Source organism: Corapipo altera, unplaced genomic scaffold, assembly GCF_003945725.1.
Source record: "Corapipo altera isolate COAL_440 unplaced genomic scaffold, ASM394572v1 2, whole genome shotgun sequence".
NCBI lineage: Eukaryota > Metazoa > Chordata > Aves > Passeriformes > Pipridae > Corapipo > Corapipo altera.
In genome coordinates, this window is record NW_020884890.1 from 7,298,475 (window position 1) to 7,442,653 (window position 144,179).

Here is a 144,179-nt window from a genome sequence, read left to right on the forward strand (position 1 = left end):
AAACATCATATGCACTATGTGTTTTAAATACTGTTCATTATTTTTTAATATCCAAAGTAAATTACAGAAAAGAAAAAAGAAAAGGGAAAAGAAAAGGGAAAAGAAAAGGGAAAAGAAAAGGAAAAGAAAAGAAAAGAAAAGAAAAAAGAAAAGAAAAGAAAAGAAAAGAAAAGAAAAGAAAAGAAAAGAAAAGAAAAGAAAAGAAAAGAAAAGAAAAGAAAAGAAAAGAAAAAGAAACTCCCAGAATTGCTGTTAGTGGTCAGCAAAATCACAGGGTAAATCTTTAGCCTAAAAACATAGCTAAGAGGCCTTAGAAAGTTGTCCAATACAGGACACATTTCAGACATATGACAGTAATGGCCAAATATTCGGTTGTTACAGCAAGGTTTGGAAAGATGTAGCTCTTGGGCCCGCACCCTCTTCATTTAAATAAACATTGCTGCTGTGGGTGGTTGGCAATGGAACAAACAGTTGCCTTCTGGACAGTGTGAATGAATACCCTATAGTGGCATAGCTCAAGGCCTAAGTTTATTTAGACTTTGGCTTATTTGGTGACTTGAAACATGAAACCTTTACTCAGTTCCTCCTTAATCACTGAGATAGAACTCCTCACTCTCCCTCCTTTCCTGTAGGCAGTATGTGGTAAGAGTTAGTCCTCAGGGAGAGATAACTGGTATTTACCTGTGTCTAAACTAAACACAAGGTTTTGTGCAAGTTTTATAAATAGTTTGAGTGTATTTTTTAAATAATTCTTAATTACTCTGCCTATAGAAGCCATTTTGGCTACTACAGAAACTGATTCTGCAAGGGACAACTTGCGTAACATGAGGTTTACTCTCATGATATGTGATAGTCAAATAGATGTCATTTAAAATAGAATGGAGTTTTTGGGAGGTTTTGCTGACATAATTAATGTCTGCATACATCTATTTTATTTTTTTCTTGATACCGCAGTGTAGTTGGTTGGAAAGGAAAAGGTTTCTTTTCTATTTTTTTTTTTATTTTTCGCTTTTAAGAAAAGACAAACTAAACTTCAACAACACAGTTTTAGCTTGTGACCAATTTCTAAACAGAAAGTTTGGGGGTTATTTTTAGAAAGAAAAAAAGTTGTCCTGTAAGAGATCATATCCTACAAAAACTTTTCATTTTAATAGCTGCTTCTAATCCTGTCTTCTTTTTTTTCCTGATGTTGACCTTTTCTGGATGTGACAAGATGGAGGAAACCAGGACTGAAATAGTATAATCTGCACCATTAATACAATATTTTCTTTCCCTCTTGACAATTCTATTTAATTTCCTTGGGAGCAGATCCCTGCTTTGTCATTTCTATGTATGATTTTGGTCCCTCGGCTCAAGAGAAACCTCACAGATTTTCATTGTCCTGCCTGGAGATCCCCTAGTCTGATTTTCTGTAAGTCATAGAATACAGAATTTCAGCCAATTGATCCTATATTTAGCCTAAGTACTCGTTTTAGACTTCGAAAAAGCATTCAGGTTTTATGGGAAGACCTAAAAACCAGTAACCACTGCTTTCCTGGGTAGTGTGTTCAGGAAGATAACTTCTGTTGATAGTATGTGCCTCGTCTCTAATTTGCATTTGATTGACTTTGATTGCCTGATCATTAGTTCTTTTTACACTTTTCTCCAATAGATCAGCACCTGTTATTTTCTTTCTATGAAAGTGTCATGGAGGCCCCTCTCAGACTTCCCTATCTGATTATTTAAAATACACATCTCTTTAGTCTGGTGGTTAAGGGCATTGTCTCCCCACTTTGACTTACTTTTGTGTAAAGTGTAGGAAATGAGTTTTGTCTACAGTCTACTTTTGAAAGGAAGCTGCCTCTGCCTACAGGGATACTCTGGTCTATAAAATCGACTGCTGTACTAACATTCTTTTTTTATGGGTAGATGAATGTCACAAATAGCTATTAGAGAAACATACGTTCATTAAAAAATCTGCCAGATTTTGTCCTTAATTTAAAGTGAAGTTACAATGTATGAATGCAAGTACTCCAGAGTGCTGTGGTATACTAGTCTATGACGTCATGGAAACACTGGTTTTAGGAATTCCTTTTGAAAAACCTGTAATTTAAATTTACAGTCTAATTATAGGCTATAGTTTAAGATAATTGAATCCTTAGGGAATTATTACCTTCTTTAAAAAGAAATAGTGTTAAATTATGCTAAATTGTTTCATAAAAATAAGGTTTTTCTTGGCTGTTTCAGCAGTATTTGCAATGGGGATGGGTTGTACTGACCTTTTCAAAACCCTCAAAGAGCAAAGGGAATAAGGACAGTTAAGGTAAAATTATTAATAAAGCTTGGTAAATAGAATTTAATCATATGAGAAATAAAAATATGTTTTTTATAGGTGTATCATGAAGTTATAAGATATTCAAGTCCCAGACTGGGACTGGGTGTCAGGGACATTTTTGGCTAGATAAGGGAAATATAAAAATTCCTAAAAATTAAAATCTTTCAGGGCCACGTGAGAATTTTGTACACAGGAGTTTCTCTTCTCTCTTTGGGCTAAGAAGAAAGGAAGATCCATCCTTTTTGACAAAGGATGTCCAGTGGCCAATTGGAAAGAAGGGAAAGCCCCTTTTCAGAGAAAAAAAACCTTTTTAGGCAAAAAAGGAATATATTAAGCTTATCTGAAATGGGTGGAGATTTTGTGAAACTATAAAATGTATGGAATTTAAACTGAAGGGGTCTTTCCCCTGGAAACTTGGTGTGAGAAAGACCCAATGCGTTGAATAAATTCTTCCTTGTTTCTTTGTTCCCTGAGTTTATGCCATCTTTCTAAATTTAAAAAAAAAAGGGATATTTCCCACAATCACATGCAATTGTAAAAAATACTTAGGAAAACAGATTTTTAAAGACAACCAGTCATAATTTGTATAAGTTTTTAACTTCTCTCACTTTCATATCATGGCTAGGCTTCACGAATGAAGATTTGGGAAGGGCTCTACCCACGTTTAGTGCAAGCACGTTGGTGGCTAAAAAGGCCAATACGAAATAGGCATGTCCGGTTGCATCACTTTCATAGAAACAGCATGTTTATGCATGTTTTAACATGCCCCTACTGTATGATTGAACATTTTACAATCAGAGAGAAAAATTCTAAAATAAAATAAAGGCATTACCTGAACCTCCTTCCTAAATATTCTGCATGTATGTATCAGATAGGATGCAGTACATCAATCAAAATTAAGGGACTAAATGCAGCAAATAGTGTAAAAAACCTCCTCATTTTTTAATCAAAGTTACAGAGATTTGAATGAGGGGGAGGATACAGTTTTGAGTCCTGACCTCACTGAAGGCAATGATTTCAGTGCCATTGATTCTGTAAAGGCAAGAGTCTACTTTGAGGCTGCCTGCAGAGGAAATTTGAAAATTCAGCTACACATAAAAACCTGTTACAACTACCCCATTCACTTGCCCTTTGGAGGACCTCCAGCACATCAGCAACAAGAACATAGGGTCATTTCACAGTAATTCATTACAGTTCTGTGAGATCCATCAACTGCTATTGTTCTGGAAAAACAGGGAGACAAGGTCCTCATTTTCATTCCATTATGATCTTTCCACATTGCTTAGTTAGTGTAAAAGGGCCAGGGAACTTGGTAACTGAGGATTACCTTTGCTGCAGAAGAACTCCTACATCTATCATTTGTAGATTTGCTCCTCAGACTTCCACATTTCCCATAGTATAATTTTGTCATTCCTTCTGTACTTCCCTTTTTTTCAGAATCTCATTTTTAAAAGTGGATCTCTCAAAATCCCATGAAGTCTTAACCACAGTGTCCTTCTATGTTTGGTGTGTTTCCTAAAAGACTGTGCTTTACTTTGTTGAGGTTTTTCAAAGCCCATATATAATATTATATATAATGCAATAATACAGTATTTACAGATTTGATCACATATATTTTTATGGGTGTGTTTAAAATGTGACGATATTTTAAAATTAAAATATTATGAAAATATAAGTATATATTTCTGAGATAATAGAATCTTTCTATGATTTTTTTTTTAACAAAGAAGAATATTTTCTCCTATTTGGACATTATTTGCTTGTTCTAATGTCAGTCTTTGAACAAACAGAAACAAAATCTGATACCTTCAAACGGGTATCCTGAAATGAGAAGATGCAAAAAAGGAGCTCCAGAGTCAAAGACACATCCTCATGGAGGTACAGTCAATGCTCTAACTTTATTCCAAAAATACACACATTATCAAGGGTCCTACAGAGTTCACACGCTCTATTCTAACTTTCCATTGGTTACATTCATTTTCACACACTATATCTATAACTTTATTGGCTCTACTAGCCAAGGCACATTTCCAGGCCCCCCCATCTTCTGGTTTCTCACACCCTGGATAACAACCTCCTTCCTTGTTTTCCTCTATGCAGCTTTCTGATATCTGCTGCTCAAGGACACACATCTGCTGCTGGAGGACACAGGTCCCTGCCGTCCTGCACGCAGGCTGGATTGTGCAAGCAGGCCTGAAGCAGTATATGTCCTGCATCATCTAAGATTCTCTCAACAGTATCCCTGATCTAAAGCTTGTCAGAATTAATGTCTATCTTTAGGTTTGATTCACTGAATACTCAATGAGGACTCTTAAGCTATAGTCATGTTATATGCTCTGGAGATAACAAGATATTTCAACTACTTGACTTCCTGTTTAGAAATTCAGTAGTAAGTGGTGCTTTAAGAATGGGATTCACTTGATTCGTTTAAGGCCACTTTTGAATGTCTTCTCATTCAAATGTTGGTATTTTAATGAATCATACAAATCTGTTCTGAAAAGTGTCTACTTCACTCCGTTGTCTATCCAGCAATAGTACTGATTGCAGACTATTGCACAGTATGCATTTGACCAGGTAAATCCTACCCACTCTGGCTGCAGTAACAGTTCAAGTTGGAAGAGAATTTGCAAATAACATTTTATAATTAAATATCTTAATTGCAGTCCAGACTAGATTTTCATACAGCTCCACCCTTATAGCTCAGGGCAAGTTTCAGTGCATGGCACACCCATCGTCAGTGTAGTGTAAAACATTATGACACATTCCATCATCAGAAACAGCATCAGAGGTGTTATTACCGAGTACTTCTGGGAGAGATTTATATCCTATGCTCCTGTCAGTACTTTCCAGCAAACGCAAATTCTTCAGGCTTACAACCATGCAAGAAATGTGCCCTCCTGCTACCATGAATGATCTTCCACCCATCTATTTTTAGTATTCACTGTAATTCTTGTCCACTAACTATGAGTGATAAAATAGACTTTTGCTTCCTTCCTAGTTCCATGAGCTGCTGAATCACAGTTTCTGCTAGGACCTCATCCAAAGTCTATTGAGATTAATTATAAGATTTATCCATCCCCTAAATGAGCTGCAGACCTTGAGTTCAGTGATGCATGAGGCAACTGGCTAAGCTTTTAAAGAGAGAATATTGTGCTGGAAGAGACTATAGTGATATTCTAGTTCAAATTTCCACATAATGTAGCTCTTCATATTTCCCTGAATTTGCCTCATTTCATGGAAACACATATTGTTTGCGCCACAATATGGTTGAATGACTGCTGAATCCAGCTGAATATCAGACCAGCCAAGTTCACTGCCTAATGCTAAAAGCAGGACAGGGCACTGACCATTCAAGTTCTCGCTGCTGTAACTTTTGTGGAGATTTCCCCCAGTATTTAGGTACTGCTTAGATTTTTGCATTTACTGAACAGCATGTACTATTAGAGAAAAGCAGAATTGCTCTGCATGTGTTTATTTCCAGCCAATCTTCATACAATTACTAGAGCTTGCTAGGTGCTGTGATCCTTCTAATTTACCAAGGCAGAAGTTGCTTTTTGGACTCATTGAGGAACCATTCTTGTTTTCTGTATTTACTTAAACACATTTTTGTTTAGAGTATACTTAGGCTGCAACTGAGAGGTGTGATTTCACCTGGTACTTGTACACATATTTGGGCTCAACTTAGTAACTAAGTTGTATAGAAACAGACAACAGTATAGTTGTTAGCTGCCTGAGACTATAGACAGTGCTGGAGATTATTTTTGCAGCCTTTACAGGCTCTGCTTGTAAGACAATGTGAAGGACTAGCAAAATAAGGTTCCTGGGTAGCAGTGGAGGTGGTAAAAGTAGAATTTTCATTATGATGACATATCACAGATGGGTGTAAAATTGAATGTGGTAATGCTTGCTTGACTCCAGAATATGAAAACTGAACAGAGAGGGATTTTTCATCTAGCTTCCCTGGTTGGCATGCTGAACACAACAACCTCCCAAATTGTGTCTCCAGGGTGCCCCTTTGAGTGGCTTGGAGCAGTCAAAGATTATTAAATCCTTTCCTGCTGAGTTATACTTCTTTAAAATGATTCCTAATATGGAGACATCAGGTCCAAAACAAATTTCCTTTGCATGGTGATCTTTGTGCACAACTTAGTCTCTCAGGTGTTTGTCAGAAACAGGCATTTAAACATGCTTAGGCCTGAGACACTGACAAATGGTTTCTATGGTCTTGGAAATGATGTGTAGCCCAGCTAAGGTCTTCTGTTTAGCTAAAACACAGATGTCCTAGCAGTTAATTAGTAATAATGTGATCTATTTCTTCTGCCTGTTCTGAATGGACAGATATTTTTTAGTTGAGAATATTTTGTACCCTATAACAGAAGCCGGTGGGTATGCAAAAGCTTTTCAAATCTTGGTGCCCCTAAGTTGAAGTTTGACCAGTTCAGCACAAACTGCGTCATTAACAGAGCGCAGGGGAATGTAATGCTCCTGTAACTGGTAGGGCTGTGTGATCAATGATGCCTACCTGATACCCAAGTCCAACAGAACAAATAGCTTAACACTTTGTGAGCATGAATGGCATACCAGCTTAGCCCAGTTCTCTCTGACTGTGCTAATTCTCCAATTATTCATGACTCATTTTTATTGTTGCTGTGCAGAGAAATGTGCAGAGGAGGCTTGAAATACATGGTATAGTTATAGGCATTCACTGGCTATAGAGCTGAAGTTGGCTTAAAATTTTCTTGGTTCACTTCTTTTCTGTTCATGCTTCACAGTTTCCTGTCTACATGCTGTGCTGATAGCTACTTCTGGAGGACTGGGACTGTGTTGCAAATGGGACCACTGAAATGAGCTGAATTAGTAGTAAACCTCTCTCTAGAAAGAACTGTATGGCACAGGCTGCAGAGTAGAGTTGGCAGGGCTGCAGACTGCAGAGCTGGGAGGTGCTGAATGGGGAATGGGAGAGGGAGCTCCTAGTGCGGGCTTTCTCATGAGAACCATCTCACAGGAAAAGTACTTTCTGTCCAGGTACATACAGTATTTAGTGTTGTTTGGGCACCAAAGAAGGACCACATTTGATAAAAGAATGTAGGAGTTGAAGTGGTGTTTCAGGGAAATCACAGCTTATATTACAATGAAAATTAGCAGCTGCAGAACACTTGCAAATCAAGACCTTTTTTAGATGTTAGTAAGACATGACTCTTGAAATTTTGTCTGAATGGGCTAATATGTGCTTTAGCTTTCTGCTAACTGGGAGCTTACAAAATCCTTACATACCATATTTGATTCCTAAATGGTATGTTTAGCCATGAAAACCCTTTACATGTACTTACAGTGTAGTGTATCCTGTTTGGAAATGAAATTATGAAAATGTCTCTGGATCTATGCACTCAGATACATGTGTAAGAAATGAAGCTTATATGTTTTTATGGAATGGCATTTAACAATATCTGTTTCTCCATTTCTTATTTGTTCTAAATCTATGCAGGACAGATGAAATCCTAATAATTATAATCCATTTATTCTCTTACTTTTTGCTATACAATTTCTTTATTGGCATTTTTGTAGAAGAAGAGATCAAATACATATACCAAAGTATCTTTAAATAACAAGACCTTAGGGGAAAAAAGGGAAGGTGGAAGTCCATAATACTGTTGCAAAACGGCAAAATCTGTGACATTTGCAAGCATTTTCACTAATGAACTTTTGGGCTACATTCATGCTAATGAATTAAACAGTGCCAGCAAATGTTCTTGGGGCTGGAACTTGATTGTCTCTACCCTCAAGTTGACCTTGGCATGGTTTTGCCCTGGCCACTGAGTATTGTCTTGAACAATTCATGGTACGGTTTGGGGGTTAGCATGGACCATACCTGATAGGAGGTTTGGATGTGACCATCCTGTTTTGGAGACTGAGACAGCTGATTGGTAATGACAGCTGTGGTGGAGTGCCAGTTGGGTTCAGTGACAGAGACTGGAGAAATGTGTACTCTGTGTAGCTTTATCATCTGAGGCTGGGGTACTCAGGATGCAGTGCTACTTATAAGCTCTTTTTCCCACCAACTCCATGAAATGGAGTGGCAGTGACTGTTCATCTTCCATAGCTGTTTCTCACATGTAACAAGGACTTACTAAAAACAACCGCAAACATTTCCCAAACTTTGCGTCTTCATGCACCTTTTGCAGGTGAGGAGTTGCCAAGATTGACTTTTCAAGCATCAGCTGTGGTTGCTGTACTATCATGCCTGCCCTAGTCTACAGAGGTGGCACCCTTTCTCCTGTCACTACAAAGACTGGTGCTCCAATAAGAAACAGCAGAAGTATGAAAAATTGTAAAAGCAAATTTAAACAATGTGAAAAGACTGCATGACTGCCTGTGATACAATTAGAACAGTGTTTATGTACATATGATGTATGTACATCAGATACAACAGATGTTTATGTACATCAGATACTGTTCATATCTGATTTTCATGGGAACATAACATGATGCTTCTGCTCAGGACTATAACTGACTGTATTTTTTCTGCGTAACATAATGCAGAGGATGCCAGCCCAGCACTTCTGAAGAGACAGACTGCAAGAACTGGGTAGAATTTCTAAATGCATTAAACTTGTGCAGGAATGAAAATCTTGATAAATCAAAACATTAGATGTGTCTACACAATTACAATGAACATGCTAAAGGAACAAAAGCTCACCAAGCTGTTTCAGTGCACTATTTGGACTCTGAAGGTGGGTTAAGATGCATAAGTGGACATGACCTTATTTTGTGGAGAGTGGTCACAGAGGGCAATCCAGCCAGAGCTACATTACCAATCGGTTCACGTTTAAGTTGCTACGAGGCTCCTTGAATTTCTGCCAGCATCATTCTCCCTGTTCAGACCCTGAACCGTTCCCAACTCGCCTCCGAACTCCAGCCCCACGCCAGTGCGCCTCTGCGGTCTCTCCCAGTAGATTACCGGGCAGCACCCCACATCAGATCGCCGCTCTTCTCGGAGCTGCAGGCAGAAGACATTGCCCTCGGTGTTCCTTTTATAGGGTGTTGTGTTTGTCTGAGAATCCCACCCGTTCCTCAGCTGCATCAGCCCGAGGATGCGGAGAGCGCTGGCCGAAGGAAGGTGAAATGCCCCCGTGGGTATCCCTGTGTACATGGATATATCGCGCCGTCGGGGCACCCCCCCCGCTCCCCCGGGCCTGCCTCGGGAACGCCCCCGCGGGTGCTGCTGCCTTGGAGAGCCTGGCGCTGGGGCAGCGCCGGCCTCTCCCTTCTCTCCCTCCCCCGCCCGCGAAGGCGCCTCCCGCCCGGCCACAGACACAGCCCCGGCCCTGGCCCTGCGCACAGCGGCGGATCCCTCGGGCAGCGTGCACGGAGAGCCATGGCGCGGTGCCGCCGCAATGTCCGCTTCCTCCTCCTCCTCCTCCTCTGCAGCGCCGCGGCAGCCGGGTACGTGGGGCCGGGGGCAGGCGGGGGCGCCGCACCTCCCCTCCTCTCCCGCCCGGCGCGGGGGCTGCGGGGCAGCGAGCGCTTCCCGGGGCTCCCGGCGCCGGGCTGGAGCCGGTCCGGAGAGCTGCAGAGCAGCGCTCCCCGCTCCCCGCCCTGCGCGCCCAGGAGCGCCCAGTGGGTGAGCATCACCTCCAGCCTCCGCAGCGGGGAGCAACGGGAGAGATTTGCAACATGTATCGTATGTCTTTATATGGACGCTGTTACTTTTTTTTGAGACTGTATTTCACTGCTTGCCCTTTCTCCCTCTGCCCGTTTGGACTTTCTAGACCTACGTTCCTTGTGGCAGTTCCCTGGAACATCAGGCCTGGAGCAAACCTGACTGTTGGGGTAGCTCTGCTGCCGGACAGCCCAGCGCAGGTCACCGTAAGGGGAGAAGTGATCAGAGATAACGAGACCATCTTGAGCAGGGAAATGGTCTTTGAGAAAGGTAAGGGAATGGACTTGGTCTGGAAATATTTGATTTGCCTTCTCACGCAAATATTTTGTTGCTCCCAAAATATCTCAACTTCTAAATGGTACTAAAATAGGAACTTTATTTTACCAAGTAAAAGTCGCTATGGGAAAATAAACTCGTACACTGCTGGCTCTGTTTGCAGTTGGGCAACTGTGCTGGATGGCAATTGGTTGTGTGGATGTGCTAACTCATTTTAAACTCTGAAAATAAACAGGAGTAGCAAAGTGGGATGGATGTGGGATTTCTGAGGAGCCAGGAAGTACTCTGGTCAATGTAGTGGGGCCACTGAAAAAGTAGCTGCTTACTTGGTAGCTTGTCAAGGTGCAATGTGGAAGCATGTGTGAGAATGGTAAGGGTGCAACAAACAAGGTAATAAAGCAACTGAAGCTGCTTCTCATGCCCTAAGAATGGGAGGACCTGAGGACAGTAGTGAAGATGAGTGTGTCAGACACCGTTACTTGGAGACTCTGCATTTGAAGAAAGGCAAATTTTTAAGAATCAAGAACTGAATTGTGGACAGACTGGGGATTGAAGAGCAAGCTGATTTGATCTATGCCACCAGGCAGCAGTAGAGGATGTGGTGGCCGTTCTGAATAGCTGAAGAGCTGAGATATCCTGGTCAGTGTTCCCTTTCAGAAAGGTCAGCTGAGAACAGAAGCATAGAGATGTCCTCCTGGAGATTTGTCCTCATGAGAAAGAAAATATTTTATATGGATAGTCCAGCTTTCCCACTGCTCCTAGTATGAGGCAGTATAAATGACATCCAAACTCTAGCTTTTTATCTGTTAAAAGTAGAGAGTCTAGGGGCAGCATGAGGTCCTGAAAAATCTACCCTGCTATAATGCACTTTCTCTATCGCTCGTCTAATTCTTCTATTAATGTTTTATAGTTAATATAAATGCCTTAATTGGAAGTATCACACCTTCATTTCAATGCCTTCATGAAAGCCCACCTCTTTTCACAGCCTGTAGAGAAGACTGAGGCTTTGAGTGTGATGGAGTGCGTTTGACCAGATAAAAATATTTATGGCCCCATGATGCAGAAAAGCATATCTGATCAAAACTCTTCTTGGTATTTCAAATATTCAGAAAAGTTTTCCAGAACTATGCGTTGACAGTTATACAGTTTGGATATTGTTTATCCAGTTATTGTTATCAGGTGTCATGTCCTCCAGCAGCCACTGTAAAAGCATAAACCTGAGGCAAATTTCACTGTGGTGGTATGGCTGATGAAAAAAAAAATCAGTGTTCATTTCTGATTTAAATCAGTTTTATGCACCTAATCTGTTAGTGTCCTAATCTAACACTAACAATTGTGGTGATGTATGCCTAAGGCAATTACTTTAGGAAGAAAAATTTGCTGGCAACTACAATTTGCATGCAGGTAAAACAGACTGTCTGTCATGCCTACAGTCCTAATTCTTAAGTGTCCATAACACATTACCTGCCAATTTTAGATTTGCTTATTCAGAAGTTTAGGCCAAATCTAGGATCTAGACATAGTGGAGGATTCAGCAGTGGATAAAGGAAAATTTTTGTTCTGTGGAGAAAATAACTTTGATGTATTTATTATGCTATTAGTAATGAGCTTGCCATTTTAAATTCACAATTCCTCTTCAAACCTTTCCTGGTAGTATTTTGATATGGAACCAAACAAACCTAAACCAACTAACTTTTTTTGTTTTCTTTTGAAAGAAAAAATTATTAAAAGAAAAATAATTTCCTTTTCTTCTTCTGACTATACTGGCTTTTATTTCCTGCTTCTGTTCTGCTTTAACGTTGAGTTCAGTGAGCCTTGGATGAGTTTCAACCTGTCTGTTGTTGTCCTTTTCAACATTAAAAGGCAGACAAACAACTGGTAATTCCAAGCTTGTGAAAATATGTGGATGTCTCTTGTCGGCTGAGCCTACAGAACAATCCCTGGGAGCTGCTAAAGTCAGAGTGAGCGGTGGGTGATCAGGAACAGGTATGACACTATATCAGACTGGATACAGTGAGGAAAAAGGAGAAATGCTGTAGTGCATTATTAACTTTTAATCTTTCTCCTGTCTTTTAAATATATCTTTGAATTGTCTACGTTTTTTTTACTTGATAAATGGAACAGAAAAAAAAAAGATGTTGAGTAGCTCAGTATACAGTGTATAGTTTGCAAGTCCTCTTGGAAAATTCTTAACATTTAGTATGTGGCCATCAATTTTTTTTAGTCAGGTTACATAATCTGTTAGTCATTTGTTCTCTGTGAACAAATACGTAAGCAAAACTAAGGGCCAGAAGCAAGGGAACTGCCCTCAAACAGAGGATGTAATGTTGAAGGTGTGTATCCAAAAGTGCTACAGGAGTGGATTAGTTCTGACTCAGAGAGAAAGCAAGTTGTCAGAGAGAAGCAAAAGCAGTTTGTCAGTGTAAGATCCTAAAGCTTTAAATTCTTCACTGAAGAACAAAATAATAAGATAAAATATGTAGTGATATTGCTATAGCTGAACTAGACTGAAGGAAGGCAGAAGGAGGAGGTTTTATTAGGCCAGCTGTTGCAGTTGAAGGAAAAAACCCAAGCATATCTCCAGGCACACAAAATCTTTAAATGACATCATTACTGCATATATTAGTGCCCAGAAAATGTTGCTTTATCTGACACTGAACAACCTACCTTGGTTAGGCTGCAAATTCAGTGGCACTGTTGCCTAAGCTGGCAGTATGCTCTGTATTTTTCCTTGCGTGGTGACAGCAAAAACAGGGGATTAACTGCTCTGAAAATCTGATGTGACTGAAAAAGTTTTTATTTTGTTTGAATGGTTTTTTAGGCAGACAGGTCCTCTGGTTCAGTGTGCAAATATTTGTGCTGATGGAACTGAGATGGGTGCAGAGTTGGGAGTTGGATGGTGGAGACAGAGGACAGGCTGAGGACACAGTTTTTATTAGGGATGTTTAATCTTGTAGGCAAAGTTCAGCCAAGTGCCTAAGTGTAAGAGCTATTACATACCAGCCTAGCAAAGTGCTTCTGCAGTTGCTTTTCAGCCTGGTTCTCCAGTAGCAACTCAATATGATACATGTACTAGTCTAAGTTTCTGAATTAGCTCCATAAAAGGATCCTTTGATTGTTGAATTAGAGGTACAGGGTTTTTTTCTTTCGATAATATAACCCTTCCTTTATATAAGAAATATATATGCCTTCTGATGGATGATAAAACATTTACTATTTTAATGTTACTGGAAGGGGAATTTTGGTATCTGAGTGATTCATGGGAAATTGTCCATTAGAGAAAGGCTTTAGTGGTGGAGATTGGTTCACATTATTATTGTGCTTTTTATATAACAAAAGGCAAATGTATTTACTAATAAGTGGTTAGTGGGTATTCTTTGGAGTGAGGGAGAAAGTGCACATGCATTTAAAGAAGTGCTGATATTTTGAACTTGGCTCGGTATTTCAGAATCAAAATGTATTGTATAGCAAGGGAGATTGTTTAGGACCAGTGTTTTGCTACAGAAATTAAGTTAATTATGTTAAATGTAGTGAAAACAGACCAACTGAATGTTTGCAAGCAGGAGGTTACTGCTACAGGTAAACTTTGTGTGAGCAAGCACAACCCCCAAAAAAAAAGTCAGTGCATCATCAGAAGAGAATAGCTTTCCATTGCCTACAGCGGACTCCAGAAAAACACAAAGCACTAACTCAATACGTTTCTGTGCACTGTACCAAGCCTTGACACACTTTCTGTGGAGATGCAGATTAGAAAGATCCTCACTTTGATTGAAAATGACTGCAGAAGATAACAATGGCTTGTGTGCAATTGGAGCTGTTGGGTTTTCTGGGTCAACAACAGCAAAAAACCCCATGATGGGAATAACAGACAGGCAAGTTAAATTTCCAGCATGAATGATTTCGTTTTCAGTGATTTCAGTGAAGGGTGACTCTTGCCGTGCATATTTATCCAGTCATTGATCAATAAAGATGTAGTTTGAACTGGCAAGAGTTGTTGTCTTACAGGGTTTGCTACCCAGACTTTGCTGTGTGTTGTAGTGTTTGAGAAACCTTATGCCTTATTGCGAGAAGTTCTGTAAAGTATTTTCTATGTTCCTGCTAGAATGAATTGGAAAGAGTAAGTAGCATGTAAGTAGGAAAAAAAAATTAGTTTTAAGAAAAGCTTTCATGACACATGACAGTGCGAATGTTTTTAATTCTAAAGAAAAAGATTTAGTTAGAGCTTCTGATATTTAATGTACAATATAATGTATTTAAGGCATGGTGAGTGAGAACTACTTTGTGAACTTACTGAAGAATTTTGTTTACAGTAGCATGCATAGTTTGTAAATTAGTTATATATTTTAACTAATTTGCACTCCTTTTCTGTATTTCTGGAGAGGAGCAAACTTACTTGTTAACAGAGATTATTGAGCTAGAGTGTGGTAAATACTAAACTAGGATTTATGAAACATGATAGTCTGTGAGAACATTTGTCAAGCTCAGACATGTAGTGATACTCCACACAGACAGTGAAAATCTGCTTTTACCAGAAGGCATGTCTTACATATTTAATAATATGGTTCTGATCATGTTAGTATGTGAAACAGTGAAAAACACTAGGAATAGGAAGTTGTAAAGTTACACCTAAATGGAGTGAAATGGCCCAAGAATACCAGTCCCTGTTGTTAATCTTGAGTTGTATCTGTACCTTATGTCAGAATAAAATGACTGAGTTACTGGTGACTATGCTGTCTATGCTGCAAATCTGCAGGGTAAAGGGTTTTGCTGGCAGTTTAGTGGGACATCTTCTGTCTGCCTAATTCTGCATTGGTGCCTTAAATTCCAAAAAGCAAGAGAGGAGGAATTGTGTGATTTTACATCCATAACCTCTGCCTCCAAAAGTATGTGTAGCTGTGCCTCATGAAACATAACTTGTCTAATAGTCAGCATATGCAGATAACCTATGCAAAATCAGAATGAAGAAAAGTTTTTGGGAAGGAGGACAAGGGAGCTAGTAGAGAAGAATGTGCTCTCTTATGGGCTTTCATATTGCTGGAGTACATAAAAGAAAAAAAAGCCCTGTTTTCTGTGTCTGTTGTTGAATCCATCCTGCTAACAGGCCCCTTAAGTTGTTTGCAGAAAAATGGGACTAGTTATCCCATCCAGTACTTGAGCTTTATTTTAGTGCTTGGCTGCTGTTTGAGATTTGAGGGAAAGAGTCCTTCTGTGACTCAAAGCTTACGTGTTTGTGCATGAGGTCTTTCTGGTCATCATGTTCACCAATATTCAGCCAAGGAGGGTGTGGCAGATCAAGTGCCTACAGGCTGTTTGACAGTACTTTCAGAAGGGTGGAATGTAGTAGAAATGATTACAGTGGGGCAACTCTTACAGAGTAGGGAATGTTACGCATTCCAGTGTGGGGTTCCCTGTTGCTACAGTGAACTGGAAGGGCTTTACAGCTGTTAGGAAGAGGAGAAGAGAGAAAAACGAAATAAAGGCTGTGAATTAGGGGGAAAAAAAGTGATGATGATAAACAAAGGAATTGGGAGGTAGGATGCTGTCAGAAACAAGGAAGGAAGCAAAGGGAGAAAGCTCTTGAGGGATGCATACTAAAAGGATAAGTACACATTACCCTAACAGAGCAGAAAGGTAAGAAATAAAGTAACTAAACAGGATCTTCTCACTGGCCAAAAAACAACAGAAAAAAGGAAAACTGTATGTAGTAACTGAAAATGAGATCAGATTACAAAGGCTGAGCTTAAAGAAGTAGCACAGGTAAGAAAGGACAAAATTGGTAAGGCCAAACCATTAGTAAGAAGGAATGTGAAAGATAATAAGACAGGATTTTTAAATATCATATTGGTAACAAGAAGGCTAGCAAAGGATGTGGCTTCCTACTCACTCTGATGAGAAGGGCATTGGTTAATGATGCTGAGAAGCAGTAAGTGTTCAGTCTTCACTAAAAGGATCAACTAACTGTTATGGAAAAGGGTTGAGAATTAAGACAGCAAAAGGGGAGGAACAGTTTAAAGAGTACGATGGTAAAATAGATGTGTAGGCCTGATAAAATTGTCTGTAGAATATTTAGGGAATTGACTGAAATAATTGTAAACATACTAGTTAAATTTTGAGACCATGAGTGAAGAGACAGGCTCTGAAGTATTGAAAACCTGCAAATAGAATGTGTTGCACCATGGGTTGGCAGGGGTTGTAGGTGAAAAGAAGCCAGATATTGTTATAGTTGATGTTTCTAAGGCTTTTCATAGTCTGACATGGCACTCTGACAAGCCAGTTGGGGAAGCAGGGACAGCATGAAATTCTTATTTAATATGTTTGTGGCTGGATGGAAAATAATATGCATCAAGTAGGTCTAAGTGGTTCACTCTCAAACTGGAAATGAGTTGCCCTGAAACTGCATTGTTTAGTATGACTGACAGGAATGAAAAAAGGAGAGTGTTTATTAGATTAGTGAAGTGTCTGGTAAGGTTGCTGGGAGAAAGGATTCGATTTTGAACTCATCTTGGCAATACTAGAAATGATTAGAGGAAGAACTGGAGTGTGCTTCACTAGAGCTAGTGCATGGGTCTGATTTGGTTGAGGAATTAGAGAGTGTATGTTTACTGGATGGGGAACAAGGTGGTGCAGCAGTCCAGCAGAAAACTGGGAATGTGTGTAGGGTGGGTAATGGTTTAAAGGTGAAAGCAGAACGTGAAAGCTTGTAAGTAATACTGTAGTTCTTAAAAAAGAAGGTAAATATTGTACTCAAAGGTATACACAGAAATAATTTCTGTAAGCTATGAGAAAGTATTCTAGTAATCTTCACAGCCTAATTAGGCATCCTGGGGAATGCTGTGCCTGATCTTTGGCACTCCTCATGGAGGCTGTGAACCAACTGGAGAAATTCCAGGGAGAGCAGAGGGAAAGATCAGAGATCTCTCAGGAGGCAAGTTCAAACCTGATGGAAGAAGATGGGCGATCACAGGAGATGAAAATAAATTGTGGAACTCCATGTCCCAGTTATTGGGGATGGAAAATGTGATCTCACAAAGTTGAGACAGAAGTCCATCAAGGACTGGCCCATTATAAAGACACTAGTTTTCGTTTTTCAAGCTCCAAGCCTCAGACTGCATAGCCTGGGAAGAGCACCCAAGGAAGGGTTACTGTGTACTTGTTCGTTTTTTATGCTGTTCAAATGTCTGTCCTTGACCATTGCTGGAGACAGGACCTTAGGCCAAACAGACTTTGTTTTCACTCAGGGAGTCTCTTCTACATTCTGGAAAGCATCTGGGGAGAGATGGGAGGAATTAGGGTTGAGTATCAGAAGTGTGCTATGCACCTATTATGTAGTGTTAGATATATAAAAAGTAGCTTTAAAGAGAAAAAGGTGGGAGCTAAGAATAGATCTCCAGATGGGTCTAGGGTGGTGTCCTGAGCGGTATCTAATTAGGAGGAGATCCAAGCTGAGTTATAGTACCTGCAGAGGCAGCAAGCAGTTGGGAAATTCATGAGTTTCCAGTCCTACACAGTTGACTTCTCTTTTTATGAGACAGTCAGCACTGGCAGCGTTACTGATTTCCATACTTTGCTATGCATGACTACCTGTTTGTGAAGGCAGAGTTGAGATCCTATGAGCAAAGATTGAATAGCAAATGGCAAGAGATGATGCTGGTTCACCTAGATTCACTGTAGTCCAAATAAGTATGTGTGTGGAAAACACGGCCACAGTGACAGACCACTGCTCTAGCTTCCTGCAGGTGCAGATATGAGGTCCAGGTGCTTATTTTGTATGGTTAGGGGTTTATATTGCCTTTATTCACTGATGAAGAAAGTATTTGGTAATGTTTTTATATATTTAAATAACTCTGTGGCCTCAGAAAAGTTATGTGTCTTTGTCATCACAGACTCTGAATGTATTCCAGAAAATAGAAGAAAACCAATATGAAAACAAACCTTCTTCTTCCACTTCCTCTGAGTGTGGAAATTTAAATAGATCTTGAATGATTTATTTGCAGTGAATGAGTTTGAAATGTGACTTGGCTTTGGAATTTTGCTCCACTTAGCAATTGCTGTGATGAGGATGGTATTAATACTGCCAAATATCTGGCATATACAGGCTTAGCCACCTTTTGTCCTAGTATGATTTTCCTGTGTTTTAAGTTGTAATAAAAACTGCAGTTTCTTTAAATTGCCTTAATAGTGACTTTATCTGTGTTTATTTCATGGACATCAGAATGGATAGTAATTATGACTAGTAGTGCCTTGAAAGCAGGATGTGCAGATGCCTATGAGTTTGTGTGTTTGTGTATAGTTACCAAGGGAATGATGACACAACATTTAGTTGTGTAAAAGGCTTAAGTCTGAGACGATTCTGAATTGTCTGTGTAGTTTTATAGACTAGATCTGATGTCAAGAAAGTTTTCGCTGTAGTATTCAAAAATTGTCTTGCTAACAACTGTAAATTTATAATTCACGGCAATATAGTTGTTTTGGTATAGTAGGCAGTGATATCATATGCATGACAAAAAGTCCGTGGGTGGCTCTTAGGTTGCTCACAGGGAAAAAGTTGAGAAGAGGCTGTACTTGAATTTAAGCATCTGCAATGGTAGTGGCTGAATAGCTGTCAGAAGTCTCTGATTAGAGATTATTTACTTTTAGAAATAGGAAGGTGTTTTCTTTTCCTACCCAGTGTTCAATATCTTAGATAAAACAGAGGGTGTTTCAAGTATTGTGTTCTTGCAACTGATTGGTCTTTTATACTCACTGAAAGTGGTAATAATAGTATAGAGTTGGTTGTTATACTTTAGGAGATTGAGTAAAGAATTAAAAATCTGAATTATGCTCTAAGTCTAAAAAGAGCCAGTCTGCAGGAAACATGTTGCTTGCTTGGGGAAGGGATCATGGATGTGCAGGGCAAGAGAAGAGGTGCCCAGCATCAGCAATGACTGTTGGTCTGAGAGGGTGGGAGATGGTGGTTTTCCTCAAGTGCTGATCTGACAGTGCTGATGAGAGAAGAATGGCTGAAGCAGTGAAAGGGACAATAGGGAGGTACCACGACTCCTTTACCATGTGAAGTAGAAAGACATAGGGAATGTCATGGTGAGGGGGCAGAGAAGAGGAAGGACAGTGCCCCTTCTTTTCTTTCCTTCTGGTATGTATCTGTTCTGTCCTGACCATGAGTGTTTCTGGTTGTGCTTTTTATGGTTGGGTTGGGTTTCCCCTATTCTTCTGGTGGTGGAGAAAAGCAGATTGGGGAAAAACCTTTGTATTTAGCTGGAGAAGGGTTTTTTTCCTGGTTTTCAGGAAAATATCCATACACTTCACATTGCAGACTGAAGCTAGAACTTGCTAACAACTGTGGAGTTTGCTAAAACATGGCTTTAATCACAAAAGCGTCTGTGCATGCTGCCTTTCTTCTGTCTTCTAGAGCTGTGGTGCCCTGTTTCCTGACCAGACCCTCAGGTTCTGGTCCAGTTCAGATTATTCCTCCTGCCCTTTTACATCTCTGTCCATAGGCAGCGCTGCTACCCTGCGTCTCTCTCTCGCTTTATAATTTCTGAGTGCTTTTAGCCTCCTTGTTTGAAGACAGTACTGAAAAGGATAAGGGGTGGTGGAAATAAGGAGTAGGGTAGTGACTGGCTGTGGAGGGAAGCGTACGTAGTGCTGGCAGACAGGAAGGGTTTAGGAGGCTTTTTGGAGCAAGTATATACTCTTTGCTACAGGCCTGTCGGCCTCATTTGGCTTTGGATGTCAGCCCACATGCTGACGTCCCCTGGCAATCCCTATTGCATGCGTTTGAGTGTTGTATTGCCCCTCCTTCTACCAACCATGCCAAATTTAGCCATAATTTAACAGCAGTGGCTCACACTATGTATTTTGGGCTATTTGTGTAACTAACCACTGCTAATTTGGGTGCTAGCTTTAGGATGATATCTGAGGAGTATAACACATTTAAGAAAACCATAAACTTAACAGGCCTGCAGGTCTTCTTGTTTGAAGAAAAAGTATTTTTCACTCCCTGGACAGTTTAGACCTTGGTATTTATGCTTCCTCTTTTTTTTTCTTTTTTCTTTAAACAGCAACAAAAAATGTATATTTTGGACAGGAAAAAAAATCCGGAAGAACATTGAGGAACATTATTTTTTATTTCTCTGATGTGAAGTTTTTGAAATAGACTCAGCAGTAGAAAAAACTCTCTTTGCCACTGCAAGGAAAATGCTTTTCTGTAAACATTCCCTAAGCATGGATATGTGAGCACAGCTCTCAGAAGAAAGATGTGGCACCATATCAGTAAATCAGTCTGAAGTGAATCCAGTTATATTTTTTCTGTTCTTGCAAAAGACTAAGAAGGAATGAACATGTAGGTAGAAAAGTTTAAGTGAGAAAGTCTACTTGTAGCAATATATGCCACATGAGCTAGAATATACAGTCAATCCTAAATTGATGTAAATTAGAGACTGAAGTGCTGCTGTACTGATATGTATTGGCACTGTGCCAAGCCATACAGTCATTTTCCTGGAACCTCTGTCCTTTTTTTGGAAGTTGAAACATTTATGTCTAGTCCTAGTGCTAGTGGTGTCAGCTCAAGAAAGGGTATCATAACTTTCTGGGTTTGTATCAGGCCCATGCAAAGGAAAGCATTTAAGATGCCATTGTTTGTGCATCTCTCCATAGGTCTAAAAAACACACGTGTTTCATTCTGTCAAATTTTTTCTATTTGGTTTATTGATAACAATACTATTAGACCATGCCAACAAATGGCAGGGTGAAAAGGTACATTAAAAAGATGACAATTTCTCCCTGATGTCTATACTGGTGACATGTCACTACCACACTGTCTTTGATTCCTCTTCTGCTGGATAACCCTAAATGCCAAGGATTCTGAGGGAAAGGAAACAGGACAGTGTGGTATTTGTTTTCCCTCTATCTCCATGTAGTTTATTGATGCAGTATTTATTGAATGAATACAGTACAAGCTTCAGGAATTCTGTGAAAGAAATGATTTTGCAAGTGATGAGGATATTCTTTTCATGTGACTTCAGTGGGGATTTTTGGTTGTTTGTTTTGTAAGTTTCTTCAAGATTAGTCTGCAACAGTCCACTGAATTTTCCTGCCTCCCCCTGCAGCTAGGTCATGGCTCCCAGCTGGACATTTGCTTTGACTAATTCCTTGCGGTAGCAGGGGCCTGTGCCCTTGCCTGGTCTCTCCACTCTCTAGCCCACTGCAGTTGTGCTGGTTACTCCACTGCTACAGAGGGCAGAGGGGATGAGTCAGGAGGAAGCATTTGGTGGTCTGCAGTGCCTGATGTAGGTGGCTTAACTGTTCTGGGCTCTTTTCTGAACTTACTTCTTCTACCTGGCGTTAGTTACATGTAATCACTGGGAGCTGTATTTAATAACTGAACATATTCCTTGCAGGGATGTGTTGAAGGAGAGTGACAGCTGTTGCCATTTCTGGAGACAGTAGACTTGACTGATCCCATGTGTAAATCATGTGAAGTGTTACACACTGTATGTGGGTAAAAGTGTCCGGCTGCATGATGGCAGAGCTACCAGCAGAGCAGTGCCATGTGCTAACTGTTGGACCTTGGTTAATTCTTTATAAACCTGAAACTACTATATGATTAAATATAACTGTAATTCATCAAGTGAACAGAAAAATGCGGTGAATTTCTGCCATTCAGCATTAGCATAAAGGAAACATTTTGCCTATGGCTCTTGCCTGAGCACATCTGAGGCCATCCCTAGGCATGGTTGGGCAGAGCTCAGGGAGTTGACTACAGCTTGGTAGTCTCTGAGAACATGGGAAAATCCTGCATGACAGAGAAATTCACTGCAGCGCTGAAGAATTTCAGATCTGCCCAGGCTGCTCAGTTCCTAACAAAATAGGTGCGCAGTGACATGAACTGGAAGATTACCTCATGCCAAACAGCCTCTTTTGTGATCTCCACTGGCTGGGAATTAGTGCTCTGGGCTTTCTCAGCAGTCAGGGAGGCTATAGCTCCCTACCGCTGATTCAGAAGGTAAACACTTTCTGAGTTGCACAAAGGAAAAGTAACTGTGATATAAATCTCCTTCCTCCCCAACTCTTTCCCCACCTGCGTCATGTCTGTATCTGGCTCCGACCTGATGTTAGGTCTCCCAGGCCCAGGAACACGAAAGAAACTCTGCCTGCAGATTCCCGTCTTTTGCATTCTAGTTGTTCTCAAAACAGGTGGAGGCAAGCAGGCACTGCCCTGATGAGAAAGGCTGTGAAGTACCCGCCCTGTTACCTGAAAGGTTGCTTTGCAGGCTGGTAGATGCTGCACAGGATGATGTGCAGCAGTCCCCTTCTGCTCTGCCCTTGTGCTGCATGAGTACTACTGTGTTTGCATTGGCATGGGTAAAGATGGAAATAGAAACTCCGTGGTGTGGGCTATGGTATGAGTATCAGATTTGTGCTTTGTGTCTCCCAGTGTACTGAAGTCACTGCTGTAGCCATTGCTATAATTAGCTGTGTGGGTTGGATTTAAGATAGTGCAGCAGTACTTAACCATGTGCGTATCCATTCAGACATGTTGTTAAAGGTTTCTGGTCCTTGCTAATAACCACTTATCAGCAGTGACAAAGGTTATTTTTTTTCTCTGGTGGCACAGTGTTATGGGTTGTGGTTGTATAAACCTCGGCTTCAGCACAGCCTTATTTCACAGAGGGACAGAAACTAGAGAAGGGTAAAGCTTTTAGTGTACAACTGAGAGAAATTTTAGGAGGTAACTTTGTACCATGTCTGTTGTTGCTAGTTGCCCTACATCTTGCTCCCTTTACAGTGAAATATAATCCCCTAAAAGTAATTTTTCCTAGTTAACAGTAACTCCCTTTCTCCTAAGTTAGGAAGACATAATTTTCCTTTAGCTAAAATGATGTCTCTCTGGGGTTTTTTGGGTAGGTTTTGGGAGTAAATATATCAGTGATTCCAGAGTTTACATTGCCTACAGATCAGGTATTCTGCAGAATTTTGTAATTCTTCTCCTGGAACTGACGGTTGTCCTGTAGTCCTGTGTGCCAAGCAAGCTTGGCCAAGTGTGGAGCTCCCTGCCACTGTGCAACGGGGCAGTTTGCCCTCTCCACAGGCTACTGAAAAAAGTGTGTATTTTGCCGGAGACTCCTGTCTGGAAAACCTCAAGGGCCAGTGAGCTTGCTCAGAGTCAAGGACTACATGGGTTGGTTCTCAAGGGAAGAGGGGAATGGGATGGTAGGAAAAAAACCATAGCTTTAACAGCCGCTTAAACATGTTGTGGAAAGAACTTTGTTCCTTAGGGCCCAGTACTGCCCATCCCTGTTAAGCTTTTGAATACCAGAATGAGGTACTGGAGTGTGCTACCCACAAACTTCATTTGTGGGATGTAAGTCATTTGGTTTAACCCAGGTTATAATTTGAATAGATGATACATGCTGGACAGCACTTTTCCTTTAGTGCTCTGGCATCATCCAAGACAACCTGTGTTCGGTTCATTGAGACTTCCTTCTGTTTGTTACCGTCAAAGGAAAGAATTCATTGACTTTTAAAATTAACATTTTTTGAAGTTCAGAGGTCAAGTGATTGCTTCATCTTGGAATGCTTTTATGTCCAGGATCAAGAAGGACATAAGTAAACAAATTAAAATTTTTTTTTATTTGCTTACTCCATGAAACAATTGAGTGAAAGACAGGTATAAACCCATTGCATTTTAGGAGGTAAAAAAAGGTCTAACTGAGTGGAATCAGCAGGAGAAAATATGAGTCATCGTGAGTCAGCAGTGTGCCCAGGCAGCCAAAAGGGGGAACCCCATCCTTGAGGTGTGCATCAAGCACAGCATTACCAGCCGATCAAGAAAGCCGATTATGCCACTGCATTCAGTGTTGGTGCTGCCTCACCTGGAATACCATGTGCAGTTATGGGCCCTGCTGTTTAAGAAGGATGTGAAGATTCTTGAATGCATCCAGAGGAGGGCAGAAAAGTTGGTGACAGGGCTGGAAGGCATGTCCTGTCAGGAGCAGCTACAGACTTTGCGTTTGTCAAGTTTGGCTGAGGGTTTCTCTTACATGTAATGGAGTTGCAGAATCAACTTCTTAGCAGAAGCAGAGGGCAGTGGTACCTGAGAGGGAAGTGATTCTCAAGGACAACAGTGCCAAACCATATCCTCCTTATTCATGTAGCTCCCAGCTGGGACACTGTCGGTACCCTCAGAACATTATATAAGTGGAGCACTGCATTTTAGTTTTTCTGGGCTGTTCTGCTCTGACTGGTTCTTTTAGGAGATTTGTGATGGTAGTGATTGTTAGGGAGTTGTTGAATCTGGTAGCTTCATGGTTGGGGGATAGTGTCTCTGACTAGGTTATTGGGGTTTCCCCCTGCTGGTGTGCCTCTGGGCTTGTGGTGATGCATGTGTGATGGGCTGAGTGCTCCCTTGGCATGGGGATGGCTGTTACTTGCATTCCACGTCTGCTGTCTTTCCTTTGTGCTCCTTCATATGTCTGTGGAGATGAGCTGCTTATCCTGTGATCTAATAGTGGCCGACTGTGGCCCTAAGAGGACTTAGGAGGAATAACTGCGAGGAATGGGATATTCGGTGAAGTATAAGCACAGTATGTCAATACTGACTAATGCAGCAGTTGCTCCAGGCTATATATTTTTTAAGTTCATGTCAAGACAATGTTTGGCAGCAATTAGTGGGCCGATAAATGTGTTTATGCTGGCCAGCCAGTCACAGCCATTGGCTGGATGGTCCATGTGCCTGAGCTCCAGAGCTGCATGAGGGGAATTCGTTTGTCCAACAGGTATTATGGGCAGTGAAGTGGGGAGGAGCACTGCTCATCTAAGATAATGTTGATGTTTTGGTAAGTTTCTGTTAATTAATCTTACAGATTTCTGACAGTGTGATATTTCTTCCTTTTTTATTCAGATTCCTTTGGGACTCTTGTTCTTCCAGTAGTAAGTATTTCTTTCCCTTCCTTCTTCCTCATAAAATGTTGACTCTCTGTAAATTACCATCAGTTGGTGTTGATGAGATGATATATTTTGCATGTGATCCCAGCTATTTTCACAGTCTCAGATGAGTGTATTTACTGACCAATAAGCCGAGGAGTTTTCAGGTCAAATGCTCTGCTGCTTGTTAGAAGTAATTATAGGATCTAGGAGCTGATTTCCAGTATCAACAGGAACTATCATAAAATTTGAACACAGAAATTTGCTTTGTGGCTTTTTTGACTGGCTGATACCTACATCAATATTTTAGACACACCATGAGGGCTAATTAGAGCTGAAAGAATTGTACAAAGTAATAACTAAGAAACACTAAAATAAAAATATTTATATGCAGTCTTTGTAAGGATTTGGAAATGCACATTCATTGAAAAGTACATATAAAGCAACAAAATTGTATCTTGAATTGTGAGTCATATATGAATCCCAAATTTATAATCCTGGATGTTCATCTTGAAAACCCAATCTAGAGAACTGGGTATTTATATCAGAAAAAAAAGATTTGCCAATGTCATCCATAAGTCTGAGTATCCCTAAATCCAGTGGGTTTAAATTCTGATCTCAAATAAACTGTGGGTCTGATTAAATAATCTGGAAATGTTTGGTAGATGGATAATCAATGACAGTGATCAGCTCAACATTATGAAGATTACTAGGCTGAAATACATCTGTATGAACTATACTTTAGCAAACATAGAAAAATGTGTTCATAGAAAAAGAGGAAAAAAAATGAAATTAACAGGTTCCTTAATAAAATCTGGCCAGGTCTTAAAGTGTTCAAGCACCTAAAATTAGGCGGGGTAGATTCCTCCCTCTCTCGATGCTATCTGAAATGTCTCATTTTTTAATAGCAAGGTTTTTTTTCATTTGTGTAGCCACAGTACACTTATGTTTTGTCCAAAGTGTAATTTGCTAGCAGAAGGTGGGTAATGAGTTTTTGGATTCAGCCTCATCTTTTCCAGAGGAAACAGTAGCTGCCTTGTCTGAGGTGTTTGTAATGGTGGCTGGTGCAGTCAGGAGAAGTACGTGAGATGGCCCTTTTCTCTCTTGTGTTAGGAGTGCCAAAAGGGGGATAGTAATACCATTCATTTGGTGATGTTTTGACTAAGATAAAATATTTTCACAGCAAGTTTCTACTACTTAGTGTTAAAAGCTGCCTTGATCATATTTTGGTTGAGAAACAACCCTTTAGAGAAGGGTTGGTGGGGCTGAGGTAGTTACTATTATTGTAGCAATGACCTTCTGGAAGTGTTGTATTAGTGTAGTTTCTGTTAGCATAGATGTATGAAACAGAAGGTGGGTTATGTTGCACCTCAGCTGTCCTGATACACTCCCATGGCGATGTAAACTTCATTGTCTCTGACTATTACATTAAGAAAGGTACAACAGGCAATTTTGTTACCATGTTATGGGAAGGAAAGATCTTTTGAAATATAAAAAGTATAAAAATCTAGGGAGCAACCCATGCTATCTATCATTATTCATGATAGGAAAGAGGTACAGGAAAATATATGAGGTCTCTGAATGCCATTTACAGACTTTTAAAGAAGTCAAAACCAGTATTTGCAAGCATGCTAAAATGATGCTTTAAGAGTATGATTTACTGCTATGATGAGCCAAAGCAAGCTTATTTTCTCCCATTTTGATTTTGAATGGTTATAATGTGTCCTGGACTTCTTGTAGAGAATTCTATCTGCTTTTTTTGGGAATACAGGTTCTTTAATAAATAGCAATGTTCATAAATACATTAGTTTTGAGGTAATATTTGACAGATGCAGTAGGTAAGGCTGTTCCTCCTATTTAAGATATTGCAGAATACTTGGCCTGGAACTTGGAGTGTGTTGAAATATGTGAATCATATGTTCTTGGCAATGTGTGCACAAAAAACCTTCAGCTGAAGAAAATGCAGGATCTATTTCGGTGTGGAACTTTGCACATAAAATTTAGTTACATAAGTCCAGATTTTAAAGGGGGAATATCTTCTTCCTGTGTCATCATGTGCCTGTTCATGGGTAAAACCAGCCTGTTTATTTTTCCCCTTCCTGATTCTTTTCCTGGCTTGTTTTTAAAAACAGAAAGTCAACAGAAGGGGATGGAATTATAGTTGATTCCTCTTTATAGGTAAACACAAAGAGAAGAAAATATATTTGATACAGATGTTTGCATCTACCTCATTTGCCACCCTGTGACATTTTCCCTTGTTTGTGAATTCCTATTACCTCACTGTGCACTGTTAAAACAAGCTTTGACAGCACTACAGCTTTTCTTTATAGGATTTGGTAGAATACTTCTGATGTGATGTACCTGGTGAGTTTACAGCTGTAATTTTCATTACACTGCAGAAGCACTGCTTCAGTTCCATATGTTATGCTGAAAAATGCAAGCCTGTCTGCTTTAGTTGAGTTAACTCCAGAGGTTTTACTTCAGATTTGCTGTTGTAATTCCAAGCAGAAGCATGTGACTCTTTAAGCTTTTGAGCAGGGCTGCTTCTTGGAATGAGCTGTGTGCTGTGTTAAAACCGTTTTCCTTCTTCAAAGAGACACTCTGGCAGTACAGAAGCCAGTACCTAGTCTGGAATGTCCCTGGGGTCATTGGTTGTCTGTGAAGACTCTGCTCAGATGAAATTCCCATGTGCTGCAGCATCTCTGCTTCCAGTCTTTCAATCCCTGTGACTGGGATTCCTCTCAGCTAACTTCAGGATGTGAAGTTATGTACCTGAATTACGAGCTTTTGATTTCCTCTGTCCACTGGAAAGACACAGAGAGAGAGGGAGAAACCTGTACGTGGTTACTCTAATCTTACATGGTATAAATTTCTTTGCCAGTGATATTTGTCTCTTTTCTGCCAGCACTGAAGGAGCCTTGAGTGTCTATCCCAAATAAGTTAACCATATAAAATGAATCTTCCTTTATTTCTTAATATTTTGGGAAGAATAATTATTTTTCTTTCTAGATGTGTTACAGTGTGTGCTGTAATTTTGAAACATTAAACTGAAATGAGACAAATGTTTCTATTGAAAAGCAGTACCTCACCTCATAAGATACTCTGTATTTGAGTTTCCTACCCCATAGAACATAAAACGAAAGATTGTAAAAAAAGAAGTGCAAGGTTCTTACTGTCCTGCTCATTTTGCTCACACATACCTTCTTCAGATCTTTTATTTTTAGAAAATTTGTTACAAAAAAGTGATGAAGTCAGAAAAATATTAGCCCCTTATATCAAATCCAAGAAATTATTAAATAACTGTGAAAATAAAAGAAAGAGCACAATGTGTATGTGTGTGAGTCTATGAATTGTATGAGAATATATGGATACTTACATTGTTGAAAACCTTATTACTACTGAAAATTAGATGCAAATATGTTAAAAAGATGCCTCTGATGACACATTTTCAGGTAACTGTTGAAATAGCACTTTAAAGTCCTGAAAAAATTCTCCTTTCACTTTTTGAGAATTTACATAAGTTGACAAGTTCAGGTATGTATTAGATCTTTATATCAAATGTTTTTTAAATAATATCTTCAAGAATATTTTTGATGGTTAACAGAAAGTCACTATTTTATTTTAAGCTGCCTTTGAACAGTGCTTCTGGGAATTATGAGTTACTGGTGGAAGGCCGTGCTGATGGCCGGCACATCTTCTCTAACCGTACCAGCTTGATGTACATGTCAAAGAGCATCTCCGTATTCATCCAGACTGATAAATCTATGTACAAACCAGGACAAGATGTGCTGTTTCGGATTGTTACTGTGTATCCTGATCTAAAACCTTACAAAGTGCCTCTGAATATATATATCCGAGTAAGTATCCACAAGAATACAGTTATAAATTGACCTGTGTCATATGTTCCAAATTTATGTGACAAATAAAGATGATATTTATTGCTACCTAAATCTTGCTAGCAGGACCACTTGCATTTACAATGTAGCTTGACTTTTCTCCTAGGACCCTCGGAAGAAGTTGATTCAGCAGTGGTTGATGGAGGAAGGTGATTTGGGTGTACTTTCCAAAAAATTTCAGTTATCAATGAACCCTCCCCTAGGAGACTGGTCCATAGAGGTGGAAGTGAACGTGAGTATTAACATTGCCAAGTCACAGAGAGATTTATTTCTTTTGGTAGATGTGAATAAAATTGTGTTTACTTTGCTGAAACCAGTTACTAACATGGACCATGAGATGCAGAAATCCTTCCCTTATGACAAATATCATGCAAGATACTATGCAAAGACATTATGCAAACCTCACAATATTTTCAGTAGTGTATGGTTTTGTAAGGAAGGATGCAAAAATCCCCAAACATGTTTTATCCCAAAGCCAGTTTTTTGATTCTAAAATAAAAATGCTATTAAAAACGTGAGGGGGTTTTAATATTAACATGCAAGAAAGACCTTATGGAAAACTGTGTGAGGAGGTTTTTTTGGGGGTTGTATTTTTTTCTTTTACCGAAATCCTCTTACGTTTATTTTGCAAGCAAATACACAGAAATTCAGGGGTGTTTCATCAATTTGCAATGACTAATGAGTTACTGAGGAAAAAATAACTATGTAAAATAGAAAGGATGTCTAGTAATGCACAACTATTCAAGTAAAAAAAAGTGGAACAATCTGCGTTGCATGTTGCTATTGGTAGGAGTTCTCTCAGTTCAGTCCTTTAAGCTGTATGCTCCTCATAGACCATGGCAAATGTTGCAAAAATAGCCAGAGATTTAGCTGTTCAAAACTCTGTGTGTCAAGTTTATTCAATCTGCTTTTAAATGCTGTAATTTGGGAACTGCATTTCCGACTTGGCTTGCAGTGGTTGTTCAGGGACATTTAGCAAGTACAAACAAGACTACTTAATGTTCCATAATGAGGGAGATGATGGGGTAGAAAGCAGAAAAACTCATGTGATCATTTATTACTTGAGAGTAATGTTTACCAGTACCAGTTACATACTTGATAGATTTCTATAGGCTGAAGTATGTGAGGGTGGTGCTCAAGTGAGTGTCAGGACTGGATTTTTCAAAAGTGTTCTCATGTGGGTGTGGAGTTGTTGCTGTTGTCTGTGATGGGAAAAATGTATTAAGTTGTTCCTGCCCTAATCTGTGTACTCTGCCACCCCTTCTCATCCCCAGACTTCAGTAGCTTCTCAGTCATGCTGAGGCAACTGTAATCAGGATGGGATCTAAAGTGCGATGGGGAAGTGACCAGATTGAAAAGCATCTGTGTGTTTTTCTTTGCCTAGACCAGACTGGTTCACTGGTCTGGTTGACATCCATCCCCACTCACAGCTACACAGGTGCTTTTCAGCTGGTGGGGAAGTGTGGCTCAGACATGGGAACAAAGGCTGGTGACAGTGGTGGGCTACTTGCCAGGTGAAAGCGTGTTTATGAAATGTTGCTTGGGCTTTCTGCAGGGGCTCGAGTAATCCTGAAGTCAGGAGATCATCGATGAAGGAACTGCAGCCACTGTTTTCAGGATCTGAATGAGTGCTGTTCCATCCTGAAACAAAAACAGAAAGAAAAAAAATGAAGTTGTAAAGTTGAAAGAAAAATGCCTTATAGATTCAACTCGGCTAGTGAAACAGCTGTGAGAAAAGACAAGTGAAGTGAAATCTTAATAGACGATAGTTGATGGTATTCTAAATTTTAGCCATTTAGTACTATTATAGAGGTTAATGATCCTGGAAAACATATGTCAGGGTGGGAACGTCTCTCAAGCCATGAGGAAGAAGGAGAGAGTAAATAGGGAACGTTTTGTTCACAGTCTCTTTCAACACATAGCTCAAGGGCATCAGGTAAAGGAGGTAAAGAGCGATTTCAAAATAGCTAAAACAGCATAACTGTACTGCAGAACACAGTGGATATTGTGAATACTGAGAATTCAAGTGGGATTGAAAAATGTCTGGACACATTCATTGTACACTTCACTGAGAACGGATAACTAGAAACCCCTGAGGTGTCAGGTCAAGACAGAGTGTCACTGCTGGCTATCCTCATTGATGCAGTTGCCTGCCTAGGTGTTGAACCTTGCTGGAGAAGAGTGGACATTGGCTCTCATATTAGATCTATCAGGCTACAACCTTTTCTAGGTTGTCTGTATCATATTTTCATCTAATTTTCCCTACTATTAAATTTTTAAAATTTAGGGTTTTAACATAAGAGTTTTGGGGTACTTAATAGAGCTCTACATGCTTCACCAACATGAAGAATATCCAGGGTCATGGATAATGCTCATCACTCTAGGATATCTTTCTCTGTTCACCACTGTTACAGAAGACAATTCAAGGTGAAATTCTTGCAAAGTGGTTTTGGTACATATATTTAAGTGGTCTTTTGGGAAAAGACAATCTTGGGCAGAACAGAAGTGGAATTTTTTTTTTCATTGACAGAGGAAGTGGTTAATACTTAAGAAACACTGTGTTTAATAAGTGGGGGAAAAAAAGGAACTAGCAGATAGTAATCAGTATAAATAAAAGTCTGAACTCTTGCATGTATGTAGGAAATGTAAAGATCCCAAGGAAAACTTAATGGTTAATAATAAAAGTATGAAAGAGTTTTTAAAGCTTGCTAGAAACAAAAGGAATTCCAGCAGTGGTGTAGCCTGGTAACATGAGGAAACAGTAACTGTGTGGCAAAGGGGAAAACTTTTAACAGGGATGATGATTTTTAGTAGTTAAGTGAATCTCACTGTAGGCAGTTTTGAAAAGACCATTGGAGGATGAACATTCTTAGCAGAAAAGAGTGAGGTAACATGGGAAACTATAGACTTGTCATCTGGTATGAGAAAAAAACAATGACAAAGGTGACTTGGGATTCCATTGATTAAAAATTACACTATTTAAGGCTAGTATGGAATTGGTTAATAAGGTAGATCTAATGACGTAACAGATTTCTGAAAAGGCTTTTCACTGTACGAAGTCTTAGTGAAAAACAGTGGTGTGTATACAGTCTGTCAAAGAAGGATGGATTGATTTTTGTGCAATTGACAATCACCCAAGGTGTTTCTAATATAAACTGATGACAGAGTTTGCATGTGGAGCCAGGGAAGACAGCTCTGTGGTAGGAGAGACTGCAGAAGTCTGCTCTGTTGACTGTATATCAGAGGATCAAATGAATCAATGGATTTATTGATTACAGTCTGAGAGTGCTGTTACAGATTTTAAAGGCTTTTTAATCTAGTGGAGAAAGGCATAATATGAACCAACTAATAGAAACTGAAGCCAGACAAATTCTCTTTGGCATATATATGTCTTTCATCGATAAAGTGCTTATTCACTGGAACAAAGGAAAAAGTGGGAGTGAGCGTTTTTCTGTTACTTGATGGTTGCCTTTGTGTAAGATGCATTTTAAATGCAGATTGCTGGAGTAGCTGAATACAAAGGAACAAAACCTGGGATAAAAGAAGATCAGGCTAAATGGTTCCTTTAGACACCCAACTCTTTGAATTGAAAATTAAAATAGAGAAGAAAAAGAAGAGTATATTATAATAAAAAAAAGAAAAAGAAATTTTAGGCTTTAGGGTACAGAAAAACGTAGCTATTTTTGCAGTGCTTATCCTTTGAGAATAAAGCAACAACTCCAAGCCCCACACATAGATAGTCATGTTTACTTTCAGAACATTTTTGTTCACACCTTCTCTACTTTAATTTTCAAATTCAATGTTGAATATAATGACAAAACAATGCATTATTTCTGTAGCATATGCCTACACAGTATCTTAAACTGGATAAGGCTGTCATATGCAAAATATATTAAGTGACTATTTCAATATTCACACTATTACGTTAGGTCTGCCTACTGTGTTGTCTCATAGACTGTTTTTTTTTCTGATAGCACGACAACCACTGAATTAATGAAACCTGAAAGAAACTTTGCAGAATAAAGGAAAAGAACTTTTCTGATGGGAAACCAACCTCTACTTGGTTCTCTTGGTTACTATGCCCTGAAATACAAGATCATATGGGATGGTATTCAGTTTGAGGTTTTAAACTGTGTGGATGTCTCTATGGTGGTGATGTGGTGAAGATTTAATTGATGTTTAGTGAAAGCTAGTGCATGACTTGATCACTCCTAGTGGATATTTCTGGCTATTGTCTGGATATTCCTTGCTGTTCTACAGCAATTTGGCTGTCCGAGAAAGGTACAGTTTTCTACAGTGTTATATATAAAGTTGCATTTTATATATATATATATAAATCTCTTCCTGATAACAGAGGTCACTGAGAAATTGGATTTACTGCTAAGGAATACTTAGTATGTGTCTGGAGTTTTTAACAGATTGTCTACCTATCTGTAACTAGTACTGCTAGCTCTGAATCTGCATGGCACTCAGTGCAGGTTATGGATATATTCAGGGCTTTAGAAACATCTTCAGATGGCAAACCCAGACTGATCTCTGCATGACTTACTATCTTGATGCCATGACCTGAACTTTCTAGCTAAATAGCCAGCTGTCCAGCCTTTCTTTCTCAGATTTCTCTCTTGTCTTTTAAGAGTGTTGTTAACTGAGTAACATTTCCCTTCTAGTGGTTACACATCAGTTTCCAAGTGTACTGAGTTTTGATTCTTGGAAGTGTTGCCTCTGAATCCTGTTTTAAATCAGGTTTTGGCTGCTCGCTGCCGTTAAACATCCTGTAGTACTTTTTTTTTCAATAAGAGTTCAGGTATTAGTACAGCTGTTCCAGGAAAACTCAAGACGAGTAATTACAGTCTGGTTCCCAAGTCTCCACCTTGTATTTTAGTTGGACATCTTATATTTCCTGTTATGGAGCCTTTCTCTGAAAGGCTTTTAGTTGCTGAGTTTTAGTAGCATGCACCTCCAACCAGAAGTTGTTGCTAGTTATATGGCATTTTGTAATCTAATTTATGGAAGTTGTTATTTATAAATTTATGATCAAATATTGAAGAGTAGTAATGTTTCAGGTGCAATGAGGGCTTTGTAAAATATTTTAAGAGTTAATTGTTTTTAAAGCTTCAGCTATTAAGCAACATTCTAAATCAACTGGGAATGATTATATACTTTACACTTTGAATTTTTTTGACTTTTGATGTTTTATGTCTGTTACAGTGTACCCACTATGAATTCTGTTATGTTTTACTGCTAGGTCAGTAACAGATTTCACATTTGATCCATCAAGTTTGATGTTCTGTATAGAATTGCTTAAAAAAAGTGTCACCTTCCTTCAAAATCAGGTTGTACATAAAACCTTTGGCATTGGCTGTGGTGTATTCAGTAGTTTGCAAATGCACACTGATTCAGTCAGGATCTGATAGTGTGAAGACTAGTGACACTGGAGACTGTGATGTTGGATTTGAACAGAATTTTATTTTGGGGTTTGTTTCCTACATTTGAAAATAAAACATGGAAGTGATCACAAAATGCTTCTGTTATTTCTGTCTAGACAAAAATCTGTTTTATTTAGCTGCAAAGCCAGAGTGAAGGAGTACTCCTGACATGGCCTGTGAGATGATGGGGTAGCCTCTGGAATGCAGCTGGTGCTAGCACTTATCTTTTCCAGGGCCCTTGGACCACATCCAGAGTCTTTCCTGATGCTCTAACTTGTGATGCACCTCAATGTCAGAAACAAATAAGGAAACGGACCCAGGACATTTATTTCAGGGACTTTTGGTTGCCAAAGAAGAAAAAATCTGCAGGGAATGGTTCGTGTGACCTCACTTGTTGGATCAGACCCCAATCACTTAGGACTGGTTCATCACAACAGAGCAAAATCTGGACTGTAGTTGTTAAGGATTCTTAGATGTCAGGATCCACAGCACCTAAGGCTCAAATGCAGAAAGGCTCCGTCATCCTCACTATCCCACAATACTTTTATGGATCTCTTTTTGGTACTGTTTTCTTACTCTGGCTAATGGGCACAGAATGCAATAGGTGTTTTGCAGTTTAAGAAATGATGGCAGTGCAAAATGTTATTAGTCTGGAAGGGGGAGTATGTTTAAGAAGCAAGAGAAGGCATGGAAGGCAAAACCTGTACTAGAATAAAGCAGCTTTGGAAACAAGTGAAATAGGCATGGTGGTGTTTTTCTATCTTAAAAAAACCTGCTTAAAATCTCTTTTACGTGGTATATAAAACTAACTGCTTGCCTCAAAAGCCACTATTCTTGGAAACTGGTTTAGCAACTTCCCATTCAATATATTTGAACAATATTTGCAGAGAGACAGCCCTGCCCTGATGAACTAAAGTGATAAAGTGGTTGAAATGATGTTACTTGTCTTGCTCCAAACTAACTGGCTGAAAAGTGTGTTAGTGGCTTGATATTCAAGATGACTAGTAGGGTCTTTTCCTTTCCCTGAACTGCGAAACATGATTTCTGTCACAAAGCTTGTCATTTTAGAGAAGGTACAGATAGGAGTGCTAGTCTCACTGTAATCTCTGTTTTCTACTACTTAAGAATTCTCCTAGTTTTTAGTTGTTTGTTTGTTGTTGTTGTTTTACTTTAAGATAATGTGAAAAAAAATTTCATTTTCAAGGGAGATGCTTTTTCATCCTACCCTCTAAGGTAGTGTTCTGGTCATTGCTTAATTGGTAAGAATGACATATATACTTAACATTGGAAATAAAAGATATACAGAGAATAAGATGTGAGATAAATTTGCTACAGATCATTTTCCTAAGATGCATATTCCTAAGACTACCTAATCTGATTGTGGACTGCATGTCAATGCTGTAGCATTTCTAAGTATTGTGATTTGCACAAATGTTGTGAAAATGCCACTATTTTCTGCCTATATATTTTCAAACCTAGGAATATTAATATGGCATTTTTTTTGCTGATCAGTGACTTAATCATGGAATTGGCAGCAATCTGCTTTTTACTTTGATAGAAGTATTTTGGTAGGAAAATTGTAAATAGAGATGTATAAATGGCTTGGTCTGAAATGCTAAAAAATTAAGAAAATTGCTAAAAATTAAGCAGTTTGGAAAGTCATTGATTAGTTTCCAGCTAAGGTCCTGGTCCTGCTGTTTTTAGCACAGGAGCTCTCTTGCCACAGACACTTGTTCCTGTCTGACATATCTTGATGCCACCTGGCAATTGGTTATTCCCTTCTGAGGAAAATCAGGAAGTAAGTGAAAAAAAAATAGAAAAATAGGAAAATAGAATGCAATAATGATGTATCATATAGTTTTTTGGGTTTTTTTTCCCCATTGATTTTAACTAACAAATAAATAAGACAGGAAGATACAACACAAAATATCTCCACCGAAGTAAGTACGAGTGTACACTGTAGCTACATTTTATCTGTCTTTTGAGTAAATGTGGAACTATAAGATTAACATGCTTTTGAAATGATCTTGTCCACTAGATACACACTGTAGGAGCTTCTCATTTGTAGAAGTTATTTTTAAATGAGCTAGTAAAGATACTGCTGGTAGGTCGGTCATGGTTTATGCTGATGACTGTGACTGCTTATGCTAGATAGTTTTATGTTAACTAGCTCAGGTATTCTGGCTTTTTATACAGAAACCAGCCATATGTAGATGTCTGCAGATTGAAAACTCCACAAGCTTTTCATTTTATATACTTACAATCTGCTTCATAGGAAGTTCTGTGTCCTTCTCTTGTGCAAATACATACTACTGGTTCCTACAGGAGCTGATAGTGGTTGAACCATGATTTAAAATCACACCAAGTCAGAAATTGTAGTTTATCTTGAATATGGGTGGGATTTGGCCAAGAAGGTATGTTAGACTTACTAATCTAATTATAATTTTCTCATGAATTTTTTCAATAGGGTCAAGTTCATTATCAAAGATTTAAAGTGATGGAATATGGTAAGTGTTATTTAAGGGCATTTAGTAGTGACCAAAATTGTTAGTGATTCTCCATTAATTTATACTAGCTTAACTCGACTAGCAGGAACCCTTTACTCACAGAAAGTTTTCTGAGACTGACAAAAAATGCTGTCTTATCAGCTCCCTGTTTATATTTGGTAGTTTTAATGACCTTCTACTGTAGTGTCCGGATGTCATGCAGTTTTAAAAATGCTTATCTTAAGCCTGTGGGATCCAGTTATTGTCCATGTTTTTCCAGGATCATGCAGGCAATGTGTTCATCCCAAAATATCTGTATAATATCTGATTGTGGAGCTTGCTGATGATTCTGTAAAGACTGAGTAAACTAAAAGTTTTGTATTTCAGTTTCACAAGCTTATATGCAGGCGGCTTTTATGATGCTTGTTCTCTTTTTAACAAAAAGTCTTAGTCTGGGGCATGCATAGGGTTAAAAATATATCTTATCTTATACTCCTTAGGAAACTATAGTAGTAGTCTTTATCAAATTACATGTTCTACCCTTATTACTTAAAAAACCCCTAATATTCCTTCTGTGAATTTAACACTTTTTGTAATTTTTTTTTTTAGTTTTACCAAAATTTGATGTCATGATAACAACACCATTATACTACTCTCTGAGAGATGAAGATGTAACTGGTGTTGTCACTGCCAAGTAAGTAAATCATGGATACTGTTGTAATACTTACTCTTAAGAAAATTATTGTGGGTCTCTAAGTGTCAAAGTAAAAGCTTATACTTAGAATGCCAGAAAAGCCCCATCTGCTCCAGATTAGTTGGCTAACATCCATTTCTGGTTACTGGATTTTGTTGTGTAACAAGGTTCGATAGATCGTCAGGCTTTTAGTAAGTTCTTCTGATCTGGTAAACATACTTCTAGACTATAGCCTATACATTTGTAGCTACTTTATTTGAATTTTTTTTTTAAGTTTTCTGATTATAATGTATATTTTGAGGCTTTTTTCTTTTGTCCTTATGGTTCTTTTATGGTCTCTCCAACTTACCATGTCAAGGTCTGTAGGCAGAGTAACTATATTATTAGACTACTTGGAAAATTAGGCAAACTTCTATGAACATCCTTCTTGATCCAGTATATCAACGTTGTGGATTTCAAGTGTAGGTTTCTCCTACCTATCAAAATACCTATACCTGTAAATGGGTGAAGACTGAAAAGCTCTTGAGAAATTCAGGAGAGGATTCAATGAAGACTATTGTATAAATAATATTTTATTTTTTATTTGAACAAATATCTAGACAAAAAATTAGTATGCAATAATCTCAAATAGAAATTAGTTTTATTTTTGGAAGATGAGAACCAGATGGAGGTACCTGACAGATCCACCCAAGAAGACTGGAAATAAGGGTCTTTCAGGGGTTATTTAATGCCATAGAATACGTACCTTCTAAATAAGCACTCCACTGATAAGTGAAATGCAGAAGTGATTGTTTAACAAGCTATTTAAGTTAAAGGTTTTGACTTCAAGAAAAAACTTCTATCCCTAGAGCCAATACCACCTGATATTATAAACCATCTGATAAAACAAACTATAAAGGCTGGATTGACAAGGGGCCCTGAGCAACCTGATCTAGTGTGTGGCATCCCTGCCCATGGCGAGGGGGGTTGGAACTATATGACCTTTAAGGGCCCTTCTATCCCAAAGCGTTCTATGATTATATGAATCAAATAAGGGGCAATTTTTTAAAACAGGTTTTCCTCATTTTTCCCCATTCTCCTTTGCTTTTGGAATCCATTTTATGCCAGCGTGTATTTGGTTTCCTGAGTTGTTTTCATCTTTCACAGGGTACATGGCTCCTTCATTTGGTATACTCATAAGGGAGTTGAAAGTGTACCTGTCTGCTGCAATAAATTTGTACTTAGATGTCAGTAAATCATCTGAGATTGAGTCCAAGCAGTGACAAAGTTTTACTGATACATCATATTTATTTATAGAGAATGACTTAATTCCTGGTGACTGTTTTTATAGGCATAATACCTCTTTATACGAAGCGCTTATATGCCCCTCACACTTATAGATGTCATGTAACCCTTTTCCTTTTTCATCTCTGGGGTATTATTAGATTAGTTCAGTGATGTTGTCCAATGGCAGTATCATTTCAAGGTTAAAGGCAACTTACTGTTGTAATTAGGTCTACTTGGAAAGACTGAGTTCAGGTACAAGACAGTGTTGTCAAGAGTTATTCCTGTAACTACACTGTTTCATTTTTCTTTCCCTCTGCTTTTCAGCTTTGATATTACTTAAGCAGTGCATAATGATTTAAAGTACTTTAAAGTTATCACATCTGAATGTGTTACTGCTGAGGACTAGAATGATTTTAGGTATCCTGTCTGTCCCATGTTGTCCTTCCTCACCCCCTACCCTGCTTCTCTGTCTCAATCTGGTAATGTCACACTGCGTCTTACATACAACTTCAAAATGTTTGTACAAAATTTTTATTTTATTGTTGCTCAGTGAGTGCAGGTTGCTAATATCGTCCTAAGAAATGAATACATTACAGTTTTCAGATCTGCCACACCTGGAAATGATGTTTGTTATGTAATAATGCCATGATTTCTTGGGACAGTGGTTACTAAATAATTTGAGTACAAGTATCTTGAGATATCTTGTGTTAGCAGTGCTTAGTAAGCAAACCCTTGCACTTACCACATCCCATTTTAACTCTACTGTATATTAGTTATGATGCTACATCAGTGTTCTATTCAAAAACTTGCTTCCAGTTAATGTAGTTAATTTTTCTACATTGTAGAGCCCATAGTGATTGTAATAGGTTTATAGAGCTGGTGTGCAGGTTTTGGACTTCCAGATTTAGTGTTAATAAACTGGTCTCAGTATTGCAAACCCATGTTTCAAAGTAGAAATGTGTTCTAGCCATGTTTGGGACCAGGGAAAATTATTTTGGTAGAATCTTTTGTTTTGAGAGCTCTTCAGGTGTGTTGTTTCTCTTTGACTGGTGTGTTTCAGGTACACGTATGGAAAACCAGTAAAAGGAACTGTAACAGTCACATGCCTTTCTGTCTCTTACTGGACAAACAAGAGAAATATAACAATGACAATGGAGGTGAGTTGTCTCTTAGCAGTTTCTTTAAGCCTATGTTCTTTTGTGGGTTAAACAATGTCTGGAACCATTTGGAGATGCTGAATTCAGCTGGTATGGTCTGTGTAGTGGCTTGCATGGAGAATGTTAAACTCTCTTCAGTTTCCAACCTGAAGTGTCAGTGTCCGTTCAGACTGCTTTTTGGGAATGATACTTGGCACCTGTGGTTCTTTGACCTGTACCTGGAAGTTATTTTGGAGAGCACTAGTTGGTCTAGGTAGAAAAATTTTCTGGGAGCTACTGGTGCTGGAGGACACAGACCCAGAAATGCTCCCTGACTCTATGTCTGCCCCTTCACACTCAGCCCTGCGTTACAAGACCAGAGTAGAACATGTCAATTGTCTAAGTGGAGCTCCAGCATGATGGAAACCAAAGCATTTTGCCTAATAATTGCCTAGTAATGACATTTGATCTACTGCACTAATTAAAAAATTTAAAAGGACATACAGTTTCAAACTGAAGACCTAAAAGAGGTGATAGATTCTTTGCATTCTTTTTGCAAAATCATACATTTTACTTTTGAGATGTGAACTGTGTTTAAAAAAAAGTTAAATTTCTGCTACATGGTATGCCTGTCACTTTCTGTTTGCTGACTTCAGCAGCTATCTAACTTCAGTGCCTTCAGCAGCACTTAGTCTACAGAAGCTCTGAGCTCAGTGATGTTCAATAGGTTATACCCACCTTGTTGGGTAGGTATACCTACGTGTTCGTTGTATTTTTCTATAAAGCATAGATGCCATTGCTCTAGCTATGTAGAAGTGGATAATTCTAGACACTGGGAAAAAAAATATAAGTAACTTTCTCCATAAAGCATTGTTACCTCTAAAAAAGTATTGAGCTTTACTGGATTTAATAAAAATTGCTGCTGAAAGTGAAAAATAAAGATCAACATTGATGATTTTCTGGTGTTGACAAAACTTTTATGTGAGGAGAGCTACAGGACTTAACCAGAAATAAGCAGTTGTAGATGGAAAGGTGTCCTTGGCTTTTCTGGCTAAACAATTATTTTTTTCTACATTGTAGATAAACGGATCTGTGAATGTAACCTGTAACAAACTTATGTTGCAAAACTTGAATGCTGAGCAGTCGTGGCACCAAGGTGATAGTGATTACACAGAGCCAATAGAAATGATTGCAGTGGTCACTGAGTCCCTCACAGGTATGTGGATGTGTGATGTCTGAGAGAAAGCCAGAGTAGGTGGTGCTGAAAGAGCTTACTGCTGTGTGGAAGAGCTTGGAGTGTTAGGAAAGCATCATGTGCTGATGTCAGCACAAACCATCCACCTGCAATTGCATCATCTGAACTGTTGCTTACCTAGATATTAAATAGTTTAACCAGCTGTTAATTTGGTTGAATGGAGTTTTATGTTAAATGATTTATAAAATAACCAAGAAATATGTTCAGATGGGAACTTAAAGTCGATGACTGATCACTTTTGGTGAGAACAGGCATAAAGAATTGCTAGGATTAGCCTGAATCTTACAAATTTAAGCTGAACCATAAACTTACTTTACTTGTGTGTTTGTAAATCACATTAGTTGATTCTCTGGCCCCATGTTGTCCCCCTATCTAGCCTCTTCTAGACCCACTGATTTGCAAACTGAGATTTTTTTGTGAGTTTGTGTTCCGCTGCAGTTGCGTATTAGAAAAAAAACCATTTGTACAAAATTTCTGCCAGTCCCAGAAACTAGGTTTCATTACAGAGTTTCTGTAGAAACCCTGTCAAGGGTTGATTTGGGATTAATAAGTTCCTTCCTTGTATCGTTCTGGAGTGGAGCCCTTTGTGTGGTATTTAGCGTTGTGGGAGGCAGTACCAGTGCATGTACCACCTTTGTACTGATGGGTAGCTGGAAGGATGAAGAGCGAGAGGAGTGGAAATGATGAAAACTATGATTGAATTATTTATAAATCATGGACAGTAAATTTTATTGCTGCTAAAGTAATGTGTATGTTAAATGCATATTGTCTAAACATATACAATTATTCAACAGGAATTTCCCAAAATTCAAGTGCCATCATATTTCCGAAGCAAAGTGATTATTTTATTGAATTTCTGGACTACTCTAGAGTTATAAAGCCTTCTCTGAACTTCATAGCTACTGTAAGTTCTTTTCTTTTATCATAATCTGTGCATAAACAAATATGACATCTCCTGTATTTTTGCTTAGATGACAAAATTTGCCTTGGATTTTTAAGAGTAATTTACAGATTTGTTTTCAAATTACCTCTTTTTCATGACACATATCAGCAAATACTAAACTTTAAGGCATTTGCTCTAGAAAAGTATAAATTGACAGGGAATGCTGTGGTATTGGCAGGATATGTTTGAGTATAGTTTGTTGACATTCTTATAGAAGAAATTTTTTGTTTCTAGCTGATTCTTTTCTGTTCAGTGACTGTGCTTTAAAACAACAAAGTAGTTATTGAGTTCCAATCCTCCTAATAGTATTTGCATATCTAAGTGTATATATATATATGCACACAAATATATACTTTATATAATGCATATATATATATATATGCAAGCTGCCGTTACAAAATTCAGTGAAATTCATTAAACCACATTGCTCTCAAGTGAAAGTGTTGTTTTTGCCTTCTGTCCTTTCTTTCTTATACCAGTTGCAGTCCACTCAAAGAAGTATTTAATGTTCTTCATGCTGTTCATAGTTTGCATTTGGTATTTCTATTTTGCAGAGGTTGCATATTGCACCACTGCATTTTGCTTGAAAAGGGGAATCAACTTTACAATTCCTGAGCCTTTACTGTATAGACCTAAATACCAATAAAATAGGCTGAATATACACTTTCAGAGTAGCTTGGCTCAAGCTATAGCTTCATGCTAGCCTGATCATTTGGGCTTTTGTTTTTCATCCATTTTATTTTCCTTGCCAGCATTCCATTTTGACTCCAGCTCTGACCTGTTTTTCCTCCTCTCCTAAAGATGAGCTGAGTGAGAAGTAGCTGAGACATTTAGCAATGCTTACAGCTGGCAGAGAGTAAGGTATCAGTTATGCTCCCAGAGGAGCATGAAGGAACAACTGCTACTGTTACTAAAAAGCAGAGATCTGCATATCTGTGCAGAGAGAGAGCATAACAAAATAATGACGGGGAGGAGAGGTAATGCAGTGGCAGATATATGGACTGAAAAAGAAAAGAGAAGCATTAGTTCAGTGCTTTTAAATACAGATGTTGATTTTTTGGAGTATATAATGCAGAATGAGAATGATTTTAGAGTGAATGAGAATCTGCTTGTGTGTGGGGATAAAGGTTGATGTAAATTGTAAGAAGTTGCAGACTGTCAATTTTGGGCCTAGTTTAAGTCTTTTCCTCAACTCACTTGATGAATCCATAAACACATCTGACTCAGCACCATCCCTGCTCATCCAACTCATTTTCCTGCACGTGATGTAAGGCTGTCCTTTCTTGTGGTGGTGAAATACAAGTGACAAAATTAAATAGTCAGACTGCATAATTTACCTGAGATGCAATCATTTTCAACAAAAAGAGTATTTGGAAGAGCTGAAAGTCAGGTCACCTTTCAGTTCTATTTGCTTTTCTTTTTCTCTTTTTACCTCCCTGGAGTTATGAATCATTTTGTTCTTGGCTGACTTGCCTACCTGCAGTGCTTAAAAGGGATAAAAAATAAAGTTACTTCTGTGCGGTTTTGGTCATTGCAATATAAGAAAGATATTAAGCTATGGGAGATTGTCCAAAGGAAGGCATCAGAGGTGGTGAAAGGCCTTGAAAGAAAGCTGTATGAGGAGTGACTGAGGGGGTCACTTGGTCTGTTCAGCCCGGAGAAGAGGAGACTGAGGGGAGACCTCATTGCAGTCTACAGCTTCCTTGTGAGAGGAAGAGGAGGGGCAGGCACTGATCTCTTCTCTGTGGTGACCAGTGATAGGACCTGAGGGAATGGCCAAGTTGTGTCAGGGGAGATTTAGGTTGGATGTTTGAAAAAATTCTTCACCCAGAGGGTGGTTGGGCACTGGAACAGGCTCCCCAGGTGAATGGTCACAGCACCAAGCCTGTCAAGAGTTCAAGAAATGTTTGGGTGATACTCTCAGGCACATGGTGTGACTCTTGGGGATGGTCCTGTGCAGGGTTAAGGATTGGACTCGATGATCCTTGTGGGTTTCTTCCAACTCAGCATATTCTGTAATTCTGTGAGAGAAATCTGAGGATGCCTTTGTTTTCTTGATATGAAATGAATGCAAATATATTGTTAAATGTTGTGTTGTGCATTTTAGCTTTGCCCTGTTCAGTGAGTGTTTTCTTTCTTTTTGTTTTTAGCTAAAGGTGTCACGTTCCGATAGCAACCAGCTCACAGCTGAAGAGAGACAGAATTTTGTAACAGTCACTGCACAACAGTCAGATCTGCTTTTTCACCACTCTTCACTTTCTCACCTTGAAAATGAGGCAACAGAGGAGAGAAATCTGTCAGTCCGTGTCCTGAATTACACAGTCCCAGAAAATGGAATAATTGATATTGAGTTTCCAATCCTGTATGATACAAAAACTCTGAGAGTTCAGGTATTGCTTTGCCGTATGTGGCTGTGGAGCGTTGACACATCAAATTAAGCAGGCTTTGATCAATGCTGTGCTGTTCCTACCATCTACAACAGCTGACATGTCACCTATTATTATTTTTGTTGCCTCATGTTTATGTTACAACAGGAAAGTGACAGATCCTGTCAAATGGGATCTAATAATTGCACCAAGATATCAAGGGAAAAACCAAAACAGATACCTAAAGCAAACAGTAAAGTGATCCTGTACTGCCACTAAACCTACCATGTAAAGCGTATGTGAACATCACACAGATTTTGCTGTTTTGTTGAGAGCTGTTTTTGCACTGTCTCACAGGCCGAGTTTCTCAGCAGCAGGACTGACATAGGTGTTTATGATGTGTTCAGCTCCCCCAGCCAGACTTACCTCCAGGTTAAAACAAAGAGCCAGGATATAAAGGTACAGTCTGAGACAAAACTTGCCAAGATAAGAACCGTTCAGGTTATTCATCATGTTTCCATTCTCATGCATATGAATTGCATGTTTTTCCTAGGTTGGGAAGCCTTTTGAGCTGAGCATTGCAAGCAACAAGCCAGTGAGAGAGTTCCACTATCTGGTAAGTCACTCAGTTTACACATGAGCACAGTCCAAGATGACTTTTACCGTCTTGAGAAATACTCCAGTGAGGGGAATGTGATTAAACGTTAGAGATACTCAGCATTTTTTATTGTGCTTTGTGAAAGAGGTGGCCCAAAAACTTCCTTTCCACTAGGATGCTCATTTTTGAAAGAGAGCTCCATTTCGCTACCTAGGAGGAATTCCTGTGGCACTGTAAGGAGATGCTCTTTGGGAGAAGTGCATCTCAAATTTGGGTGTTGGGTTATCTCTGCTTGCAGATGTGAGAAAACTGTAAGGGCAATACTATCTCTGACTGTGCAAAGCATCTACAATGGGAGAAGGGACGGGGATTTCCCGTCTGAGGCCTTTTCAGCAGGTCTTGCAGATGCAGGTGGAAGCAGGAGCGTGGCAGAGCCTGTATGCATGTTCAGGACTGTCAGGGCTGAGCATGTGGGTACAGGGTGAGAAGACCTGCCTGCTGAGGAAGCAGATGGTCCATTGGGCAGGGTAGCATTGTTTACGTGGGAATTTCATAGAGGCATTTTAAAATAAATGTCTTGGGTAGTGGCTTGTTTAATTGCTGAGCTGCTCTACTGTATCTAGCAGCATCTGAATTGAAGGATTCATTAAATATACCATCATCAGTCTCCCATCCTGTCTTTAACACATGCCTTTTTTGTTCACAGTCTACACCAGAGTGATCGTGATAGCTACTATCCTTTTTCTTTCAGAGACTTTAAGAGTAAACTGAATAAGGAAAACCATATCAAATTCGGGCATTCATATGTATTTCCTAAAACAGAAACACCCTCTAGAAGATTTAAAATAAATCAGGTCCGTGAATCAAAGGCAGGGAACCTCCTTTCATGGCTCTGTCTTCATTAATAAGTACTATGATCCAGTACCAACAGATTTAGAGTGAAAAAATTGATGCTGTGGACCTGAACTCCCAGTATTTTGAGGTACCTTCGGACTAGCTCTAATCTGTTCTGGTAAAATGAATGCCGCCTTTTAGCTGGAGCACATTACTGGGTCCCAGTTCACACTCTCTATGGTGCAAGCCAAAGTGTTCTAGGTAGTGGTGTTTTGGAGGTTTGCTTTTAAAACGATATGCCTGAACCAAACTCAAATGCTTTTATAGAAGACCCACATGAACCAACCCTAATACAGTTGTATTTTTATGTTCTTGTAGCATATGTGTGCATTTGTTGTAGTACATTACTTGTGCATAGTGATACAGGAATTAAAGCACAAAAAAAATCTATTACTGATATTTAAATGTTACATTACCTGTGTGTTCTGTGTCCATTTTCACAGAACTGGTCAACCACTTAGTGAAAAAAACCCAAAAACACGACTTCTATATGTCTCTTCTTTTAACAGCTACTTGTAGAAGGAATTGCTGAGCTTACGACATATTGAGATACCAACAGACTGAGTGATTTCTTTTTTTTCCTTTCAGGTATTATCTAAGGAACAAATTATGGGTTTTGGCACGAAGTCTGCAAAAACATTCACTTTAACAGCAGAAAATTCCTGGGCTCCTTTGGCATCTATACTTGTATTCTATGTTGATGAGCTTGGAGTAGTTGTAAATGATGCTCTCACTGTCCCCATCCAGCCTGTTTTGGATGACAAGGTAACAACATTGAACTTGAGTCTGAAACTGTGGTTTTGTCTGGTTGTTGCATGGTAAACGGTGTTTTAGATTATAGGATTATAAATGGAAAAACTTTATCATTGCGGACCTAATCTGAGGCTTGTACAAGTCCTTGGAAAGACTTCTGGTAATATTAGTGCAGTTAGAGTCCAGCTATTGCCTATTTGAAAGAAATTTCTACTAGCACTGTGTTTTCCACGTAATCAGACGCACAGCATCTCTTTGTGTTTTTAATAGTTTGGTCAATTACTGAGCCAAAGATTGCTCAGCAAAGGTACTCCTGAGTGCTCAAAGTGTGGAACTGTAAACGTTTATAAAGAGCTTGTTCTAGCCAGGCAGTGGTCACACTGTAGGTAGATGTGATCAGTGTTTGTTTCATGTGACTGTGCATACTTTAGCTCAGAACAACTTTAAAAGGAGTGGGAAAACTGTTGCATCAAGGAATTGATTTTTTTTCTGGTCTACCAGGATGAGAGTTGGTCCCTTGTGCAAATAAAAGCGTCACTATAACTTTTTACAGGTAAGACCACCCAAAGGCCATCAACAGGTTCAAATTCTATCTCTCCTGTGGAAACTTTAACACTTATAACCAGACATCAGTAAAGAGGTTATTTGTCCTGCTGCATGAAAAATGTCTCCATGTGCCTCGTGATTTATCCAAACTTTCAAAAGTCCTAGGAAAAGGAGTCTCAGAGGTTCAGAGTTCCTAAGAAAAGCAAATCCATAGCCTTAATTATAGCCAATAATCTAAAAAAATACTTACTTGGGATTGTTAATGGCTGTAAATATCACTGTATAATTTAAATCAGTGCTGTTTTTTACTTTTTTTCTAGATTAAAATCTCTTGGAGCAAAGATAAGGTCAAGCCATCTGAGAAAGTCTCCCTTAAAATTAGTACAACAGAACCAGGATCAATAATTGGACTTGCAGTTGTTGATAAAAGTACAAAGCTTCTAGGAGAAAGTAGTGACCTAACAGAAGATGCTGTAAGTAAATAGGAAATTAAAGATTTTCGTTTTTGTGTGTATGAAAGATGTATGCTTATGGAAATGTTACAGATTATATGCCGAACAAATAATGTTCTTCGGGCAGGATTTCCAGTATGTAATCTTGCAAATATTTTTTACTTCTGCAAGTAACATGAGCAGAAAAGACTGTAAGGCGTACATGGTTATAGGCACAGCATTTCCAATACCAGTTAATATTTTATTGTTCTTCCGTTTGATAACCTGCTTGGTTAAGTCTTGACAGTTTCTTTCAGGAAAGACAAAGAAGTCAGAAAAAAACTCTAATGATTTGTGCATTGTGCGCTTCAAAATTAGTAATATAAAATAAAGAATTTTATTCTTTAAAGAGCAGAATAAATTATTCACATTTTTTAATTCCCTTTACTTGCTCTAGTGCATAACCATTGCAGCTTAATTCTCTTCATCCTGTCACAGATTGTTTTCTCTTTGATACGAGACCTAAGGAAGCTACAGCTTGTGGTACAACTCCTGCGAAACAGCATCTACAACAGTGAAAGTTTTGAAAAATGTGAGTTTGCATTCACTCTGAATGATTTTGGTTTTTTTTTTTTTTTTTTAGGTCCTCCATGAGCTCAATTTATACAGCACAGTGCAGTATTTTCCCCTGGTCAGAGGTTCTTTTGGTGTATTTCAGGTACTTCTTTTTTTACATTATAAGCTGGCTTTTTTTAACTGCTTAGTGATTTGCACGTCACTTGCTAGAAGAAAATGTACTTTTTAAAGTTTGGAACTGTAGATGGTGCACTGTTTTCATGGCTTGTATGGGTTTTAAATGGTGAAATTTATTAATATGTAAATACTCTGAATGCAGGTAAATATGTTTATACTTCCATAAATACAGATTGCTTTATGCTTGACAGAATCTTCCCTTTGAAAAGTTTTCAGTCATTCAGATTCATATGATCTCTGTTTTATTAGTTCCTGTATATTACTTGCTTTAGTTCTATGATTACTTTATGACTTTGCTTACATAGAAAGAAAGGAAAAGAAAATAGATAAGCACTGTTGATGTCCTGAATATCCTGTATTGAGATATACTGTATAAATTTTATCCAGAAATGCAGCCTTTGGGTATCAACTGATGCAATTCTTGAGGAAGATAAGGAACATTTTCTTTGTAAGTAATAAAATAAATGTATTCAAATCTAATTTACTGAGTGGGAAGGAGATACATGGGTTAGGGCTCCTATTATGTTTTGCTGTACTGCATACAGGCTACATCCAGCCTTGCAAACCATTAAAGATTTACAAATGCATACAATTAGTATTTTAAAAACTTTCTTTTTGTTGCTATCCTGAGTGACACTTAAAGGCTTGAGAGTGAATGGAGTTTTTATTTGCAGTTCTAGTTGATATATTTTGCAAAAGTATAGTCAAATTGCACCAGTTTCATAACGAGTCCAGAAGGGCCATGTAGAAATTTGAGTTTGCATGAAACTTCTTTATTCTTAAAAAAAAAAAAGACAAACAAAACCCTAAGAAAAGAAATGTCCTAGTGCCAGAGTAGTCTTATCATATATAACAAAGCTATAGATTATACTCCAAACACTGTCTTAATTTGAATTTTCTTAACTGCATTAATTTGGTTTTTCTAAATATAGGTATTTGTAGGTAGGACAGTGTTTTTTATTTTGTAGATGGTGGAATGATACCCATAGAAGATGGTTTTGGTGATGATATGCCAGTATCTAAAAATGGACCTCCTGATTTCAGCAATCTCTATGTGAGGACACATTTTCCAGAGACTTGGCTTTGGATCGACACTAAAACTAGGTATAAGATTAGAAGCAAATGGAAACTGATTTGCATTTGCCATTGTTATTTTGTAGGTTTTAGTAGCATTCTGCACTGGTGCTGAAAAACACTACTTAACGATGTAGTAGTATTTATATTCTGCTACCACCTAGAGGCCTCAAGTGAGATTGGAGACCCAAAAAATGAGATGTGCAACTGCACAAAAGAGGACTATGCCTGACTGAAGGCCTAGGAGTTTCAATAGAACTAGATAAAAATCCCCAAGACAAAAGGAACTCTCTTTGCTTTTACAGATGGGGAGATAATGAATAGGGAGACCCATCCTTTTTCTCTACAGTGCATAAGAAGATGGTGATTAACCCAGAAAGGGAAATCTGTTGCTATTGGCATGTAATTCCATGAGCAGTTCAAACTGTTAAATGATGGTGAAATCTGACCTGTGTTATGAAGCATAAATCTTGTATTCTTCTACAGCTGAGAAGTTCCAGAAGCAACCATCATCTGGGCTTGTTTTAGAGAATCTGTGAAAACGGATTACATGTAATGTGATTCAGTGTAATTACCTTCAATTCATGTAATTTAAAATAATTTAAATTTTGTAAATAATTTTGCTCCCATCACAGTATTTCAAAATGATTAGAAAATGAAAAACAGATAATGAGCAGCTTTTCCTGCCTGGACTTAATTTTTCATGCATTTTAAAAATAGGTATCCACTTACTGGTGTTGGTAAATGGATAGTTTTGAAAGTCTGCTCTCCCCTTCTGCCATCAGATCTGACACAGAAACCACAATGGAAGTCACTGTACCTGATACCATCACATCCTGGGTTGCCAGTGCTTTTGTGATGTCTGAAAACAGCGGGCTTGGAGTGACAACAGCTCCAGTGGAGGTACTAAAGTGCTACGCAGTTTGCCTTTGAGGCTCTAACACTGTAGGTTGTTACCGGCAGCTGTATTTTAGGTCTAACATCAGCCATCTCCTTATACTAATGAAGAGATTTAGAGGCCATGTGTATTCAAACTGTAAAGAAAACATCATCACTGAAGACATATGTGATACTGTATCTGCCTTCTCTTGCTGCTCATGTAAATTCACACAGATATTTGGATACTTGTTTCTGTTCGAGCAATTGTTTTGTTAGAGTACTTACAGGATGTGCCCACTTCAGAATCTTTGTATGCAGAAAGGGGCAATGACTGCCTGAGGACAGTGTTCCATGCTTTCTGCCCAGAGCGTGTTCCATGAGCTGATAAGGCATACAGTGAGGTTTGCACAGACTAGCTGGGATGGGACAGGCACTTTGTCTGCTGCTCTGCTAACACTTACCCCAGGAGGGAGAATGGGAGAGTTGCTCAAAGACTAAATTGCTTTCATTTATCTGTCAAAACCAGTCTTGGAGTAAACATGGGTGCAACCTGCTCTAGATAAACCTGATTTAGCAGGGTATTGGACTAGGTGCTATCCAGATATCCCTTCCAACCCAGCCATTCTGAGATTCTGTCATAGGTGCTAAATTTTGGGTGCCTTAGCTTGAGGAGCAGAGTGGACACTGAGAGGTAACCATGGGATGAGGTGCTTCTTGCCGCCGAATTCCTGTCTCCTGAGGCTCTTTTTGTGCTTCCAAGTATCCAAATAGTTTAGCAATTTAAGCTAAATTCAGCACTCCTCAGATTAGATCTCTAATCTGAGATTCCCAGTGCAGTACAGGTGCAGTTGTCCTAGGCTCACTCTGTGTTCAAGGAAATCTCTTGTTTAAAATAGGAATTAGTTTTTCAAGTCTCATTTAGCTAGTCTTCTATATACCATGAATAACCTTCTGAAAGTAGTTATCTCTCTCCATTCTCCAATTAAGTACCTAAATTTAGAAAGGTTGAGACTGCGGTACTGGGTCATAGATTTCCATCTTGATGCCCGGACTAGCACAAGCATAGCTTGGAGACAGCCATTTACCCACTTTAAATTCTCATGCCCTCAAATTCTTGGGGAAGGGCAACCTTTGAGATCCAAACTGAGATCTAGATCCGGATTTTGTAGTTGGCTGCTATACCAGACACAGAACATATGCTTTGAACATCCTGATTTAACTCCACCACAGAATTTGGAGCCTGATCTGGATTTTGAGGTTAAGTCTCCTTTGAGACTGGAATCATGATTCTTGTTTCTTTCACTTGGCTTGGCAGAGATGGGAAAGAAAGAAAAATAGTTTTCTGGTTTAAACTGTATGGAAATACACACTTGGCCTCTCATCCTCAAATCTGAGAAGGCCGCAAGTAGAACAGATGTTGAGATTATTATTTAGCTATAATCACCCACATGCACTGTTCAGTACGTCACCCTTGCTGGGATGTTTAGATTGAGCTTAGAGTTCCATATGGCCAAAACATGTTAATCAGTACCATACAGAGAGTCAAATAAAAGAAATACATGGAAAGTGTAATGGGGAAATAAATAAGAGACATGTGCATGCTTAATGTCATTTACTGCTTTGCATCTTGGGCTTTTCTGACTTCTACTATACAGAATGTTGATAATTTTACTCAATTGTATTTTGTTGTAATATACTGGAATATTCCTGAGTGTAAAATTTTAGTTTTAAAGAAAAGTAAAACAAAAAAGACAAAGAAAATAGGTATATAGGGAAAACCTTGGCTAGAAACTAACCAAAAAATCTCCATCAGAACTTCTCTAAAGTCTAATATCTAAAGAAGTTTTTGACACTGAGAGCTTTAGCAAACAAGTTTTCTTTAAAAAAACCACATTGGAATAGATGCTAGCTAGAAAAGAAAAGCTGCGGGGTTTTTGGATCTGAAACTCAAAACACTTGGAAAAATTTCTTTAATGAAAACCAAATTAAAACCATTTTTAGTTACCATTTCAGTAATAAAGGATTTCATGTCTCAACCATTCTTACTGTAGAGATGTTCATAAAGGGTGAAATTTTGATCCCATTCAATTTGATGAGAGCTTACCACTGACTTCTTAGAGCCAAGATTTCTTCCAAAACCCTCTGTTCACAGATAAAAGTAACTGCTTGCTAGTATATTTCTGCAGTTTTTCTTTTAATTAAGAAAATATGTATTTTTAGAAATATAACTAAAGAACTTATGCCAAGGTTAATATTAAAAAGTAAAAAATCATTCTAAGGTGTTATTGAATTATAAAATTTGGGAGAGTTAGTTATTTTGTATTCCAGCATGCATTTCTCTATTGACATAAAGACAGGGCAACTGACAGAGTCTTAATTATTCATTACCTATGCACTCAAAACAATTCACATTTACCTTAATGCAATCTCAGGACAGATCACAACTTCCAAACTTGCCAGGTGAGAGACTCTTAGCCCTAATTCAGTTGCCTTTGTTGATACCTTGCCCTGGCAAAGCTGTCAGCAGCTCTCATCTGAATGGTGCCTCTGAGTTCCCACAAAGGTGCTAATGACCAGAAGCCTCTTTGCCTTCTGTTTCAGCCCTGCAGTAATACCTTTAGTCAGCTGTAGACTACAAGTAAACATTATCATCTGAATTTAAAAGTGATTGGAAGATATGTTGTATAGTAATTTTCTTGCTAGTATCTGATTGTTGGGGCTCAGTGCTGATTTTGTTTTGCAGCTAGAAGCTTTTCAACCTTTTTTCATCTTCCTGAACCTTCCATACTCCATCATCAGAGGAGAGCAGTTCATTTTGGAAGTGAACATCTTTAATTATTTGAAAGAAGAAGCTGAGGTAAAATAACAGTCTCTTTATCTTTGAATGTTACTAGATACTGCAGGGTTTTCATCAGTGGTAGAGACCAGGTCTTTCTTTTGTGAGAACTAGAGTATTTCCTTTAGTGGACAGACCATAAAGCTGTTTCTCTATTCGCAAAAGAGGTGGCAGTTTATGAAAGCAGCTTTTCAAAATTAATACTTTGTATTGCAAATATTACTGTATTTACAGGTTACTGTGATCCTGGATATGAATGATGCTTTTGAAATTATTCTAACATCAAATGAAATAAATGCTACAGAAAATCGACAGTCTATATCTGTACCAAGTGAAGATGGCAAAACGGTTCAATTCCCAATCAAGCCGAAACAGCTGGGAGAGATTCCCATCAAAGTGACAGCAATATCATCTGCTGCTTCTGATGCTATCATTCAGAAAGTTTTAGTAAAGGTAAACAGTCTTCAGCTTGGCTTGTTCCTGAAATAAATTGTTCCTTGAAATAGGCAACAAAGTGCAGCAAAAAGGCAAACCAATTTACTTGTCTGCCTCTTGCTCTGTGAGGTTGGTTTGATGTCAGGTGGCTTTAGGTAGAAAACACGTATTTTAAAATAATTTCTCCTTTAAAATTCTTCAGATCCCCTTCCAGGAATTGACATGTAGATCTGTTCTACAACACATATTTAGTCCAGTGCTTCTGAAAGCAAGGTGAAACCTATTTGTGCATCAGTGAACGCCTGGTACTACAGCTAGCTTAATAATCTGTGGAGAGTGGACCTAGTAACTGTGTTATGGATAAATACAATCCATTTTGCCATACACTTGGCTTTTGTTCAAAGCCTATTTTATATGGACATTTCTGTATTTTGCTACTGGTGCTGGATTTTTAGCCTCCAGGCTGTCTGATAAACCAGAAACTGATAAGACTTGCTTAATTTAGGATGTTAAGGTCTGATTCATGTTAGACTCCATTTCAGTGGAAGGTAGTAGACATTTGTACATCTCATCCTAGAATGAATGCTTAAGATCATAGAATCAGAAAATGGTTGAGGTTGGAAGAGAGTAGTCCAACCTTCCTGCTCAAGGCAGGATCAACTACAGCAGGATACTCAGAATCCTGTACAGTCAGGTTTTTAATATCCCCAAGAAAAGTGCCTTCACAGCCTCTCTGGGCACCTTATTCTAGTGTTTTAACACTGTCACAGTTTAAAAAATATTTTTTTATGTGTAAGAGGAAATCCCTTTATTTCCTGTGCATTGCCTCCTTTCTACTACTGGGCACCACTAAGAAGAGCCTGGTTCCATCTTGTTTACACCCTCCTGTCAGGTATTGGTACACATTGATCAGGTATTGATACACATTGATGAGGTATTGATACACATTGATGAGATCTCCCTGAGCCTTTTCTTCTCCAGATTGAACAGAGGCAGCTGTCTCAGCCTCTCCTTAGACTGCTTAAAACACTTCCCTGTAGGGTTGTGAGCTGTTTTCAGGTAGAGCCACTTACTGCCCTTTCTGTTGAAGTTCGGTTGTTGTGCAGAAGAGAATAAGAGTCCAGTACACCATTTATTTTCTCTACTTCAAGGACAATTTTTCTCAAGGGATTTTGCATCCATGAGGAAATGAAACCTTTATGGACATGTACCTAACTTCAGTTTAAGTCCTTCTTGTATGACAAGCTGTAGGACTGTAGAGAACATGAAAGGTATCACCTCCAGCCTTGCCTGTGCCTTGGCATGTTGCTCACCAGAATCAGAGATGCTTTCGCTGACTTTGCAGGTGTATTTTTATAATTGCTACATGGGCTTGAAATGCAAATAGTGAAGGTGGGTCTTTATGAGAAAAACATCTCTGTGTCAGTTTGGCTGGACCAGTAGCTCAGGTTCTTGATGTGTTAGCAAGCAGCCCAAAACACCTGACAGTGTTTTAGATCCTTCAGTACAGTAAGCACAGAACTTCTGTCCTAAAAGCAATAAACTGATTGAGATTACAGTAATCCTGTCTCTATCTTGATAGGCTGAAGGATTGGAACAGACATATTCTCAGACAGTTCTTTTGGATTTGACTGGGAATAAGCGACAATCAATGTCAAAAGCTTTGGATTTCACTTTTCCTTCTGACGTTGTAAGTGACAGTGAGAGAGTGCAGATCACTGCTGTTGGTAAGAATTACCTTATTCTGTTTCCATCTTTAGGGAATGGCATTAATTTTTATTTAATTGCAGTATTAATAGGTTGAATCATTAGTTCAAAGGAATTTACCATCATGTATTAGACTAAATTTAGGAAGACATTATGGATGGACTGTTTTATTCCTTTATTTAATTTATGATATTATGCTGTTTGTATGGTATTTTCAGAATTAGAGAGTTGCATTTTAATCAGCGGAGGTCCTGCCAAGTTTGCTAGTATCCTGTTTTAATTCTGCTATCTGCAGAATAAAACCTATAACCTGACTGATAATTGTTTCCTGTGACACTTGGGCTTTGATAACTGTAGGTGAATTTGAAATTACTCTGTGGTTGGAAAGGTCTGTAGGGATCTGGGTCAGTGGGCATAAAGTCGATGAGAAGAGGAACTATTTTTTGTGCCTGATTAGTGGTGCTTAGTAGAAACATTCCTAATACATCATATTTTCTCCCAGCATAGATTTCACTACCCTTTATGTGTGAGATATGCATTTATTTGCAATAAGCTTTAATTAATTTTGATTAAATTTTATCTTTCAGGTGATTTACTTGGGCCTTCTATCAACGGTTTGTCATCATTGATTAAGATGCCTTATGGCTGCGGTGAACAGAATATGATCAACTTTGCTCCGAATGTTTATGTTTTGCAATACCTGACTAAAACCGGGCAGCTGAGAGAGGATATTAGATCAAAAGCTGTATCATTTATGAGGAAAGGTCTGTATGTGTAAAAGAAAGATGGTAGATTTCTAAGAACTCTTACTAGTAGAAAGGTATCTGTGACTCTGCATTTAATATTTGAAATATTGCTCTTTTGGTGAGATGAGAACTGGAAGAAAAGCCCACTTTTTCTTTCTTTTCCTCTTTTTTTCTGGGCTGACAGAAGTATACAGCAGTTTTTTTTGTTTACAAGGGCATATTTGCTCACAAAAAAACCCATGTTTTTATGTAATTGCTTTTTTTTTAGATTTCCTAGACGGTGGTTGTTTCTCGTTTGATAAAACCACATGTGAGCAAACATTTCTGACCACTGCCTGAGGCACAGAGGTTGAAAATTAGTCAGTGAGCAGAGTGAATTGTATTCATCCCATCTGTGTATCTGTCTTCAGTGATGCCATCCTGATCCTGACATGTTCTTGTAGAGCTCAAGGAGTGGCGTTTGCTCTGGTGGCTGACTTTGGTCCCTCAATGTTTTAGACTTGCTCAGAAGTGAACTCTGTGCTGGAAATCAAAAGCTGGAAAAGTGTAGTTGGGAACTGTTGTATATTTTAATCGGGAGATACTCCAGGGCATCACAAAGTGTGGAGAACATAGTTGCTCTGTGCTTCTCTGTGCCTTTTGGATCAGACAGCATCCAACTGTGATGCACCACACTCACCACCTGTCAGTCTCCATGCTGAGAGCCTGGTTCACAGAGAGCAATGAGACCATCCCCATGTGAGCTACACCCCTACTAAGGCATCATGATGACAATTTCAGTTTTTATTTACTATCTGCAAGTATTTTTTGTTTGATTTTTTAAAGTTGTTGACATTTCCCTTGGAAAAGGCACAGCTAAAAATAAATTTTCCTTTCATCAAGATTCCAATTTTCTGCCAAAGCAGTTAAATGATTTTTTTTTTAAACCCTTTAAAAATTTTTTTAAAATCCTTCCTACTACATGGTTTAGTTGAAAAGTACGTTGAGAAGGAAGAGATTTTGTAAACAGCTACTCTGAAGTTTGTAAGCAATCTATCACTTTTTAAGCTTTAACTTTAGTACCATAACTTTCTGAAGTTTTCCAATAGCCGATTTATTAAAGCTGTTTCAAAGCAAGTCAAAATTTTAGGTTTAAATGTCACTTACATACCAAATGTTGTGTTACTTAACTTCTTCCTGAGGCTTTGGATTGATGTACATGTTTTTCAACCATAATAGCCAAAACAGCAAGTCTGCTGAAATATTTGTAACCTTAAGATAGAAAGGAACCACAATCTAAAAAATAATCTGATGGCGGTTTTTTTTGTTTTGGTTTGATTTTACTTTATTTTAACAATTTATTTCAGTTGTTGCACTGACTTTTTTAAAGTGTAATCTTGAAGTTGAAATTTATCTTTAGTCTAAGATGTAATTTTTCTAAACTCAGTTTTTCAAAGGATTGTCATGAAGTTTAACTTAAAACAGACTTTTTCACATGTCATAATTCACCAAGTATTTGAAAAAGTGACTTCAGAATCTGTGGTAAATGTAATTAATTTTAAGGCTAAATACTTGTGAGAGGAAGGGATCATATAGCTAGAAGAGACTACTATATGATCTTATAGGAGTTTTATTTACCTAGAACAAGGGCAAAGCCAGAGAAAAGTTGCCTTTCAAACATATTTCTTTAATTGTGGTAATGACAGGTCCCATCTTTAAATCACTTCTGAAATGAAAAAATTCCTGGTTGGTCTGAAAACTTTTTTATTAGACCCAGAAAAATAACGGGTTTGAGCAGTATTTCCAAGCTGTTTGAAATGTGAGACCCTTTAGTCTTTCACATATTTCTGAAGTCCTTTCCATCCTGATGCAGTCCTCTTTCAGTCTTGCTCAGTGAGCCTCCTACATCTCCTGGGTTCCAGACAGTCCTCTGGGAGTACTAGTGTACATCTTCATAATAGGATCCTTCTTTTCCTTGCCTTTCCACTTGTACGTGTTGACATTTGAAGTATCATTTTTCATGTCTGATGGAGTGTCCATTGGAATGAACGCGGTGGTTCACGGGCTCCAGGTCTCCCATTCTAGCGTTTTCTGCAGGCTTCCCCACGTTGGATATGCTCATGTTTAGAGACTTGCGTGACTGCAACGGGGTTGGCATTGAGACAAAAGCACACAGAGTGTAGGAAATAGCTGAATGATCTCTCTGTCCTCCCTCTGGTTCTGATCTTTCTGGTCGCTCCCAGTCTTAAATTCTAGGATAAATTTATCCCCTGTTTGCTCCTCAGCAGTCTTATTTAAGCAGGCTGTTGGTCTTAGTTTAGTGTTTTTACACCACCAGGGGGGTGGTGATTATATTACTTATTGCTGGCTAGTTCTGCAAAGAAGCAGAAGACCTTGTTTTCAGGCCTTACAGTCAGATATTTCTGAAGAGGAAGCAATCTATTTGTATATATACATAAATTAGTGCTCCTCATAGAACATTATTTTGATGCTTAAACTTTGACAGTGACTTTTGTTTTCTTTGGTGAGAAATGCCACTCATTCCTTCTTTTTTTTCCTTCCTTTTAAGAATGCTTTACTCAATATCATTAGTTGAGGTGACAGGTGTGTCTGTATGTGAAAGATCCACCAGTTTTAGTCATATAATTAGCCACTGTAATGCTAAATACATTACAACCCCCCTATATTTAAGTGAAAATTTTAATTGCAAACTCTTTTAAAGAATCAAAAGCTAAATTTGATGCTACTGAGATTACATAAGAGGGTACCCAAGTATACTGTAGCAGTTCAGATTCACATCTCTATATCTCTCTCTCTTCTGCTACAGAGAGACCATGACTAGGATTTGATTTTACACCGAAACTGAGATTGAGGGACCAAACCATTTGTTCCTTAGTGATTAAGGTCATGATTCACTCACTGTGTATCTATAGTCAGGATAGTATGTAAATGGGTGATTAATTCTTTATCTGTGAAAGCAAGGAACATTTTACAGGGGAACAGTTTAGCTGGATGCACCTCACGGGACGTATTCATAAATTCATTCATGTAGGACTTACTGATGTTGCCCGAGAGTTTTCTTTCTGCCTGTCTGATTCTGTATTGTGTCTATATCTATCATGTTTTAGACTAATGAATATACTTTCCTAATTATAATAGCTAGAATAGCAAAGCCAAGGGAAAACATGAAGTGAGGGGGAAAGAAGAAAAGATGTCATGTGAAATGCTATAAATAGATATCGTTATTGTTCCAGATACACAAGTGGCAGGCAAAATGTAATGGAAGAAAGGCTTTAGATATCAGAAGCTACAATAAGTAATTTCTAGCATTAATGAACATTGATTTTTGTACTGAAGTCAGCTATTGAGTAAGGATGCTGGTGGTGGTTTTGAGCAGCTCGTGAGCCCTTGAAGCCCTTTTATAATGGATATCCCATAGTCAGGAGAAAGCTGCACTTGTTCTGGATACTGAAAAATCTTGGGATGCATTTTAAGTGCTTGCTTCTCAGGATTTCAGGATCTTCAGGTCTTTTGGCATTTTTCACTCGTTTCAGAACAACCTTTTCCAACATGCTTTTTCTGATAGCTTGTCATTTGATTGGCAAAAGCCAACTGCTGAAAGGGCCTAGTTTTCAGCAGCATGTGTAGCCTTGCCCTTCCAGTTGGAAAATACTTAATTTTTGCTTGCCCTTCGTTTTGCTGGAAAGATAGAGCATTTCTGTAGGTGTACAACTCCAGCTCCCCAGAGTGATGAGGTACTGAACTCTGGCTTTTACTCTGCTCTGCTCTCACTGGAACAACTGAGTATGTTGGGAGCATGTCTCTCTGCACCACTGTCATGTTTGGGTGGCAGATGAAGAGCAGCAGGAGTTTATGGTTCTGCTTTTGTAGATGGATCCTTTGTGTTATTGCTGCCCACTTTCTCATCATCTTCTACATGGCTTTGTGTGTTCCTGCATATTTGGGATTTTTTTTAGGAAATACAAGCTTAAGTTCTGCCCTTCTCAGCCTTAGAAAGTGCCTTGCTTCACATCAGCAGTTTGTGCTGGAAACCGCATGAGTGTTCAATACCAGTCTCTACTTTTCCGCTTCAGGCTACCAAAGAGAGCTGCTTTTCCAGAGGGATGATGGCTCTTTTAGTGCCTTTGGAAATGAAGATCCCTCTGGGAGCACATGGTAAGTAGTTCTGCCAGAATCATTGTGGAATTTTAGTGTTTCAGATATTTTTCCTGTGTCTCAAAATTTTTTGTGAAGCTGGTAAAAATTTCCAGCTGTATTAGCCTTCTGCCTGGTTTTCATTAGGTATTTAGGCCAGCTCTAAAGTCTTTCTTGCTGGATAACATACTGTCAAAGCCATTAATAGTGTAAAGCTTTTTAATTTTGCAAAAAAATGACTGATGAATTATTTTAACCAGGGGAATAGTTTGGTCTGATAGTTTTTCTGTTGCTTTCCTGAAAGGAATGAAGAATAACAATTAAATTACTTATTCCTGCAGTTGACAGGAACCATTTAGGGCTATGTGATCATCACTGCTTCAAATAGATTTTCAGTTATCTCCATACAGGAAGCTGAAGACTGACTGAGACATTTCCTAGGGAGTGAATAGAGTTAGTAGCGATAAAAATTTGTCCTACTTACCTCTCTCACATTTCCTTTTATTGAGACTGTAAAAACAGCTGAAAATTCTTTTCAGTGCTGAGTTTTGCTCCCAGAAGCATGGAGAGCCTAGTCGTGAAAGCTAGATAGATAATGGAGACAAGTTCCAGCACTTTATTCAGCTAATTCATTTCAAGTTAGTTTAAATATACTTATATATTTCAGTACATGCTTCTGACTTTAAATAGAACCATCCTCAGCCACTGACTGAAACACTGCTTCTGGAGTCACTGGGCATCTTTCATTGACATCAGAGGGGTTTGTCTTTGACTCAGTATGGATGGATTGGAAAATGAAGATAATTCATCTGTACTAGCAACTCTAGTGCTCAAACAGTACAGTGACAGGTTACATGAATGCACATTTCGAAAGAAGGGAGTTGAAGGATAACTTGAAATTATTAAAATAAAACAACAAAGATTGTTTCAAGGCTATCATTACAGGGATAATGGTGGTAATTAATATCATGCTCATAACTGCATTGCTTTGTAAACTATAATATTTACCTAGCAGCAGAAGGCAGGAGAGCAACATTTGAATAAAGATATACATGTGCTGGCAGACTTGGATTTTTGACACATAGCAGCTGCAGAAGGGGTGATCTTTAGGAACAAGAGCATATCTTCATTTTTGGTGGATTAAATTTAGTCTACTTGCTTATCTGGGTGAGGCATATATTTTTCTCTGTTTGGGAGGTGTATGTAGAACATCTTATGCTTTACGGTATACATCATCTTAAACTATAATAAAGCTGTAATACGTGGCTAATTTTGTCATATTTGGTTAACCTTTTCCCCAAGGTTATCAGCTTTTGTATTAAGATGTTTCCTTCAAGCTCGTCCATTCATAGATATTGATGAAGATGTGCTCATGGATACAGCTAAATGGATTGTCCGTCATCAGAAATTAAATGGAGAGTTTCATGAGCCTGGGAAAGTGTTACACAGTGATCTTCAAGGAGGCACCAACAATCCAATTACTCTCACAGCTTACATCATGTCATCCCTCCTAGGGTTCCCAGATAAACAGGTATTGGAATTCATAAATATAATTCATAATTACAGGAAAAATTCATAAAGTGTAGTACCTAGCAAACACTTGGTTAAAGACATAGAGGGATGCATGAACAGAGACAAAATGTAACCTTACTTTGTTAAACATCCCTTACCTACCCAAAGCAATGCAAAATTTTGCTGTTAAGCCCCTCAATTTTATGTGCCTTTGCAAAATCTAAAGGCAGTTATCAAGGCTTTTAGCAAGAATATTGCCATGGCTTTAGTCCAAGAACTTGCAAAGATATTTATGGGGGGAACTAGTCTTAGAGATGTTAAGTCATTCCATTTGATTTCATTGAAATTACTTATGTTCATAAGAGATGGTGCCAGATCAAAAGGCTTACCTTTGAGGTTTGTGTCTGTGACTCTGAAAGAGATTTTTCAGTATTTCTTGGTGGTTGTTTGGTGCTAGCAATTTTTCTGTTTCTTTACAAATTTTTCTTTTACATTTAAGTATTTCAATATATATTTTATTCACATTCTTCAACATGATCTTCATTTCCAGCATGCTTATGCCATCAAGACTGCTACAAACTTTCTAGAAGATAAATTACAGGAAGGTATTTCAGATAATTACACTTTGGCACTTGTGACGTATGCATTGTCCTGGGCAAAAAGTACAAAAGCAAAGGAAGCACTGAATACGCTGAACGAGAGAGCAGAACACCAAGGTATTGCACAACTGTCTTACACAGTTCTATAGATGGATTTTTGTCAAATTTAAAAATACCTATCATATATTGACAGCTGCCTATAGAATTCAAGTCTGTTTTGAGTTTTATAGAGAGAATAAGCTAAGAAGTTCCAAGACAGCTGTAATGAAAAGTGTCCATAAATGAATGACAACTCACAACAAAGCTTTCAGTCTCAGTTACCGTGTTCCTGGTAGGAGAATCATGATGCTGTTGAAGAACATGACTTGTCGGTTTTCCTGTGTTATGCACACTCGTAAGATCAGCCTGGTTAAGGAGAGATAGTTGGATGAAATTAACTATTCCAAAGTGGTTGGGAGAGATCAGGAGGGTATTTGGGGACATTTAGTTAGAATCAGTATTGAAATGGAGGTACAGTATTGAACTTTCTGTAAGGCAGTACAGAGGTCTGTTGCGCTTTCTCTGGGCACCCATCATCTCATTCTGTTTAATCTCTTTCAAGTTTAGCACAGTTGAATTTATTTTCCTAGTTTTGGGGAAGAATAGACTATATTGAACATAAGAAATGAAAATTTTTGGCTCAGAGTAGTAACTCTCCTCTTGAAAAATTCGAAGGAATTAATGTTGTAGCCTGGTAACGGAGCCTCTTGAGCATCCCTCTGCGTTTACTGAGTTAGACCTTTTGGACAGTCACTTTTGGGAAGGGAAGAAGTCACTCTTTTGGGAAGGCTTCACTCAAGAATGAGTCTAGTGAGCAGCTCTGCTGCCTGAGGAGCCTTCTCTGGTCCTGAAGAGAAAGGAGCACTTGAACAACAAGGTGGGGTTTTCACTAGGGCTCCTTTATGTGAGTACTTTAGGCTGACAATGAAAGGATCAATGTAAAGTTCACTGAAATCAATGGGAGTGACTATTTGGACTCCAGCTTTTTTTATATATGGATTCAGGCACTGCTGAGGAAGTGCTTAAGTCAGTCCTTTATGGGACACACACCTAAACATTAACACAATTTCATGCAACCTTGCTAGATCTCATATGTAAGCATTACTGAAGAGGACTCCCCTAAGTCTTTCGCAGAAATCCTAAGACTTCGGTCTGTGAATCTGAGGTTATTATTGGTTCTTTTTGCAGGTGAATTTCGTTTCTGGATAACACCTGCTTCTGAAATTTCTGACTCATGGCAGTCACGGTCCATTGATATTGAACTTGCGGCGTATGCTCTGCTCTCTCACTTTCATCAAGACAGATTAGCAGAGGGGATCCCTATTATGAAATGGTTAAGTCATCAAAGAAATCACCTTGGGGGATTTTCATCTACTCAGGTAATATCTTGCCGTAAGGGGCTTTGTTATACTTTTCTAAACAAGCAATGCATATTAAAAGAAAAAACAAAAAGGAAAGGAAAAAAAGGACTATTTTTTACATAATAATTACTGAATTTTGTTTTGCTGTAACAGCCTTGGTTATGTACAAGCTTGCATTCATTGTGATACTGGAATCTTAAACGTGGACTGCCAGTTTTAGTACTTTTGGCAAGTCTAAGAACAAAACATCTTAAATTAAGAAGCAGTGATACCCATAGAAAAGTATTCAAACATATTTTCCAAATAATATAATAAATATCCATGCTTACTTTCTTTCCAAGGAGAGAAATCTCTTTCTGTTCTTTCCATGTGCAGGTCCTCAAACTCCTGAAACTAAGCCTTTAACTAAGGGGAGTAGGTTTTAGAGAAACAGCCTAGCCTAGTGCCTCTGTTGGCAGTTGGTCTTAACTCAGTAATTTACTTTGTCCTCATTATTGTGCAGATTTTTGATGGGCCGTGAAATTTGGAAGATCTTCATTATCTCCAGGAGGTTTCCATGTTATTGAAGCCACATCTTGTAAGCGATGCTGGCATCCAAAAGAATTCGATAGTACTTTGGATTGCATTAGTTTAAACTAGCTTTTAAATCAGCTACAAATGCTGGTCACAGTGAAATGTCACATTTCATCACACTGCTTAGTACCAAGCTGTACAGGCTATCCTTCATTATTTTCAAAAGTTTGTTGGTATTAATCTGAGAGAAATGAGTTCTGCTAAGAACCAACCTGGTTCCCCTCAGGTATTAGGATTTTCCTGATGTGTTAATTCTTGCTTATTATTTGAAGAGCTTGTCTGAGGTCTGGAGACACACCATCTATAACGCTGCAGATGCTTTTGAGAAAGCACGCAGGATCACTCTTGAGGAGAAAAGACAATGCAGAAAGAATCGTGCCTTGCAGAATATACCATCTAAGGAGTCTTTCTGCTGTGCCTTTTGCAACCAGACACGCCTGTCTCGTATTGGCCTCTTTAGCCACCAACATGCTTGTAATAAACGTGGGTAAAGCCCTTCCCAAATCTTTGTTCGCGAAGCCTGGCCATGATGATGTTTGAGGCACTGAATGAGTTGAAAAAGCTTTTTTCTCTTCTCTGGAAACCTTCTTTTTTCTGGAGAGTTTGAAAATTCAGCAATGTACCATTTACCCCTGAGGCTGAAATTAAGAATTTAATTTAATTCTTTTGTTCTTCCATACTCTAAACTGTTTTGATTTCAAAATTACTCAAGTGTCTCACTAGATACTTTTTTAAGTTTGTAGAAATGACCCCCTAGTTTTTGTCAACTTTTAAGATTACTTTAAAAAATATCCTTCCATGAATTTATTACATTAGAAACTTAATATATTGTTAAACAATAAGGAGGAAAGTAATCAGTTGCATGTGTGATGCTTTGTAAGTTAGAATATGATAATTCACTAGAATTTGTATACGTGATATACCTTACTATGAATTTCTAGTCAGTATATTTTGCTTTATAATGCCTTTAATGTTTGGACACAAATGTACATATTTCATATATACAGAGGAATACAATTAATACAAAAAATAGCACATACATGAATGTAGATTTAAATGATAGGGAGAAGTAACTAATTCTGCAAAACCTGTGTTGCTGGGCAAGAGAGGCCTCTGAGTCTGACTTGAAACCATATTCCCTAACTTTTCAGGTTATGTATTGTCATGCTGAGCTGTGCACCTTGTACTTCAGCTGTGAATGTTGCCTGGTGAAGAGCCTTAGGTGTGCCTTCTGCTTTAGAGCAGCCAAGGAGAATATTTATCTTCTCTGTAGGTAGTTTGTAGCCCTCCTGATTTCCAGGTGTGTTTCTGAGAGTCATTCTAGTCTAGGATGTGGAAGAGCTCCAAAGTCACCTTCAGCAATGGCAAATAGCATTTCTAGATATCTCAAACTCTCTCTGAATTTAGTGCAAGAAACATAAATGCAAAAAATATAATTGTAAAGACTTGGAAAAAGGGCTTCAAGGTATTCCTTAGTTTCCAAAACTTAGGTAAAGGCAGGTATATTTCTGCTTTTGAATGATTAAAAACATATTCTCTAATAAGATCTTATAGCTTCCTAGATCTATAATATAGATCAGAGATATATTCTTGTTTGTTTTTTTGTTCACTGTTGGTGTAGTGTGTAATTCTGACTGTTGTGTCTATCAACTTGTCAAGTCTTCCAGATACCTTGCACAAGGGGAAAACTTTCTTAGCTGGCTCATTTTTCATATCATGTCAGAGCAGTGATACCTTAAGCCCCTAATGGTTTTTTATTTTTCTAATATTTGTAAGCTTTGTAAGTTTTATAGGTAGATTTTAAAAGCAGCAACCCTCACTTCCTTGCATCCCTTTCCCTGTAGCACCCTTGTTTACACATTCCTTAACCCTCCTACCCCATTCTATGCTCCCTATATCACTCCTACCCCTGAATCCAGTAGAAATGTTTAGTCTTTTGTCAAGGCAAGGCCTAGATTGTTTGGAGAATGCTTGTATCAGGGCCTAAACCACAGAATACGGTCAAGAATAAGGTAACTATGTACCCTTTGTGCTCTGAAGAAGATGAAGATTGGATGAACAGAGGGTCCCAAAATACACCCCAGACCCGTTTTCAGGGGGTAGACCCGGGGCGGTCCAGAGTAAAGGCCACAGGGTGGACACATTTGGGATTGGATGGGTGGTATTATAAAATGTAACATCTGGGGCACAGGGGGCGCACGTCTTGTAATATCTTTTGCCTTGGCACATGAAACCCTTTCTTATCTCACCCCTAATTAACTGCTCTGGGAGATTTTTCCAGCACTTAAATCCCACGGCAACAGCAGCTAACTTCTCATCCTGTGTTGCCATCTCTCTTCTGTACTGGGACCTTCATTCCACAGGAATCCCAACAGAGATGTGGAGATGGCTGCATGAATACTCCACCATAATCAACAAATGGATTGATGCAGGGATCACGAGCTCCCCAAGGCATGGCCTTTACACTGCACAGGCTTCTTCTATTTAATACTGAAGGATTTGTTTCTCTTGACAGGACACGGTGGTGGCTCTGCAAGCCTTGAGTCTATTTGCAGCTCTCACTGCTGCAGGCAAAACAGAAATGGATATAACAGTGACAGCACCTTCTTTGGAAATACCAGAAACATTTTCAATTGATACTCAAAACCGTTTTCTGCTCCAGAGCAAGGAGGTACTGTAGAAAATAAGGAATACTTTGGTAAAGTCTGCTGACTGAAAGTACTTTGAAAATACTGGTTTACTCATCTTTCTTTCAGATTGCCCCTGCACAATCAATGACACTTACAGTGTCAGCAGAAGGAATGGGATTTGCTGTCTTTCAGGTATGCAATGCAGTTATTCTTGCTAAAGGTATGCTCTCTTTAAGGAAAGTATAGTTTGGAAGCTTTATAAAACGTGTTACTAGGAACAATCTCCTGAAATATCTTAAATCAGTACCAAAGCACTTTACTAACTGAGGAATTCTGTGAACCAAATATTGTGAATGGACGTATTCATGTGATTGTTTCTGACTGATGGCCTGGCCTTTTAAGTACTGCTGGCTAACTGACAGTTCTGGGGCACTTTCATGGGCCGAGGCCATTAAAACATCTTTACTTATATTTAAACAAATTAAACTGAGATCAGTGCATACTGTATTTAGAATTAACAAACCATAAATAGCCTTTTCAGCTGCCTGCTCTTCTCTCATGTCAGAGATTAGGTTTTTAAGAAATTTCTCCTTTAAGGTTTTCCCTTATTTATGAGAAATACCATATCAGAAGAAGACAGTATTGGATCCATCTTGATATGGCAACTAGTGGGTCTCACTTCCCTGCTACCCTGTCCATGATAATGGGTTAGAACCACACAGGTGAAAGAGAAGGCCTTTGAAAAGCTACAAATAATGCAGAACTGTTAATCTCTGAGCATGAGAGACTCATTTTATTGGAAGTGTATAAAGTCATAATTGCAACTGTATTGCAAAACCAGACAGAATTCCTACTAGACTCCTTCTAGTCATGCTTGGGAAAACTGAACTAAGGCTGCCTTTAATCTTCTCAAAGTTTTATGCCAGGTCAGATTCCATCTCAAGTTCCTTCCAGCCTGACCTTCACTTTAGTGTTCTTATGCATCTGGGAAACAAAAAAATCTGGTGATGGTTGGTAAATATGCTTTGGGATAAAAGACCTTTTCAAAGAAACCTTCACGGCTGCCTGTCATCAATGATACACCTCATTCATTCACCACCAGTCTGCAAAACCCACAGGGTGGTAAATCATGACCTGTGTTTATTAATTCCCAGAAGTACAAAGTTTACAGCAAAGTTGAAAAGTTTCAGGGGATAATTTAGATTCAGTCTTGCAGGCCAAGATAGGACTGAACATCTCAGCAGGACTGCGTTCACATATCTGTGGTTTCAGTGTGTGTGTGTTTGTATGGAATGTAACAAAGGGGGGCTCCAGAACAGTTAAGAGTACTTAATCTTAAGTCATTATTGAGAAATGCTCCCTGATATTAAGTCAACTAATTTGTCAACGAGCTGACCAAAAACTTTTCAGCAAATTGTTTCTTGCTGGAAGACATTGATTTGTTGAAATTAATACCTTTTATGGAAACACATTGTTTCCAATTATGTTATTGCCAGCAAGAAAATTTAAAATTCAAACCAGCATGCCTGGTGAAGACTGAGCAGAAGTCTTCCACCTTGAATAGTCAGTAGCTGACTGTGGTGGGAGGACTCCCTGGGGGTGTATAGCACCATGGTTTAAGTTCCTGGTTTGTTATATGAACATGGAAATGTGCTCCTGAATAACTGGTGTTCAGGAACGAAGGCCCAGATTACCTTCTTAATTTAGTTCACTATGCTGTTGCCTCTTTTCCTCAAGCTTTGAGTCAGAGATGCTGTGACTTGATTCAAAGTATTGTGCTTAACACCCTGGAGTAGCTCCTCCAAAACCTTATCTTTGCTGAGATCAGTTCTTTCCTTCTGCTTCCTTTAGCAGGTTGGTATTCTGAAAAAAGGAACACTGAGGCCACTGAATGAGATTTCTCTTTTTCCCAAACACAAGCTATATCTGTGTCGAATTTAATAGATCAGATAGCATATGACATTGCAATCACATTTCTTCAGCTGGGTTTTATCGTCTTAGGCGTGCCAGAGTACAGTGGTAACCATCACTGTTCTGGGATTTTACTTTCTAGCCAAACGTAGCATGTCAAAACAGTAATTCATTTAAATATCACAAAACACAAGATTAAATACATTAATAGAAATGTCTGCTTTCCCAACAGAGTGGATTCTAAGGGGAAAAACCACATTTTTTTTGTGAAATCTCACTGCCTGTGTGTGCAAATTGGTAGTGCATTCACTCTTGACCCTGCAGGATCTCATTAATGTATGTATTTTTGATATTTTAATTTCAAAAGCAGACATTTACTTGTAGCTTTGTGGTCCTGCTGTCAACAAAGTTTCCTAGCTCATTTCTTCATTATGTGGGCATATACAATGGATGACACTGACTCTACAAGAGGGAAGAGAGGATGCCTTAGGGTATATAGAGTCTGTAGGTGGCCTGCTGAAAGTCTTGAAAGAAACACCTCTCTGCTCTCTGGAATCACTGCGAACTGGTCTTGACACATGCCTCAAAAAATTGGCGTGGCCCATGCCTTCTGGAAGGAAAGAGAATGCCACTGAAATCCAGGACTAGCAACAAGGGGAGGGTGCGCAGGCTCAATGAGGATGGATATGAGCAAAGTGGGTAGGTGAACAAGATCTCCTCAATCTCTCCTGATCATGTATAATAGAGAGGGAGTGAGGAAAAAACTTGAGAATCCCCTGTTACTCATTACTGAAAAGCACTGACCATTTTTTCCACTCAGGATATTTTTACTAGACTTAGACAAGGGACTGAATATTGTTTAGTGTGATGGTACTGAAAAAGGTACACAATGTACATATTTGTCTGTTACAGTTTAAATGGATACTAAGGACTCAAAAAGGGACAGAAGAATATTGGAGATGATTTCATTGAATTCTTGCCCTCAAGTTCATTTGTGCTGCTATTTGAAGAAGAAAAAGGATAGGGCAAGAGGCAGTGATTAGGGCATTATAAATATGTCATATTTTTTGAAACGTAGTGCCATTAATATTGTCAGCTACTGTTATGAGTATCGCTCTCATGCAGAAGACTAGCTTTTAGTTTCTCTTCTTAGGCCTCTCAGCAGAACTGGCTGCAGTATGACGAGACTGGACCAGTTTTGCCTTTAGGTTCAGCAGTTGCTCTTTAAGGAGTTAAGAAATGCAGTTGCTCATTTTGTTGATTTAATGTTAGTTTCTGTATAACTGCCTTCTGTCCCCAAAGTAAGGGTGTATAAAGAAGAAGGCTTTAATTAAACTCTTCATTGTGAAAACCTTTTCCTTCATTGTCATGAGAAATCAGGAAAGGAAAGTCAGACCGTAACAGCAATAACTTATTCCTGTTCAGTATGTGGCTTCAGACATCCTGCATTGGCAGTAAATTCCCATTCATTAGCTTTTTCTGGCAAAAGTTAAAACAGCTTTGTTTCTATGATGACAGATAGTTGAGGCACTGCCAGCTTGTCTTTACCAAACTTTTTGCGTGCCTTTAACTGGCAGGCTTTCTAGATTGGCTTCATCCTTGGTACTGCCTTCTCGTGTGGAGCAGTTGTACATGATAAATCTTCACCATTGCACCATGGTTGTCCTGAATGCCTGTACAGAATTGGCTCTGTACTCACACAGCATGCTAAATTCAGCAGTGTGGGCAGGGCAACAGGAATTGTGTGTGTAGATTGAAAAAAAGAACATAACTTTCATATCAAGGAGTGAGAGGGAAAATATAACACCCATTTTTAAAACAGGAAAAAATGGTGGAACTATAGGCCAGTTGGTCTTGCTTTGGTGCCTGGCAAGATCATGGAGCAGATCCTCCTGGAAACTATGCTAAGGCACATTGGAAATAAGGCAGTGATTGGTGACAGCCAACAGGGCTTTACTAAGGCTAACTGTGCCTGACAGATTTTTAGGCCTTCTGTGACAGGTTGATAGCATTGGTGGATGAGGGTGTCTGAGCAACAGACATCATCTACCTGGACTTGTGCAAAGGATTTTACACTGTCTTGCGCATCCTTATCTCTAAACTGGAGAAAAATGGATTTGATGGATGGACCACTCAGTGGATAAGGAGTTGGTGCAAAATCATGGAAGTCATCATTCTGTACACCTTTACTGTGCCTTTCTTCTACCTTACCTGTTTATGGCTGAATTTCCATCTATTTTACCACTTCTTAAATGGTAAACAGATCGAGTAGTACCCTCAAAGCCCATTATTATGTACATAAAAATTCTATTTTTTGCAACTCTTAACAGTAAGTCTAGTCTTTACTACTGCAAATAAACTATCATCAAACCTTATCACATCAGGTCGTTTATTGATATGTTTAGTACTGGTCAGCACAGATTATTTTAGGACTTTGCTCCTTTCATGTATGAACATTTCTTCCCACCTTCAATTCTTGTCTTTTAACAGCTCTTTATCCCTTGGCAGCTTCTTTTCATGTGGTACCTTTGTTTAGTAAGCTTCCTAACCAGCTTCATGCCAGTGTAACATCCAGGTAGCTTATACTAGACAGAGCTGCATTATGCATGTTTTTTTGTTTGATTCAGGTAGCTGGAGGATTTACTCATTTGTCCACTAGTTTGACTCTTTATTATAGTTTTGACAGCATTTTTTGGTACAGGTACTGAGTTTAGTTGATATTCACAGCTTTTTAGACCTCCAGTGCTGTTTTAAAAATTGCTGTCACATTTTTGATCCTCTAGTCTGGAACTAAGAGAGTTTTAAGGAAACACTGCAGTTAATGATTCAGCTGCTTCCTCATCAAGTTCAATTCTGTAGTCAGTACACGATATTCTGTCATGGCTGATACCGTGAGAGTACTCATCGTTTGCTCAATTTCAGCTTCGGTTTTTCTGCTTTGGCTGTTGGCATTGGTAGTTTTATAGAATATAGAGATCTGTTTTAAGAATTTCTGGTTTTACCACTCTTCTAACATTGTTTCAAACTTCTTAGGCATGTCTACACTAGAAGAATTGGAAACTCTTCAAACTGTGTCTTAACAAATGAGCTTGTTTTATATTAATGTTACTGTCCTGCACTGGACATCCTGTCACACTTCCTTACTAGTCTTGCTTAGCAGAGCTTGACAGTTTGCTAAGCAGAAATGGTGAGAGCTCTGTCCTTGAGGCAGACCAAATCTGTAGCTTTGTCTTTGTAGGGATGAACCAAATGAAACTATTTAACTACAAGAAAGCTGTGGTGTTCTGAGTTTGGAGTAATGTGCTATTCCTCATCTGTTTTGAGTGTATCAATGCAGTGACATGAAGACTGAAGACATATTCTGTACATATGCTATGTATTTGCTCATGCTCTGCTTTTATATATAGAATGCCTCTTCTAACCCAGTCCCTGACCATCCCACTTCACACTGTCAGGAAGCAACTGCACGTATTATAAACCAGCTTCTAGGGAGAAAATTGATGGTTGTCCTAGAGCTCCCTTGTGTTTGCCTCAGTTGTGTCCTCCTAATTGCACTGGTTCTGCTGCATTACAAAGTGTTCAGAAAGGATACTTCTTTCTGAGAATTCCTATGGATCTCATGTATGCAGCTGTCAGATGTACGAGTCCATGTGCAACTGTACAAGTCCATGTATCTTGTCACATGGGAACACTCCTCTGGTGTTATATTGTTAGCAACTTCGTGTTTTAACCACACTGGTTTACCTTACATATGTCATCTAATGTCTGTACTTGTAATCCGCAGCTCAATGTTATGTACAACACAAAACACAGTGATCAGAGGCTCAGATATGTCCAAAAGCAAGAAGCCTTTGACTTGAATGTTGATGTAAAGGATGACAAAGATGATAAAAACCATTTGACCTTGAATGTGTGCACAAGGTAGGTAAATCAGTTGGAGCATCTCATGGACATCTTTGTCTATACAACTTTTAGATTATTTTAAATGAACTAAATTATCCATTTGTTTGTGTGAATTTACTAATATATAGGATATAAACGTATCAATAAAGAGAATAAAAATTACTTTGTAAAAATGGCAGTAGTTAAGAAGCAACTCGTAAGTCAATTTTTGCTAGCCGGGTGATATTTTTTTTTTTACTGGTAAGCGTAAAGATACTGGTGCCTTAAACATTAAGTATACGTGGAAAAGTCTGTGTGAAATATGACAAAAAACTCAGAGGCTTCTTTGGTGCAAGTGCTTCTGAGCTATATGGAAGACTGTGCGTGGACTTGAAAATTGAACCAATGTCTTCCACATTCTGACTTCTAGTAGCAAACGATGACAATGGCCCATTACTCTTACCTTTCATGAAGAGAATCCTTTGCTTTTGATCCAGAATTAGATACTTGGCTCAGAACAATTTTGGGAGGAGTCAAAATCTGTATTTACATAATGGTAAATTCAACTGTGGATTTGCATTATTGTGCAAGTAACTTTGTGGTCTTTCATTTACCAGTAGTTATGAATTTGGTAATAGAATACAATGTAAGCATTATTGTAGGTTTGAAACAGGTGATGAGTTTTCCAGCCAGGCTAATTCTGTTCTTTCTGCTGAATAAGGGGGAGGAGGATGAGGGATGTGGGGCTGTGTGTGCATCTGGGATGATGTTTCTTGTTCGGTAATCACCTACTAAGAACTGAGCTGAGACTGCTTAAGTATCATCTCAGAGACCACAGAACAGCCACCAGATGTTACCTGAATAGAATTTGGATCAGATGAGAACAGGTGACATTGAACAGTCATATTGCATATTCCTAGGTCAGCCAGTCATTAAACCAATTTGCTTCTTTGATGGCTTTGTGCCTTAATTATACTTGCTTTATACATATATTTAAAAGGAATATATGAAGGTATTTGTCCTCTGACTGTTTCTTCAGTATGCATTTCCTCTTGTAGTTAAAGACCACTGCATATTTCATAGAAAACCCTATAGGACATTGTATCTCTCTATATATTTATGTTTTTTTTATCTTCTATCTTTTATTATCTACAAGGATGTTGTTGAAATGATTACATTCTTTGTATTTAAGGATTTCATCTGTTTGTGAATACTTCGTCTAGAAACACTGTTTTCTCCTTGTGATGTTATAATGGGTTCTTTGTAAATGCAAGATTTGCAAAATACTAGCTGATCCAGCATGATTACTCTGACATTCCTTTCATTCACACCCTCTTTTTGCTGTTTATTTAAACTTTGGACACCATATGTCTAGAACTACTTTTATGTTCTGATTACCACAAGGGAACTGTGAACTCGAGATGGAGCCTGTAGGTGACACCCTCATACAAATAATCAGCTATAGAGAATGTCATTTCAGTACGTAGAATTGATTTAACCTGGGAAGTAGCCAGCAGGCATAAAGCCAGAGCTCTGTTTTTATCTGTCTGTGGTATCCAGTTCAGTGACATGGATGGTGGGCAGAGACACTAGAATATATGAGAGCTCTTGAAATAGAATGGGCTTGTTCTCTTTTAAAACTTTCTATGGAGTGTCAACAGCATTTTAAAGTCTAGCACAAACTCCTGACATGTAAAGGGCTTATATGCTGGGTCTGGAGTAAGTTTTTGAAGCAATCAGACTTTCTAAGACCTTTGCTTCAAAAATACAGACAAGAAGTGCTCTGTCTCTCCAGGAAGGCTCTAGGATGATGACAAATTATAAAGTGTCCAAAGGATAGCGAGAAATCTAGTGACATTAATAAAAACTGCCTCAAGAGACTATTTGGAACATTGTGATCCATCAGGGAAAGTGGACTGGTATAACTTCTAGTAAGTCTGTTTCTATTCCTTAGTCTAAGACTTCATCTCTGGTTACTTAACTTGATGGATCAGCCATCATCCTTTTCTACTTTTTTTCCCTATAAATTGTATCTAATACCTGCCTTATTTATATTCCTGAATTAGTTTAAAGTTGCTCTACTTATGATCTTTACAACATGATGTGGCTTTCTAATAGAGAAACCAAAGGAGGCAAATACAGAAAGATTGCTGAAATATCAACCAGTGAGTATGCATAGTCTAGCTGTGCATATGCATCTAGCTGTGGATATACATAGTTGGATACTGGAGGCTGCAACTTCACAGTTTTTTAGTTTCTCTAATCTGTAGAATATCCACCTTCTTTCAACCAGCTTGATAGTGGTTGGCCGTGGTTGTCTCCACAAGGTATCACTTATGACTCTGGAGTAGATGATGTCTCACTCAAATCGAAGTGGTTCTTAGTTAGAAGAACTAACTCACTGTCTGGGAAGCAAATACCTAGGGGTGCCTATTCCTTTGCAGTCTTATTACCTGCATACCTTTTCCAGACATGAGAAGCTGATCGCTGATGGCTCTACTTTCTTGTTTCTACTTTCTGCCTACACTAGCTTGGTGTTGTTTTCTCCTCTTTACATCATCTCTGAGAGGGTCTTACTCATATCTCATATTGCTGAAGAGCTGAAACATAAGATTCATCTGAAAACATGCTCAGTTTTCTTCAGGTACAAGCTTCAAGTCTTTCTTAGTGGTCATTCTTGCACGGTCATTTTTTTTCCTTTTTTAAGAGACCATGGAGTTGAAGAGACCCATGCCCAAGGCTGCCTCTCTTCCTTGTCAAGACAGCCAGATCCTCATAACTTATAAGCACATATCTAAGTCACTCCTTGACAGTATCAAGCTGTTTTGGTTGCCTGTTGGTATTTTAGTAGCACCCCACGCTGGCTAGACAACACGGGTATTTTACTCTCCTCTTATTGGTAATTATGCAGAAATAATTACATCCAGTTCCAATTCAGTTATTTGTTTTCAATAGCAGCTACTTTGGCACAGCACATCATCCAACAGATGGTTTCATTTGTTTCTAATCTTGTGAGCCAACTGAAGTCAGCAGTTGTGCTGTGTTTCTTTCAAAGTTGTATCTGCATTGAATCAGCCGTGCTGTCAGGCTGAACAGCATTACTTTGAAAGTAACTCTTCCCTCTTTTTTTTTTTTTTTATGAGCTATCCAACTCTACAGAGAAATAGTTTAATTACTTTCAGTTACTGTCAGGCTTTCAAAATGAGGATTGGAGACACTTCTAGTGTAACAATAATCATTTATCCTCCATGCTAAGGCAGGGGAAACTCTTCTGTCACCTACTTTATTTAAAGCAGTACCATCTTCTGCAGGTATCACTTGTAGCAAGGAGCACCATAAAATTTTTCTACATGTGTTGTGCACCATGGTAGGTAGGTAAGGCTTGCTCAATAGAGCAAACCTTTTTAGTCTAGCATCTGATTTTCACATTGGCAGAAGATGTAATAATAAACATTATTCAGGAAAAATGAACTTAACTTATTAAATCTTTTTTTCAAATCTGGGTTGATAACAAAGCTATGCATTTTAAAACTGAAACTTTGAGAAATAATCTGATAATGACTTTGTTAATGGAACCATCAATTGCTATGAAGGAAATCTAAAAAGGTTTGGGAGACTTTTTTGTTTTATAGTTTCATCTCACCCTCCAAAATGAATAAAGGCAAAACAATGCATTCATAAGAGGAAATACGTGTATTTCAGTATAAGAATTCCTACAGCTTTTCTTAATTGCTTCTTTTGAAGCATGTTTAATTGCAATATTTCCTGTGTATTGTTGATGTAAACCTGCACTTACAGATGGCAAAAGAAAAATCCTCCTGTGTCAGTGTAGTTTCTCATATGACTCATGTACTGTAGTTTTGTCTGTGCTGAACCTGCTTTTGCATATGTGGTTGAAATTAACAGGCAAAATAATTGAGAAATGGAGTATTAGCTTGTTATCATTAGAAATTTTCTTGTCAGAGTTTTGTTCCATTTGTTTCCTAAGTATTCTTAAACGTTATTACTTCTGTAGTTGAGATGTAAAGATCCAACACTGTCTTTGGAGAGTGGACTACTGTATTTCTTCTAAAAGTTTCTTTGTCTCTGTGTTTTGAAAAGGTACTTTGGTTCAGGCACAGCTTCCCGTAGTGGTATGGTCCTCATGGAGGTTGGCTTACTCAGTGGTTTCTCTGTGTCACCAGATTTTGTTCCATTAGACAATACAGTTAAGAAGATGGAAAAAGACAATGGAAAAGTCAACCTATACTTAGACTCTGTAAGTCGAAAATAACAAAAAAATGTGTTTGTAGTGATGTTAATCTTGACTCAGACATTGTTTGGCTTAAATTTGGAAAGACGTTATGATTGTATTCTTTGAGGAAATCAACATCTGCTATTCACATTGAATTAATAGTTCCACTTTTTTCTAGTGAGACTAATTGGATAGGTACCATTCAGTTGTATTTGTAAGGGGGTTCTAAGTTAAGTCTCTTAAAAATAATGTATAAGAAGGCAGACATTTCAAGAAGGCTGTAATTTGACCGAGATGACTACAAATAAGATAAGCATCTTTATATGCACCCTGACTCCAAGTCTTTAGAAAAGGACTACTGCTGAGCTAAAAGTCCTTACCTCTTCCATGAAACCACAACCAGAGTTCTCAGGATATTTCTCTCCTGTTTTTCTAGCTAAATGCAACACAGGTTTGTGTGGATATTCCATCTACAAGAGACTTCAAAGTGGCAAATATCCAAGATGCTTCAGTGACTGTGGTGGATTACTATGAACCTAGTAAGTGTCAGACATTTCAAACAGGACTTAGTGATTCAGAAGTTTAAAAGAAAGGGTTTTTTATGGAAATAGAATAAATTTTATTGAAGAGAAAGCCGCATTAAACTGAAGTTGACTTATTTTCATTAAAGTGCATCCTTTTTGGACATTGAAATGCCCAATTTCTTAACAAATACTGTTTTCCCATATATGTTTTTATTGTCCTAATGAGTTGGTTCCTCAGCTGGTGTGAGTTGTCATAACTTAGTTGTCAGCTGATATAAATTGGCTTCAGTTTGGCCCAGTGTGTTCCCAAAGTTACCAAAATGAAGCAGAATTTCACTGTAGTTCACTTACCAAGTTAAAGATTCTCTCTCAAGTAGCTTTACCATCTGTTTCATGCTCAAACTAAGAATGCTTCACTGGAGAAATGCCAGTGTTTTGGTTTCTAAAAGATGTATGTTGTAAGAACAGTTTCAAAGTTTTTTGTTTGTCTGTTTGTTTGTTTGTTTGTTTGTTTTGTGTGTAGAGTGTGTGTTTTGGAGAAAGGCAAAAGATGTATAAAATTCTTGGGCAAAATGAATAGCAAGGAAAGATTACAAACTGCTGCAGAAGATATTAGGTTTTCATTACACCAACCAGTTGGAACATTATTAAGGATTTGGGCTTGTTTTGAGATTAGGCATAAAAAAGTTGTATAGGCAATTTTTTTCATGTTAGTTTGTTTTAGCACAATACAAAAGACAACCAAATATACTATGATGTGTGCTTCTGTAGCTAGGTGAAGATTGCATTTATTCTATGTAGGCTGAAATGCTTGTTCAGTCACAGAATTTTAAAGTACAATGGGAAATTAGTCGATGTAACTACACAGTCCATTAATGTAGAGCATGTTTTAAGGCCTGCTGTGGCTTAAAGAATTACATCAAGTTTTTATTTGAAACAAACACATAACACTTAGCATCCATGGCCAAAATTAAATTCCACATACTTCAGTTCCTAGGAGAAGCGCTCAGGACCTAATCTGTTAGAAAAACACCATTAGATAGGCTAATGAATATGTGTATTACAAAGTTACATATAAGTGCACATGTGAAATATTTTTATTGTATTTAAATAACTGTGGTCCATAAATTCTCAATTAATAAACTAATACAAATTTAACTATATTAATTAATATCTGTGAGAACAAAAACTTGCATGACATAATCGGTGCTGAAATAGAAAGCTTTGACTTCAAGAAAGTTATTTATTTCAAATATTATTTTGCAAGATACCATTCTTATTACTATATACCATAGACATATTATTGGTTAACATATGTCGTGATTCTGAGTTCTCCTGAGAGAACTCCTTCCTATCTAATACAGGAATGTGCTTTTATTTTATTTTAGTGATTTTTCCATCACTGTTGTAGTTGGCGACCCAAGTTGTGGGACTGTATTTTATGTGATTAGTGACAGTCAGATTCATGTCATATTCAGAGTTAGGAGATGTCTAAGGAGCTCTCATGCTCTGGCATTTATCAAAAAATATGATGTCAGTGTGGCAGTAGTACAACTGTCATGGGTATAAGAGCTGGCTTGGATGCCAGTACAGCAGTATTCTCTTACCTGACAGTTTAGAACTAGTTTGTTTTCACTGTTTGGTAAGCATTTGGGCTCATAAAGCTGTATATTTTATTTTATTTTTTTTAATATCTTGAGGCTTGAAATGAAACTGAATATCATTTCAGTTTAAAAATGCTACTAATAAAAAAAGAAATTGCAAGGTCCCTAGCTGGAATGAAAACCTTAAAAAAAAAAAACCCAAAACCACTAGGGGAAAAAAAACTTTGCAAAAGCTTGTTCTGTGAACAGTTACCATGCATTGATGTTTTTGAAATGAATATGATTTTTCAGACTTTTAATCTGTTTGGCTCTGTAGCAACCCTTCAGTGAATGGGAGAGTAAAATACAGGAGCAGGAGCTAGGGCAGGTAAGCAGTCCCACATTCAGGAAGCTGAAGCTTCCAAATATGATAGAAAGGGAAACCATCAGTAATGAGAGACCTAGCTCTTAAATGTTATAGCCAATAACCTGACAGGGAAAGCATCCAAATTTCTTTGTCGTGTACTTAGGGACAAAATTCCTTTCAAAATGTTTGACAGATTTGTGGACAGATTGGGTCTCACAGTTGAGATTGGGTCTATGAAAGTGTACATTTCAACAAGCATTTCCCTGAATATATTGATATATCCTGGGTGAAGAAAAATTATTAATGTCTATGCTTAAATACTAATTCTGGGAAGTATTTTGCGGTGTACGATGAGGTCTGCATCAGAGTTCAGTGCATCCTTTAAAAATGGTTTCTTTGTGAAGCTAGTTTGTTGGTCAGTTCTCAGAAGTTCATTAATTAATGTTAACTAACTTTTTTGAACAGGGAGAAGAGCGGTGAGGAGCTACAACTCAGAAGTAATGCAAAGTATAACCTCTTGTGACTTTTGTGAAAGGGATTGCAGTCTTTGCCACCGAGATGGTTCTCCAGCCTTGCTTCAGCACTCTTCGTTGGCCTCCTTATTCTGTGTGCTGTTTGTCCTTCATGTAAACTTGCTGTGCAGTTGGGTGCTGTAAAAGGAAACAGATTGTTTCACATCTAAGGTTTCCATAAATTATCCAAAGAAAATTTTATGTTCAGATACCAGCCCATCTTCAGTGATTACTGTGACCAAACTCCTGCTGTGTTCGGGGAGAACTGGGCTGGCCCATATGGTAAATTTCTGGCTGTGCCAGAAAACTTCTTTAAATGTCTGCTAGAAAAACTTTCCAAGTGTTAGTTTCATACTGAAGTTATTTTCTGAAGAAGCACAGAGTTACTGAGAAAGCAGATTGAGAAAAAATAAACTTAGCTCCATATTCCCACTTCGATTTTACCCCAGCTTTCAACTGTACTTGTTTTTTAGGGGTATGTATGTTAGTTTACTTTGCTTTTCTGAAACACTATCTGCTTCTCCATTGGAGTGTTGATAAGCAGAGCAATGGGAGCTTGGTACCAGAACTCACTTTGTTCTGTTCTGAAGATATGACACTTAATACTGAATTTGACTGTGCACTCTAATAGAGAATAATATGAAAAAAAAAAAAAGAAGCTGGCTTCAGAGCAGATCCAAGAGCCCAAAGGTGCTGCATTTACAAACTGCTGAACGCTCCAGAAAGTTGTCAGTTTCCTTTTTTCTTTGTTTTATCATTACAGAGAAGGTAGGCAGATTTTTTGCCAATTCATAAGCTAATCATGCTTGAAAATAAGGCCTCAGGATGTTCTCATGCATTTTACTCTGAAAGGGTTTTACTGTAAATGCATCAAAGATACAGTCTGTGTTACAGACTTCATTTTTCCAAAATTATTCAAACCCAAACCTAATTGTCTTTCCATATGAGAATGCTGGTGTCAGCTGGTGTATATTTATGGCCAACTGGAGTAAGTTTACCTTGAACCTTTTCTGGTTTTGGGAAGTCTTCTAGTAATGTCACTCTGGGGCATCATTTTTGTCTTGCATTTGCAGTGTCATCTTGTCAACAATTTAAGGGGGATGACCCCAAACAGCTGTTTACAGCTCTCAGTGCCATGTGAGTTGGTGGCCCTGGATGCCATCTGTGCACCCTGCTGTTGGTTGGTGGAAGAGGCTTTTAGGAGGCATGGACTGCGCGTGTATTCAGTCCAGCAAAACGACACACAAGCTTGCTTAACTTGAAGCACATCCTTGTATGCTTAAGTGCTTTGCTTAAGTGGGATGGAGGAGAAGGATGGTGAAAAGCAGCAGGCACTTTTACACCTAAACCTGCTTTTTGCACATGGGGAGAATTAAAGATCTGTACGAATGTGCAAACGTGGGCTTCAGAGCTTATTGCTGCTGAGTGAGTGTATGAGCGTGTTGCTTGTCTGGCAGCCAGTTTATCCTTCTTGAACACTGCCTGTGACATCTAATGCTTATTTCTTTTTAATAAGAAAGCCAAGCTGATAACACAGTTACTAAAATGAAGTTAATAGCTGTATGCCAGCTAACAGAGGTAGAAATCATGAGACTATTGATTCCCTTTCTTTCATATCTTTTTGAGACGGAGTGTGTATTTGTGCACATGTAATAATATGGCAGTCACTTTCCTTGAGTAATTTTTATTCAAATTTTGCTGCTGCTTAAAATGTATGTTTTTGTATTTATGCTCATCTATACTGTTGTTCACAATGGAAATTCTGTGTAGTAGCATGGGAAGAGGTCTGAACTTCCTGAACTGGGAGTGCCTTCTAATACTGATGTATAGGGTTTTAACTGCAGAACTAGTTTAGATGGGGTTATTTGTTTTATTTCAGCTATATTTAGAATTTACAATGTTTTTCACAAATTTGGGGTTCTGTTCTGTTTCTCTGGCAGAGCTTAAGCCTGGTTCTTTGTAGTCAGTTCACTCTTTTCACTTGTCCTTGGTACACTTTGGATCTAGCCCCTTGAATAGTTAAATAGTGCCTTAACAGAGCACCTGTGCTGCTCTGACCCACATTAAGTAATACTGTATTTATTGAAACTGCTTAGTCAGTAGGATGCACGGTCTGACCCTCTGTAAGCCATGCCCTTGGTTACATGGGTCCAAAGCTACAAGAAACCAAGATCCAAACTGAATCACATCTCTGCATCACAAATTCTTTACTTGTTTATGGGAGTATAGGTTGAATTGTGCCGAGTGTAAGATTTCGAAAACGTTCACTCTCTAAACTGGGATGTTTTGCTGTGGGTTTGATTTCTTGGTGAACTATGAAAGCTGGTCTCTTGTCTTTGGGGACAGCAGTGTCGACATGTCATTTGCCTCTTTTTAATATAAGTTCAAGAATGCAAAGCTCACATACTTTCAGTTTTTACTATGTGTAGCGCTTCTAAAAGGGACATTGGTACCTGGTTGATGTTAGGATAAAGAGGCTCATTTTCTAGACACGATGTACTGGAGATAAATTACTCCTTTGCAGTAGATAGTAAGAAGAAATTAGTTCTATTTAGCATGTAGTCCCATCTTCCTGATTTCCTTCAAGAAAAACAAATTTAAACTGCTTAGCTGAGTCTCGGACAGTGCAGCTTTTACTAGTATTCCCTTACATTTGTTTTTGAGACAAACAACACATGTTTTTAAATTACTTTTGGCTGCCTTGCACACCAAATAAAAAACATCAGTCATAATACACTATATCAGGGAAATTGTTGGACTCAGAGAAAAAAACATCCTCTTTTATTTTACTTTTTTCTATACAGCAGGCATATCATTACAGACATCCAAATCTGCCTCTGTACCAAGCTATTTTAAAGGAACAGTGTACATTGTATAACTTTAAACAAATGTTTGCACCAGGTGGCCTATAACATTCCTGCATCAGTGCCTTCAATCACTTTGCAGCTGTGGCTGGTGCTTTGAATGAGTTGCAGAGGATAAAGTTTGTAATGTGTGTTGGCAATGAATGGAACAGTGGACAGGGCATATTATGGGGAATAGTGACTTTTCTTTTGTTTTCCCCATCATTTTGGGGGAACTTTTACACAAATGCTCAGTGTGTATATGATCCCCACTGTAACGTCAGCTTTTGATGTTAGAGGGGCCTGTTCCCACTGAAGTTAATAGGAAATCTTTTAGCAAAAAATCTTTTGGAACTCTTTAGCAACAAGGTCTATCATGAGCATTAAGGAGTGGTAGTAAAAGCAGTCAGGAAAAGGTATTTTGTGATGGAGTCTTCATGTTGCGTTGCATGAACATTTCTGTGTGATCGCTGTTTCTTTGAAACCTGAGTGTTCTCTGGTACTATGCTTTTCAGCCACATGGTGTCAATGGATATGGTGTGTCCAGGGCCGTTAATACACTATCAAGTCAGTAAGAAATATTCATTTACTTTGGATGGAGTCTAGAAAAAAAACATAGTGCATTTTAAAGGTCCCCCCAAAAATTCTGCCTTTGCTGTCATCCATGATCTTAGTTGAGGTTTTCTCTGTAGGTTTCAAGGTGGGTGTGTGGTGGTTTGTAATCTAGAAATCTTCTATCCTAAATGCCGTTTTTCAGAACAGGGGATGAGTCCTGCCTAACAGCTTCAGAGCATCTCAGAGTCTGCATGCTGGGTCAGCTTGATGGCTGGTTTGGTTCTCAGCATAGCACTGCTGTAGAATTGTTTAGGTTGGAAAAGACCTTTAAGATCATTGAGTCCAACTGTTAACCCAGCACTGCCAAGTCCACCACTAAACCCTGTCTCCAAGTGACACATCTACACATCTTCTAAATACCTCCAGGGATGGTGAAATCACCACTTCCCTGGGCAGCCTGTTCCAATGCTTTATAGTGCTTTTGGTGAAGAAATTTTTCCTAATATCCAAAATAAACCTCCCTGGCACAATTTGTATCAAACACAAGAAGTGCAGATATTTCCCAGTTTGCTTCTGTACCACATGCTCCCATTTACTTCACAAGCAGGAGCCTGTGGCTTGTGGACATCAATGGCACGTGATAAAAGGGAGAATTGGCCACACTGGTACAGGAGAAACATGAAAGCCAAAGTCCAATGTTCACAGAATCATAGAATATTAAGGGGTTGGAATGGATTCTAAAGATCATCTAGTCCCAACCCTCCCTGCTGTGGCTAGCAGACCGGGTTTCTCAAGACCTTATCCAACCTGGCCTTGAGCACTGCCAGGGTTGGGGCATCCTCAGCCTCTCTGGGCAACCTGTTCCGGGGTCTCACCACTCACATGGTAAAAAATGTCTTCCTAATACCTAACATAAATTTCTCTTCTTTCAGTTTATACCCATTATTCCTTGTCCTGTCATTAAAATTCCTGATAAAGAGTCCCTCCTCTGGCTGCCCTGTAGGTCCCTTTCAGATACTGGAAGGTTGCTATGAGGTCTCCATGCAACCTTCTCTTCTCCAGGTTGAACAGCCCCAACTTTCTCAGCCTCCCTTCATGGGGTAGATGCTCCAGTCTTCTTATCAACTTCATGGCCCTCCTCTGGACTTGCTCCAGCAGTTCCATGTCCTTCTTAAAATATGTGCCTCTCTTTTGTCTTGAAAGTCGCTGTTGAAAGTCAAGCCTAAGATGCAAAAATTGGTTTTATTCCGTTTCCAAAATATTATCCTAGCAATATTTCTCCAAAAGTGATGTTCAAGTTGATATGAATGTTGAAAATATTTGGTTTAAGTTGGTTCATGTAGAAAGCATATGCATACACAAAACCACTATAGGCTGCAGTGTGCTGCAGTGTGCTACAGTGTGCAGTGTATGTGCAATTAAACTTAAGATTTCCACAAAGTGCCCAAACTGACAACATTGTGTGATGTTAGATTTTTTTAAAATACAGTTAGGTTTTTAGGAAAGAATATATAAGAACTAGTGCCTGATGGCATAATTTTTCTATCTCAAACACAGAGTATTCAGTTTTAATTCTAACGAACAATAATATTTTTGTTACAACCTTTCTTCTTCTACCATAAATCTTTATGCAGTGAACCATCTCTTTGTGATTTGAAGATTTTGAAATTAGACATTCTGACTAGTAATTTATGTCAAAAATATAACAGCAGTTATGTCTCCTTTTCCCCATATCAAAATATTTCACTTCCATGTCATTTGTCATTTGGCTTATTGTATTTTTATGTGCCATATGGAAATACCATTGCACTAATGCTATTCTAGGCAATAAAGGCTGAGTGTGCTGTAGTAGATCAATCCAGTGATTATTTTTCCTATGAATAACTTGTTTTCACATGCATATGAGCATTAACTCCTTACATACTGCTTTTGAGTCACCAGAACTCCAGTGTAAGATTTATCTTTAAAAATCATGCATTTTATTTCTGTGTTTCTTACTGGTTACCCAAAAACTTCATCAGCCTTCCTTAGATCTTATGATGTTATATTATGAACTAGTTTTTTTTGTTATGAGTTTTTGTATTGTTAGGTTGTGTGGAGTACTAAATACAAGGAAGGAAATATAAAACTGCTGGCCCAAGCTGTCCCACTGAATAGCACATCTCTTCTTTTTGTATATCAGGCCTTAAGCAATTTAAACTAAAATTTTTGGCTGCCTTGAGACATGGTCAGATACCCATTTTGGTGTAGGGTAGGTTCATCATACGCATTTCCACTTTTGTTCAAATCAGAAATGGTAAAAAAATAATGCTTTTATGAGCTGTTTTGAGCAAACAGAGGTGAATTAACATGCCAGCTATGCAAATTGCTTCTGTCTTTTCAAAAAATAAATGCTAAGGAACTAGACTGTTTTAAAGGATTTTGGAAAATTGTAATTGGTTTATTTTCCTCAAATAAAGTTTGCAATAGCTATTTTTAAATTCTATTAAAGATGACTTTTAATAATATATGTCTGTTGTTTGCTTGTTTAACAGTACAGCTACTTGTACTAGATCACAGTTTCTGTACACTGTTAACCACTGCCCATCCTCATCACTTCTTAGGGGCTAGTGAGATTTTAACCCTCTTGCCATCTAGCTAAAGCCTGCTTTTCCCTACATTGGTATAAGTTTGTTGCAATAGGGTCTCTCGTTGTATATTCAAATAATATCTTTTTATGGGGAAAGGCAGTAAGCCTAGGAGTATAAATATGAAAATATTTTGATAGAATTTAATATACCTCAGTTGTACAAATGAAGAACCCACTGAAGTAAAATTACTGTTTTAGTAGGTTTTTATTGGGTTTTTTTTTAGTGAAAAAAATTCCATTCTATAATTTGTTTTGCTCTCCTAGAGCTGTCCCCACAATGCCCAGACCTTGAGAAAATGCACCCATTTCTATATGGCAGCAGATGATAAAAGATACAGAATGTTTCAATATTGTTTCTTCCTTTACTCCTCTTGTATGTGTAACTGTTTTAAGACTGCAGGTTCGTGGGTTTATATTTTTTTGCCCAGTATAAGAGGATAATAAAGCAGTACAAATACTCTGCTTCATCTGACTGCCATATGTTTTAGTTGTATGTTCTAATTCTTAACATATAACTTATGCTGATGTTCCTTTAATAGAAAAACACTTTCCAAAGTGGAAGATAGTTTAATGTTCTGTTCTTTAAAAATATTTTTCCTTATGCTCAAGACATTTGCCTGATGCTTGTCATTTGTTCATTCTCCCTTTCTGCTTCCTTCCCCCCATTATTAGCACATTAAGGACTGAGGAGTGGTAATCTTTAATGGCAACAAGAATCACAGAATCACAGGTATGCCGAGTTGGAAGGGACCCACAAGGATCATGGAGTCCAACTCCTGGTCCTACACAGGACCGTCCCCAAGAATCACACCATGTGCCTGAGAGTATCATCCAAACACTTCTTGAACTCTGTGACTTGGTGCTATGATCACTGCCCTGGGGACCCTGTTCCAGTGCCCAGCCACCCTCTGGGTGAAGAATTTTTTCCTAATGTCTAACGTCAGCCTCCCCTGACACAACTTCAGGCCATTCTCTCAGGTCCTGTCACTTGTCACCACAGAGAAGAGATCAGTGCGGGCCCCTCCTCTTCCCCTCATGAGGAAGTTCTAGACTGCAATGAGGTCTCCCCTCAGTCTCCTCCAGGCTGAACAGACCAAGTCACCTCAGCTGCTCTTCATATGGCTTCCCCTCAAGACACTTCGCCACCTTCATTGCCCTCCTTTGAATGCTCTCTAAGAGCTTAAAATATAAATTTTATGTAATAAAAGAATATTGTGCAGCTAATTTTTCATACCTTTCTTTGGAAGCATCCTCTGCAGGTTTCAAGACGGCTTGATTTGTTTCTGCTATTACCCTCTGTAACACATTCCCCAAGTCCTTCTCATGCAAGGAACCCTGAATGGAACTGCTGCTTCCTTATTATCCTCTTCTGGGCTTTGAAAGCCTTAAAATAAGTGAGTATTGCAGTGGAGAAAGGATTTTCTTTTGAAGACCCAGTATAGAAAGTTACATTGAGTCAAATTTCACAGTGGTGTTTTGGGTTCCTATTTTGACAGGTAGAAATTGCCTTATTGAATTTGCAGGCACCAATAGACTGAAGGGACTTCAGCACTGTAGAAACCAGAATTCAAGTTGACATTGACAAAATACAGAAATGCTCTAAAAACATTGGTTTCACTCTAACAGAGAGAAGAACAAAGCTCTGTGCTTAGAAAAGACAGTGCTGAGCTGCACAGATGCAGACTGGGGAATGACTGACAAGGTAGAAATTCTGCTGAAGAACAGCTGAGATGCAAATGGATCTTTCACTGAACACAGGCCAAACTATTGCATCTGACAACATTTGTCAAGTTATTCTAAAAGAAGTAAACGTGCTGCGTTTTGTAAATAGAAATGCTATCTGAAAAGCTGTGCTTCCTCCATCCAACACTGCTGCAGCCTCAGCTGAAGGAGCTGCTCTGGTGCGGGCTGAGGCTCCAGATGGAAATGTCAGCCAAAATGAGCAGGGACTTCACAGACAAGATGTATGAGGATGGGAATAAAGAAGCGGTGGTTTAATCTACAGAAGAGGCAGCAGAGGTTAATGGGATAATAGTTTATCATTGAGGTGATGGTGATAATAGTAAAAGTAGAAAAGGGATTAAATAGTAGCAAGGAGCAGTCAGTGTAGATATTTATAGAGTCAAAGGATCTTCAGTGCTTAATTTTCTGAAAATAGCTTGTAGGCTTAATAATATCATGGAAGCCTAAGATATGAAATCCAACTGTTGTAGCTTGACAACTGGAAGAATGTGAAACCTAATAGTGGGGCATTTAAGCAGTTAAGTATGAAGGAGCTAGAAATGCCTGTACTGCACTGGCACACTAACCAAAGCTGATGTAAAGCAGTGTGGGAGCTCATGGTGGAGCTGTTTTAAATCCTGCCTGGAGCATAGACATGACTTCTCTGTGTCCCTGACACTCCTAGTTATCTGGGTCCAGAAAGATATCCGTGCCTTTACTTCCATAAGGCCATAGCAAGTGCTTGAATAAACAGTTGTAGAGTAGAAAAGGCATATTTAGATGAAAAACTTGCTTTGTGTTTGTATTCCTACCAACAATTTGCATTTGGGTTTTGTCTTGTATTTTAGGTAGTTTGTTGCATTTGTTATCCTATTTTATTTTCTTCATTTGCCTTCAGTTTAAGCCTTTTACATAATACATAACACTGATTCCTTCTAAGCTGACTGCAAGGACTGCTTTGCAGTTTTACCTTACAATATATTTTATGTAGTTTTATCCACTACTGTCTGCCATAATCTCCCAGGTGGTATACGAACAGACTAATAACTCTAGAAATGTATCTTCTAGGCCAACACTTTTATTATGGTTGATACTGCAATAAAACTGATTCACTGTTCATGAAAGCATGTACAAAAAGGGAAACCTACCATGTTTATTACAATGTCATTCAATATGTTTTATTACTAGAAGAAATTCATATACAGTGAAATTTTCAGACAGTTTGAAATTTGTAGGGTGGTACACAAAAGGAAGTTAATTTTGTAGTCTGATGGGAGGTACTTGGTACTGAGATCTTCATACAGAGCCAATTATATGTAAATTTTAATTTCAGTTCTGTCATAAATAGTTTAACTTAAAAATATTTTACTATTTTAAATATTAATGTAAGGATCATATAAATGTAACATGGAACAACATATAAAATCAACTTTGCCTGTCAGTCAAATAGTTATATTTATTTTTTTTCTTTTCAAATTGATATTAGTCCTAAGTAAAGCAAATTTGGAACATGAGATATTTTGATAACGGACCAGTTCCTAGAAAAGTGGTTTTGAAGCAAGCTACAAGTTAAAATATAGAATTAACCAGAGCTTAAGTGTAAATATTGGTGCAAACATACCATCCCTTCATACACAAGAAGTGTCAGGCAGATGCATGTGTAAGTGGTGCACAAGTGGTGACTCCTTTTTTTCTTGACTCACAGACACCTTTAAAATACCTGTGAACCCGTGCAGAGGAAGTGCATGTTGGTGGTGCACACTTTCAGACCTCAGTATCTTGTAACCTGTTCTGTGTTAGTCCATGTCTGTCCAGCCTTAGCTGTGGTCTTCATATCTTGTAACCAGCCAAGACCTTAGGCATAGCCACTTAGGAAAGTAAGGATCTTAATATGTCTGAAGCAAAGAATGAGAAATCATATCCCTAATAAAGAGGAATAAAATGATATAAAAAAGAGCCTCATGATCTAATTCACAACAGCTACCTACCAGGGACACTGTACAGATTTCCCTGGGGATTCTTTTGACTCACATTGATGGAAAGGGAGGTCTGGGCTAAGGGATATTATAGGTAAGTGGATAGACATTTTGTTATATTTTTTTAGAGATGAATGGTTATTAAAATGCTGGATTCAAGGAGTAGGGATGGTATTATAAGCAGATGTGGAAAAAATGTACTAAGAAATCTCTGTCGTTTCAGATGTAGAAAAAAGATAGCAGCCAAGTCCAGCTCAGTGGGCAGCTAATTAAGCCAGAGATATCTCTCTACATTGTATTCTAAGTTCAGTACAAGAGCATGTATCAGCAAGGTGCCACATGCTTTTTCCTTTATAGTTTGCAGTTTGATTTCAAGAATCAACTATGCATCATCACCATAGTGATTATTTAAAGATGGGATAGCTGGATGTTAGATGGGAGCCAATATGAAAGGTGTGTCTTGTTCATGTGCATGATCATTTTCCTTGGTCAGTCACATGCAGCTTAGATCTGTTGTTTTTCTCTTCCTAATTTTAATTGAATCTTAGTTAGAATAATAAAAACACTTTTAATGTTTAACAACATTAAGTTTTATTAAGACAGTAAGGAGTGATTTTGCCACTGCTACATATTCTGCTTGCTCCATTTAAGATGTGATGCTACAGCTTTCATGGTTGCTTCCCTTCCTCCATCCACCATTTTTCCAATACACAGAGACCAACCACAGCCTAAAAGACTTTTATTACAGGATACAGGAGAAGGAAAAAAAAAAAGGTGTGAATTCCTTGTGAGGAGGCACAGCGTGTGGTCTCAAAGTGGTACCTCTCACCAAAGGAGTATGAAACATTTAACTGCACATTACACAGAAAACAAAACCTGGTATGAACTATACAACTCTGCCTCCTCTGCTTCTCTAGTTTCATTTTTTTTCCACTTATTCATGATGACTTTATTCTTCCACATTTGCAAGAATAGAGACGGGATAATGCTGCACAAGGTCGTGTAGAGGAACACTCTCAAATACAATCCTAAACCCCAAGTCTCTCTAGATTAGCACATTTCACCTGGCAACTTGTGGGCACATCTGGCTTGCAGGAGGTTTGAACAACCCTTTTTCCTGGAGGTGATTGAAAACAAGTTACGTGAACTGCAAGCAAAGCCAAGTGCCACCTTCTGCTCCCCAGGCCTGGCAGCGGCAGGCAAGGAGAGGAACAATGAACAAAGGCAGCTGCCTGGAGCAGGAGCAGCCTGGCAGATATCACTTGTTTGCACTGTCCCACCCCAATACCCAGGCACGAGAGTGGCTGTCTCCCACCTGGGCAAGCAGCCAACCTCTGTCCCTGGTCTCTGGCCAAAACATGCCTTTGGCAATGGTATGCGAGTCTGTCTGAGAGACACAGGGAAAGCTGGCTGCGTGAAAGAAGGAAAGCAGGAGAGGGATAAGGAGCAAAATTGTGTTTTGTTGGTGCTAGATCAATGTATAGATCAGTATTTATTCTGTGCTAGCAGCAGCAAAACTGACTCTTCAGGCTACATTACACGTCTTGTTTTCCAGGTTGCAAAACATTCCTACGTATTCGAGTTACATTTTATTGGCCTGAACAAGAATCTCTTTCTCCACATCACGTGTGGTGTACGTGTAATACAGATCACTCCGTGAAGGATGTTCAGGAACAGAACACACGAGCATAAACAACCCAGTGAGAGTCAATGACCACAAGCTGCAGTGCAAAAAGGCAAACAACAGAGTGTAATGTATAAAGAAGACTACACTTGGGAGGCACGTGATGGCCTCCTACTTCTCAACTACTGGTCATGCTCTGTTGAGGTCTGTGACAGGAGACCAGTGATCTGGCTGTGGGAGCAGAGAACAAGGGTTGTCTAGGAAGCTCAGCCACTGTGGGAAGATTGAATGAATTATGGTTACTTGAAGCCCCAGGAGGTGGGGGTATGGATAAGATGTTGCTTTATCTGCCATGATTTCAAAAAGTCTTGAAAATTTAGGAGAATAGTTTATTTACTGTAACCATGAGAGGTAAAATGAGAACCAGGTGATTAAATTGCAGGAAGAAAGTTCCAGTTTAAACAGCAGGGAGAAACTTTCTAATAGGACAAACAAACTGTGGGACAGGCTGTTGTGGGAGCCTGCTGATTCAATAAGACACTCTTTAAGAGCAAATTATACAAAAATCTGCTAATGATTACCTGGGTCTCTATGAATCTATGTAGGTGGAAAAAGTAATCTCTTGATGTCCTTTCTGGAGCTGTTTTGTTATGACCTGAAGTCTGCAAGCCCTGCTGCAATGACACAGCATTAGACAGTTTTTATGAGACTTACTGAAATATATGAGGTGTAACTTGCTGCTGATGCTAAGGGAAGTGCTGAAAAACTGCTTTGAATTCACTGGAGTTACAGTGGAGTTAAATGGTAATAATGAAAATCTAGGCCATAATTCCCTCCAAAAATGACTTCTGATTCCTAAAAGCAAAGTGGGACTGCCAGGATATTTGATTTCTGACTTATAACAGGGTTAACAGTATTTGCAGAATCAGTCACTCCTGAAAAGTCTTCATTAGAAAGTAGAGGATCAGGTGTCCTTATAAGAAGAGCTATCAGATACAGTGATCTGAATTTCTGAGCCTTTCAGGAGTTCCCTATAAATAAATAAATAAATAATTGTGAGCAGGCAACTTAACTACAGCTTGGAGTTGCATCAACATACAACAGGAATTGTTCTCCCAGGCTGTTCCTAAGGTTAGGCCGAATCATATCATAGATTTGGTAGGTTTCAATGCCCAGCTCCTCATTATTATAAAGAGATATAAATGCTGTCTTTGTGACTTTGCTGGTTACAGTTGTGTTGTTAGATTACACAACAAGACAACTTACAAATTCAGTTTTACAGAGTATGAGCAAGCTACTAAGGGAGTGTTTTCATTAGTGGCTACAATTCTATGCCAAGCTTTGTCCTTCATATCATATTTCTACTGAAATTCCCTACTTCTTCACCATTTTCCTCCCCAAGGGTAAAATAAAAATGCTAGTGGTTACAAAACCAGAAAAATAATACTGAATATAGCTTGGGCACATAATAACACTCACAGAAAGCAAGATTGTGAAGACCAAGATAACTAGAACAATTTTGATTTTTATTTACACTTTTCCATGAAAGCAGAGCTGACATTTGTTTGTCCAAACAGATGTTGAACAAATTACTTATCACTAAATTGTGTGCCGAAGGCAGGGTGTTAGGCAAAAGTGCATATCTACACTCAGTACCTTTAAAATACATCTATAAATGAGGCTGACATGGTCTGAGTGCTTCCTATTATGTCTTGCTGTACTTACAGTTTTGCCACATTTAAAGTGCTATGACTGGCTGTGCAAGAGCCAGGACTGTACAAGGAGTCCAGGACTGCACAAGACCACAAGAGTTAGGGCCCTTCTAGGGTGTCTCAGCCTTAGGATTCCTCGTGAGCTTTCTTAGTGATTAGCCTGATCTTGCTGCTCCCTGACACCAAAGTGGTGAGGGAAAAAAAAGGCCCCTTATTTAAGTGACTAAATATCTATCACAGGTATGGCATTCACTGGTGTGCTGGGATAGGTGGTTGTTCTGTATATACCAAAAAACTGCTGCTCCAGCAAAGATTGTGTTGAGGATTGAACCTTGAGGAGGTCAACCATGTATCAGACTACTACAGGGCATCAGCCTAGATAGGAGACGTCAGCTTCTGGACATGGCTGTTGACAGTGACAACTGACAACTTGACAAACCCGATTATTTAAAACAGAAACAACCTTGGGAGGCTGACATAACTGCAAGATGAGGTGGATGTCATAGATAATAAGAGAAATAGGGAATTTCTCTTTTCCTGATGAGAATGCTCACTGTGTTCATCAGGGCAACTTTGAGAGAAAACAAGCAAGGCTATAGAGATGTCCTGACACCTTTAAACTTTTACCTCTGGAAAAATTCTTCAGTACTGCTCTCTGTCTTTTCAAATATCTCACTAACATTTACAGAGGGAAATCTGTCCTGGTTGTCCAGCAACACTGCTTGCTAGAGCTGCTAGTGACCATTTTAAGGGACTGAGAAAATGACAAAAAATGCATCTGGTAGCAGAATCTTATCAAGCAAGAATAACCAAACCCAACCTGCAGGATTATGTGGAAGCAGGTAGAACTATAGGGAGAGATTTGTCACTTCTGCAATTTACAAGTTTTGTATATCCACATAAGAATAGAAGCACAGAACTTTTTCTGTTCTACAGCTTGCAGCTGCATATAGAAACACTTTACATTTGAAATCCTCCAAAACATGTGAAATGCCCAATGATGCAGGTTTGATATCCTGGCAGTTTGACTCAACATCTCCAAATGAGTGTTGACAAGGTATGCACACTCATCTGATACTTTCTGTATTTCCATTCTTCTGGGGTGCTGTGCTATTCCCATTAAAGAAGCCACAGTGCTGGACCACAGCAAATATAATTGCTGCCCTTCAGCCATTTTAGCTTTACCGTCTGGGAAAACAATTGATTGCATTAATTTTAAAAGTCAGCTGCAGGGTTATTAACTTATTTAAAAATTATTATTTCTTGGTGAAGGCAGTAATCATTAGCACAAATTGGTGCATGCATTGCAGCACATAATGCACAGACAGAGGTGTGGAATTTTCTTTGGAGGTCACCAATGAGTCTCAGCTGAGGCACCTTTTCAAAGTCCGGATGTAATGTTTGTCTGCCAGCTGCATATATTTTGATTTTTTTAGGCTGCCTTCAAGTACTTATGTTGAATATTTTAGAATGAGAAATACAGATGAGTTTCAGTTCTTGGTTTCTGAAAATCCTGAAGTCCCAGGGAGCTGAAAGTGATCTGCTCCTTTGAAAATGAGCTCACTGCTGTTTAGTGACCTAACTGATTATAAGAGCTTACTGATAGGTTCACATCGGAAAAAAAAAAAAAATTGCCAATAGGCAAAATGAAAGAAATCTGCACATACCATATTTACATAACTTGGCCAGTGTGTAGTGAGTGAACCTGGTGGGGTGTGAAAACCAGGTGACAAAAGGTATTTTTAATCCTTTTTCTCCTGATGCCAACAAACAATTCAGTGTAATTCTAGTTGTTCTCCTCAGCACACAGCATGTTGTATTAGATTTTATCTGGTTTTATTAGTCAGTTTTTGTGCAAGTCTTTCCATGTATGAAGTTAAGCAGAGAAAATAAAGAAGGTAGAAAGATCAAATGACTACACTGTTAGATTATTTTTCTTTTATTATTTATTATAACCCTAAAACAAAGATTATGTATCACCATCTTTTATGAATGAGGCTGCTGTTCAAGCAGAAGAAGTTTACATATAATTTGTGATTGAAAACCTCATTTTTTTTAGCTTACTTGCAAAATCCCAGCAGTTTAGAGAAAATGCATGTTCAGCCACTGTCGGTTTCCCGTGGATCTTATGCCCAACCCACCCTATTACAGGGTTCCAAAGCTGCAGAAACTTATCAATCAATCTTCAAACTTACCTTTCAATCTTCCAGATGATCTACAAGTATTTCAGTAAGTCTTGTGTAGACTCCTGATACAAAATTTGATCCCTTAATTAAAGAATAATAAGCAGCTCAGTATCCAAAGATTTTTTAAATGGGATTTTCTCTTAAATGTAATTATAGATAGAATTCATAGCTGAAAGCCTATCAGAAAAAATATTTCAGATACATTTATTAAAAGATTCCTGTAGGTGATTGTAACTGATTTACTAACTTTCTAAACAGATTTTCTGAAATCAGATTCTACTTTACATCAACCTTCTGGACAGCCTTTCAGGTGCTAAACTAATCTGAAACTTGCACACACAATATCCAGTTTCAAAAGGTGTGGTGGAGGAATGGTTATCACTTCAGCATGCTCAGATAGGTCAGGACTTGGTGCACATGCAGTTGTCACTGATTGCATTGTTACCTTAGCTGGGACAGCTAAGAAGTCCTTTTCAGTGGCCCTGACCCACCTGTGCCAGTCATGGTACAATCATGGAGCAAAAATATGGTGCCTACTCCAGAAAAATCACTGTCAACACGTGGAACAGGGAGGACATAGATGGATGGGGACAGATGAAGGGACATGGAGAAATAGTGAGACAACTACAAATCAGCAGGTAGGTCTATCTTGATTCATATTATGTGTCCAGTAAAGCCCTGGTGAAGACAAAATTCTGGACCAGATCCTTGCATCTTCTCATTAAAGCTACAAAGCATCCACAATTATGAACTTAATTTAACTGTGTAATTAATTGGGTCTTATTCTGCTTTACATGAGTGGTACTTTAAAGGCATGTGGAAACTGTAAGAAAAACTTTCATTAGGGCCTGCAGTGGTGTCATGATTGATTTTAAGGGTCAGAGGAAGAACCGTGATGGGATTTGAGTCAAGCTACAAAATTTTGAAGTAAATGCAAATTTGGGGGTGGCAGATTGCCTCTTTATTTAAAGGTTAAAAAAAAGGCTTCCTTTGTTTTTATTTCTCCTCCATGTAACTAAATAGTTCTTCTGGAAATAAAATTGCTTAAAAAGAAATATTATTCATAAAAGAAGTTTCATCATTGCATTTTATATTTTACATGGAAAATAGTACGTTTTTAATATAGTTGAATATCAAAGCTCTGCAGATGTAATTGTTGTGCTTTGGAAAAGAAAATGTTAATTAAATGGATGTGTCACTCCCCTGATTAGGTTTTCTTGCTTTTGGATAGTTGCTACTCAACCTCTGTGTGCAGAAATTGAAACTGAAAAAGTCACATCAAAAAAATGAGAAATGAAAGAAATTAAAAGCACCCTAAAATTGCTGGCTCCATCTCCTGTTCAGCAAATACCATCTTCATAAATAGAAAGGATGACCACAGTATTCTGGAACTGCCTTGCTATATAGAAGGTGATTCAGAAATGGAGGAAGTCCAGAAGAATGATGGGGATGGTGAGGAAAGAGGGACAATTGCAAATTTAATAACACTGGAAAATTGGAATAAAACCTGAACTTCATTAGTGTTTCCAAGTTTCTGTTCTGAAATTTGGAAATATCAGAAGTGTGGAATTTCTCCAGTGGTCTAGTATTTGACTTTCTGCAGCTTGAGGAGAGATGATAAAGCAATTCTAAGTTAGCTCCAAAGAGCTCCTGCATCTTAGGCACTTGTGTTCCGAACACTGAAATAAAGCCAACAGTTTTATGCCTCCAGGAGACTGACCTCATTGCCAATCTTTAGGAAGCAAAGTATTTTAGGACTGGGAAAATATTTATCAGCCAACTGGGAAATGTTTGGGTCTGAGTTAAGGGTTACATGCAATCGTGTATAGCTAGAAAAGATAAGTTCTCATCTGGCTGTATTTCAGAATGCATTATGTACCGTTTTGTATGTGGTATGTGATGTGTATGAACACCTCGAACTAGCAGTATCAAAAAACTATTTTTGATAAACAGTTTGTGCTTTGATCATTTTGTACCTTTTCTCAGCCAGGCCTATTAGGTGTTGCAAAAGCTGAGCATTTGTTTGCAAGGGTTGAATTTTGAAACAACAAGAAAATAAGGAGGAAGTGAACGCAGGTCAGAAGGCATGTTTTACTTGCCAAATTGAGCCACAAGCACAAGGGCCTCCTGAGCTTCCAGTTTCGAGAATTCAAGATGGCTCAGACGGCTGTTTTGGCCTGAGATTTATTATTGCCAGTGCATTGGGATAAATGTAGGAGTATTAATTATAGTGATATAATCTAAGAGATAACTTCAGAAATTTCTAAGGATTTCCTGTTTTTCTCTTTCACTTCTTTTCAGTTTTGTTGTTGAACGTGAATTTTCAAAATAAGATATTCTTGAGAGATTTCTATTTTGAGAGTGTTTTATGATGAATGCATTACATATCTTTTCAGTGTGATAATTCAGCACTTTATAGCAATGATTTCACTCTGTAAAAGTTGTAATTTGTAAAGTTAAGGAAAGACTATAAAAATTTGCTGGAATTGTAGAAAAATTGAAAAGTCTTACTCACCTTGGAAATTTCGGTAAGCTGAGGTTCAGATTTGATTCAAATATGCAAGATACACTGAGTTATGATAGTTTTCCTTAAATGATCTTCCTAAATAAAAATATTTTAATAAAAATAAAATTCAAGACTGATTTAGTGTTTGGTGGAAGGGAGAGGTGTGGGATGTGGGGGGTGTGTATATGTATTTACACTTCCCTGAACAGTGGGGATACAAAAACTACGCAATCCCAGTATGGAGTATAAACTGGAATCTTTTATTGAATGCGAGAACACAATTTAAGGGGCTTAGGGGCAGGACATGTTAATAAAGAGGACGAGCTATGTTAATTAGGAAGTTACACAAGTTTTACTGCAGTTTAACCAATAGGTTAATATTTCTCTAAACCAAGATTACATAGGGGGAAAGGGATTAAAGGGGCTTAGACATGGTCTGATACAATTATCTCAAGAGTCCTTTCTGATTTCTGCTGGAGCCAGGTTTAATCCATAAGGTAGAACTTTTACAGGTTTTGTGATGGAGTGTCCTTAGAGCAAGGAGTTTCTCCCAGCTCCTGCTGTTCATGGCCTGCTACATAATCTCATCAGCTCCTTCTCTGCTGATATTATATTTTTGGGATCCTACACTGAACCCTTTTGATAAAATTGAAAAAGATATTATTTTTCTCACAGTATTGCCTAGAAGAGTCCAGTTATGGTACTGTGTATTTCTTTTGTTATGAATTAGACAATATCTGAATTGATGAAGACCTAAACAAACCTGTTATGTAAAAGACTGTTTTAAGACCTACGTCACATGAAATCTGCATCTTCAAATAAATGCCTAAATGCACAGCTATTGTTCTCCTTTGATGGACTGATTTTCTGTGGAGCAGAGATTTGAACTGAAGATTAAAGAAACTTTTTCCCAAAAGTGTTTTTTAAATTTCCGAGCTCTGGTAAAAAACTTTTGGGTTGCCAGAAGTCATACCTTATGGTAAAACAATCTTTCTTGTTGCTGTTAAGATCTTCAAAGAAATCAAGATTTGCACCAAAGTCATAAAAGACTGGAAGAAGTGGCATTCAAATGAAAACCAAGTTTTGGGATCTGGTGAGAGACAATATTGACTTAGTTGCTTCAGAAGAAAGAGCTACTGAAAACCAAAACCTAAAGTCCCAAACCTCCCAAAGAGAAACAGCTGGTTTTGGCCTCGTATGTGTTTTCCAGTTCTTAAAATTCCAGTTTCGTGCCTCCAAACTCATAAAACAATGAACACCATCTTCAATATTAGCATCAACAACATTGCCAGCAATAGGCAGCTCCAGTCAATCTGTTGAACTGTATGTTAGAAATGGTTTTCAATTCTCTTCATCACATAACATCACAATCTGACTTCTCAAGAACGTAAATGAGGTAGTGTTAAATTAAAACTTCTAACTCAAGTTAGTCCCTGCACAACAAAATGTTTCCATCCGTGCTATTAATCATGTGGATCACATTTCAGCACTAATGCTATGGATAACCTAAAGCAATGGAGTTCCAAACTGGATTTTCTTGCACACAGATTTTCTCACTGATTCCCACAATATGAATGTACTTAAAGTGTGCTGAAAATGGGTTTGGCACTATGCACACTGTCTGGTAAAACAGTACTTCCATTCAGCTGTCTATAGACTGAAAAACAGACAGAGAGAAGTTTAACTATTGAGAAGGCAGACAGCAAAAGAAACTTGAACACATCAGAAAAACTTAACTGCAAGTCTTTTGATGAAAGACAACTAATTTACTTCAGGAGTCTTTATATCTGCTGATTATAGCAGTGACCCATTACTTAGAAATTAATTAACTGAATTTAGAGACCAACACGATTAGTTACAGGATTTCTTTCTTTCTTCCTGAATTCATATGAAGTATCATCACTTACCTTGAAAAACAGCATCTTTACCTCATAACATATTAAATGACTGAGTCTATTAATTTTTTCCCGTGTTAAAGAGTGCCTAGCAATACAACTTGTTTAACACATTAAGTGGTCCTAGCTACTCAGTGAGAAGGGTGGTGTGTTCTCCAAATGACAATGAATCAAATTGTCATGGTACAGAGATTCATCCTGATTTCTGGTCATCTTTAATTCCCAAGCGTGCAAGAGGGGCTTAGGACTGCTCAGAAATTTGTAACTTGGGACACTTCTGGATGAGGTGCTGGCATAGTGCTTATTCAGACTGATGAACTCTGTTCACAGTCTTCCTTTCAGGGAGGCATCAGACCTGCCATCAAGTTCATGAACCATGCTTCCCTCCTGGGTAAGATGCTGCCACTTACAATCCAGAACAATGAAACATACAGTCTTTCAGGAAATTAAAATATTAAAAGAAAATTGTTATTTTCAACTTGCAAAGTTAGTGATGTTTTCTTCATTGCACTGCTGAAGTTCCAGTGCAACTTGATGTGACTTGGAGAAACTGCTCACCTGGGAGTCTGATATGGTACCAGCAGCATGCTTGTCTCCATAGCAGCCCTTAGTTCACTAAGCGTTGCTAGAGATTCTCTGAAAATTTTTCAGAGCTGAAAATTCACAAATTCTATTTTGTGTGCCACACAGTAGGTGACAAATTTTTGGTCTGCCCTTTTCTTCTCCATGAAAACATCATATAGTTCAAATTAATCAAACTTAAACTAGACAAGAGTGAGTCAGCCTTCTCTACTGCCATCTTACCCAGAGGGGTGATCTTTAGGAAGCACTTACCTGTTTTCTACTCCCTTTTCTTGTTGACATTTTCCCATCCAGATCTTTACCTACTCAACCAATCAACAGTTGCTCTCTGCCAGGCTTTTCTATATCTCTTTCCTTCCAGTAGCAGGTCACTCTTAGGGTTGCCATGAAAAGTCATGTGAAGATTTCCTCCTTCTCTCCCTCTGCCTAGGTTTTGTTGACTTCACTGATAGGGGTTCTGCTTCCCTTGAGAGAGTTTATGACCATCCAGAAATTACCTCTGCTAGGAAATTATTCTTTTCCTTAAAGGAATGTGTTCTTAAAAACAACAGTAACCTTTCAGGGTAGACTCAAGGGATGACTAATATTTTGGCGTACTCTCAGTGGTTCATATTCTCTCCTCTTTCTCTTTCCTTTCAGTTCCATTATGTGGATTTTCTAACTCTCTTTAGAATATAATTGGAAAACATATCTTTATTTATCTCTTTCACCGCATTTTGTTTTTTTTTTCTCTCTGTAATTCATTTTCCTGCTCTGGGAATACAAAATACTCTGAACAAATAACAGGGGGTAAGCAGTACTTTAATGAACATTGCCTTTAATTACTCTAGGTTCTTTCAGGTATGATTTTTGTCTTCCTCATTTTTTGCCATCTGTAGTAAAGACAGTGTAAGCCTTAGGATTTTGCAGTAGATATCTGAAGTAATTCTTTCCTTCTTTTATCTACAGAAATTGATCTCAGTCTAGCCTCTTCAGATTTAAAGGATTTGGAAAGTATTGACAGTATGTCTCTGTTGCTTTTTCCTCATCCAGCTGAAATGCTATGGGCTTTTTTTCACCTTCTTTTCAAAGAAGAGTGCCAGATTACTGGGATGTCACCAGTCTCCTCTGCATAATTGCCAACTTGAAAAGGTTCCTGGATGCTTCTCTTTCTCAGCACATGCTGTTCTACTGTTCACACCATTTATTCTAATACTTGTCAGCTATGCAGTGCCTTTTTTTTTTTTTTAAACACTAATCAGCCTGAAGAACCTGTAAGTGTTAGTGCACTTTCAAGGAAGACAAATTCAGAATGAATAATTTCAGAAGGAGAAAGGGGTGAAAGCCATTGCACCTGCTGGCTTCCAGAGCAGTTAGAGTCACAGGGATGACTTCAAGGCCAGGTTTCCAGCAACGTTGATCCCCTGTATCTTCTGCTGCATTGGGTTGGGGTGGGAGAAAGTGATGGCCTGGTCCATGTCGGCCTGGGGATGGGCACGTGGGGACTTGCATTAGCATGAGGCAGGCCTGTGACCATGCTGAGACCAAGAGGATGCTGGGGGATGCAGCCCTGTAGGAGGCTTTCCACATAAATGACCCAAGTCCAGTTAAAGTAGATAATCCCTTCTGGCAGCTGACTGGAGTCCTCCAACAGCAGTTTGAGAGTCCATTTTGTTTGCTGCTTGCTCCTCCATTTAGTCCCTGTGTTGAGAATATAATTTGCAACCACATTGTTCTGCTCATTAGAATCTTTCTCCTAAAAGCTTGCCTAAATTTATCACACATACTTATAGGCTGAGCTGCAGAAAGTAGCCCAAACAGACAAGTCCAAGAAGAGGTCATCATCAATGGTACATTTTACCGGCTTTTAAATTTTTTTTAATAGTTCTTCAATGCTTACATTTTTTTAAATAACTAAACAATGTTGCCTGCCATGATTACTTTTTTTCTTTCATTTCCATCCAGAAATGAGTGTCCTCCTAAGATGCCACTTTAGCCCACCTCATCAGCTCAATGCCACTGTAGGATGAATGCAATGCAACACGCTTTCTGTGGGACAGCTGTTGCTTGGCAGCACAGAAGCACGCCTGCTGGTGAAAATGGCTAAGAGACATGCTTGAGAGACATGGAGTCTCCGTCAACTGCACTTTAGAGATAGCAGTGGGGAAATAAATGAGCTCCAGAATAGTTTAGGTAGCTTACAATCATTCAATGATCCAGCATGAAATACCGGTGCCCCACTGATTGCTATGCTGTTGGAGATGTAAACAGTGAAGGAAAGGATAGGAGCCCCATGGAAATAAAAAGGAAAGGCATTTTTCATCAGGAAAATAACAGTGACACTTTGACAGTGCCCATCCGTAGTCCAAGATCAGCCAGGACAGGCCTTCAAAGCACACTGCAGCATGTCCCATAACTGAGAGAGGGGATTGGTAGCATGCTGTCTGGTTTGCTCTTCACCTGTTGTGCATGCCTTTCTGCTTGGCTCATTTTTCTTTTCCTCGATCTGATGTAATTTTTACAGATGAGGCATACATGGAAAGATTCCAACGGACCTCTAATAACTTCTTCCATTGAATAATGCTTTATGCTTTTAAAATTGTTTCAAATAAGTATGATAATGAATAGAGATAGTAAAAAATTAGGAACATAAGGCATTTTTGGAGGATGAGCAAAGACCACCCAGCATATTACATATTTCCCTTACGCACATATCTTCCCAGTCCAGCTCTAGCCAATTGCTGCACAAACAGCTCTAATATTACAATCCTAGCTGTTTTATTGGTTATGTCTAGATTTGCCACAGTCATAATTAAAAATTGTGTTGTATGCTTGACCAAAGAATCACACAGCATCCCAGAAATGATGGAAAACAGGGCTGTTAGGAACTTCAGTTGATCATTATTTCCATTGTTTTCGTGACCACTTGTCATGCCTGACAGCTGTTTGTCTAACTTGTTCTTAGAAGTTTTGTGTCAGCCATCGTGCTGCTTTGGCCTCCCAGCTAAACCAACGTTGCACTTCAATTACCACTCCTCAACCACTCCTGAATCCCTAACAGCAGGAATTCTTGCTCCCAAAAGTTTCCATCCTGTGCCTCTAGTGAAATCAGTGTTGGGATGATAGCTGAAACTGGGGATACATTTTACTACTCCTGGGTAAATAAATGTCACCCTAGAGTTTCATTCCATGAAGGCCACTGACACAAATTAGAGCTGCAATTTCTCACTTATGCATTCAGAAGCAGGTTGTTTTTGACAATTGCAGTAGCAACAAGGATGGAAAGCTATTTTTCAGAAGTCTTGAGAACCTGCTTCTCTTTTCTTTTCATATATGTTTTTTTATTTATATAAGTGCTCATAAGAGAAAGTACTCCCAATGCTCTGGCACCTTTGCTGGACTCTTAAGTGTATTAAAATGATCACTTTGTATTTTCTTGAGTGTAGCCCCAAAACATAGCAAGATCAGAAGGAAGGAAATGAATTCACCCCACTGCTGTCTGCAGAGTTTTATGTCCCTCGGTTTCCCATCCAACTCCTTGCAGGCGAGGAATATGACTCTTGCTCAGAGACTAATAACTAACTGCATGTGGCTTTGATGGGGGAGGGGGATAATTTCCAAGACACTGAGCCATAATAGAGAATTTCCTGCTGTGTTCCTGCTCCTACAGCAGCAGGGCTCAGCAATAGCACATTACTAAGGCAGGTCTGACCAGCCACTACGGGGAAAAGAGGATATCTCTTGGGAAAGGCCCATCTTCCCAAGACTGGTTTAAAAAACCAGTTCGGGCAGACAGCCTATTGCCAGTGCAGGTCTGTGAAGAGACCATGTTTGATATCTCCATGATATCTTTTATGAGCATCCTTTCCTCACCAAGAGGACAGTGAGATAGGAGGGGAGTAGAGAAGGCAACTGGGTTTTATTTTTGCCACCTCTTCATAGGGGTAGAGATGAGGAGTAGAAGGAAAGGGAGTAAGCAAGTGAACCATTGCTCCTGTTTTAAAAAGAAATATTTAGATTCCTGTCTTCAGGGATCTGGGTTATGACTCTGGAAGAAATGGGGGAAAATCCTAAAAACTCAAGGTGCAGTACCAGAAGCAATATGGGAAAAGCAGAAGGCCCTAACCTGAAAGCCCTGATGACATTTGTTGATTTCCCACTCAGTGCTGGGGTTTTTTTGAAACTCCTGCTAGCGCACCTCAAGCATTGCGTGGTGAGTTGAATTCAGACTCTTAAAATTTTTATTTTGTGAATCTCAGAGCACTCTAGACCCTCTCTGGACTTGATTGTAATATGTATCCAGTACACATATGATGAAGAATGGATAGACTGGACTGTCTGTCAGTGCCATCCACAGTCCATGCCATCGATAAGAAAGCAATGCTAAGCTGGTTTCAGTCAATGGCAACAGCAAACCCAGCAAACCCAGCCTGTTTCAAAGTCCTCTGAGTGACACACATGCCTTTAGAGCATGGCTGGCAGGTAGGAGCTCTGGGCTCTCCTTGTTTTTCTTTACAGCGTGGGGTGCAGCTCAGGATGATAGCAGAGCTCGGACAAGCCCTGAGGCTGGGTCTAGAGGGATGCTGCTGGCAAGGCAGACAGGGCTGCAGCTGGCTGTCCCTGGTTTTGGCTGGGGCTCTGCCCTCTAGAACTGGATCCTGTGGGAAGCCTGACTCAGGCAAGAGCGATGCAGCAGACAGGACTCATCTGCTTAGCCTGGTTATTTAATCAGGAGGAAAATATTTTCTGTGAAGGGCTGTGTGTCTACAGGTAAAAGGAGATGTCAGACTGGGTTGCCAGAAATAGGTAAGCCCAGCTCAGATGGGAGTGTTTTTTATTATCAGTAGTTAAATGCATTGGAGGCAAAAATGCAAGTGAGGCAAATCCTGTTTATAGAATTTCACTTCAGCAAAGTAAATCTGCTTTTCCTATTTTTTGCTTCTTCCATATCTCTCTAAATGGGGATCCTGTCAGTAGGATTTTATAGTTATGGAGGATGAAGAAGCAGTGCAAAAACTGGCATTAAGTTTGCTTGATTTCCCATCCTATTCCCATGGGGATCTAGGGAGGAACTGCACCAGACAAAGCATTTGGCAGGATTTAGTCTCTATTTTTTTCTGAGCCCAGAAAGCTCTGTTTCTGTTTGATCCTGATGAGACTTGTGTTGAGGAATTTGCCACCAGTAAAAAGGCCACTAAGCTTTTGGGAAGGATGAGACCACAAACATTCACTGTAACTCCTGGATAAGAAAGGCAAACAGCATGCACAGTAGCCTTATTTAACCTGTGTGCTGCCCCCCAGACATCCTGACATCAGAGCCTGCTGTGATGGTAGAACAGCACTGCTCCGAGTCTGCAAAAATAATTAGGATATTTTGCTGCTGCAGGGACTAGGGCCAAGCAGCAAAGATAATCTGTCTTTGAATGCAGTCAAACACGAGTTTCTGCTCCGAAGGCTGGAGGGAAATGCCAGGAGGACAATTTGAGTGCTAGTGGGAAGTCTGGCCCTGGGCCCAGGCAGCACACCAGCCTGCACTGACCCTCTCGGCCATTGCCACCTGCCTCTGTCCAAGAAAATATTGGGGCATTTTAAGAAGATTTGTCAACCAAGACCTTTGGTCTTCCAATATTTAAAAGATAATCAAACTGTTTCTGTGGCTACTATGGCTAAGGGTAAAAATCACAGCAAATTCTAATGGCAGTAATGGTTATCAGATTATCATGATCAATATGTAAGGGGAAAATGGCAGTGTTCCAGTATTATCACATTTGTTGATTTTTTAAAATACATTCAGCACAGATTCAGGTTTTTTCAGGCTGAAGAAAAGAAGGTGTAGAAATACTGTGGCTGCTTACCTTTTAGACCTCTTGCTGTTCTCTGCTTATCACTTTTCACCGTCAAGGTGAAATTCCCAGCTGCAGCAGTGCTGGAAATTTGTTCCTCATCCATTTTCCCTCTAGTTCCAGGAATGAAATAACACTGTAAAAAATGCATCAAAACAAGCCCAAAAAATATTTGCTGTGGTGCAGAAACCAGGAGATAAGTCTTCTTCTTCAAAAAAGGAAGACTTGTGGACCACAGCAATTTCTGTACATATGTACTCAAATCAAATTTGATTGGTAATGTAGGTATTATTTCTTCCATACTATTTTTTCTGCAACAGTTGAACTACCATGTAATTTGCTATAATGTCTGTGTGCTTCTTTCTAAGACAAGTCTTGTTTGTACTTTCCACTAGAGCAGAGAACAATAATTCTTATACATGATGTGATTTATTGTCTCAGTTGCTCTTAAAAAACACAGGCTTATAGTCAAACTGTTTTGCCAAATAAAATTGTTAGTTGAGTGTAAGAAACCCAGTGAAACTTCTCACCAATATTTCAAAGCCTCCCATCTAAATAAAACTACTTTGCTCAGACTTTGTGAACAGCTGAGTCTATGCATTTACAGCCCCAGCATTAAATATATTATTTCTTTCAAGCAGAGATCTCAGTGAAGTGAAGGCAATTGAATCTGGATTGCTGGCATTTGCAGAGGCAAAAGAGTAAAGCAGGTGGTAAGAGCTATCCAGGAGTTTGTGTCTCAGCAAGCAGTGCAGCCCTAGCTGTGGCTGTGCCAAGGGCTCACTGCCTGTGGCTCTGAAATAAGGAATGGCAGATAGCTCTCAGTCCCACCAGCCTGTCTCCCATTTTATACCCAGGCACTCACATATTCTAGTTCATATCATGTACTGTCAGAAACTGGGTTGCTCAGCCACCACCACAGCTGGATATCATTGAGAGTGTCCTTTCACCAGTACAGAGAGGGACTTGCTGCTTTTTCAGTTATTCAAGGACGACCATTTGTCACGGTTTAGGAATGGTACTACCCAGTTCAGTGGGTACTCCCCACCGAGACTCTTCAAACCACCTGCCTCCCTCTCTCACTCCCTCACCTTATCCTCCCCCTCCCCGCTGCAGCGGGATGGAGAGGAGCACTGGAAGCACAAAAGGCAAAGATCATGGATTGAGGTAAGAACAATTTACTGGAAACAGCAACAAGATAAGAAAATCAAACGGTAACAGCGACAATATTAATAACAAAAGTGTAAAAAAGAGAGAGTAATTCACATGCCAATATGCTCACCACGGTGCTCATGACCCAACTGTAACCCCATCACCCCAACCGCAGGACAGCCCTTCCTTCTGGAAAAAGACTCCCTTCTCTTCCCCCCACCGAAGCAATGGCTTGAGGTGGTACAGAATAACCTTTGGGTCCTGGCCACACCCCCTCCTGGCTACTGCAAAAATTAACCCTGTCCTGGTAGGACATGTTAGACCCTTATTAGTCTGTTCTTCTGTCAGGCACGAAGATATCTCACCAGCAGACCAAGCCAATAGGCATGTGGCAGTGAGTTACGGCCTACATTTTAGAGTTGGGTGTGGAGACAAGGAGGACTTTTCTGCTGTCCCACACCAGATATCCTCCCATGGCCGATTACAGACTTCCCAACCCCTTACATTTCAGCCCAGCTGACTTTTCTCCCTTTCCCTTGCTTTGTTTCTCTCATGGTTTAATACAGCAAAATGCTCACTGGAAAACAAGAAACCCCAAATCATTTCTGTTTGCAGATATCAGGGAAGCTGAGCATTGTCCCAGCTGCATGTGCTGGGCTTGTATCCAGGGGCGGCTGTAGGGGTGGTCCAGCCTTGCTACAGCAGGGCTGCTGGGGGCCTCAGCCAAGCCCCCTACTATGCCTTAGAGAAGGGTTTTGGGAGGCCAAACCCTTTAGAAAGCTAAGGGATTAATCACACCTGGGGTGGGAATGGCAGAGCAGAAATGCAGAAAACAGGGAAAAGATGGCTTTGATTATAAGGTTTCATAAAGTCATCACTCGGAGAGAAACCCAGCACTTGGGGAAAGGCCATGTTTCTTGGAGGGGGAGAGCAAAAGAGGCTTTAATTTTCATGTGTTTTTCTTGGTTCACAAAGTAGAGATCACACACGGAATACTTTACCCCATCACTACCTTGCCACACACTGGCTGCTAAGACATGAACTTCATAGTCCTATTCTGCACATGAACATCTCCCTGGGGGATAAATCCTCACTCTTTACATAGGCTCCCAGTCTGGGAGCTGTGTCCTCTGTCCAAAATGGAAGAATATTAACAAAGATTGCTTGTAGGTGTAAGAAAAGGCAAACAACCTGTTGAACAGCTGTGACTCCTCTGTGTAGACCAGACCTTCTCTGTTTCCCTGAATCACAAGAAAAGGGAGGAGGATTTACATAGTAAAGCAGCAATGGATGTCTCACAGGGACAGAGACTGGGGATGTAGCAGCTTGTAAAATTTCAATGTGAAACTGAAAAAATTAGAATTTATTTAAAAAAAATGAAAAAGAAAAGGTTAGGTTTCAGCCAAAAATGGCAAATGATGAAAGAATTGCAGTTTCCTATGAAAAAGCAAGAGAAAAATTTCCAGGAAAGTTTTTGTCTAGTCAAAAGTATACTTTTCCATTAAAAAATAAATTAAAAAAATATTAGATCAGACAATTTCTCCATAGTCCTGGTTAGTCCCAGCATTCCTGAGAGGACAATACCCACTAGATGTCAGTCTATTGCCATGCAATAAAAACAAATGAGCCAGAAATGTCATCAGGAGTTTTTCGGGATGAGGATATTTCCACTGAGCTGTCTTCTGTCAAAATTTTTGCCAATAACTCCTTGATTTCTATAAAATTCCTCAGCTTTGGATTTCCAGAGTTTTTCAAAGCCATTGCAACACATTCCATGGACTATGCCAGCCAGATATTTTTCCACTACCACATCTAACCCCCAAATGACCTTTGATTCCTCAGATACTTAAAAACTTTTAAGCAACATCTGAACAGCATAAAAAAGAGTCTAATTCCCCCCCCCCCCCCCCCCCACCCCTCCCCCTTCAGTTCATAGTATTACAGATTTTCTAGAGACAGAGAAACAAGCATTTTCTTTAGCTAAGTGGGCACACAGGAAAAAAATTTCTTTTTGCAATATTTTAAATAACCAGAGCAAACACCTTTCTCCCTGACACCAACATGTTAAGAAAAACTGAGTGTATTCTATGAAGTATAGCCTTTAAAAAAATTCTGTGACTGTTCTACTCTCGGCAATCATTCATTTTGAGATTCAGGTGTTCCAAGCAGAGGCCAAAAAAGCTTCTGTGTATTCTTTCTGCCACATGTGACAACTGCTATGATAATGTAAATTGCTCACCTTGACTTTTTTCCCTGAATTGACTTCTGTGGAATTTGTGACAGTTGTTTTGCAAGAAAATGCAGCCAACAGTTTCTAAAAGTTGTGGTCTGGGCGATGGGCTGTTTCAGAATATTCTGCTGCTTGTGTCTTCCTCAGTAGTGTTTGCACCATCTTCAGTATTGATTCTGTTCCAAGAAAAATGAAGAGCATTTGCCTCTGGCATGGAATACATGGAGAAATTACTTAGGCAGTAGATCAGAATGGCACTTTCCTAGCTGCAAAACTATAACTTTAGGAGGCTTGCTTACATAATTCCACTGCTGAATTAGAACTTGAATCTTCAGAAGATCAAAACTCCCCTTCACATACACAAATATAATAATGAGAGCAATTCAGATTTGGAGGGTTTTATATATGACAAGCAAGCTTTTCTGATTAGCACACAGAGATACCTGAGTAATATTTTAAGTACAAAATCTGCTAGGGCATCTGAGTTGAAGCCTTTTCTTGATGATCAGTTGCGATTACTTCATGTACAGAAGAAACTATGTCCAAAGAAAAGTTAAAATTTTTTTTCTGAAGAATTTTTTTTGGTAGAATTAATTTGCACCCAGTACTTGCTGCTGGATTTCACAGATTTACATAGCTACTAAGCTTTTTAATGTCAGATTATTGGGAAACAGATAGTCAATTAGGATAAGAAAAAAATGTGGTATCGTATTTGTGTTCACAAGACCAGAGAAAATTGGAAAGAAGAGCTCTCTCAGTCATAAAACTTCAAAGCCTCACTTCCTTACAGAATACAGAATGCAGGAGTGAAAACTGAGAAATGTACCTCCTCATGTTTAATATCTTCCTGTTCTGCCAGGTGGTGGGCATCAAACTATGCTTCATGCTAATGGTTGTGAAAGAAACCAAGGGACAGTTTTGGGTAGCCACCAGTCTTATAGTGGTAATGAGAGGTAATTTGATTAGAAATCCTGAAACCTCTCTTCCTCCCAAGAAGCTCGTGTGACTGATCTGTATAAATTAAACTAGTAGCTGACATAAGAGAAGTGCAAATAAGTAGTTAATAAGTTAGTGTTTACAAAAAAAATGTCGGTACAAGACCCATACACATACAGCTCTCTCAAAAGGAGCCTAAAGATATCAGGAGCAAGAGTTTGGGAGAAAGCACTAGGTGTATATATATGTTCTAACTTGCAGGCACTATTTCCAGCCACATTTGGCTTTCATTTACAAGTCCTGCTTTGCACATGGGGTCTGTCTCACAGGTGTAGTGTGTTCCAGACAGCAGAGATCAAACAAAATTGGATAAATCTGCCTCTTGAGACTTAACACATGATGTGTACTGGAAGATATGATACAACACCTCTGGTCCTCTGTAGTTATTCATGAGTTGGAACATACTTGTATTTAAGGAGGTTCATTGGAAAATAGTTATTTAATTTGTTATACCCTAACACCTTCAAACCATCAGTGGGATTTTCATTGTAACTGAACCACTTTATATGAGCTGTGACATCTCACGTGGGTCTTTGTTTTTCATCAGGTCCAGGATGATTAGACTGTCTACTGGTGACAATTATTTCTTCCAGGTGTTTGGGAACACACAGTAATAGAGCAGTTGAAACAACAAGGGAGACAACCTGCTCTATCCTTGTGCAGTTTCACTGTTGCACAAGCCCCAGCTTAGAGGGTCACCAGAAACCTTTAACTGTTCTAATAATAGTCCAGGTCCATCTAGCAGATAGGAAATAATAGTGCTTTTGGCATCAAAGTTTGTTGAACACACTGTGACAACAACAGAAAAAAAAATATTCTATGGTGGGGTTTTTTTGTTTTGGTTTGGTTTTTTGTTTTGTTTTTTTGACCACTCACATGGAAAGAATGTGCTAGGAAATGTATTGCTAATAATCCTGCTACATGATAAATCTTATCTTTAGGATTTAATCTCATAACCCTTACACTGAAAAGGGTCCTTGAAATAATGTCAAAGCTTGTATGTTCCCACAGTCCTAGAAACTATGTGGTGTGGGTTTTTGTTCATGCTAAGGCCACCACAGTTTAGAGAATTGAAAGAGTAAGGGTCAGATAAAGATACTGTTTTGAAGGACCCAGTGATCCTTCAAATTGTAAATAGAAAGATGAAACATCATCACGTTCTTGTACAGGAACCCAAGAAATGTTTCAGCCTGGGCATGTATGTCCTCCACAGGTAGCAATTTATTTAGTTTTATTCTGTTGTGGAAGAATTCTTTGGGATTGGCACTGGGAAACAGAGGAAAGATAGAGAAATCTAAGACAAAGCAAACTGCTGCAAATGATAGGAATTGATCTCCGAAGTGTTAGTACAATGAAAACCCAGGTATAGTACTCCCCTTGCAGTGAGGAAACATGTCGGGTTGGAAGGTGATAATAAGTGACTGAAAAAAGAGAAGTTTCAGCCAATCTAGGGAGGCATCTGTGAAGAAGAATATTAACTACGTCTTCTGAAAGCGAAATGTCACTTCTACAGTGGAAGCCAATTGATTTGCTCCATTCTTAAAATTATTCTTGAAAATGACAGGAAATGTGACACATTGGCAGACAATGTGAATGAAGAGACTAGATCAGCACTTAAAATGTTGATTTACAAAGCCCCAAGAATGGCATCTGCTCCATGGGAGAAGTTAAGGAGGAACTCCAATGCCCCGAGATGCTGCATCTTGATTTGGTGTGATAAACTGGGTGACCCAGAAGAGTCAAGAGGGCTCCTAAGTTAAAAGCTGCTGGTCACCGAACTCTCTTTATGAGTCCAGGAAATTCTGGGTCAGAATTTCTGGAGCACACAAAGATGACTGAGTTCCATCCTGAGCTGGGACACATAATCTTTATTTTGCCAAAGTATGTATTTTTGGGGAACTAGTAGACTTGTTTGGGCACTCTGTTACAATGCCAGAAACCCACCTCTGAAATGCCACGAAGGACCATCTGGGGATAGTAAATAAAATGGCCAGACCTTTAAGGACTGGTTGGATGTTGTTATACCCCTACAGTAAATACTGCTAGTTCCCAGGTGGTCAAGTGAGGTATAGGTGTGTGAGAGAGGAAAGCAGCTACGACAAGCAGCAATTCCTCAGATCAACTGCAGGAAGAAAGCCACTGAGAAGATTGCACAAAACAAAGGACATAGCAAAAAGATGAGAGATGGGTGGAAACACAGATGGTACTCCCAGAGAGCTGGAGTAGCTGCTGGAAGGGATGGTAGTAAAAGACTTGATCAGCTCAAGTAGGTCCTGAGTACTAGGCTTGCACTGCTTGGCTCATTCATGGGAGCAGAGGGAGAGTGCAAAACACAGGGAAGATGGGGGACTATGGTGGCAAAGCCCTCTCCAGAGGTGCTGGACAGACTAATACTACAAACTGGTGCTGTCTGAGGTTAGGGAAATACCAGGTACCCGCAGGCACATGCTGTGATACTGCAGACTGTGGAGTCAGAAAGAAGAGATGGCGGAGTGGAGTGAAACATTTTATGCAAAAGCAGTAATACCCTGCTAAGATACTAACTACAAAAACTCTTTGAATCAATTTACTGAGAAAAGGATGTAGAAATATCTGGATATATGTTTAAGAGTAAAACAATTTGCTCTGCCAGGACAATATACCTTTAGACAGCCAGAAAGAAACATGAAAGGGGCTGACTAGCAGCAATCTTCTGTTGAAGTCAGGTTGACAGGGAAAGCTTTTGTGTCTTAACATCAAAGATGTGTAAAAGACTTAACACAAAATTGAGAGAATTTTTCGGACATTGTTCCTACCCTAAGCAACATTTGGCAGACTAAATATGATTCTTCTTCAAGGTGAGAATTTAAGTTAGTGTTAGGTCTGAGATGTGACCTGAAATGAGATGGTTAGTATCCATATTACTGATTATCCATATTCATTATTTTTAATAAGAACATATTATAATCTGATAATAGTGGTCTGTGGCAAAAAAGAGTTGAGGAATGAGTTTTTTACTGCCGGGGCAATGTTTAACAAGGTTATTTTTTACAAAAAATACTCCAGGATTCTACTACTCCTTCTGAGATTTTTCAGAATGGGAGATTGTGACACAATCTAAGAAGATCACAGAAAGAAATGAATGGGATTGTTTTGCCCATATAAAAATAACAGGAGATTGCCAAAATTCATCATTATTGGCAGCCTCAGGGCATATTGCTGCAAGTCAATGTTGCTGGGACAGTGCAGAGAGGTTTGGACTACATCTGCTTGCACTTTGCTGAGTTCTCATCATTGCTTATTCATTTTTCACCATTCAAAATACAAAACCCAACATTTTTTCATATTTGGATGGTAAAGTCCAGAGTTAACTAAATCAGAAGTGAGAAGGACACCAAGTGATTTCGTAGACCATGTCAGTTTTGGTTTTTATGCAGGAGATTTTCTCAGTATGCTGTTTGGAATGTGAAAGAAAAATCAAAACGTTGTCGTATTTTTCCCCCCCGGCCCGTTTTAGTGTGCATGATGAGTAATGCCCTTCTGACTGTCCCATCATTGTCAGGAGACCTGTGGCAACTCTTCCCAATCTGTGTGCCTGACTAGGTAAGTAACAGCAGAGCAGCCTTAGAGTTCAGACAACCATACAAATTGCTGGAGTTTGACAAGTTATTACATGTCCTCTGAGGCACAGTAATTCATTCATCATGGCTAGGCTTTGCGAACGAAGATTTGGGAAGGTTCTATCCACATTTGTTACAGACAGTAATTCAGTGAATGTACTTTAAGCATGGGGCAAACTTGGGTTACTGTTGTATACCTTTAACCTCTTTTATTGCAGGTTAAGAGGTCTGCAGCCTCCAAATCAAGAGTTATCATTTCTGCTTACCTTGCTGGGAGAGTTATGATATGAAGACAATAGAGATTTTACATGAGGGCTATACACATGATATGGCTGAGCAACGATTATGAAATATGCATTCTACTGTTGGAGACTAAATAATAGGTAAAATTTTTCCATCAGCATGCTTTGCCCCTTATTTGCCCAGAGAGCTGAATAAACCAGTTTTTACCTCTAAACAGTCCTCCTTTCCAATTCCGTTTGTTGTGGCTGCTGTACTCTTTCACACCTGTGTATAACCTTGGTTAGTCAGACTTCATATTTGATTATGTGAGGACTGACAGCAGCTGGTAAATAACTGTGATAAAGGGGTTTGTATTAGAGACATTACCTCCCCAGAAATTGCTACAAAGATGATGTTTCACAAAGACTATTAAAAGAACTAAGAAAGGATGAGTTTATTCGCTTAGTATAAGGATAACAGGATTTGAACCCTACAAAGTTAAATTTGCTCTACCTTTTGTTTGTTTGTTTGTTTTTGTTAGCAACTTTTTCTTGTTAGGTCTCTACATTTTGAAAGTGACATTATTTAGTAAATCTCAGTATATAAGAAATGAAAAATACATTAGACTTTTATCTGAGACAATGAGATGCAAAACTTAGCAAAACGGAAATTTGTTTTTCTTGTCATTAGAGATAGAATGAAGTTATTTTATAGCTCTGTGATCTCATTAGTTTTTGCATGTAGTTATTCATCAACAAACATATAGTATGAGTAATTTCCATTAAGAGCAGCAATGTTAAAGATTTAGTTTCTCACAGTACGACTACAGGAGATTCCAATGAAGTCAAAACATAGTGGGCAGCTAACTGATTCCCTCAGGTAGCATTAACAGAGAGGAAACTGTACTGCCCACATGCATGACAGCTTTCCACTAATTTTCCATTAACTGTTCTGTCAGTTTGCTTTACTTGTTGAAAGGATCCAAACTAATATTACAGAAAAGAAGAATTAGTTAGAGGTGAGAGGATAACACTCTGGGAGTTTCCTTCAGATTTGGGAAGTTTCTCTTTAATTTTTTTTCCAGTTTCCTAGCCAACCACAAGATAAACTTATACCTTCCTCAGTGCTGTGTGCAGTGTTGTAATGTCTCGCAGGTCCAAAAAAAAAGTTTTTGTGACATGCTGACAAACTCTTCTGGTGTTCTATCTTTTTGTGTAAAATATAAATATTGCTAGAGGAATTAGGACAGTGTAGAATCAGCTTAGAGAATGGGTGCTACCGGTGTAAATATGAGGCATTAAAGTGAGATTGAGAACGGGTGGGGGTATCTGAAAATACCCAAAGAGAAGGAAATATTTGAATATACACTGCAGTTATGCTTAAAATACACTTTTAATTTGTAGTCACTTGGTGTTGCTCTTGAGTTGTATTTCAGCTTTGGAACAGATAATTGGCAGAAGTGATAGTATCATTTAAATGTACTTCCATTTTCACTCCTCTCTCTCAGTTGAATCCTGAATTTAGTAGGGTCCTATTGAATACTCCTGAGCTCTCTCCTGGGTGTCTTCTGCACAGACTCAATAAGCAAAGCTAGAGTCATTGTGAGTTCTGTGCCAGAAATAATCAGTCTGGGTGGTGGGATGCATCTCACTCTTTCAAACCATCTAAAAGCATCCTCTGAAAATTAGTTGTTAAGACTCTTCATTGTTGCTAGAGAGAGAGGCCTTTACAGAGAGTATTTCATCTCAACTCACCATATGCTAGTTCTGGTTTGACCACAAAAGAAGTCTAAATGAGTATTATGCAGTAGATTCCCATTTTTTTGGGGTGCCCCTTTCTGAGATTCCTTTCGGAGGTTGTTTTGGCCTTGTGGGCTCCATACTGCAGTCACAGTGTATAGCATATCTGGGATCTACCTGAGATACAGCAGAAAGCATGTCATGCTATAGAAACCATCATGAGGCATATGACCAAACGTTCAGAGATTTCTGCAGTACCTCAACTGTAACAGGAATCTAAGGACCTAAAGCATATCTTGAAACAATGATAAAACTAGCTCTATCAACCCTGCTCTGCTATTTCCAAGACTTATTTTCATGTCAGCTTCCCATGGAGGCACTGGAGAGCCAAATCTTCTGAAACTGCAGTTGCTAAAGCCTAACCAGGGAGGTGATGCAGTCACCATCCCTGCAGGTGTTTAAGAGGTGTCTGGATCTGATACTGGATTATGTGGTTTAGTGGTTTAGTGGTTACAGTGGTAGTGTTGGGTGGATGGTTGGACTGGACCATCTTAAAGATCTCTTCCAACCTTGATGATTCTATGATTCTAGGATTCTCTGGTCCTGGGACTGTTCTGACACACTGCTGCTCATCTAAAACACTTAAAAAGGGTTTTTAGACTGATAAAATGATCTAGGCAATTCTGACTTGTATACAAGGCCACAGAACTTAGTCAGATTTTATTTTTTCATCATAGGTATCTTTCTGTAGTACCTATTCCCTTGAATGAGTATGATCTTTAACATGTTGACTCCTTGAATGAAAATGTTATCATAAAGCATACTTACACATGCACTTTATGTTCTAACAGTGTTTAACAAAGGAGACTACCTTTGTGATGCCAGAAAATATGCCTTAAATAACTAGTGTTTATAAGAAAATAGTTGCAAGTTACACAGCTGATGATTTTATATTTATGGGAACTCAGTGGGAAGTGGGTGACTTTAAAACCAGTCTCAAATATGGATGTCTTCTTATTGGCAGTGTCCTGTCTTTGCAAAGTATATGCTTGAAAGCTAGGAGTCAGATATTATTTGTTTCTTTGGCCTCATGATGTGACTAATCACACAGCTTAGAATTTGCAGATGTTGTATCAGTACCAGTTTTCCTTAAATTCTGGATATGTTGGTGTGCCATTTGTCTAGGCATTATTTTTCAAAGTTTGTTCTTGGTTGGCAGCAATTTGTTTATGATACAACAGACCCCATCTGGACTGACCACTGCATTTATGTTGCTGTGAGATCTCAAGTAAATACTATTTGAAAGTTTTATTATCTACTGTGAGCAATGGAAATACAAACCAATTAATGCCAAACATTATTTTTACACTGTAACATCCTGAGGGTGGCTTAAACTTGGTCAATTTTATGGGAATGCAATGGAAATAGGGTGCAGTAGCAAAGATGAAAAAACTACTGAAGTACCAAAGAACTGCTGACACTCCATCACCTCTATGCAAGGAATTTTGTTCTTACAGACTCAAGGGTGTTCTCAAGGCAGCTTTTAAGCCAAACGCAGCCTCCTGTTGGTAGCTGAGCTATCACATATGATCAGTGAGGGTGACATAAACCTGGTCTTTTTTTTTTCTCCAATCTCTTGTGCATTGATTGATGCTGCTGGCAGATTTGGCATGGTGGCATTTTCTGATCCCAGCATCCAGAGAATCCCCTCTGCTCACGTAGAATAGATTGTCTTGTTGCTGCAACTGAAGGGCCATAGTAGTTTTAATCCTCACTCTAGGAACAAAAAGCAAAAGGAGGATCCAACTAGAAATGTTTTTAAGCTTTCAAAACCAAAACTTTGTTTTGTTTTTGGGTCAGAGTCCTCGTCCTTTGTGCTCCATCAATGGAAAGAAATAATCTTCTGTTGGATCAGTGAATTCACCTCCAGCAAATTTCTCAAAGCACCATAAGTCTGATACATTGAGTGAGACAACTGTGTTGAAAATTTGAAGAAATGCTTATTTACTGTTTTATCTCAAACTCGTTTTTTCCCTTTCTTTTATTTTTCAAGAAGAGAAAACATTCTCAGTAGTCGTCAGCCTTATATGTGTAAAATGTTATGCTTATTTCTGAATGACCACTGGAAAAATTCTGCAGTTGTATGTTTCTGGAAATTGCATGAATTATATGGATTATTAATCATACAACCCCCTTATTTTTATAAAACAAGGAAGAACATATGTTTCCTATTTGATGTAAAATAGTCATCTTACAGAGAGACAGAAAACACTGAATTCTATACATCAGAAGAGTGAGTAATTCAGAATAGTTTTAAATTGTCACACCCTATACCAGTCACTGAAGATGTTTCCCACTGCTTCCTCCACGTTTGCTTTCTTTTCATACGAAACCCACACTTTGCAAAAAGAGGGATTTTATATCAGGATTTGATTGTTAACCAAATGTAAGTGGTATTTTTCAAATAACATGTTTGAATATTCAGTATTAGCCATTTGTGGTAGAGTGGGTGCCCTCAAAATTTAAATAGTTGCATCTGACTTACAGAGTTCTTTAGTGATTTGGAAATCAAGCTGTGTGGATTTAATTTCTGACTTGCTTAGTGAGTCTAGGCATATTCCTTGTATACAAAAAGGAAGGGTCACTGGGGCTATGGCTAGACTGTGTTGCTCAGGGTACTTTATAGCTTCCAGCAGCAAGTAGACATCAGCTGTGATCCAACCCCTGTTAGGACAAGACCTGCTTGAATGGTATTGCTCCATCATCTTGCTTTTCATTGGAATTGGTGTCTTGGTAGGGAGCTATGGATGACTGGGGGCCAGGATTGCAAGGCATCAAGGTGTGCTAAATGTATTAGTACTGGAGCCAAGATAACACAATTCTCTACTCAAATGAATCAACAAAACTGCATTCTTTGAGCTGTGAGCTGTGAGCTGCTAAACAGCTTGAAATATACTGTGTAGTCAGTATAACGTGTAGTTTAGTGGCAAGCCAGCAACTCATGGTGCCTCTGTCAGCAGCTATTGGTGTGGAAGATCAGATATAGTCTGTGGTTACCTATGCTTCAGTTTCCAGCTCTTCTGTTCATATGCTGTGGTGTCTTAGAGCCATCTGGGTCTCATAGAACCACATAGCTGCTGGACATTGAGGATGGCCTGGGAAAGCGGGGTGACCCACTGGTTCAAAGGCACAGATGCCTGAAAGGATTTAGAAAAGGGGTCAGAGAAGGAGATCTGACCTGAGTACTTCAGCCAACCTGGCAGTATCCCCCCCAAATACTGAGTCATTTTGCCCTCACAGTGGAGCATTAGGACACAGTGGCCTGGCTGCAGTGATGTGGACTCAGAGGTAGTTCTGTGAGATCAACTGAGTCTTTTACAATTACTGTATGGAGGACTATGAACCTGGATTTGCATAATTAGTGGGTCATTTTAACCTTAATTTTCTTTTCTGTAGAACTGCTGCCTAGATGCACTTCTGTGCAGCTGATTCTGCTAAGTGCTTAACAGTATTCTTACTGAGGCGCACTGTATTTTTTTTTTTGAGGATAACTCTTAATTTTGTGAAGATCGATCAGAGTTCCCATCCTGTCCATTATAAACTTTACTTCAGCTCTTCCCTATCCAGCATCACCTACAGTTTCATCACTGTGATCACAAGGGCAACAACTGTAAATCAAGAGTATATTCCTCTGGAACTCCTTGAGATTTCTAGTTTGGCAATTAATCTCTGATAAATAGTCTTTAGACACTCTTATGTGTGGTAATTAGGCATACCAGGGAATCGTCATGGGATCAAGAATCTCCATAATTTGTGCTATTTAAGAACTCTTGGAAAAGTCATGTCTGTGATTTTAGTCCAAACCAGCTAATGATTTCTCAAGAAATGTTTGAGTGTGGGTGGGGTTGATATAGACCAGAGATCATCTGGGCTGAGCAACAGGCACCTAGATGTGGCCACCATGTTATGGAGGAGAATGAAGTTGAACAATGTGGACATATGATGTTCTGTGCTAGAAAATGGATCTAAGCATAGTTTAGTTCACTTGTAGATTTGTATTGTCTGGATCTCAGTGTTTCATAGTAGATGTAGTATTTATTTGCAATTTGTGCATTGTTTATTTATTTCCAAGTTATTTATGAAAATGTGCACCTACACATGGCAAAGCACAGAGAAAATCATTTAATCACTTGTCAAAAACCTTGCTGAACATTTTTGAGTCAGTATTATGCAAACTTTCTTGTTCAGAGAGTGACATGTGTGACTAACTTGGTAATGGAGTTGGCAGAGACAATGTTGGCTAAGTGCTTGGACCAAGATCTTTGATGTAATAAAGCTGCACTTTCAAGGCCTTTTCTCAGTGTTTTTGAGAGTCTGGAGATCCAGCGATTACTGTTCCATTATAGCAGTCCTCGTGGGTATTGCATGCTGATCCCCACCAAGCTGCTTAAGTGCATTAACTTCCAAGAACAAATAATTTAACTAATGCAATTTTTTTTTTCATTCTGGATTAGATTTATTAATTAGTCTTGCATGGATTTAGAAATTCCATGTATTTCATGTTTATTTCTGGTAGGAATGTGAGTGTTCCTTTCAGTTTTAATGGAAGCGAGAAAACTACTTTAATGTCTTCTGAATCAATTTCATTTCGATTGAAACCTTTTGTTTTCACAAGGGGTCTAGTTAAGAGCATTCCGAATAGCACAATTACTGGTAGAATCATTACAGAATTTTTTCTCTGTCATAAGCACAGTCTGCCCACTGAGACATGATGCATTTGTCATCTGTTCTTGTGTGTAGAACATATTTAATAATAGTCTGACATTTCCAAAAATTTTCTGACCTGATATTCTGGAATACTATATTTTGTTTAGAATTAGAGTTGATACTATTATTACAAAATAACTATCACATTTTCTAACAAAGTCCAGCAATACCTCCAAGACACTGAATACCTAAACGTTATGTCAATACTGATGCTTCCACTCTACCAGTATTGTGTTTAGTAATTTACTGACTTCTGTTATTAATATATAGTAAAAAAATGTAAATATTTTATCAAAAGGTTGCTCAAAGATATTTAAGAGAATGATCAATCTCTCAGGGTATAATTCATTTGAGACTGAGATATCTAAATTTAGATCCATAAATACAGGTGCTTGGGAGTTCTTGTTATGGAGCTAATGGTGCTTGGAGACTAGCTCCCACCATCTTAATTTGATTGCTTTAATTTAAGGTGTCTACCATTACTTGAGATGTCTCAGGATGTATGAGACATCCACACAACACCTCCACAGGACAACAGCCCTATGGAAGACCTGGGTCCTTCTGAAGTGGCGGATTAAGGTAAAGCAGAATACCCTACATGATATTACATGTAAGGCAGTGAGATTTTAATTTCAGGCAAATGAATCGCACCTTTAACATTTATTTTGGAACAGAATGGACTGCTCTTCAGGCTCCACTGACTGGGTTAACCAGAATGCTGCTGTCTGTGGGAAGCTGACACAGCCAGCTCACTAGGGGATGCCTACACGTAGACATCTGAATTTAGGTATTTGAATCGGGAGCCAAGTTCCAGTGTGGTACAGGAACTGAGAGCTTGCAATATGAAATCCTTGCAGGATCCTTGAGCTAACTCTCCACTTGTTTTCTATATCTCTACTTAATTCTTGCAAATTTGCTATGTAAGTGGTATGTTGTATTATGTCATGGTATTCGGAGGGTTTTTTCACCAGACATTCCCCTGTCTGTGTTACATCCTCATGTCAGTTTCAAGCTATCTGTTGTTACAAGTATATCACCCGTGTTTTCATATATTTTTACCACTGCACCAGAGATAACCTTAAAACAGTTACACTGTTGATAGACTAGACTGTCAGTAGCACATGGTCATTTACCCATGAGATCTCCTGGTCACACAACGTAGTTGTAGTGCTCTGTAAAGTATTTACAAAATCATGTTCAGGGTAACTTTGCTAACCTATCTTGTCATGTCATATCAGTGAAATTTGTCTCAGATTGCTTTGATTTCTTCCTTCTCTCTCCACTGACAGATAAAATCCAATTGGGCTGGCTTCATGTACATGGCCAAGGTCATGCCTTTATGGGACAAAGTCACTTTTCATGTTCACTACAAGTGTCAGTTTGCTTAGCTGATATTTTTAGTCAAACTGATATCCTGCCAGTAGCCTAGCAGTATCTCAGCAAGATATTAACAGCTAAAGGGAAAACTTGATCAGTACTAGAGTTTACAAATTGTAAATGAAGGTAGGATGTTCAAGAATATTCAGAGCTAACCTGATCATTTCACCACTGTGAAGACTGTCAAGACTGCCAAGACTCCTACTAGGAGGGAATATAGTTGTTTGTAAAACATAAAAGAATTGTAGTACTTATTTCCCTCCTTTAACTTCTTTGATAAATTGGTAGATATATGGCAAGAAATAATAAAAGGATGAATGCAAATCGTTTCATTATTACAAGCTAGAAAATATTGGTATTTAAATGTTATTTATAGGGGAATCAGCAGTTAATAATTGTCCAGACAGACTGAATCAGAAGGAAGCTGCTGTCCTGTCACTGGTGAACACAAAATCCAAATTCAAATTCATGTTACGTTCCCACAGAAGATCTGTAAAGTACCTGTTATAAAACTATTTAAAAATCATTTTAAATAACCATTGTTATATAAGGCTTAAAAGGTTGTTGAAGTTGTGCTTGAAAAACAGAGGGATGTAATCAGTTCTCTTTGGACTTAATGATAATTTCGGTACCATTAAATAGCACTAAACTTCATTATTGTACTTTAAAAACTGTTTGCATGAGGCTGCTGTGTGCACATGTGTGAGTACAGAGTGTGTGCATCTGATGGCCAGGGGACAATAAAGCATGCCTGGGTTAGCTTGGACACTGTTTCCATTCCACAGTTATAATCAAATAAAAGTACATAGAAGTTTAATTTAAAAAGCATCATTAAACTGTAAAACATTGCAGTGCTAGGACACAAGCTGTGTAACAAACCACATGGGAAAGTGATGATTACAATATTGCATTTCTCCTTGTGGGCTCTGTTAGATTCACATGACGTGTGCTACCAAAGTATGTCTGTTTTCCTTTCCTTTCTTCAGCAGAACAAAAGTCCTGTTACTGCTTTCCTCTACATTAACCATGGTTTTTTATTTTGCTTTGTGGACGTGCCATCAGTTTTGTCTTTTAGTTCTGCTTCAGCACAATGTTTAGGTTCATGGGTGTCCCAAACCAGACTTCCCTCCATTCCCTGCTGTGCAGTATGCTGGCTGGCACAGGTGACACAGTGGGTCTTAATGGGTACATTATGTGTGATAGCTAAAAGCACTTCCAACATGAGTTATTAATAGATGATTACTGGTGGAAGCTGGACTATGTAATGGGGTAGATTACTTGGTCTCTTGTAAACAATATCCTATTTCTTAAGGGAAGGTATTGAAGAATTACTGGTTGTAACCATGTAAAATTGGCATAATTTCAGCAGTTTTGGTCAACTCATAAAGCTGACTGCTTCCAGGGGTGGTGCAAGCAGCACCTTCTATTTTTCAGTGTTTACCCTAGCCTGCTACAACTATAAAGAAAGGCTATGAATGGTTTTGTTATGAATCACTGAGCTGATGCCAAGTAAAGATAGACCAGATCTCTCCTCCACCAAAGATCCTAAGGGTTTGCTTGGGACTCTGTAACTCTGTAACTGGGACTCTGTCCACTCGCAGACTCAGCAATGACCAAACTGCTCTGTCTCTCCAATAAAGGGCTGGAAAGTGGAGGGTCATATAAAATGAAGTACTTCATGGCCCAATGTGCTCCTTTGACAAACTGAATTAAGGTCTTTCGGAGGTTATCAGAAGCACTTAATGAAATAGGCCCACAGCCGTGAGCTCCAGGGGTAGTTGAGGTTAAAATCATGAATAGCAAAGAACGGAGATGCCTTGTGGTGTTGACAAGAGCTTGGGCATGAGGAGCAGGCCTCCTGCCGGGCTGTGCTGAAAGGATCACTAATGCCTACATTGGAAAGAAAAAAAGCCACCACTTGGGTGGCAAAAGATAGGGCTCTGACGTTTCATTTAAAGGATAGTGGGATATGGGAACACCTACCACAGGAGGGGAAGGTCTGCCAGTGTTTCTCTTGTTCTCAAAAAAGCATCCTGGCTCTTTTGGGATACAGCCTGTAATGCTCAACTCTCCCCTACACATGGGAATTGGAGGGGGCCCACTTGCTTCTAGGTACCACTTCAGCTCCTCTAAAGCCTAGCCCACAAATTGCTTTTGGCAGAGCTTATAGATTCATGGTACAGCAAAAAGTATTCTAATGCCAACCCTATCCCTGTTGCTAGAGAAATTCTTACTCTTGGGGGAAAAAAATCAGTGTAGGCTGACATAAGCCCATGCACTGCAATTTGGAGCTCTAAATTATGTGACGTAGCCATCACGTAGATTAGACTGTAGTTATCCTATGTAGCTATTAGTTGTCTTTCACTAGCGATGCCTAAAATGGAACAAAAAACTCACCAGGAAACATTAGTATAGATAAGATAAGGAGCAGCTCTTTAATGAAGGCCTTCTGGTGCATGGATTACAAAGCGCACACAAGTGTCCAGGGGTCCTACAATTTTATAGTACTAATCAATCCAATCCAAGAACTCTCCACTCCTGAATCCTCCCTAGATCTGCCCTCCTTGGCACGCCTCCCCAGTACTAAGTTGGAGGTCTCAAGACCCCTTTCTTCCTCATCTTCCTCCTCACGGCGCGCGTTGCCTTTAGAGCTTCTCCAAGGTTCTGGGCCTTCAAGGTTGCTTTGGCTACAGCTATATCTTATTTCAGTCCAGGTACGTATGTCCTAGAACAGGCTATGTTTGCTAGAGTCTTTCCTTGGGCAGAACACTAAACAAGTCTAAAGAATTTAGAAAATTCAATATGAAGCGTGAGAATAGGGTATAGTAAGTGTCAACTGCTATTCTAAAGTGTGAAAAACTATGCAGCCATACTAAAAATACATGTTTACTACACAGCTACCTTAAAATCTACAAAAAGCTAAAAATCTTAAAAAGTCTAAGGCATCACTAGGATATGTTTTGGCTAATGAGGTATATACAAAGAAACACGTCTGCATTTTCTTAATTTTCAAGCTTACTAGTCCATTTCGTCAGAAGCCTAAAAATCATGAATGTGTTAAACAGAAAAGCCGTAACATATGCAATTTTCCAGTAGTTTTTTATTTTACAAATTAATCAGAAAGTAGCAGTCACAAGTATAGAGGCCATGCTGATGAGAACACAGCTGTGATGGGCAGGGCACGTCTCCAGGATGAAGGACCACCGCCTCCCTAAGATCTTGCTTTATGGTGAACTTGCCACCGGCTGCCGCAAGAGAGGAGCCCCGAAGAAAAGATTCAAGGACTCCCTGAAACAACATCTCAGCCTTGGCCATATTGATCACCATAACTGGTCTACTCTGGCCTCAAATCGGGAGGCCTGGAGACACACCATCTATAAAGCTGCGGATGCCTTTGAGAACACACACAGGATCACTCTCGAGGAGAAAAGGCAACGCAGGAAGAACCGTGTCTCGCGGAATACACCATCTAAGGAGTCTTTCTGTTGTGCCTTTTGCAATTGGACATGTCTGTCACATATTGGCCTCATAAGTCACCAACGAGCCTGTAACAAACGTGGATAAAGCCTTCCCAAATCTTTGTCCGCGAAGCCCAGCCATGATGATGATAATCAGAAAGTAAGTTGGGCAACAGCATTAGACTTAAAAATTTGTCTGTAATTGAAGGACTGCATTTCACTCTGTTACATGTAAAATTCAGAGTGGGTACATGTAAATTCAGAGTACAAAGTACTCAAAGTGTTTTGTACAACTCAAAAGTTTTGTACAAAGAGTACAAAGTAGTACATGTAAATTCAGAGTAGGTCCAAATAGAGAAACTTAATTTTCAGTATGTATAAATGTAGGCACTAGAGATATTGTCTTTGTCTTGTGAATGAAAATATTGTTATATTAATTAAAAAAAATTCAGACTTCTCATAAGTAAGATTTCTAATCACAAGGAAAAAACCAGTAATTAGAACAAGACTCACAGGAGTTTCTTTCATGGTTATAAAAAAGGAATCAGGGAAAAATCACATATGTATTTGTTCCACAGAGAAAATAAACCTGCTACAGCTTTTAGACAGAGCTCTAGATACTCATTTCTGTAGCTATGCACATATTCATCCTACTTCTGGTTAATTGTTAAGATGAAAACGGATTAATTTTCATGCCCGAATGCAAAAAAACCCCCAAAAAATCCCACAACCCTCTACTATTTGCTCTAATAAAGCACTACAAATGCCAGACATAATAGGGTACAAAATTACTATTGAAGTAATGTTCCCAACTCTTAAGGAAAGAGATGTTTTACTTCATCATAAGCAAAAGTTAATATCTTGGAGAAATCTCTGTTATAATTTATTGAAAAAGTGTGGTTATTTCTATTGATGAACAATCAGAAAATAAATCTCTCTAACATGTTCTGACTGTAGAAAAGTCGCTTCAGCTGTGCTCTGCTAATGCCATGTCTCCTAGACTTGCTTTGTAGAGAACGGGTGGTCTCCCCTCTAAACTAAATATCCCCAAGTTCTTAAGTTTTCTCAAAATAAATTTTAAATATTTTTTTATAGACTTTTGCAGATCTTCTCTGGATTTTTTTCCACTTGCTTGAATGAAATGCTTAAGTTGCACTGTATTTGGCCTAGAAGAAAATGTATTTAGGTATATTTATTTTTAGCTAGCAACAAAAGTGGAAAAAGCACACTTTTTTGTGTTTTCTGTAAGGGTTTCCCTGAAATAAGGTTTAACAGGTGTCTTTTTGTCACTCTGTTTCATATTACATTCTGTCTTCCAGACAATAAAAATTAGTTTACATCTTGGAGACTATAGTTGAGTAATCATAAAATAAAATGTATGATGTCAAGAATAAAATAAACAAGCTGAAGACAATCTGGCAATATGATAAAGGATTGGTTTAATTTTGTGAAATGGCCAAACAGATAAAAGGGGAAACCCAAGTATGGGTAAACACAGATGAAAGCCCTAGGAATGGAGTTTTTGTTAACGTTTTCACTAGACTAAGCCTTATGACATAGATATTTTTTGATGATGTTTCCCAGAAAACAAAATAGAAAAGTATTTGTAAACCACTGGCTGATCAAATGACCACTGTAGAACTATAATTTCCTAATTACTCCATATAAACTATAACAGAATCCAGGTTAAGGGGTATAATTAACCTTTTATTTTTACTTGTTCCTTTGGAAATCGCTGAACTTCACAGAGTCCAGAGAAAAGTACAAATAATAAGATTTATGTATCCTAGCTACTCTTTTTAGGAGCACCTAGATAGTTCTTTTGCAAACAGGCTTCCTCTCAACGCTGTGAATGATAGGGCTTTAGCAGAATTGCAGGTGAGTGAGAGTGCTCTGTAATCTGGAGGAACAGTTTGATACCGTCCCAGTCTCCTTCTGCCATATCTTGTATGTACTCTTGTGTGTTTGTTAGCTGGAGACCACCTCTACTCAACTGGGGAGCCCTGTTCTTTGCAATTCCATGTGTCCCTCGACCTTCTCCTATGTTACAGTGGATATTCCACTGCTGAGCACTGACTTGCTGGACTCTTCTGAAAGAGGACTTTTTTTCAGTCAGGTGGAAACATGAGAATCAGGAGAGGAAGGGAATTCTCCCTTTTTCTCTCAGACTGAGCACCTTCTGTTGTAGGTAGCATGTCATAGATGGACAGTCCTGGTGGGGCTCACAGAATATCTATCTCCTACACCACAAACCCCAGGATAGCTTCACAATATCCTCCAGCACTGTCAACATTGTATAACTGAAGCCAAAGGTCAGACAAAAGACTAAACTGTTCTGCCTGTGAGTGCTGGGTCTAGCTACAGGTGCATCCAAGCTCACAGCAGTGCACCCTCCATAAACTCTTGTTTTCCACAGAAAGGGAGCTTGGCTGTGTAGAACGGAAAAGTCTCTGTGGAAGACTGTGACTGTTTGCCCTGCTTAGAGGCTGGAAAGATCTGAAGCCTAGAGCATGATCATGCTTATTATAACTGTAGTCTGTGCTACAGGCTTATATTGAATGTCTTGATTTATTCAGTCAGTATGTTTGCTGTAATTCTTAAAAACATCATCAGCCAAAAATCACAAGAAGAGTTATTTCATTAAGGCTTCTGCTGAGATCAGGGCTTATGGTAACAGCATATCTATAGTCTATCTTGATTTTTTCCCTTACATCACGTAAATGACCACTATTACTGCTTTGGTTGTCGTTTACTCAGCAAATGAACTTCATCCCAATTCACTTCATTGTACTTTGTAATTTATTTGCTCTGTGTTGTTTATAGTGTGACTAAGCTGACCAAGGCTTTGTCATGTTTGCATTGAGAATGCTTTGAAGAAAACTCGATTTATTGATGTGTGACCAATGTATAGGGAATGTTCTATGGAAAGCCAGTAGAAACTTAATACGTACTTATTACATAAGAAACATAGCACTACTCAAAACTGATGACCTTGTAAACCTGCAACTTCTAACCTACACTTTTTATTTTCTCAAAATAAACCTTTTAATCACAATTTCCATCAATTTTTCAGAATTTTTTTGTCACTGTCAGATGAGTTAGTGTATTCTTGTGGTTGAGCATGCTCCCAGGCCCAGGATGACTCCACCTTTCTTCAATACAACTCTGCACTTCTCTGTCCTCTAAGCACAGATCTGGATGATGCAAACTTTCTGGTACATTCTATGCAGCATGTGATGCAGGCTTGAATTCTTCAAGTTCTGCTCTTTTGCAATATCCACATACAGTGACTTTTCCACTCTGCTGTCATTTGGGAGAAGAATCAGTCTGTATAACCAGGAAGGGAGGTCTGCACTCCTAAATCCCATTACAGTAATAAGTAGCACCAAGTTTTGCTCCATTCATCTGGAAAGGTAGCTGCCTTCCATCCACCAAATAAGTGTTCATTGTCTGAAATGACTATGCATTCTAGAATAAATTTTTAGAGGTGGTATTTTCAAGGTTCAAACAGAATTTTGTACTAGAGTTAGTACAGCTGTTTTTTGGTTTCATTAAGCCCAGAGATCCCTCTGTTAGACTGGAGAATGTTTGTCAAGTAACATAGTTTGAGTCTGGGAGTGTCTGAGCTATTTGACTTTTCACTCATTGAACTCTCATTCTGCTGTAATGATAAACAGAGAGTAAATTGGAGCCGATTAGAGAACATGACCTGCAAGAGCAAAACATACAATAAAATACAGCAATTACTGTAAAATGTCAAAGCATTTTATATGGAACCTTTTGGATGAATTTAGTGGCCATTTGGAGAGCTGAGCCAGTGTTGGAGCCAGAGGACAGGGGCATGTATGCACCCAGGATTAATCATGAATCAAAACACATGAAGAAATAAAAATGGATGGGACGTACATACTGTGGACCTGTATCATTATGCACCTCGCTAATCTGGGCAACCTGGTTAGCTGAATGGTATCCCATTGTCACCTCTGTGACTCCTGCTGACCTTTTTCACAAGAATTGTGTTTTTAATATTCTCTGCACTCTATCATTGTTTAATACTATGATTGAATCTGGTATTACTTGTTTGGAGAAAAATGCACCTGTCAGTGCATTGAATATGTTTATTTAATATGTTTATTTAATTAATTTAAAGAATGCTGTAGGAGCACACGGCAGGCAAATCTGATTTTTTAAAAATAGAACATTAATGTTAGAATCACTGTGCATTCACATTATTCATGCAGTTTATTTTGCATGCAGACTCGAATGCCAGAAAAGGCATTTTACCTAAACAGTTTTCTTTCTGTGTCATGGCACTATTTGGAGTTGAGATATATGAACATTATAATCTTGAGGAGGGTGCTGTGAGGAATATGCTATGTTTGTCTTCATAGTACAAGTTATTCACCATGTTGGTCTTACTTATGGACTAAATTCTTGAAATTTAGGTCATCAAGTCCAACTCTAAACCTAACACTGCCAGATCCACCACTAAACTATATTCCAAAGCACCACATCTACATGTCTTTTAAATATCTCCAGGGCTAGTGGCTCAACAGCTCAACCAATTCCCTGGGCTTGTTCTAGTGTTCCAGTGCTTGACAACTCTTTCAATGAAGAAATTTTTTTCTAATATCCAGTCTAAACCTTCCCTGGCACAGCTTGAGACCATTTCTTCTTGTCCTGTCATTTGCTACCTGGGAGAGGAGACCAAGCCCCACCTGGCTACAGCCTCCTTCCTTCTATTGCAGAGAGCGATAAGGTCCCCCCTGAGCCTCCTTTCCTCCAGGCTAATCCTCCATCTCCTTTAGCTGTTCCTCATCAGATTTGTGCTCCAGACCCTTTACCAACTTTGTTGCCCTTCTCTGCACATGCTCCAGCACCTCAAGGTATTTTTGAAGTGAAGGGCCCAGAACAGAACACAGCATTCAAGGTGCAACCTCACCAGTGCTGAGTACAGGTCACTGCCCTGCTTCTGCTGGCTATTCAATTTTGATACAGGCCAGGATGCCATTGGCCTTCTTGGCCCCCTGGGCACGCTGCTGGCTCATACAAGAAAAATGCGTATGGCTTTCTGCAGCAAAAGACTGTTGGTGCTGTATTTCACTTTCCTTGCTCTTTTCACTACAATATAATATTATAATAATTGAAAAATAATCCTGTATATTTTAGATTATAGTTCAAAAATCACCTTTCAATTGTTACCCAAACACTTCCTTACAAGGATATGTATTTCTTGGATTAAGATCTGTCCAATAATTTTTTGGCTTGTATCAGCAATAAAAAACAGTTACAGAAATTAATTTTCAATTATTATTCCTAGTACAAAAAGGTGTCTTCAGTACATACATGTAAGACCTGCCAACACAATCCATATACTGACTAGAAAGAGCTCGATTGCTTAGCACCAGGGCTTCATTTCTTCAAGAGGTCCCTATTTTTCCTGCTAATGTATGCTAATTGCTGCAGCCCAAAGAACTGATAGATAGCGGATGTTTTCAAGCAGAAGCACCTGCTCTACAAGGGGCAGCAGAGATTCAGGTGTTACTGATTTGAATAGGCAATCAGCACATCCTCAAAAAAATACATGACAGCAAAATCTGGCACCTTGGTGGAGATACAAACTGCCCTGGAGTTGTTAGCTCAGGTACTCACAAGATCAGTCATTTCCACTGTAAACATTTAAACACAGACACACACAAAAGCAACCTAACTCAAGCACCTGACACCTTGAGAGGAGAATTCAGGCATGTATGATCATATACTGCCAGCCCAAGCTCTCACTCAGCTGTCTGGATGCAGCAGGTGCAACACAAGACTAGTGAAGTCCAGTCTATGAGAAGGTATCCTGTACATGATTCTTCCTATGCACTTGGTAGATGTTTCTGATGCTGGAGCAAGGATACAACTGGGCTTGAGGCATCATGATATTCAGCAGGTATAAACCTTAGCTTCACAAGACAGACATGACTTAAGGATGCAGGAATTCTAAAATATTCTGTGAAACATCGAAGGAAAAGAAAGGCAGAACAAATCTAAGTAACCTTTGAGAAGCTCCTATGAATTGTAAACCCATTTCTTTATTTTCTTCATATTCTACATCTTAAATTTGTATTTTGGACATGAAAGAGGATACACAAGAAAGAAATATACTGAACTTTCCAAAATACCTTAATGTCTGTGTGAAGTCAGAAAACAAATTAATCACTGTGGCAATTTCTAATACAAATTACATGTATTCTGCATTATAATAATGTTCTATTTAGTGCTGTACCCAGCCTTTGCCTGTGGTGCAGTAGGTGCTGGAGAAGTGAATAAAAATATCAAGCAGATGGTGTCATTCCCTGGAATTACCTGCTCTCCAAAATCTGTGACTACTTCACTTTAGGCAGTTTCATAGTCCCTGACTAAAAGTTCTTACATGAATGTCTGTAAGAGGTTAAATGGATGTTGTGTGAAGCAAACCTCCTCTTGTTCACTCAGAATTTGTGATGTACTGACTTCCTCTGAAAGCCTTCTGTCCCTGTATAGTGGGAGAGTTCAGAGGGGCCAAGTACTGAAACAGAAAAATAACAAAAAAAAGAGTTTTATACTAATATATGTCTTAAGAGCCCTCACGGAGCCTAAATAAAAGACTGTTTACCTCCCTTGGCCAAACATGAGTTCACTCAAACCTGAAGTTTGTGAGGGCCCAGCTTCTGCATTTAATACCCATATCTAAGGAAAACATGGTCTCCAAGACACCTTTGCGACACAGGAGCTGAAGCCACTCTCTGAGTGGTTCCTGTGAACTGTTCAGAGGAGATGTGTTACATAGTCATCCTCAGTTATGAGGGCAGAAAGCATGAAGAACAGCCAGAGCAAACCTATGCTGTGTGTTGGAGATAGTTTTGCTCAAAGCATTTGAAATAGCAGATGCAGCTGGGGATCGTTTGGTTTTCCAAACAAATATCACAACCTGATCTGACTCTTTAGAGACTTTAAAATTCCATTTTCTTCAAAAATTCATCCAAAGCAATATATTAGATCTTAAAAGCACTCTGACTAAAAGGGCTCTAGGGAAACAAGATGAAGTGATTAGACATTTTTCTGTGGTTTGATATTCTGCAGCACTTATTCTCATAGTTTTGGTACATCTAAAAGTAAAACATTCATTACTCTATAAATAGCTTGTCGACTAGAGAAGCAGAGTGACAGACCATATGTGATATATTATTAGATTGGTTTGATTTAAAAGATGTGCTCTATTATAACTCTAACAGGGTACCCCTGTGTGTGTGTAGCTTTTGAAGAAAGGTCTAGTGACTGCCTCTGTCTATTTATTAAACTTAGTATCCCTCAAACAACAATTTTCATCCACATGAAGAAATAGGTCACAGAAGGATGTGATGGGGACTGGCAGGCCAAACTTAAATCAATATTCCTTGTTTTATACTAAGCCTGGAGTGAATCTATGGAGTGACAGCAAGGATGAAGAATGATAGCTGTAAGGTCAATGAGCCTTTGAAAAAACCATTGGTCAAAGATATTTCGAAAAACTATTTGCATCCTTAATGCTCCACTGTCTTTGAGAAATCTGAAGCGAGGTTCTGATACAGTACCTCTGAAATTGAGATTTTTGTAGCTGAGCTCTCAAAGTTGTAAGTAGGGATGGTATGTGGTCCACACAGATCAGAGATCTTCCACCCTTTACTCAGTCTTAGATCATAGAGATGGATATATTCACTTATAAAACTGTGCTGCTCTCACGATGTATTAGGCTGACACTGTGAGAAGACATTGATTTGAATTCCAATACAAACATTTTGGAGAATGTTTCCCTTAGTTTTATTGTCCTCTCTAAGACTGTTCAATAACTGAGAATATCACTTGTAATCAGTGGCTGCAGTTTTTGGAGTTCACCACCAAATACTTTTGTGCTACTCAACTTGAGTAAGCCCATGGTATCCTTTTCTCCCAGCCTGTTTGCCTCCAGCCCATCTCTACTATTTACTGCCGCACTAGAACAAACAGTTTCAATCTTCAGTCTCCTCCAGATACTTTCTGTCTTCTTTTCTCACAACCTGCTTAAAATTTACTACATAAATTCATATTTTGTACAAGTTTCTTATTTCCAAGCAATAGCAAGACTTCTATAGCTTGAAAGAAGCAAAAATTCTGCCATGGCACATTCTCCATGAAAAAAAATCTCTTCTGTGTAGGTGACCTTTTCCTTGCATAAGCTGACATGTATACTACAGAATTCAAAATTGTCTGCTTTGAAATACTGCAGAGCAAAGGAGTGAACCAGTGTTTGAAGGAGTTAATAGAAATGGACAACAGCTGCTCTAGTGTATTTATAGGCAATCTGTAGCAACTGTTAAATGTTAACAGCTAGCATGCAGGCTACAAAGGTAATGCTTCCTATGCACAACAAAATAAAAGTGCCTAACAAGTGGTACTTGTTTTTTTTTTCCTGTGCAAGCCTCATGTTTATTATATTTTTCAGCAGAGAAATGATGTGAGTTCTGAATGTCCATTTATCATCTTGCTTTACTACACTTTTCTTTAAAAGGAGATTCAGAATTCAAAATATTGAGCAGAAAAGTCTCATAAAATGGAATAAATTCCAAGCTTTTACTCAGATACTATAGAAAGAATCACAAAACCCAAGCTTGGCAAATTGCATCTGGAGATTTGACCTTTATGCCTTCCTGTTTCCTATTCTGAATGTTGAAGATATGATTATAAATAATAATAAAAATAATAACAACAGTAACAACATAGGGTGTGGTCTCTGATTAAATAGCAATGTTCATGCAGATAGATGACTGTCTGAATGTTTTTCCAGCAGAGTGAATCCCAGAATTGTGGAATGTCGTGGGTTGGAAGGGACCTTAAAGATCTCAGCAGTGCTTTTCCACTGGTTCTCTTCATAAGGCTTTGTGTTTCTTATAGTGGTGATGGACTTGGAGTTGTTTGGAGACATGAAAATAACAGGAATTCCACTAGATTTCACAGATTTTTGTGCTTGCCTCCAATGGATGGGTGAGACATAAAAGCTTAATGCATGCAGCTGATGTTTGCTAAGACTGAATAAGGTGACTTTCCAGGACCTCTGAGCTTTTGGGCTTGAGAACATGCACATGAGCAGAGGAAGGTCATGGCTGACACTGAGCAGTTGGGGCTCTTTTGAAATTTTGTGGTCTGGGAGCAGTAAGATAAACAGCAGCTCATCAGAGTCCTACTAAAAAATAAATAGACCATGTTATCCCCAACTTTTGAACAATTAGGAAAAATACCATTGTGGTGACCATGGACCTTATTATCTATAGTGTAAAAAAAGTGTCGGAAGGCCCTGACTTGTGGGAACTTGGTTTTGGTCTGGAGGAAGAGAATAATACCGTTCATAATGGTTAGGTTACTTATCCCACAATTTTTGCAAAAATAGTGATTCATTTTCACTTAAATCAGCTTCCTTTATGTGCAGCTGATATCCCAAGTTCTGTTCGTGGGGATGACAGTGTATTCCAGCTAATTATGCTTAAAGATTTGTTATGACTAAGTTTAAAGGTTAATTCTGCAATTTTCCTCTTTCTGGTTATAGCTTCATACAAAAATGGCATCTACAGAATGTTGGTTTCAGAGCTGAATATGAAGCTAATGGTCCTGAACTGGACTCACATAATTTGCCATGTATTTGGCCCTCTTCTCTCTTTTTAAAAACAACTGATGATAACATCTATTGGTTTTCATTTTAATGCACTAGAATTAGCTGTAATAGAAGTTTTCCAAAACACTGTAAGCAGAAGTATATAAAGTTATGCCAAAAAGACTATGAATAATAGATCTGAAGAAAATCCTGGAAGTGCATGGGTTCCACTATCAGACTGCACTAGGCAGACAGAACTTGCTTACAGAATTTACTATGTTTTAGGAGCATTTATTTTTACTTTGTATGATTTCTGCTCTGAGGAACTAGCAATCCACATACTATGTATCGGCTGTTGGATGGGAAATTTGTAATGTTTGCCAAAGAAAATAGATTAAAAATACCAGATATTTAAAAAATAATAACTTGTTGGTTGCTTTGTTGAGCATGAAAGAAATACCTGGAGAAAAGTAGAGAACCTTTTTGGTTTCTTCTGTACACACCGTATGTTTATCTTCAGACTGTCTCTACAAATAGCTCCAAATCATTAAAGGACATCACAACTGTGTTATTGCCTTCAGGCGACCTATTAAAATCTAATTTTTCCTATACTCAGTACCTTGAGTTGTTGGGAAACTTAGGATTGAAGAGTTGAAAATTTAAAAAAAAAAAAAATTGAGTTCACTGTCCCTTCCCAAGCCAAGTGCCTATTTCTTTTTCAGATTTAAGGTTTGCCTTGACAATGAAGAGTCACTAATATTTGTCTAAGGGGATGAAGTAAAATGTATTTGCTAGACTGGGCTTAAATGCAGTACCTCTTAAAAGTATTACTGGAAGAGCTAAGTACTTGCAAACATTTTTTTACTTTTTTCAGCTATAAGTCAATGGGTACGTTTTTACTTATCATGTTATTTAGTACTCCCATGTGTTTCTTTCAGTGCTTAAATGCAGTTCTAGCCTAGGATTATAGAAGTTCTTAAGTGGTAATGTTTTAAATATTAAATATTTAAATAATGATATAATGATCTAAACCAAACAACAATTTATGAGCTGAAATTAAATACAGCCTCCACTCCTAAGGGATTCCAAGGTAGAAGATTTCAATTTGCCAACTTTTATCACAGATTACTTGAGGTATTTAAAAGTTTTGTATTTTTTTCCCTCTTAATCTGCTGTAATTTAGGCCTAGGAAAGTACAACAAATAACCTCTTAAGAAAGGAAGTGTATTTTTTCTGAGGTATAAAGATTTAATACAGATGCAGTAGGAACATACAAATGGACAGACTGAGATGAAGGAAACATTTTTGCAGTCAAGGAAAGTTAAAAAACAGTCCAAGGTGGGACACAGTTTTGGTTCATTACTGGTTCATTGCTATGACCAGATCTATGGTTTAAAAGGTGATAATGAGCTTTTAGTGTGAATTTGTAAATTTTTAATAGCTGAAACAGATAAGTAACTTCAGAGTTTGTAAGCATCATAAGTAAAATATCACAGAATCCACCACTGATAAGTTGGAAAACCACTACAAATGCTGTTCTTGCCAAGCAGCTTTTCACTGGTTGGCCCCACATGTATTGGTGCATGGTGTTATTCCTCTCCAGGAATTTCCATTTCCTTTTGTTGAATGTTCTGAGGTTCCTGTCCACCCATTTCTTCTCAGGTCTCTCTGAATGGCAGCACACCCATCTGGTCTATCAACCTCTCCTCACGAATATGACTACATTGCTTCACACTTTCCTACTGGCTCAGAGACCTGGGATTTCTGAACTCCAGTCATACCAGCAAGGCAAAAAAGCACTGAGTACCCTGACCAGTTTTCCTCAGTCTTCCTTTTGCAACTGATACACTTGTAGAAGCCCTTCTCATTACCTTTCACATACCTCACCAGATTCAACTCTAGACAGACTTCAACTTTCTTAACCACATCCCAATACACTGTATATAAGCTCTGGCCTTTAGCTACAGCGGAGGATTCAGACTTAATTTGATTATTGAAAATGCATGAAAAAACGGGAAGGAAAGTAACTTTATCTGTTAGTGATCTTATTTCAAAAGTGTGAAGTATTCAAGCATCATGCAAGACCCATATGCACGTATATATGTATGTATACTTTAACATATCTAATTTTGATACTATATATTCTTGAAATAGGGCTATATTTTGCCATTTATTATATTTGAATATAATTTTAAGCCTAGAATTCTGACTGTTTTGTGCATTCTTCAGTAAGACCCAGGTCATATTAATCAACCTGAACTAGGCAAAACCATGTCAAAGAAGGTGTCATTTTCCACCAGTGAATGCAAGTCTGACACTGGTAAGGTAGAGTTTTTTGTAAGTTTCTTAAGATATGTAATATACTAAAACTGAATGGATCATAGATAAGAATAAACAGTCATATTTGAGAAATTTGCACAACCTGCAGGACAAATAACCAACAAAACATTATTTGAAAATGTTTTCTTGACTTAACTATATTTACTGAACAGCAAAATCAAAATCCAACTGATGCTTACAACTGAGAACTAGTGGATTTCACATGGTTATGCATTCAAAGCTACCTACAGTTGTTTATTGACTGGAGTGCTTTGTAAGTATTTTTTGCTATGTATGTGTCACAGAAAAATGTTAGTATCTTTTTTTAAGACAACAGGCATCCAAGGATGTCTGTAAACACTAAGGTACTTTGCCTTGTCTGAACTTTAATGGCAGAGCAGATGCTTTTCCAGAATTTGTCTTTCAAAGTTGCTTCAGAAGATTAATGTATAAAATACATATGTTGTAGTGTTGTTCAAGTTGTCTCTGCATGGTCATGTTAACCTTCAAACTGGGCAACAGCAAGTGCATGGGGAACTCAGATAAACAGCAGGGCATCTCCTATGCTCTTTGCAGCTTTTCTGTTCACTTTAAGCTGTGGTTTAGCAATTTAGCTGGCATGGCTGCCAAGAGGTGACATTTGGGAATGCGCTTCTGGGGTGGGTGGTGCACTGCCGCTTCCAGCGACAGCATGATTGTATATGTTCTTAAACCAACTGTGAAACCATCCCCTAGGGTACTACAGTGCACAAGAGAGGGTGTGCAGGGGACTTTGAAATGAATAGAGAGTCCAGCCTTTAAAATCCCATCACAGAATTGGTTGCTGGCAATGCAGACACGACGTTATCTTCAGACCAGGAATGTTTCGTGTGGGTGTTGTAATTTTCATCTCCTCTCTTGCATTTCAAAACTACTAGAGATTATTGTATTGACTCCAGATGACTGTGAGATAGAAATGGTTTACAGCTCTGTTCCACTGAGTGGAAAAGAGTTACGTCAGTTTCAATCAAAGTTGTAGTCGTTTTTTTATTCGTCCTTGTTAAGTGTCAGCTTGTTTTACTTTCAATATGTTGAGCAATATATTTGCTCAATATATTATGAATATGATTGACTAGATATTTGTGATATGGAATAGCTTCTGGAAGAAATACACTGGTTAGTTTCCATAATACATTTCATACTGCTGTTGTCTTAGTAGCTCTCAGAAGGGAAACCATCACTTAAGCCATTTGTCCAATCTGGCTATAAATCCATGGATGCTACACTGCAGAAAATATTCCTTCATTGGCAGGCACTTCAATGGGATGACCTCATCATTTTTTCCATCTCCAGTACAGAGGTGTTTAAGATTTATTACAATCCTAATATAAATTCAAGACTATGGATTTATTTTTATGACTTATTTTCATGACAATGACAAAAAAAGGCCAACATAAGTACCAGATAGCTTTATAGTGTCAGGATATTAAAATATGTCTATCCAAGTTCATGGTGAAATTTAAGTAGGAAGCATGTGAAAATTACTATTTTCTCATCTCTTCTTTTCTAGTATATAAAACTAATTAATTCTGTTACAGAGAAACAATTTTTTTCCTATGAATTAAATACATGACTTAAAGAAAATTGCAGTTTTGGGATTATTTTAAAATGATATCATTTGCTAATCTTTCTGAGGCAGATGGCAGATAACCATATCCCGTATTATAACAAAGGGTTGGATTAGGAGCCAGATCTAACAAAGTGTACAGGCCTGAATAAGACTTCTTGTCTACTTTGTTCAGAGTAGTAGTCTGAATGCTTCTTACCTAATAGTTCCCTTATCCTGAGATTTTTAAATGTCAGTAAGAATACCTTTTTCATCTTGAAAACTTACAACATTTAACCTAAATGCTAGATTGCAAACTTCCAACTAACCATCCCTCGAATCCAGAAAAAAAACCAGAGACAACTTTTTTTATACTAATGGACAAATAAACCCCAAAAAACTAGAAATGCTGGTGCTAGGGTAACAGTAGCTATTACTGAAAAGTTACTGAGATGCTTAGAGAAAAGCTCAGGAGCAAGAGAGGAACTGAGGGTGTGAGGGGAACACCTCAGATAGGGAAAGGAGGTCAAAAGGACATTCCTTAGGCATGAGAATGAGGACTGGACACGACCAAGGAGTAAAGGGTTACACCAGATAATGGAGCAAAAAGACGGAATCTGGAAGCCAACTGCAGAAAATGGGATTTACAATACTGTCTATATTCTATAGATCCTGCTAAAGATGAGAAGGTGAAGCTTAGCATTGTCATGTAAAGCTCAGTTTTTTTCAGCACTAATTTGTGGAAGAAAGTGTAAACTGTGAGCAAAAAAGGGACTGCTGTGTTCTTGGCTCAACTTCGGTCCTACTGTACATACGATTCATGTGCAGAATGGGAATCAGGACTGATCTGGCCTTTCTGGATTTAGACCTTTTCAGTGTGATAGATCAAACCACTAAACTATCCAGGCTACTGTCTACAGGATGCTGGACCAGTTCCTGAAGTCATAACTTCTGCACCTTCTGACTTAATCACATTTTCTATTGGTTTTTTCCATGCAACAAGGAAATAGTTTTAATTTTTGTTTTGCCGTACTCTTTCTCAAGAGTGAGATCTTGGGCACATTCTTGTTTGCATTTGTCAGCAGATGCAATAATTACACAGTAGCAGCAATGGCCCTGGGGCTTGTTTGTGTTTGTATTCTGCAGCTGTGGTCAGCCCTTCTGAGCCTCCTTTAACCATGATCGTCAGATGGCCCCTTCAGGCTTCCTTTAATGATACCCACTAGATGATCAAGGTACAGTCTCCAACCACATTGCAGAAGCCATCCCAGACTTCCAAAACAGTGACAAATTGAATCAAGCATACCACACAACTAAAGTTTTTGTAGAATATATGTTTCTTTGCCTCTGTTGCTCTGTAAGGGTGTTCTACATGTTAAATATATGTAGCACATACAGCCAGGAAAGCTCAAGATTAACATACAATGTGCAATGTGGTTTACAGTCATAGTGTCTAGGAAAACTTCAGCACCTACTGCCTTTATTTCTTGGGAGGGAATGTCTGATTGCATCAAGTTGGGTGGTGATTCTTCCAGAGCTCTCAAAAGAACAGTTTGAGAGCCGTGCATTGATTGGAGGCCCTTGCCTCTGCTGAGACTCTGAGGTTTGGTCAGGTACATGGCAGACAACTGAGAGTATTACAGGGAATGTCAAATCTCTGGGATGAGTTGACACAGTTAGAATGTCACCATGGTTGGCAAAAGGGAGTGTGAGTCTGTGAGGAGACTATCGGCAAGAATGATCTGGGAAGAAGGCAGGAATTGGACAGATGGGATCATTATCCAGAAGCAAAGGGGGAAAATGGGGAACCTTGGATGTCTGATGATCCAGATGGCTAGGGAGTGTCAGAGAGACAATGAAAACACTAGAGGCAAAAGACTGCCAGAGACAACAGTGTAGCAAAAGGAGCTATATAAGACCAGACATGGAAAGGAGAAGTGAAGGAAGAGGAAGGCAGAGCAGCAGTAGGTCATCCAGGACTTCTCTAAGGAAGAAAGTTATACAAGGGTGAGAGGAACGTGTGTAGTGTGATCCCTATAAAGGCAGTGATGCACAAAAAAAACCTCTCTGACAAAGGATTGTATTTTCAAGTGAAAATATTATTATTTATAATAGATATATATTTCTAACTTCCAGAAAAATAATTTACAGGCCAAATACATATTCCAATGACCTACAAAACTGTAGGTCAAATCAGTCCAAGTATGCTACCAACACATATATATATGTATGAATGTATACAACACTGCTAAAGAAAAAGAAAATTTGATTTTGTGGTTATATAAATAGCTGAAAATAAACAGATTAAGTATAGGAAAAGTTTTTTCCTATACATGCACCCCTGTACTTTTGTTAGACACCAGATAAGTTATTATTGGGTCAGAACCAACTTGTGGGGAGCATGTGTCTGTGTGGAGGGGGAAGGGAGGTGAGGTGGCACCACATTCCTCATTGCAGGCCCCTGGAGCCCACATGGGGAAGTCCTGGAGTAACTGTCAGTCACAAACAGCCTGGGAAAACTATAACACACCACAACTCCCGGAGCCCCTAACCCAGATCAGATTGGCAGGGACAGTGAGAACACTGCCCCTCACCCTGACCTGGAACCCCCAGAGTGGGTTCAGAGACCCCATCTGGAGGGGTTGGCCATAGGTATCAGAGCAGATATAACCAAGGGCATGTGTTTGCCTTGTCTCACGGCCTTGCCACTTGAACCTGTGAGAACTTCTAAAAGCCTTTGATGGTACCTATATAATCTGTCTCTCCCTCTTTCTCCTTCTCTCTTCTTGTTCCCTCTCCTTCTCTTTCTTTGCTCCTTTCTTGATGCTTGGGGTGTTTTGGAGCTGGAGGGATTGAATATTGATTTAAGTTGTGTGGAATTGGTTGGATTTTGCCTTAAGTGTTGTTGGTGTATTGGATCTTGATTTAACTGTTGTTAGTTTACTGGATTTTGACTTAAGTGTTGTGGATTAATAATATATGTTGAATTAGTATTGTAGTGGAACATTTTTGTCTAGCTTGTGTGGTGTCCTTTTGAACTTTGGCTAAGTCCCCTTGTTTACTCCCCTAAATTAAGAAAGAAATTCTTGACACTATCTCGAGGTATTGAAGAACCCTATATCTATATTAAAGTAAAACTCACAGCCAATCCCGTGAACCAGCAGCTCCTGGGGCTCTGAGTTTTGCAGCTTTCCATGATCATTCAAATGCCCGTATCCCTCTAAGTCTTCAGAGCTGGCAGCCATTCATGAATGCCTCATTAGCTATTTATCATAGACATATGTGTTGGACAAATATTTTTCTTGGACTATGCAGTTGTTGCTTCCATTACATTACTTCCTCACTGTTGGCTGCCATTCTGTGACTTTTTGCTAGCGATAATTTTTTTTCAGGTCACAGTGTTCCTTGGTATAACTTCTCCAGAAGACCGGTTATTAGGAAGGTAAATAGATATGATCACTGGCATGGAAGATAGAATATTTGATATTTGAAGGAATGCAGTTGCAGAGAAAAATGTCCCATAGATTCATAGCATAGGAGCTCAGGAGAGACCAGTATATCTGGTTTGTTTCACCAGACAGCCTGTTGATTTTTGGAATGTCTTATAAAAAAGCAGGATCTTAATCCCTCCTGTTTACAAGTACTTGATCTTTCAATGCTTGTTTTGATAAGAAGTGTCTCAGAAACTTCTGTGTACAGACACATCTGTAATATAACACTTGTGGTACCTCAAGATTAACAGATTTCATTGGTGAACAAATGAAAGAGCGCTTGTTAGACAGAACTCACTGCTTAGGTGAGTTCTGACAGGGTTTTTTTCCTGTTTACAAGAGGAAGGGAATTGCTTAATTTGGTTATTTTCCAAAATCAGCTTCTTGGGGTTTCATGTTGGAGGAAGAAGAGCGTCAGCTCCACAAATTGAAAGTTCAGTTATAGTTCACAGCTGATTGATCCAATCACAAATTTGGTTTTGCAGGTATGTAAATTTGCAGCATTTATGTAGGATCTTGTAGTGGGTTTCCCCTGGCCAGATGCCAGGTACCCACTAAAGCCCCTCTCTCACTCTCCCTCTGCAATCGGACAGAGGAGAGAAAAGGATTCATGAGCTGAGATAACAGCTGGGAGAGGTCAGTTACTAATTACCTTCACAGGCAAAACAAAGGGGGGATATTACTTAAATTTATTACTAACAGGATAAGAGCCAAAGAGTGAGTAATAAATCAGTCTTAAAAACACCTTCCCACCACCTCTCCTTCCTTCCGTGTTCTCTCTCCTCCCCCCCCAGTGGTGCAGGGGGACGGGGAATGGGGGTTACGGTCAGTTGTTGTTTTTGCCGCTGCTCAGAGAGAGGAGTCCTTCCCCTGCTCCTTTGGGGTCCCTCCCATGGGAACAGTCCTTGATGGACTTCTCCAGCGTGAGTCCATCCCTCAGGCAGCAGTTCTTCTCAAACCTCTGTCCTGTGGGTCACTCCTCCATGGGGTGCAGTCCTTCACGGATGAGCTGTACCAGCGTAGGTCCCCCAGAGGGGCCACAAGTCCTGTCTGGGAAAAACCTGCTCCAGTGTGGGCTTCACTCTCCATGGGCTGCAGGTCTCCAGCAGGACCCCCGCTCCATCTGGGGCCTTCCACAGGGTCTTAGCCTCTTTCATGCATCTACCTGCTCCAGCATGAGCTCCTCCATGGGCTGCAGGTGGGTCTCTGCACCCCAATGGCCCTCCATGGGCTGCAGGGGCACAGCTGCTCCACCATGGTCTGCACCACAGGCTCCAGGGGCCACAGCTCCAGCACCTGGAGTACCTCCTACCCCTCCTTCTGCACTGACCTTGGTGTCTACATTGTTCCCATGTTCTCACTCTGCTCTTCCCTGGCTGGAATTCTTTCTATGTAGCAACCTTCTGTTCTT

The 144,179-nt window shown here is 38.8% G+C and overlaps 1 protein-coding gene across 1 annotated transcript; it reads left to right on the forward strand.

Annotated features, from left to right (window-relative positions):
• The first annotated feature begins 9,596 nt into the window (after positions 1-9,596).
• CD109 (CD109 molecule) lies at positions 9,597-83,942 on the forward strand. Its single transcript, XM_027645073.1, has 33 exons — positions 9,597-9,757; positions 10,084-10,244; positions 25,150-25,178; positions 28,799-29,029; positions 29,175-29,300; positions 36,962-37,001; positions 37,590-37,674; positions 40,001-40,097; positions 41,157-41,292; positions 42,126-42,235; positions 44,425-44,664; positions 44,998-45,099; positions 45,194-45,256; positions 46,721-46,897; positions 47,752-47,904; positions 48,506-48,580; positions 49,003-49,063; positions 49,584-49,719; positions 50,475-50,592; positions 53,312-53,425; positions 53,639-53,857; positions 55,422-55,566; positions 56,134-56,310; positions 60,366-60,447; positions 61,729-61,957; positions 62,489-62,654; positions 63,765-63,955; positions 67,026-67,181; positions 67,267-67,332; positions 72,836-72,972; positions 77,035-77,191; positions 77,604-77,706; positions 80,107-83,942. The coding sequence occupies exons 1-33, from the start codon at positions 9,690-9,692 to the stop codon at positions 80,295-80,297; spliced, it is 4,341 nt and encodes a 1,446-aa protein (XP_027500874.1). The 5' UTR covers positions 9,597-9,689; the 3' UTR covers positions 80,298-83,942.
• The last annotated feature ends 60,237 nt before the right edge of the window (positions 83,943-144,179 follow it).

Bases quoted from the DNA above. Each gene is read 5' to 3' on its own strand.
- CD109 (XM_027645073.1), top strand. From the start codon at position 9,690: ATGGCGCGGTGCCGCCGCAATGTCCGCTTCCTCCTCCTCCTCCTCCTC. The intron at 42,236-44,424 runs GTAAGTTCTTTT...TTTTGTTTTTAG, and splicing joins CTCTGAACTTCATAGCTACT to CTAAAGGTGTCACGTTCCGA. The intron at 45,257-46,720 runs GTAAGTCACTCA...TTTTCCTTTCAG, and splicing joins TGAGAGAGTTCCACTATCTG to GTATTATCTAAGGAACAAAT.